Source organism: Oncorhynchus clarkii, chromosome 1, assembly GCF_045791955.1.
Source record: "Oncorhynchus clarkii lewisi isolate Uvic-CL-2024 chromosome 1, UVic_Ocla_1.0, whole genome shotgun sequence".
NCBI lineage: Eukaryota > Metazoa > Chordata > Actinopteri > Salmoniformes > Salmonidae > Oncorhynchus > Oncorhynchus clarkii.
In genome coordinates, this window is record NC_092147.1 from 47,118,859 (window position 1) to 47,263,037 (window position 144,179).

General features: G+C 44.8%; 2 protein-coding genes across 3 annotated transcripts; one reads left to right on the plus strand and one right to left on the minus strand.

The window, feature by feature from the left end:
• Positions 1-862: 862 nt before the first annotated feature.
• LOC139408189 (cortactin-binding protein 2-like) lies at positions 863-74,588 on the plus strand. Of its 2 annotated transcripts, none has more exons than XM_071151907.1 (22): positions 863-1,138; positions 5,152-5,259; positions 45,601-45,828; positions 49,202-50,645; positions 52,751-52,957; positions 53,751-53,850; positions 55,967-56,117; positions 57,168-57,398; positions 62,713-62,830; positions 64,502-64,801; positions 68,668-68,763; positions 69,567-69,646; positions 69,962-70,148; positions 70,699-70,866; positions 71,067-71,248; positions 71,497-71,681; positions 71,855-72,060; positions 72,546-72,728; positions 72,815-72,866; positions 73,281-73,392; positions 73,499-73,600; positions 73,765-74,588. In XM_071151907.1, the coding sequence occupies exons 1-22, from the start codon at positions 1,058-1,060 to the stop codon at positions 74,089-74,091; spliced, it is 4,848 nt and encodes a 1,615-aa protein (XP_071008008.1). In that variant the 5' UTR covers positions 863-1,057; the 3' UTR covers positions 74,092-74,588. The 2 variants fall into 2 exon arrangements, with proteins under 2 accessions (XP_071008008.1, XP_071008007.1); XM_071151906.1 differs by having other exon boundaries at positions 73,278-73,392; positions 73,765-74,327.
• Positions 74,589-76,036: 1,448 nt separating this feature from the next.
• On the minus strand, positions 76,037-117,268 carry LOC139408267 (cystic fibrosis transmembrane conductance regulator-like). The gene is made up of 29 exons (XM_071151959.1): positions 117,182-117,268; positions 116,337-116,447; positions 114,755-114,866; positions 113,515-113,730; positions 113,054-113,143; positions 110,896-111,059; positions 107,976-108,101; positions 104,929-105,046; positions 102,592-102,720; positions 101,825-101,917; positions 100,491-100,667; positions 98,274-98,465; positions 95,279-95,373; positions 93,160-93,246; positions 92,225-92,777; positions 91,598-91,858; positions 88,558-88,686; positions 85,634-85,671; positions 85,044-85,330; positions 84,733-84,812; positions 84,495-84,645; positions 82,097-82,324; positions 81,434-81,534; positions 81,029-81,256; positions 79,899-80,054; positions 79,723-79,812; positions 78,608-78,780; positions 77,328-77,433; positions 76,037-76,496 (listed from the first exon to the last, which is right to left on the minus strand). Exons 1-29 carry the CDS (start codon positions 117,232-117,234, stop codon positions 76,281-76,283), a joined length of 4,560 nt encoding a protein of 1,519 aa, XP_071008060.1. The 5' UTR covers positions 117,235-117,268; the 3' UTR covers positions 76,037-76,280.
• Positions 117,269-144,179: the final 26,911 nt, after the last annotated feature.

Consider the following 144,179-nt stretch of genomic DNA (forward strand, 5'->3'; position numbering starts at 1 on the left):
AGTGTTGAACAAAGAAATGGGACACTGTGCCGGTGTGATGTCACCAAGGTATTCTACTGTGCAGGTCATTTCAAAGCAGCAATGGCACCGGCTATTTAAAACAAGGGTGAACACAAGCGAATGTCAGTCGTTATCATAGGCCATGAAAACGTGCTGGCAATATCCTGTATTTGACCCAAATAGCGTATCAGTGACCTGGTTCTGTAGGACAACAAGCAGGCTAGGGATCACCCTCGAATCCTTAATGGCACATCTGGACGCTCCAGTAATATTTATATTCATATCCGTGATGATAATCTGTGGACTAGAGAGCCATTGTTGACATGGTGACAGATATCTCTTTGATACATGACCTATCCATGCATGTAGCAATCCATCGGCTAGACATCTCGTTTACAATGACACGTCGATAGGCCTACCTTTAATAATTAAACACATTATAGGCTATAATGTCTGACAGGCAGGAAAATGTAATCTGTAAAATAATAGTGGGTATCCATTTGCTGGATATTTTATAATGCACTAGGGGGCCTATGCTATTGTGTGTAATCCGAATAGGCCTCTCGGTTTTGGCTGTTGGCATGCAACAACAATAAATCCTCAGGTTTATGACTATGTGATTCACAAATCCACAGTCATGGAAAGGGTAAATAGGCGATTTAGGCAGTAGACGCGGTGGGGTTCCTATTCAGAAATAGGACACAGCCTTGGCTATACTCCTACTTCGCTCCCCTTTCAATCACTCTTTAACGACCGCGCTGCGCACCTCATTTCAAGTTGCGAACGCACGATTCGCATCTGGAATACGCCTCGGGTCCACGCCTACGGACCAATTCCCCCCTCCACCAACCTGCGTGCCCGAAAAACGCCACGGTCCGGTCTAGGCCAGACTGTCTCGTACGCGGAGGCACATTTCTCTCTCTCGTGTTATAGACATTTGAGGCTAGAGTCGTGTGTGAGATTTGCATTCAGCAGCGTAATAGTTAAAGCGGTACCGAATGCGTTGTTTTATGTTCTGTGTGGTGCCCTCACTCCAGCAGACCGCTACAGTAGGAAGATGGCGTCGGAGGGAGCGAGCGGGGAGCAGCCTCCTCCGGTACAAACACTGGCAACCACAGTGCTTGGAAGTGTCGAAGCGGTAAGACCTTTTGTTTTATATTATATCCAGGTCTATATGTTTACATCGTTGGTTTTTTTCCCCCCGTTTTGGAATAAAGGAAAGGGAGTAAGGAAATACGGCGCATTTCTCTACGAACCTGAGTGTTCATCTTGAAGCAACAGCAATATGTTTGGCAATGTAGAGAACAGCAAAACAAGGGTTCTCTGATTTGTGTAGACGCCGACTATACATATGATCAAAGGCTTTTATGGGAATTAAAATCCTATAGAAAGGCAAAGGAATTGGGTTTATCTATCACAAATAGGTTAATATCTCAAATGTTGGTACGGCCCATATGGGGAAACGTAGTTGGGCTATATAGGACTGATTTGCGATGGTTACAAAGGGGGTTTCAATCTGTACTTACAGTTGAAACACAATTTGGGCTATAGGTTTTCGCTCTCACAGACCGGGATGTATGTAGGCTAGTCGTCTGAATAGATAACGAGCTTGCTTTTGACATGGCTGTTCGATGCATAATCGTGCCCCCTTTTCACTCCGTCAACGCTCCAAGTTGAAACAAAATATGTTGATTGCTGTGTGTCAGTGAGGCTTTTGACGTGAATATGTTGTTATCAGATGTAGCCTAGTTGTGTTTGAACAAGCCTGCCTCTACGGTTAAAGAGAGAAAGACCCTAAATATCCTATGAGGACCCCAAACCTCTTACAATCTTACATTTTAAGCAGCTCTTGTCTGACCACAAAGCGTGGCCTATTTGCAGTCAATAATAATGTTTCCTATTCTGTATAGACCTACTAATGCTTTTAGATTTGACCTGTGACCCTTAGAACAATATTAGAAATGTTGACTCAGTGAAAGTGGTTTTGTTTGTCTGCAAACTCCCCACTAATCGGACTGAGCTGCAATTGTTTTTTTTTTCTTTTTTAAGCTCATCTATCCGGGACTTCTCACATTGGTCCCTCATCTCGCAGACAGGTTGCAACATGTGTGCCAGGGCACCGGCTTGCTACCCCTCTGTGCAAATTAATCAATCTCTTTCCCTGCGGAGGGGGCCATGCAACCTTTCCCTGGTTGTGGTATGCTTGGATGGTTCCATGTGCTCTGTTCAGTCAGACCATTGCCCACTACCTATTCTGCATGAATTTACTGACTGGTCAAAAGAAAGCAATCTCCCATTTGCCACTTGACTTTATCCTCAACTACATCATATACTACACTCGTTTTTTATATGTAATTGACCAGTCCTATAGGACACGGGAAATATAAAGAACTGTTCTGGGTTTGAGGTTCAAAGGCTATTGAGACTATGGACTGTTCTTGACTGGAAGATCCCAAGGGACGGCTGTTGAAATGGGAGGAAAATAAGACGTGTGGGTGGGAGGGAAATAAGACGTGTGGGTGGGAGGAAAATAAGACGTGTGGGTGGGAGGAAAATAAGACGTGTGGGTGGGAGGAAAATAAGACATGTGGGTGGGAGGAAAATAAGACGTGTGTGTGTGTGTGTGTGGGAGGAAAAGGCAAGAATATCAAGGCAAAGTAAAATAGCGATGGAAAGGGGGCAGAGTGAGAGCAGAAAGAAAGCATGAGAGATGGACGGAAGGAGAGCAGTGAGAGAAGCCGGGTGGGGGGTTTATGTACACCAGAGACATGTCTAAATTGGTCTTCATTTCAGTGACTCAGCTGGTATAGCTCAGAGTACTCTGTTAGCCAAGCCAGCCCTGATCTACTGAGTGCGTTCAGTGCACATTGCGCTCCTTCCTTGCTTTTAACGGCCCGTTCTGCTGAACTGGTACCTCGACGACGGCACCGCAGCACAGCAACCAACCGTCCTCTCTGACTCGGCCATACTCGGCCTGTCTCTCTCGCGAACCGTCTTTCCAAACATGCCAGGACAAGCCAGGCCAGCTAGCCTAGGGGGGCTTCTGCTTCTATGCCCCCAGTTAAATAAAGCTCTTTGCATACCCCTGCAAGACCCTCCTTTTGTTTGCTCTCGGGGGAGGAGTTTCTCTTGTGAAGGGTCCTTGAGGACCGGCTCACTTGGTTTAGAGAGGGGTCAGAGGGTGAAAAATGGTGGTGGTGTGGGCACACTCGTCACCCTATAGCATTAGTTAGTACGCACACATTTTTTACCACTTGTTCCGCTGTAGAGGGATGTCTAATTTATTTGAATGTCGCCACTAATCCAACCTATTAGGCTATAGGACAGAGCCCATAGCAGTTGGCTCTCCCTTCCCTCCACATAGTGCAAATACACACTCACCCACACAGAACAGCTATTTTGAAACGCACGCCTCATGGAACAAATTAGCATTAGCTTCCCTCACCTGCTCACTGTGCAGAAATGCAGGAGGGTGAAATGCCACCCGAGCACATTGACGAAGACTGGGGGGCCCACCTGATAGGCTTTGGTTTGGATAGTGTCGTGTAAGCCTTCCCGAGACTCCCAAATCAGATTCTCCAAATGGCTCACTGGCAGCACCGTGAGGGAGAATGCTGTGTGGGGTTGGTTGGAAATTGATTAGCTTTTTTTTTTTTTTTCAAGCTTTCAAATCGATCGCTGGATTCTTTCCTTTTAACCCCCTGCTGTTCAGAATGAAATAGAATGCCGTACTTTCTAAGGGCTTAAATCACACTGTATCCTGGTTCGCTTACTTGCACTACTAGTTATTTGACAAATATGTATTAGGCTAAAACCTGTCTCATTGTTGGCCTATGATTTACGCAAAAGTTGACGTACTGATATCTCAAGCCCTATGAGTGTCTTGTCATCAAGACATAGTATTTGAATGCCCAGTATTTAGGGACACTTTGAACTACAACAGTCTGCTAAAAGATCAGACCTGCTGGTTCCAAATTTTGTCTGTGATTTAAGAGAGGGCTTTGAAGGAGGCTGCTGGGTCAAAGATGAAAAAATTGAGAAACCTTGGCAGGGATTGAAACGCATGATAGTAAATCACGCACCTATGGCAGGGTGATCGAATGTCGTGAACAGGTACCAATGAATGTGCCTATGCGCAGATCGACTAGAACACTTGTGACTTGAGGCAAGGAGGTCATCTCTTCCTCCCTCCCAGATTCTTTGGTTTATGATGTTTTATTGAACAAATAGCCGTGCAAAAAGGAAAGCTCCTCTGGGATATAAATTAAATTGAAAAATGGAATTGGATGTGTTTCTAGAAGAGAGAGGTTTCTCTGCAGACGTTCTTGCCAAGTAACTTTCTCCCATCCAATCTTACCTCAGTGTATCTCTGCCTGTGAGGTTCTCTCATTTTCATTGTACACTTGTGAATTTAGTTCAGTTAAATTCCCAATATCTTCAAAAGCTGAGGATGACTAGACAAGTTCTTCTTATTCAATCAGGACAACGGGTCTTCAGTCTGTCCGTCAGTTTTGCACTGCCATCTCTGTAGTGGAATGTAGACGAACCTGCCGCCGCTCCGATGTCCTCGCTCCTCACCCTACTAGCTACCATTCGGATAAACCCAGGAACGACGTACAGTCTGACATTTTTCTTGTTTTAAGGATGTTTTAATTCCCTTTTCTAAGGGCAACAGTCAGAGAGGATGGAAAAGCCTTTTAATCGATTGAAGCAGCAGTAGAAAGGTCCCGTCACTCACAATTACCCTCATCCTCATTCTTTCTCCCTGTCCGTTCGCCCTGCGGGGTCCGTCTGGCAAAATCAGCGTTTAATGATGTGGCTAAATGCAATTGGACCTTTTTTAATAGCCTCAAGGTTCGGCCAGACATTTTAGGTTTCGTTAAGGTTCCGAAACTATCTTGAGGAATGAGTTCTGTTTGTCATCGTGCGACTTGCAAACCCAACTGTTTTGCAGTAAGTTGGTGCTCTGAAGTTCTATGCATGTCCTTCTTTGCCCCAGAATGTGGGATTTCCCAAGGATTAATAGAAACATGTCCTATAGAACACGGTGTCAAATTATTTCAGGAGACAAAAACGTGTTTTAGTTATATTAAAATGTTTCCTATGTTGCGAATAATACTTATCTTTCTGTGTGTGTGTGCGTTTTTGCAGAAATGTGAGTTTAACATGGATAATCTGAGCAAGCCGGAGCTCCTGACCCTGCTCAGCATCATGGAGGGAGAGCTGGAGGCCCGGGACTTGGTCATAGAAGCCCTGAGGGTGAGTCTGGACACACACACACACACACACACACACACACACCTAAGTTTTCAGTACCCTCGTGAGAAAATGCAATTGGGAATTGAACCGTTGTTACAGATGATGCAAGCTGTAGAAATCTATATGGACTTGCTCAATACATATGCGGACTGTGATACGTCAGTGTTTACTTGTCAGCGATATGGACGAAGGATGTTATTTGTGTAGGCTTGTTGTTGTTGTAAGGGCCATTTTGACCGAAATCTGGAAGTTCTACAGTAGGGATGAGGTTACTGGATTGAGAAGGTTCTACAATACAGATGCGATGGATGGTGTGGTTAAATTGGATGTAGACAAGGTGACACGGTGTCCGTTCCTCTCGGTTGTGTTTCCTGGCATTGAGGTGACTATCCGTCCTCCTCGGGGGGCTAAGTGGCAAGTTATTTCTGTGAGAAGAACCTTTCGGGACACTCTCTCCTTCTCTATCCCCCCCCTCTCTCTGCTGTATTTAGGTCAGAATCACACCACTGTATTTCGCTCGCTGCTCCACTTCGAGCTGTCCTGTCCTCTTAAACTTTTTAATAGGTTTCTTAATGTTGAGTAGTTCTGGGAGCAGGGCTGGAGATGGGATTGAGGCCAATCTCTTTTCTTAGCCTCTGGAAAGTGATATTTGAAATCAGCACGTTGTTCTCTACTGGCGAGAAATGCGGTTTGTACTGTATATTGCGGTTTGTACTGTATATTGCGGTTTGTACTGTATATTGCGGTTTGTACTGTATATTGCGGTTTGTACTGTATATTGCGGTTTGTACTGTATATTGCGGTTTGTACTGTATATTGCGGTTTGTACTGTATATTGCGGTTTTTCTTTGATGTAGTGCGTTTTGTTGTTGTCCTTATCGACCTGACTGGCCTTGAACAGTGTTTTCTGGCATCATTTTTTTCTTCCTTGCGCCTAGGCACTGGCTGTGCTTGGTTTGGATCTATACAGTGCATTCGGAAAGTATCCAGACCCCTTGACCTTTTGCACATTTTGACATGCTACAGCCTCATTCTCAAATGGATAACAAAAAAAAAAATCCTCATCAATCTACACACAATACCCCATAATGACAGAGATTTTTTTTCAAACTTTTTGCTAATTTATAAAAATGAAAAACAAATACCTTTTTATTTACATAAGTATTCAGACCCTTTGCTGTGAGACTTGAAATTCAGCTCAGGTGCATCCTGTTTCCATTGATCATCCTTGAGATGTTTCTACAACTTGATTGGAGTCCACCTGTGTTAATTCAATTGATTGGACATGATTTGGAAAGGCACACACCTGTCTGTATAAGGTCCCATAGTTGACAGCGCATGTCGGAGGAATTGCCCGTGGAGCTCTGAGACAGGATTGTGTCGAGGCACAGATCTGGGGAAGGGTACCAAAACATTTCTGAAGCATTGAAGGTTCCCATGAACACAGTAACCTCCATCATTCTTAAATGGAAGAAGTTTGGAAGCACCAAGACTCTTCCTAGAGCTGACCGCCCAGCCAAACTGAGCATTTGGGGGAGAAGGGCCTCGGTCGGGGAGGCTCCAGAGTTCCTCTGGGGAGATGGTTGTCCTTCTGGAAGGTTCTCTGAGCTCTACAGCACTCTACCAATCAGGGCTTTATGGTAGAGTGTGTCTTTTACCACTCCACAGTAAAGGACACATGACAACCCGCTTGGAGTTTGCCAAAAGGCACCTAAATGACTCCGACTATGAGAAATAAGATTCTCTGGTCTGATGAAACCAAGATGGACCTATTTGGCCTGAATGCCAACCATCATGTCTGGGGGGAAACCTGGCACCATCCCAACAGTGAAGCATGGTGGTGGCAGCATGCTTGTGGGGATGTTTTTCAGTGGCAGGCACTGGGATGCTAGTCAGGATCGAGGGAAAGATGAACAAAGCAAAGTACAGAGAGATCCTTGATGAAAACCTGCTCCAGAGCGCTTAGTACCTCGGACTGGGGCAAAGGTTCACCTTCCAACAGGACAATGACCCTATGCACCTAGCCAAGACAACTCAGGAGTAGCTTCAGGACAAGTCTCTGAATGTCCTTTAGTGGCCCGGACTCGAACATCTATGGAGAGACCTGAAAACATCTCTGCAGCGACTAGAGGTCAACCGATTAATCGGAATGGCCGATTTCAAGTTTTCATAACAACCGATTAAAAAATAAAAAAAAATATATATATATATATATATATATTTTGAAATACCTTTTATTTAACTTGGCAAGTCAGTTAAGAACACATTCTTATTTTCAATGACGGCATAGGAACGGTGGGTTAACTGCCTTGTTCAGGGGCAGAACAACACATTTTCACCTTGTCAGCTCGGGGGATCCAACCTGCCTCTCATTGCACTCCATGAGGAGCCTGCCTGTTACGCGAATGCAGTAGAAGCCAAGGTAAGTTGTTAGCTAGCATTAAACTTATCTTATAAAAAACAATCAACCAATCATAATCACTAGTTATAACTACACATGGTTGATGATATTACTCGTTTATCTAGCGTGTTGCATATAATTGATGCAACGCTGGGGGATGATTTAACAAAAGCGCATTTGCGAAAAAAGCACAATCGTTGGACGACTGTACCTAACCATAAACACCAATGCCTTTCTTAAAATCAATACACAGAAGTATATATTTTTAAACCTGCATATTTAGCTAAAATAAATCCAGGTTAGCAGGCAATATTAACCAGGTGAAATTGTGTCACTTCTTTTGCGTTCATTGCACGCAGAATCAGGGTATATGCAACAGTTTGGGCAGCCTGGCTCGTTGCAAACTAATTTGCCAGAATTGTACGTAATTATGACAACATTGAAGGTTGTGCAATGTAACAAGAATATTTAGACTTAGGGATGCCACCCGTTAGATAAAATACCGAACGGTTCCGTATTTCACTGAAATAATAAACGTTTTGTATTCGAAATGATAGTTTCCGGATTCTACCATATTAATGACCTAAGGCTCGTATTTCTGTGTGTTGTTATGTTATAACTAAGTCTATGATTTGATAGAGCAGTCTGACTGAGCGATGGTAGGCAGCAGCAGGCTCGTAAGCATTCATTCAAACAGCACTTTAGTGCGTTTTGCCAGCAGCTCTTCGCAAGCACAGCGCTGTTTATGACTTCAAGCCTATCGGCCTAATGGCTGGTTTAACCGATGTGAAATGGCTAGCTAGTTAGCTGGGTGTGCGCTAATAATGTTTCAACTGAGACTTGGAGTAGTTATTCCACTTGCTCTGCAAGGGCCGCGGCTTTTGTGGAGCGATGGATAACCCTGCTTCGAGTGTGGCTGTTGTCGATGTGTTCCTGGTTCGAGCCCAGTTGGGGCGAGGAGAGGGACGGAAGCTATATTGTTACACTGGCAATACTATAGTGCCTATAAGAACATCCAATAGTCAAAGGTATATGAAATACAAATGGTATAGAGAGAAATAGTCCTATAAATACTATATTAACTACAACCTAAAACCTCTTACCTTGGAATATTGAAGTCTCATGTTAAAAGGAACCACCAACTTTCATATGTTCTCATGTTCTGAGCAAGGAACTGAAACGTTAGCCTTTTTACATGGCACATATTGCACTTTTACTTCTCCAACACCTTTGTTTTTGCATTATTTAAACCAAATTGAACATGTTTCATTATTTATTTGAGGCAAAATTTATTTTTATTCATGTATTATATTAAGTTAAAATAAGTGTTCATTCAGTATTGTTGTAATTGTCATTATTACAAATAAAATGTAAAAAAAATCGTCAGATTAATCAGTATCGGCTTTTTTGGTCCTCCAATAATCAGTATCGGTATCGGCGTTGAAACATCATCATCGGTCGACCTCTAGCAGCGATGCTCACCATCCAACATGACAGAACTTGAGAGGATCTGCAGAGAAGAATGGGAGTAAATCCCCAAATACAGGTGGACACCAAGCTTGTAGCGTCATACCCAAGAAGACTCAAGGCTGTAGTCACTGCCAAAGGTGCTTCAACAAAGTACTGAGTAAAGGTGCTGAATACTATTTTTTTTAAATGTCATATTTCAGTGTTTTATTTTTTTATGCATTTATAAAAAGTTTGCTTTGTTTTTTTATGATGCATTGTGTAGAATTTGGCTGTAAAGTAACAAAATTTGGAAAAAGTCAAGGGGTCTGAATACTTTCCAAATGTACACTAATCTCTCGTTCCCTCTTTCTCTCTGTTTTTCTCTTTCTCATTCTTTTTGTCTGGCATTCATGCTGGCTTTTAGTGTTCTTCCCGGCTCCCTCCCTGTGGATATCGTATCTCTGCAAAAAATAAATAATGCCCTCTTGACTGTCGTGATGACTGTCCCAAACACAAAGACCCTACTTGTTCTCCCTGAGATAAGCCTGCTCAAAAAGGGAGGAGAGCGATGGCTAGATGGATAGAGAGGGGGGGCCTATACCCTGAGAGAAAGAAAGTGTTTCCCGTTTTGTTTGTCTGTTTCACTTGCTTTGGCGCTGTAAGCATATGTTTCCTATGCCAATAAAGCCCATTGAAGTGAGAGGAAAATAAATGGGAAGGGAACTAAAAAGAGTTGAGGACAGAGGAAAGGGGCCCACATCTTGACGTCTTGAGAGGGGTGGAGAGGCTGACATCCTCTGTGAAAGTGGGATGGACGGTGTGCTAGAGAAGATTTGGCTGACAAAATCCTCTCAAATCGCCAGAACGAATGGAGCCGTAAATAAAAAAGTGTCATCTGGAGACCAGCTGGCTAGAGCCATTGATATCACACAGTTAGACAAGTCCTCTTCTTTTAAACCAACCACTAGTGCTGTGCCATTTAACCAAGATTTTGTTTTGTTGTAAACAACTAATTGACCGACGTCTGTTTTAATTATTTGAATTACGTGGTATCGGTGTTTTTGTGTTTGCGGTGTTTGGGTGTTAAGAGGCTTTTGTGGCGACGACTAATTAGCATGTGGCTAAAACTGGCTGAGCCCCGCGAATCAGTTTCATTTTAGAGAATAGAAGGGCCGTAAACAGATTAGCCAAACGAGCGCAGTCACATGATTAGTGCAGCAGTACAGCAGAGCACTCTCATTCTTATGGTGGCTGAGCGTGTCTGTCAATGATCAACTGTCAACAACCAGGGTTTAGTAGCAGTTGGTCCGGGCAACCACTTAACCTAAGACTGGGTAATAAAACACAGTTTGTTAAAGGTGCAGAAATCTCTCCATCATTTCCTGGTGACTAAAATTCAAATACTTTTGTCTAATTTCACTTTGCGACAAAACAAGAGGTCATTGTGTGGAGAATCATTGTAACATCTAAGCCGCTGTGAAATCTATTTTTATTTTCAGCTGTTATACAAAACCGAAAGTATAAGGCACTGGAAGCATAAAAACTGTGCATATAGAGCAGCTCTACCTACCACTTATTAGACGCTTTCAATGAGAATGGCAGATCTATAACTCACATTTCTATGTTTTGGTCAGGCATCCAAAATGTGACATTGCAGCTTTACAGTGGAAGCTCTTTTTTTGGAGTGCCAAAATCTCCCATAAGGATGTTTGTTCATAATTCATGTAAAAAAAAAATATATATATATAATAATAAAGCTAAATGGTGGATCCCCTGATTTGACCTATGCAGTTGTTAGATCGGGGATTATTTTATGTAAGTAAGGAAGGAAGCATTTTATAGGCTAAGTATTCCAAAAGGGCACAGGTCCAGCAGACCAGGCATATATTAATTCCACCCACTACTGACTTGGGTTCATTCTCTCGCATGCTCCCAACAACAGAGCTGCGTGTGATCTCTTGTATGAGTAAAATGCTATGATACCCTTATCCTTGAGGCATTATGTAGCCAATGTTTATGCATAGCAGGATGCCCCAAGCAAGTTTTATTTATAAAAAAATATATATATTTATTTATTTATTTATTTAAGCTTTGAGACGTGGATTGTGTGGGGGTGGTGATGATGGTGGTCGCTATTCAAGCAGGGTTGAAACATGACCCCAAAAATCTCCATGACTCTATCGCCATGCAGGTGGGGGTCTGGTTGCTATGCGGACATCAGAGCCATGTGGTTGGTTGGATGCTAATTTGCTAGTGTGGCGGAGAGAAGAGGGTTAAACTGAGACTTAACACCAGCCAAGGTAGACCAGCCTCTGTAGCCATCCAGTTATCTATATATACATACACCCGTCACTCTGCCTCTCCGGTGGATTTATGTCTTACATTTTTATCTCATACAGGTTTCTGTTTCCAAAACTAGAATCTGTAGACTTTACCCTTCGCCAAAGTAATTGTTTCATTTTTTTAAATTTTAAATGTGGTGTTTAAAATGTATTTTGACACTGATAGGGGTGGGGGGGATTTGAAGCCCTGTCAGACTGAGACAGGTTAGTCTCTGTAGAGAATGGAGTCTGACTGTGTGGTTGACCAAGTGTCTGTCTTGAAGAGGGTCAGTGCACACTGGAGTTGTGTGTTTTACAGGGTCAGCCATAGTAGTACCTTTCGGTTACTGGCCCAACACTATGCTACCACTAGTCTACCTGCCGCCTTATAACACATGGGGATTGGAGAAGAGAGAGGTTTAGGAGGTAGATCTTAGGAAGTTGCTCTCACTCTCTCTCTCTGGTGATTGGTGGGCTACAGGGTGAACTGTCTCCTGGATGATTGGATGACGCAGCACAGGCCTGTTTGATGTGCGTCAGGCTTCACTCTAATGTTGCGCGAATGTGTTCACACAGGGTCGTTCCACCTTGATTGCCAAATGAAATAGGAGAAGGACACATAGCCCCCCTCTCTTTCTCAATCTCATTTTGCTGTGTGTCTATGTGTGTGTCCTTCTTTTGGCTGTGTGTGTGTGTGTGTGTGTGTCAAGGTTACCGTTGGCCGATAATTGCTGTTTTTTGTATAAAAAAAGAAAAGCATTTCCCTCATGTCCCACCCATGTGTGTTTTCATTAGTCATCATGTATCTTATCACATACACACAGCATACAGAGCCTATTTTGAGCGGAATATCACCTCCGCTCTAGATCCTCATCTCGTTGCTGCTTGAGTGAAACCTGCTTTTAGAAGCCCAGTCATTGCACAGCAATTCTAAATGCAATCGCATGTTAACTGTTTTTGCTGGCCGCTAGGGTTGCAAAGGGTCGGAAACTTTCCGGTAAATTTCTATGGGAAGTTAAGCCCCGGGAATTTTGCTTAAATTCGTCAAAAAAGTTAGCTTATAACAGTGCACCATTTTTGGGGGGATACACAAGGCAATTCTAGGTCTTGTGGCATATTTTGGTTAAACTATCCCCAACCCTCTGCATGCACAGTGCATTCTTCCATCACATGTAAGGCTGATTCTCAAGATCTTGCACACTAATGAGATGCTATTGAGCCCACACTGCTACACTGTCTTAGCCAAGGACTACATGCTTTCTGGAAAGAATGCAACAAAGATGCAGAATCATCTGGCCAAGTGCATAAAGTTCCCTCAGCGCTCACAACGAGCAACCTCTGACAAAAGTCCCTCTACTTCTGTTCGAGATGAAAATGGTGAATCAAGACAACCTAGCAATAGCTCATGGTTCTCCTGGAATCAGATTTTTTTTTTGACAACGGAGGAATGTAGTCAGAGAAATGCTGATGAATGTCTTATGCAACTGGTTCACCTCTGATTCTCACAGGCAATGTGTATCGGGAGAGATTTCTGAGTGTTCTTTGCCCAGCATACACCCCTCCAACCAGACATGCTTTATCTACTCATTTGCTGGATGTAGAGTTCAACAGAGTTCAAGTGAAGGTCAAGTAAATCATAGAGAAAGCTAACTGTATTGCAATCATCTCTGATTGGTGGTCGAATGTCATGGGCAAGGAATAATTAGCTACATCACCTCCACCCCTCAACCAGTATTCTATAAGAACAAAGACACAAGGGACAACAGACACACCGGGCTCTACATTGCAGATGAGCTGAAGGCAGTCATCAATGACCTTGGACCACAGAAGGTATTTGCACTGGTGACAGACAATGCTGCGAACATGAAGGATGCTTGGTCTAAAGTCAAGGAGTCCTACCCTCACATCACACCCATTGGCTGTGCTGCTCATGCATTGAATCTGCTCCTCAAGGACATCATGGCACTGAAAACAATGGATACACTCTACACGAGATTCAAGGAAATGGTTAGGTGGGTCATATAGCAGCAATCTACCTCACCAAGCAAAGTGAGAAGAATAAGGGCACCATATTGAAGCTGCCCAGCAACACCAGTTGGGGTGGTATTGTCATGATTGACAGTCTGCTGGAAGTGAAGGAGTCTCTGCAAGAAATGGCCATATCACAGTCTGCCGATATGGACAGCCCCATCAAGAGGATCCTCCTGGATGATGTATTTTGGGAAAGAGTGGTAAGCAGCCTGAAACCCCTGAAACATATAGCAGTAGCCATTGCACGGATTGAGAGAGACAATGCCATCCTGTCTGATGTTCAGTCTCTGCTTGCAGATGTAAGAGAAATCCGTACTGCCCTGCCCACTTCACTGTTGCTCCAAGCAGAGGAAACGGCAGTTCTGAAATGCATCAAAGAGCGTGAAGACTTCTGCCTGAAGCCCATACACGCCGCAGCGTACATGTTGGACCCCAAGTATGCTGGCAAGAGCATCCTGTCTGGTGCAGAGATCAACGAGGCCTATGGTGTCATCACTACCGTGTCTTGCCACCTTGGCCTGGATGAGGGCAAGGTTCTTGGCAGTCTGGCGAAGTACACTTCCAAGCAAGGGCTTTGGGATGGAGATGCAATATGGCAGTCGTGCCAACATATCTCATCAGCCACCTGGTGGAAGGGACTTTGTGGATCTGAGGCTCTTTCCCCTGTTGCCTCCATCATTCTACAAATCCTATCAACATCAGCCACCTGAGAGTGCAACTGGTCCTTGTTTGGGAACACACACACCAAAGCTGACCAATACAAGGGTTGAAAAATTGGCGGCCACCCGGGCAAATTTGATGCTTTTTGAGCCTGACAAAGAGCCATCCTCAACAAGGTTAGAAAGTGACAGTGAAGATGAGGCCTCAGTCGGATGTTCAAGAGGTGGACATTGAGGAGGTCCAGGGAGAAGACATGGAAGCCTGAGAGGAAGACAACCAAAGCTTTAGTTTCTAGATTATCATTTTATGTATGTTGAAAACATTTTTGGGAGATGCGATGCGTCATTGGAGATCATTCAGTATTCCCTTTTGTTGTTCTGTGAAATCATCCCACGTGAAGAGTCAAATAATTTAATTAAAATTTGATTCGTAAACTAAATTGTTTTTTAAAAATGTATATTGGAAGCATTTAATCATTTGCAATTATATCTACTTATGATAAGCGTGCCTCCTATTCGCCATTCAAGTGCGTAGGCAGTGGTAGGCAGGCTATCAGCATGGCACACAGCACGTTGCAATGTGAGCTGGAGGCAGTAGGCCACGCATTATGAAAACATACACATATTTGTTTGAAACCTTGAAGTTTTACTTCATATTATAAGGCATGTCTTGCCTTCCTTCAAATTATATGAAAAATCCGTCCGTAGAAACGTGGAGGCAAATATTTTATAAAGACTTCATAATTTGCATTTCTCTCCTGTGTTATTGGTTTTCATATAGGCATATTGTCATACCTTCATACCGACCTTGTGCCATACCGGGATATTCGGTAATACCAGCACTGAACACAATGCTACCAAGTACATGTAATCCCATAGAGGGTGCTAATTAAATGCTAACGTGCATTGCAAATGGTTTGAGGGAGCGTGCAATTGGAATGTTGACTGCAGGAATGTCCACCAGAGCTGTTGCCAGAGAATTTTCTGTAAATCTTTCTACCGTAAGCCACCTCCAACATCGTTTTAGAGAATTTGGCAGTACGTCCAACCGTCCTCACAACCGCAGACCACGTATATAGCGTTGTGTGGGCGAGCAGTTTGCTGATGTCAACGTTGTGAACAGAGTGCCGCATGGTGGGGGTATGGGCAAGCATAAGCTACAGAAAACAAACACAATTGCGTTTTATCCATGTCAATTTGAACGCACAGAGATACTGTGACCAGATCCCGAGGTCTATTGTCGTGCCATAAATCCGCAGCCATTTCATGTTTCAGCATGATGATGCACGGCCCCATGCCGCAAGGATCTGTACACAATTTCTGGAAGCTGAAAATGTCCCAGCTCTACCATGGCCTGCATACTCTCCAGACATGTCCCCCATTTGAGCATGTTTGGGATGCTCTGGATCGATATGTACGACAGCGTTTCTGTTCCCTCCAATATACAGTAAATTCTCACCGCCATTGACGAGGACTGGGACCACATTCCACAGGCCACAATCAACAGCCTGATCAACTATATGTCAACGAGAGGTAAATGTTGGTCACACCAGATACTGTCTGGTTTTCTGATCCACGCCCCTACCTTTTTTTGTAAGGCATCTGTGACCAACAGATGCATATCTGTATTCCCAGCCATGTGAAATCCGTAGATAAGGCCTAATACATTTATTTAAATTGACTGATCGCCTTCTATGAACTGCAACTCAGTAAAATCATTGAAATTTGTTGCATTTATATTTTTGTTCCGTATAGTTACTAATTTAGAAAACTGTTGTACATTTGGGTAACTAAATAGTTAGAATGTATCTAGCTGGCAAACATTTAGTTGTGAATTCAATACTGCAATTGGATCACCTGGCGTGTGCTGCACAATAGGGAGTGACTCACAAGGGTCTGGTCTCTCTCACTGTTGTGTGCTTGTAAACAAGCACCATGTGACTGGGGACTACGGTAAGCTTCGTAATAATGTGATGGGTGAAATGAATTGCACAAGTTGACTGCAGGTATTTACTTAAGTACCTACAAATATTTTAATTCATAAAAAAAACATCAGGAATAGTTTCAACGGTGTTGGAAAACCATCACATGGCTTTTTCCAAATACCCTGGTATGTATACTGCCCCCAAGCCTATTTTCATATCAACTTTCTTTCATTGTCCAGAAGCCAAAGGCACAATCCTAGTCATATTAGTAACCCATCCGAGTTGTTGCATCTTTAGATTCTCCCTCTTCCTTTGTTTTTAACAGAGATTTTTTTCTCTCTGTCACATATGGGACCGCACACATCAGGTGCGCTGTTTAGAATGGCGTTTTCCTGCAAATGGCATTTTGGCAATTGTTTGAAAATGTAATTTGTATTGGGAGCTTCATCACAGAAGTGATCTAGGTATTATTCCTGTCATTCTGAGCACCGTTGGTGGACCACCTAATGGGTTTACGCGCCCAATGCATATGGGTCCGGTAAATTTCTCAACTGGCCGGTAATTTAAAATCTTGTCCAGCGCCACGTTTTCCTAATGGAAACCCTGGTGTGTTTGTGTGTATGCTCTTTTTCTTGACTGTGTGTGTTGCCTTTTTGTAGGAGTGGTTTTTAGCATGTTAGACCTCATTTTCCACATACTTTTAGTGTTTAAGCATCATCCAGACAATTGTTTTGGTCAGTTCCATACCTGAGATTTCTTTGGCTTGCATAGTTGCTTGCATGAGGTCATATAGTGGTAGTGGCCAGACTCTCACAAAAATAATTAAATAATCTGCAACCATCCACAATTGTGCTTTTGAAGAAAATGGAAAAGCTGCTTCAGCCGAAGTATGTTGGCAGTAGAGGTCGACCGATTTGAATCGGAATGGCCAATTTTTTTTTATTTTTTAAAATTAGGCCCAATTTCAAGTTTTCATAACAATCGGTAAAAACTTTTTAAATTTTTTATTTTTACACCTTTATTTAACTAGGCAAGTCCTTTAAGAACATTAAGAACAAATTCTTATTTACAATGACGGCCTAGGAACGGTGGGTTAACTGCCTTGTTCAGGGGCAGAATGACAGATTTTTACCTTGTCAGCTTGGGGATTCAATCTTGCAACCTTACAGTTAACTAGTCCAACGCTCTAACCACCTGATTACATTGCACTCCACGAGGAGCCTGCCTGTTACGCGAATGCAGTAAGTTTCTAGCTAGCATTAAACTTATATTATAAAAAAACAATCACAATCACTAGTTAACTACACATGGGTGATGATATTACTAGTTTATCTAGCGTGTCCTGCTTTGCACATAATCGATGCGGTGCGTATTCGCGAAAATGTGTACCTAACCATAAACATCAATGTCTTTCTTAAAATCAATACACAGAAGTATATATTTTTAAACCTGCATATTTAGCTAAAAGAAATCCAGGTTAGCAGGCAATATTAGCCAGGTGAAATTGTCACTTCTCTTGCGTTCATTGCACGCAGAGTCAGTGTATATACAACAGTTTGGGCCGCCTAATTTGCCAGAATTTTACATAATTATGACATAAAATTGAAGGTTGTGCAATGTAACAGGAATATTTAGACTTATGGATGCCACCCGTTCACTGAAAGAATAAACGTCTTGTTTTCGAGATGATAGTTTCCGGATTCGACCATATTAATGAACTAATGCTCGTATATCTGTGTGTTATGTTATAATTAAGTCTATTATTTGATAGAGCAGCCTGACTGAGCGGTGGTAGGCACCAGCAGGCTTGTAAGCATTCATTCAATCAGCACTTTTGTGCGTTTTGCCAGCAGCTCTTTGCTGTGCTTCAAGCATTGCGCTGTTTATGACTTCAAGCCTATCAACTCCCGAGATTAGGCTGGTGTAACTGATGTGAAATGGCTAGCTAGTTAGCATGGTGCACGCTAATAGCGTTTGAAACATCACTCGCTCTGAGGCTTGGAGTGGTTGTTCCTCTTGCTCTACATGGGTAACGCTGCTTCGATGGTGGCTGTTGTCGTTGTGTTCCTGGTTCGAGCCCAGGTAGGAGCGAGGAGAGGGACGGAAGCTATACTGTTACACTGGCAATACTAAAGTGCCTATAAGAACATCCAATAGTCAAAGGTTAATGAAATACAAATGGTATAGAGAGAAATAGTCCTGTAATTCCTATAATAACTACAACCTAAAACTTATTACCTGGCAATATTGAAGACTCATGTTAAAAGGAACCACCAGCTTTCATATGTTCTCATGTTCTGAGCGAGGAACTTAAATGTTAACTTTCTTACATGGCACATATTGCACTTTTACTTTCTTCTCCAACACTTTGTTTTTGCATTATTTAAACCAAATTGAACATGTTTCATTATTTATTTGAGGCTAAATTGATTTTATTGATGTATTATATTAAGTTAAAATAAGTGTTCATTCAGTATTGTTGTAATTGTCATTACTACAAATAAAAAATGTAAAAGTCCGATTTAATTGGTATCGGCTTTTTTGGTCCTCCAATAATTGACCTCTAGTTGGCAGTGTTGTTCTGCTCTCCAGAGCAACAAGTCTTGTGCTCAGGAGTAGGCGTGTCCATCTCTCGCTTGTCAACAGCACATGGATACACGTACAGGAATACGGATAAGGAATACAAGCAGCATTTCACTAGCTAGGACTAGCATACGGATAGCCTAGATGTCACTAGCTAGGACAGGGATTAGCATACAGATAGCCTAGATGACTAGAAGAAGCTATATAGGTTGTTGGATTGCTGAAGCATGTTCTGGGACGGTGTGTCACAGCCTCATCGGACTAAGCTTGTTGTTATTGCAGGCAATCTCAACACTGCGTTACAGGGAAGACATCCTCCTCCCTCATGCTTGGGCCATTCCCCCCCAGGAATGTCCGGGAACTTGCAGGTGCCTTGGTGGAAGAGTGGGGTAACATCTCACAGCAATAACTGGCAAATCTGGTGCAGTCCATGAGGAGGAGATGAACTGCAGTACTTAATGCAGCTGATGGCCACACCAGATACTGACTGTTGCTTTTGATTTTGACACCCCCTTTGTTCAGGGACACATTATTAAATTTATGTTAGTCACGTGTCTGTGGAACTTGTCAGTTGTTGAATCTTATGTTCATACAAATATTTACACATGTTAAGTTTGCTGAAAATAAACGCAGTTGACAGTGAGGATGTTTCTTTTTTCTTTTTCTTGCTGAGTTTATTTACATGGTTCTAGCCATAGACGTGTTGTGTAATACGTTTTGGTGTCATTACGTGTTCAGTCTTTACACGTTCTTGAGAATCAAGTGGTTCAGAGAAGCAGGTGTGACCTTTTCCAAGCTTTCTCCCTTGAGTTCCATCGCAATGCGAAACGCGACAAGACTGTATTGACTATGGAACATGGGAAAATATCAATAAGGGATCATTATAGGAAACCGATAACACGTTCAAATTGGTATGCATTCGTTATTGATCATTTCAACAGTTTACTTACTCTATGGGCAGCTGCCCGTTTTGTCCCTCTGGCCATGGAAAAACGGTTTCAATTACTCCTGGGTTGATGAGGGCTGGGAAAACCTGCATGATCTGTCACACAGACTATTGCGCTGTTAACGGCATCACCAGTGTCTTCGGTAGTTAAGTGTTGGCATTATGAAGTCCCATCGGAACAGCAAACACACTACATTTCGGTTGGTATTGCCTTGCACCCCCCCCCCCCCCTTCCCTGTCTCTGGGAACTGGTCTGCCGGTCTGCCCGTCTCATCTGTTGCCATTTCCCCCCTGTCTTCTATCTGTCGAAGCTCTTCATCAGTATATTCTGGCTCATATATAAATATGGTTCTCAATATGCTCATAATAGTGGAAATATCCAAGTGCCCACAAAGACATGAGATGGCTGTAGAGTTTCTTGTGAGGATGTTTTGAAGCTTTTTTTTTTTGTCTGCCCACTACCACTATAAGGCTTATGCAAGCAACTAAGCCAGCCAAAGAAATCTCAGGAATGGAACTCTGACTAAAACCACTGTCGAGATGATGCTTCAACACTTAAAAAAAAAAAAGGTGGAAAATGAAGTCTAACATGCAAAAACGAACCGAAATATCCCTTTAAGAATGTTTTTTTCCATTTGTCACATCCCCAGTATTGTCACATCCCCAGTATTGTCACATCCCCAGTATTGTCACATCCCCAGTATTGTATGTTCCGCAGAGTTCTATGTTATGTGTGCACGTTGCCTGAGTGTTGAGTGGAATGGACCCTCGTTAGCAGTAGAAGGAAATTAACCACCCCACACACACACACACACACACACCGTTAATTCACCGTGGGTGTTTTGCGGCGGGGTTTGTTGCTCGTGACAGAAGGAGAGGAGCAGCTGCGAGCAGTTGTTACATCACCAAGCAAGGACTGCTGTCGCCGTCACCATGGATAAGAGGCCTGATGACCAGGGGGAGAGCGAGTCCGACAGAGACAGAGAGAGAGAGAGAGGAGAGTGACTAAGTGAGACCGAGAGTCAGAAAGCCCAAGAGAGATGTTAGAGAGAAAGACTGTAGCTCTACTCCAAATCTCTCTCTCTATCTGTACTATCTGTATTTCTCTACCTCAACCCTTACCTATCTCACTAGCAAAACGCCCCCCCCCCCCCCCCCCCCCCCCTGTCATCTTGGCTGGGACCTCACGATATTATCATGACACTTAGGTGCCAATACGCAATGCATTGCTGTTCTTTACCGCGACGTTGTTGTAATTTGATGGTCCAAACCCAGGTAACATGCACATCTTTGGCCGACCTATCAAGTTGCATGGGGAATGTGTAGTTTGGAGAGAGATTGCACATTGGGAACATGCCAGTCGAGACATCCAGAATAGAATAGACTTCAGCATGTTGATGTCTGGTCGTCGTATAAACGCTGTAAAACTGCAGAGTTTAGAATGTGGGCATTCTACATACATCTGCACGACGTCTCGCCAACGAGTAAACGCTGTCTAAACGTCTTTCTTCCCAATGTATCCTGTATACATCTCATGCCTACGTTGGGCATGTGTGTGTGTTATCTGGGAACATATTGCTCACTATATGTCTGTTGTAGAGAGCGCATGAGAAACTGATCAGTCATAGAAATGAAAGTGCTGAAAACACGTTGGCTCACTATTTAAAAAGGGGAACGAGCTACAGGATGGAGAATACCAGAGTTTTGGAGCAGGTACTGTCGACTAGCGCAGAAATAACGCTACCTAGCAACAACAACAAAAAAAGATTCACACCCCAATACTTTTTTTTTTCTCTCTCACATGTTGTTGTGTTACTGTCTGAATTTAAAATGGATTCAATTGAGATGTTTTTCTCTCACTGGCCTACACACACTACCCCATAATGTCACAGTTTTTCATAATTTGTCAAAATGAACTTAAAATGAAAAGCTGAAATGTCTTGAGTCTAACTAAGCCTAAATACCCCCAGGAGTAAAAATGTGCTTAACATAGCATAAGCTGCACGGACTTTTGTTTGCAATAATAGTGTTTAACATGATTTCTGAATGGCTACCTCATCTCTGTACCCCACACATACAATTTATCTGTAAGGTTGAGCAGTGAATTTCAAACACAGATTCAACCTCAAAGACCAGGGAGGTTTTCCAATGCCTTGCAAAGAAGGGCACCTATTGGTAGATGGTGTATCAATACACCCAGTCACTGCAAAGATACAGGTGTCCTTGCTAACTCAGTTGCCGGAGAGGAAGGAAAGCGCTCAGGAATTTCACCATGAGGCTAAGGGTAACGTTAAACCATTTTATTGGATGATGTCGGAGAACTGTTGTTACTCCAAAATAGTAACCTAAATGAGAGTGAAAAGGAAGCATGTATAGAAGACTATTTCAAAACATGCATCCTGTTTGGAACAAGGCACTAAAGTAATGCTGCAAAAAAACGTGTCAAGCAATGAAATTTTGTCCTGAATACAAATAGTTTTGTTTGGGGCAAAATGAAGATGGGAGATGAATTCACCTTTTCAGCAGGATAATAACCTAAAACACAAGGCCAAATCTACATTGGAGTTGCTTACCAAGAAGACTGTGAATGTTCCTGAGTGGCCGAGTTACAGTTTTAACCTAAATCTGCTTAAAAAACTATGGCAAGACTTGGTTGTCTAGCAATGATCAACAACCAATTTGACAGAGCTTGAAGAATTTAGAAAATAATAATGGGCAAATATTGTACAATCCAGGTGTGCAAAGCTCTTAGAGACTTACCCAGAAAGGCTTGCATCTAATGGCTGCCAAAGGTGATTCTAACATGTATTGACTCAGGGGTGTGAATACTTATGAAAATGATTGATTTCTGTGTTTAATTTGCAATAAATGTGCAGACATTGATAAGAACATGTTTTCACTTTGTCATTTTGGGATATTGAGTGTAGATGGGGGGGGGGAGAAAATATTCCATTTAGATTTCAGGTTGTAACATAACAAAATGTGGTCAAGGGGTATGAATACTTTCTGAAGGCTGTGTGTGTGTGAATATACAGTTGAAGTCGGAAGTTTACATTACACTAAATTGACTGTGCCTTTTTTAAAAAGCTTTGAAAATTATGTAATGGCTTTAGAAGCATCTGATAGACCTCCAATTGACTCAAATTATGTCAATTAGCCTATCTGTGGATGTATTCCAAGGCCTACCTTCAAACTCTGTGCCTCTTTGCGTGACATTATGGGAAAATCAAAAGAAATCAGCCAAGACCTCAGAAAATAAATTGTAGACCTCCACAAGTCTGGTTCATTCTTGAACGTGCATTTGGAAATTGCTCCCATCTGTACAAACAATAGTACGCAAGTAAAAACACCATGGGACCACGCAGCCGTCATACCGCTCAGGAAGAAGACGCGTTCTGTCTCCTAGAGATTATCAAATCAAATCAAATTTTATTTGTCACATACACATGGTTAGCAGATGTTAATGCGAGTGTAGCGAAATGCTTGTGCATTATACTTTGGTACGAAAAGTGCAAATCAATCCCAGAACAACTGAAAATGACCTTGTGAAGATGCTGGAGGACACAGGTACAAAAGTATCTATATCCACAGTAAAACGAGTCCTATATCGACAACCTGAAAGGCCGCTCAGCAAGGAAGAAGCCACTGCTCCAAAACCGCTGTAAAAAAAGCCAGACTACGGTTTGCAACTGCACATGGGGACAAAGATCATACTTTTTGGTGAAATGTCCTCTGGTCTGATGAAACAAAAATAGAACTGTTTGGCCATAATGACCATTATTATGTTTGGAGGAAAAAGGGGGAGGCTTGCAAGCCGAAGAACATCATCCCAACCGTGAATCACGGGGGTTGCAGCAGCATGTTGTGGGGGTGCTTTGCTGCAGGATGGACTGGTGCGCTTCAGAAAATAGATGGCATCATGAAGGAGGAAAATGATGTGGATATATTGAAGCAACATCTCAAGACATCAGTCAGCAAGTTAAAGCTTGGTCGCAAATGGGTCTTCCAAATGGACAATGACCCCAAGGATACTTCAAAGTTGTGGCAAAATGGCTTAAGAACAACAAAGTCAAGGTATTGGAGTGGCCATCGCAAAGCCCTGACCTCAAATCTATAGAACATTTGTGGGCAGAACTGAAAGTGTGTGCGAGCAAGGAGGCCTGCAAACCTGACTCAGTTACACCAGCTCTGTCAGGAGGAATGGGCCAAAATTCACCCAACTTATTGTGGGAAGCTTGTGGAAGGCTACCCGGAACGTTTACCCAGGTTAAACAATTTAAAGGCAATGCTACCAAATACTAATTGAGTGTATGTAAACTTCTGACCCACTGGGAATGTGATGAAAGAAATCAAAGTTGAAATAAATCATTCTTTCTTATTATTCTGACATTTCACATTCTTAAAATAAAGTGGTGATCCTAACTGACCTAAGACAGGGACATTTTATTAGGATTAAATGTCAGAAATTGTGAAACTGAGTTTAAATGCATTTGGCTAAGGCGTGTGTGTGTGTGTGTGTGTGTGTGTGTGTGTGTGTATATACATACGTATATGTGTGTGTCGATATATTGTCCAAAATAATGTTGCCAAATATAACTATCAATTTATTCCCTCATCACTACTTTCATCCCTGTTGTACTCTCATTCTTTCTCTGTTATCATCTCTTATTGAAGAGTGTGGAATAGCTCTGAGCACAGGGCCGTGGTTCCCGATCGATGACTAGGCATCTGCGTGAGGAGAAGGGCCTGCCAGTGTGTGTGTGTGTGTGTGTGTTTGTCTGTTCCTCTTGGATATAATTAATTGAGATGTCTCCCACAGACTTTAGTAAGAGTAATTACGATGAATAATAGGGTATTAGACTAGAGGAAGGTTAATGACAATGAATAATGACAAAGAATATGATGACTTGTCATTCACCACATTTCAATTTCATCATTCCATTACAATTGAAAGAATGATTAACTAACTAAAAGGTGGTTAAATAATTAATCCTACAACAAAGCAATGCACAAACCGCAATGACAGCAGAGACACTGGCCAGCACTGCCACAGACCCCAGACCCCAATGACTACTTAGATAGAAGTTCTATCGTCACCGTGTCAGCAGAAATCCGACTGAGGCCAGCCACAATGGAAATAAACCTTCAGGCTCGGTGTTAATCCTCCATAATTGTTACGTTCATGTTAATGTCGCCTCCAGCTGGAGCGTCTTTATATGCATTTGAATGATCATATGAATTAAATCAATCAGTCCATGGGAGCCGTGGGGACGTGACTGGAGCTGTTGGAATGGGAAACGCCAAGTGTGTGTGTGTTTGTGTGAGAGAGCGAGAGAGGCTGAGGATTGAGGAAGGGCCGGGATGTGATGGGAAGAGAGCGGTGTTTTAAGTGCTGCTGTGTCTGTGCTGTATAAGGCCTGGCTGGCTTTCATTTGGACTGGTGCCCTGTGCCTCCCCCAACAGCAGACAGTAACCCCACTACAGCCCACTCAATGAGACACTCCGTACTGGACGGTGACATCTGGCCGCTGTCTGCTTTTATTAAATATATGTAGACATACAGTGCCTTGCGAAAGTATTCGGCCCCCTTGAACTTTGCGACCTTTTGCCACATTTCAGGCTTCAAACATAAAGATATAAAACTGTATTTTTTTGTAAAGAATCAACAAGTGGGACACAATCATGAAGTGGAACGACATTTATTGGATATTTCAAACTTTTTTAACAAATCAAAAACTGAAAAATTGGGCGTGCAAAATTATTCAGCCCCTTTACTTTCAATGCAGCAAACTCTCTCCAGAAGTTCAGTGAGGATCTCTGAATGATCCAATGTTGACCTAAATTACTAATGATGATAAATACAATCCACCTGTGTGTAATCAAGTCTCTGTATAAATGCACCTGCACTGTGATAGTCTCAGAGGTCCGTTAAAAGCGCAGAGAGCATCATGAAGAACAAGGAACACACCAGGCAGGTCCGAGATACTGTTGTGAAGAAGTTTAAAGCCGAATTTGGATACAAAAAGATTTCCCAAGCTTTAAACATCCCAAGGAGCACTGTGCAAGCGATAATATTGAAATGGAAGGAGTATCAGACCACTGCAAATCTACCAAGACCTGGCCGTCCCTCTAAACTTTCAGCTCATACAAGGAGAAGACTGATCAGAGATGCAGCCAAGAGGCCCATGATCACTCTGGATGAACTGCAGAGATCTACAGCTGAGGTGGGAGACTCTGTCCATAGGACAACAATCAGTCGTATATTGCACAAATCTGGCCTTTATGGAAGAGTGGCAAGAAGAAAGCCATTTCTTAAAGATATCCATAAAAAGTGTTGTTTAAAGTTTGCCACAAGCCACCTGGGAGACACACCAAACATGTTGAATAAGGTGCTCTGGTCAGATGAAACCAAAATTGAACTTTTTGGCAACAATGCAAGACGTTATGTTTGGCGTAAAAGCAACACAGCTGAACACACCATCCCCACTGTCAAACATGGTGGTGGCAGCATCATGGTTTGGGCCTGCTTTTCTTCAGCAGGGACAGGGAAGATGGTTAAAATTGATGGGAAGATGGATGGAGCCAAATACAGGACCATTCTGGAAGAGAACCTGATGGAGTCTGCAAAAGACCTGAGACTGGGACAGAGATTTTTCTTCCAACAAGACAATGATCCAAAACATAAAGCAAAATCTACAATGGAATGGTTCAAAAATAAACATATCCAGGTGTTAGAATGGCTAAGTCAAAGTCCAGACCTGAATCCAATCGAGAATCTGTGGAAAGAACTGAAATCTGCTGCTCACAAATGCTCTCCATCCAACCTCACTGAGCTCGAGCTGTTTTGCAAGGAGGAATGGGAAAAAAGTGTCAGTCTCTCGATGTGCAAAACTGATAGAGACATACCCCAAGCGACTTACAGCTGTAATCGCAGCAAAAGGTGGCGCTACAAAGTATTAACTTAAGGGGGCTGAATAATTTTGCACGGACAATTTTTCAGTTTTTGATTTGTTAAAAAAGTTTGAAATATCCAATAAATGTCGTTCCACTTCATGATTGTGTCCCACTTGTTGTTGATTCTTCACAAAAAAATACAGTTGTATATCTTTATGTTTGAAGCCTGAAATGTGGCAAAAGGTCGCAAAGTTCAAGGGGGCCGAATACTTTCGCAAGGCACTGTAGATCACCGCCACTACTGGCTTCCCAGGCAGTGGTCAGTAAAGCTATAGAGTTCGCTGCAAGGGCTTAGCAATGTTAACGTAAGCCTTTAAAAAATATATTTAATCGGGAGGACTTGCCCTATCCATCCCGGTAAACTGTTTCCTAGTTTAACTATGCGTGTGTGTGTTCAGTTTCATATCCACGGAAATTCAGAAACTGTCTGTAATAAAACAACCAAATGAGGTTGTTCTCTTCTTTATCTCTGTCTCAGTACAGTCCTGCCTTGAGGCTGCGGCTAGGGGTCGTCTGGCTTGTGAGGAGAGGAGGTCTCGGCGACTGTCTTGTCGTTATACAGAAACAGCTTTGTCCTATAGGAGAGGATAGCAGAGGAGAGCTGCTCTTCTCAACACTGGCTCTTCTGTTGTCCCGCTCGTGGTTACACTACTGTTAGCACTGCCCTCCTACCTGCTGTCAGGGGACACGGGGCTACCTACCTTTTTTAGGTCCCCACATTTTGAACCTAGTTAGGTCCCCTTAGTGTGACGGGGGGGATAGTCGGATAGCTCCGGTCTTCGAGGGGCCATTGGTGTCGCACGTTTGCCCTCTATTCCTCTACAGTAAAATGCCAACGCAAGTCAGCGTCATTCACAAGTTACTTCAATTCCATAAGGACTTTCCTGGCCCGTCACAGGCCTCTTCTGTTCCATTCTACTCCCAACATTACTTAACCACCCACCTCATCTCATTTATGGCCACATAGTGTCTTTACAGCCTCCCCTCAATCCCTCCTCTATTTGATAGGTTTGGGTTGGTGGCAATATTCCCAGGCAGGGGACTTTAATTCAATCTGAAAGGAGGTGGTTGTTTTTAAAGGATGCAGAGCGCTTTGGGGTCGTTACAGTGTGGGCTTATTTTATTGGAACCCGCGGTATGTACACTGAGCTTCTGGGGACGAGGAAGGCGAAAGCTGCATGGTTTAGGGAGAGGGGGGGGGGGGGGGGGGGGTGGTGTGTATTGAAGGTTTTTGGAAGGGGGTCTCTGAAGCGGGCGGGTGGGTTATGTACCTAGGGCGGTCCGCTGTGTGTGTGTGTGTGTGTGTGTGTGTGCGCGTATATTGAAGGGGGTCTCTGAAGCGGGCGGGTGGGTTATGTACCCAGGGCGGTCCACTGTGTGTGTATTGAAGCGGGTGGGTTATGTACCCACGGCGGTCCGCTGTGTGTGTATTGAAGCGGGTGGGTTATGTACCCAGGGCAGTCCGCTGTGTGTGTATTGAAGCGGGTGGGTTATGTACCTAGGGCGGTCCGCTGTGTGTGTATTGAAGCGGGTGGGTTATGTATCCAGGGCGGTCCGCTGTGTCTGTATTTTAGCGGGTGGGTTATGTACCCAGGGCGGTCCGCTGTGTGTGTATTGAAGCGGGTGGGTTATGTACCCAGGGCGGTCTGCTGTGTGTATTGAAGCGGGTGGGTTATGTATGTGTTGAAGCGGGTGGGTTATGTATGTGTTGAAGCGGGTGGGTTATGTATCCAGGGCGGTCCGCTGTGTGTGTATTGAAGCGGGTGGGTTATGTATCCAGGGCGGTCCGCTGTGTCTGTATTTTAGCGGGTGGGTTATGTACCCAGGGCGGTCCGCTGTGTGTGTATTGAAGCGGGTGGGTTATGTACCCAGGGCGGTCTGCTGTGTGTATTGAAGCGGGTGGGTTATGTATGTGTTGAAGCGGGTGGTTTATGTATGTGTTGAAGCGGGTGGGTTATGTACCCAGGGCGGTCCGCTGTGTGTGTTTAAAGGAAACCAGGGCTGTCAGTCTGTATTTGGCGTAAATTCATGGTGATGGGCGGAAACATAGCTTCCTTGCGTTTTTTGGGGTTAAGAGACCAGAGGCAAATCAGCCCACTCAGACACACGCACAAACACCCACACATGAACACACACACACACTTTTTGAGGAGGTCCACTTGACCTTCAGCCCTGTGCGACCTCCAGTGAATGAGTTAGTGGTTGTTAGTTAGTTAGCCAACATGAGTTTGATTGCGTGATGAACAGTGTGTGGTTGACGTGATCTAGGAGGCCCCTGTCCAGACTGACCATTAAAGAGGAACAGAACATGTTTTAATAGGCATGTGACTGGGCAATTCCACAGTAATGGAATAATGCTTTGACTCTGTTTTTTTAATCACTTTAAAATATATGCTAAACAAACAAAAAAAAGATTTCAAAGTTGATGCACAAGGACTAACACTTTCCACAAAATGTACAAAAACAAATTCAGCAGATTAACTTTGCAGGTGTGAACTTTGGTAACGCCAATGCGAGCAGATATTGCACTAACTTCCAGTCATTGCTCTAACGCTAGTTAGCATTGGCCGGCGAAACTACCCTGAACTTCCTTCATACTGGACACAGAGACCTGAACATGGTTTCCACTAGTTCATCTGGCTCTGGGGAAGGGAGTATCCCTTTTAAAAGATGTCTGCAGAAAGACTGGGGTGTCAGCTATGACATGGCACTGTGAGTTTTATAAAACAAAATATATTTTTGGTTATTCAAGTACAGTATGTGAAGTGGCTTTACACCCGGTAACGGAATTGCGTCGTGGGTCCCTGGTCTGTACTACACAGAAATGCATAATTATGGATATGAATGTCATTCTCCTTGTGTTTCACAAGTTTGGACAGTGCAGCAGATCACAGAAGAGTATAGAGTGTAGAGTTCTGTGCAGAAGACTGTTACAGTAGAATATACTGTATTCGACTCTACTGTGCTATACTCTTTCTTTACTGTAATGTATTTCACTGTACTGTGCTATCCAAAATTGTGAAACACACGAACTGTGATGGGTTCCGATTTGGCTGGGTCTGTCTGTCTGGGCGTTTACATCAAGGTCAAGGTGGGCTGAATAAATGTCAACTGCCCATGGGCGTCCGGTGCTCAGTGGGTGAGGGTGTCGGTTACATTCAACGGAGAGACAAAGGGGCTCATGAGTAGGTGTGCGTGAGCGAGTTTGATTGATCCCTTTTGGTTTTGACCAACAGACAAGGAAAACCATCATGAGCTGAACATAACAGTATACCACTGTAAGGGAGGACAGTAGCGGGTGACCGAAATATATTTTGTGACTTATGATTTCCCGTGGTAGCGAATTCAGTTTGGTAACAGAATTAAGAGTTTTAATCACTTAATAATTAACAAACAAAATTCATATCAGTAAAATGACGATAACTAATTGATAGGTCTACCTTTTACTTGTTACTTCGGTGAACTTTCGTTATCCTCTCTCCTCATGAGGGAGAGAAATTAGAAAATATCTTAAAGATATGTGGGTTTTTGGTCAGTATTTCTTAAACTTACAGAAGGTAAACAATTTCTCCAAAATAAAATATACAGTAAGTGTTGATATTAGTTGGCAGGTGTCTTTACGTCAACTTTTATTGTGTTTTGATGTATTTCTGATACCATTTTAAGACTTTTTCTGGTAGATGTTTTCTAAGACCCATTTTCCATCTATTTATCGTGAAATCAAAGCCTCTTTATTTATGATTATGTCACTTTTTTTTAAACATGGAAAATGGTTGAAAAATGTATCTATGCCCAAAATATAGACTGAGCTTTCATTTCACACCCAAATTGATGTGCTCATGGGTCCTTTTTTAGATGGAAATGCCCCGGTGTGGTAATGGACTTGTTGAAGGGTCAACAGCATCCGTCTCACACGGACACACACACACACACACACACACACACAGACACAGCGAGAGAGAGAGAGTTCATTTGATTGAGTGGCCGGCCTCGCACTCAAGCGCTACACACACCAAATGAGGTGTAGATGTGTTTGTGCACAAGTGAATTGCATTGTCACCTTGTGCTGTACATTGCCAGTGCCCCGCCACTCTAAAACAAGTGCTAAAACCACAGCGGCCATTTTATCTCCTGTGTCTGGGACTGAAAGCAGCAGAGTAGTGCTGGTAGAGTGGGGTTCATTAAATATCTGCTGTGCAAGACTCTAGGCCATGGTATTTGTCAATGGATGGTAGGCCCTGCTAAAGTTCTCACTCTAGTCATATGGTTTATTACTCTGCCAACCTACAAACAACCCCTTCTCTTTCTCTCTTTCTTTCTTGCTTTCCCCCCCTTCTCTCTCTCTCTGCATGTCCTTTCTTCCCCAACCACCCCTGTTTCTGTCACTCTCTCCCACCCACATATTGTGCTTGAACATAATGTTCCATCTTATTTGTGTTAAGGATGCGCATCTCTCCCTTTCAAGACGATTTGATACGTATCTAGATACACGGGCTCCGATACAATACAGGAACGATACATTTCAGTTTGAAACAATTCGGTGCGTTTCCATTTGATTTAGAGGAACGAATCGACGCGCTTCATTCTGATGCGATACGGTTCGACACGCAAACATTTGCTGAGTGTATATATTCATTTTCTTTTCTAAAATTTCAAATCTTGTGAGCTCAGCGTCTCTGAGCTGGATCTATCTAAGCTGACTTGTCTTTGTGTGCGTACAAATGATGTGTGTATGTGGGTACCTGAGCTGAGCCATAAGGGAGACTGGGCATCTACCACCCCGCTATCAGATTGGGGGGGTGCAGGCAATGCATGCTTTGTGATCTGAAATCACCATCACCCACTTATTAACTTGTCATTTTTGCAGATTAGAAGTGTTTGAGCTAGTAGTGTATCGACATTTATCTTTAAAAAAATAAATAAAAGCATGACAAAGCAAATTAATATATAGCACAACTTTGGATTTCACCCAGTCTCAAAATTGAATTGTTTTGACCGCTTGCATAAACTCCTGTAACCCAATTTTGCAAGCTCTGATATTGCTCATATTTTTTATATAAGTAGGCAGTTGTCTGCCCTACATACACAAACATAGATAATTAGGATATCTTAATGCATATTGGAAATATAGACCTGGGAAACATATATTTAGAAAAGGAATACTTTCACCAAATTACCAAAAAGGATTCTTTCAACTTTACATCACCAAGTTATCCCATTAGGTAAACTATTTACAGTATTAAATTGCCTATTGTAGAATAAAGGTAACCTTTCACGTTGAACAGCTTCAGTGCTATTCTTTGTTTACACCCATTTAGCATCGTTCACACCCGCTAATGCCTTACATGCTGACCAGACCGGACACGCCGCGTGCGCGAGCGTTGCAAAATAAATGTAGAAATCCATTTTATTCAATTATTGCACCCACACTGCTCACGTGCGCCAACGAGCGTCTGCTTTGCCAAGGGCAAAAATAAAAGTTATTCCTATTTCTGACGCAGATCGCGCTGCAAGTCCTGCCTCTCCCATCTCCTCATTGGTTTATAGAAGCAGGCACCCACGTGCCATCTCCTCATTGGTTATACCCACACGGGTGATTGAAAGACAAACTGTTTTGCCGGTCGCCGTGGTAAAAATTTAGATGCCAATCACCATATAAGTTCAAAGATGAAAAACCCTGGAAGGAAGAGAGATGACTAGAAACAATTCGGTTGACCGTTTTATGTGTAGATTAATTGTCATCCCTCTCAACCATACAATTGTTCAATTCCTGTCTGCTGCAGATTGTCATTCTCCCAAGTCGTCCTATAATAATGTGGAGTTATATTATTGTTATATCTCTGTGTACATTTAAGGGCCAGACGTGCTGCCCTGTTCTGAGCCAATTATAATTTTCTTAAGTCCCTCTGTGGCACCTGACCACACGACTGGACAGTAGTCCAGGTGTGACAAAACTAGGGCCTGTAGGACCTGCCTTGTTGATAATGTTGTTAAGTTCCTTGCTCAGAACATGAGAACATATGAAAGCTGGTGGTTCCTTTTAACATGAGTCTTCAATATTTCCAGGTAAGAAGTTTTAGGTTGTAGTTATTATAGGAATTATAGGACTATTTCCCTCTATACTATTTGTATTTCATTAACCTTTGACTATTGGATGTTCTTGTAGGCACTTTAGTATTGCCAGTGTAACAGTATAGCTTTCGTCCCTCTCCTCGCCCCTACCTGGGCTCGAACCAGGAACACATCGACAACAGCCACCCTTGAAGCATCGTTACCCATGCAGAGCAAGGGAAACAACTACTCCAAGTCTCAGGGCGAGTGATGTTTGAAACGCTATTAGCGCTCACCCCGCTAACTAGCTAGCCATTTCACATTGGTTATTTTATTTATTTTACCTTTATTTAACTAGGCAAGTCAGTTAAGAACAAATTCTTATTTTCAATGACGGCCTAAGAACAGTGGGTTAACTGCCTGATAAGGGGCAGAACGACAGACTTGTACCTTGTCAGCTCGGGGGTTTGAACTTGCAACCTTCCGGTTACTAGTCCAACGCTCTAACCACTAGGCTATCCTGCCTAATCTCGGGAGTTGATAGGATTGAAGTCATAAACAGCGCAATGCTTTAAGCATTGCGAAGAGCTGCTGGCAAAACGCACTAAAGTGCTGTTTGAATGAATGCTTACGAGCCTGCTGGTGCCTACCATCGCTCAGTTAGACTGCTCAAATCATAGACTTAATTATAACATAACATTATAACATAATAACACACAGAAATACGAGCCTTAGGTCATTTAATATGGTCGAATCTGGAAACTATCATATCAAACAAAACGTTTATCATTCAGTGAAATACGGAACCGTTCCAATGTTCCATATTTGATTTAACGGGTGGCGTCCATAAGTCTAAATATACCTGTTACATTACACAACCTTCAATGTTATGTCATAATATGTCATTACGCAAAATTCTGGCAAATTAGTTCGCAACGAGCCAGGTGGCCCAAACTGTTGCATATACCCTGACTCTGCGTGCAATGAACGCAAGAGAAGTGACACATTTTCACCTAGTTAATATTGCCTGCTAACCTGGATTTATTTTAGATAAATATGCAGGTTTAAAAATACATACTTCTGTGTATTGGTTTTAAGAAACGCATTGATATTTATGGTTAGGTACAGTCGTGCAACGATTGTGCTTTTTTCGCAAATGCGCTTTTGTTAAATCATCCACTGTTTGGCGAAGTTCGCTGTCTTTGTTAGGAAGAAATAGTCTTCACACAGTTTTCAGTGAGCTAGACGGCCCAAACTGCTGCATATACCCTGACTCTTTTGCAAGAGAAGTGACACCATTCTTCCTAGTTAAAGAAATTCATGTTAGCAGGCAATATTAACTAAATATGCAGGATTAAAATATATACTTGTGTATTGATTTTAAGAAAGGCATTGATGTTTATGGTTAGGTACATGTTGGAGCAACGACAGTCCTTTTTCGCGAATGCCACCGCATCGATTATATGCAACGCAGGACACGCTAGATAAACTAGTAATATCATCAACCATGTGTAGTTAACTAGTGATTATGATTGTTTTTTATAAGCTAAGTTTAATGCTAGCTAGCAACTTACCTTGGCTTTTTACTGCCTTCGCGTAACAGGCAGGCTCCTCGTGGAGTGCAATGTAATCAGGTGGTTAGAGCGTTGAACTAGTTAACTGTAAGGTTGCAAGATTGAATCCCCGAGCTGAGAAGGTAAAAATCTTGTCGTTCTGCCCCTGAACAAGGCAGTTAACCCACCGTTCCTAGGCAGTCATTGAAAATAAGAATGTGTTCTTAACTGACTTGCCTAGTTAAATAAAGGTGTAAAAAAAAATATATATATATATATATACAGTGGGGCAAAAAAGTATTTAGTCAGCCAACAATTGTGCAAGTCCTCCCACTTAAAAAGATGAGAGGCCTGTAATTTTCATCATAGGTACACTATGACAGACAAAATGAGAGAAAAAAAAATCCAGAAAATCACATTGTAGGATTTTTAATGAATTTGTTTGCAAATTGCTTGTTTGTAGGTATATAATAAATCGGCCAAATCAGTGTCCAAATATACTGATTTCCGATTGTTGTGAAAACTTGAAATCGGCCCTAATTAATCGGCCATTCCGATTAATCGGTCGACCTCTAGACCAGACCCCAACTTTGATATGTAAAGAATAGATACAATTTGAGTGTGTAGCACATCAATCACAGGAGGTTGGTGGCAACTTAATTGGGGAAGACGGGCTCGTGGTAATGAGTGGAACAAATATATCAAACGCGTGGTTTCCATGTGTTGGATGCCATTCCAGCCATTATTATGAGTCACGTTGGTAGAGTTTAAATACCTGCTCGGTTTAAATATCACAGTGTAATTGTCTTTAGGTCAGCTTTTTTTTTTTTGTTATGACATTTGTGTTTCTTTACGTAATATGTCATTGTACTGTATGTGTGTCTATAGTTTTGTTCAATGGTGTGTTAGTGTACGTAAGTTGTTTTGTCTGGAACATTGTCCCCCCCTGCTGCTGTCAGACAAGTTCTCTTGAAAATAAATGTTATCTCAATGAGAAAAACCTGTATAAATAAAGGTTAAATAAAATAAAAAATGTAATAAATAGAGCCCTCCTCTTCTCAGCCACCTCCAATGACGTCGGTGCCATACCATAGCCTTATTTATGCATTGACATTTTGGGATTTCCCTTTTGGCACAAGCCTTCATATAGCCTAAATGAGCACAATTCTATTCAATTCACCCATTAGCCACATGAGTATTCGGTTTGCGATTGGTTTTGACGGAGAGAGCACTCATACCTGCTGGGTTGTTCTTGTTAGCCTAGCGCTGTTGGCATCTGGGGCCTGTAAATGCCATTGTAGTGGGACCGAATTAGCCACTCGCACGTTCCCTGCCTGCCTGGCCTGCTGCTCGGCTGGTTATATAAGAGTGGCTTGGTTTGTCCCTAGCGGTGGAGGCTCAACACCAGCTAACGGCTAATGTAAATGTAATGTCACTGACTGTTCCTCTGCTGTCACGTCACCCTGAGGCAAGGCACACACATTTCAGTAGGATAGACTCTAAGCAAACATGCTGTGACAGAGAGAGAGAGAGAGCGAGCGGGGGGGAGGGAGGAACTTAGAGGCATAGAGAGAGAGACTGAGAAATGAAGAATGTTGTGAAGAATGGATGGGGTGACATGGATGGAAATGGAGAGCTGGAGACGGAGCGAGTGAGGAGGGATGGAGAGTGTAGCTAAAAAACGTCTATTCCAAAATGGCAATACCATTTAGAATGGCTCCACTGTGGTGCAGCTGTATACTGTAGTAGAATATGACACACAGATAGAAAGGGGGTAGACTGGCCAGCCACTTTGAAGCTTCAAACAGCGTTCGAAACGTCAATCTTTTCTCAAAGGCTATCTGCAGGTGCAGTTGGTATGCTCTGCTATAGGTTTAAGTGCTGTTGTAGATCCAAGAAGGATGTGCTCAGACATGATGTATTAGTTGTTAGTTGAAAGACTTGATCCAATCCGACGCTACTGTTGCTGACACATTCCTATTGAGCAACACTTAAAAACATGAACAGATTCTACTTGTCTACCCATGTGTGAAAATCTCTGTTAAATCAGCCTTATATTCTCCACTGTTTCCATTTACAGACCCCTGAGTCACTCCTCAAACAAATCTCCCTTTCCTGTTCTCTCGCTCTCTCTCTCTCGCGCTCTTTCTCTCTCCTGGTCTCTTTTCTCTCTCTCTGTCAGGCATGTGCTGGTAAATGTTCATGTGTTTATTGATCCCTCCAGCAAAGTGAAATCCCTCACGACTGCCATGTTTGGCCAGTGTTCTCTCGCTCACTCGCTCTCTCTCTCTCCTCTTGCTCACTCTCGCGCTCTCTCGACTCAAAAGGCAGATCTGTTTCTATGTTACAGTAAGCTACCCAACATACTGGAAATGAGAAGAGATCATCATTTGATTCATGCTGTGTGTGTCCGTGTCTCTCTCTTATCTAGATCATTACATTATTCCCATACTGTTTTTCTAGTTGGCAAATTAGTGGATGACCTGTCTCTCTTGTTAGTAGAGCACAGACTGTGATGTGCACATGCACCCCCCTCCATTCACCTTCCCTCTCATTGCCCAACTAATCATCGGTCTTGCTGTACATTTGAATCCATCTCCTATGATCCTTCGGGAAGCCCAGGTCTTTTCATATGGATATTTGTCTCCCACAAGGCATTGCAGCACAGTGAAGGGTACGCTCCACCCCACCCCACCCGAGAAGAAAAGGAATAGAGAGACGATCAGGATGAGTCACTCTTCTCTTTCGTTCTCTTTATCTCTCCACCCTCTCCCTTCCATGAGGGAGGGATGGCCTCACCATATAGAACATATGGTAAATGGATCTCTAGTATTGTTCGTGTTACATGGGTTAAAATGGAAAAGACTGGTATGAGAAGTGCATGTATGGTTGAAAGACCTTTTCATTGAAGCAGGTACACTTCTTTGGTGGTACTTTTTGACAGTTCAGAGGAGTAGGTTTAGGTGATTTTTTTTTGTTTTTGTTGACGCGTCATGTCTTATGGTTGTTCATGTGGGGTTCAGGGGCGGCAGGGTAGCCTAGTGGTTAGAGCGTTGGACTAGTAACCGGAAGGTTGCAAGTTCAAACCCTTGAGCTGACGAGGTACAAATCTGTTGTTCTGCCCCTGAACAGGCAGTTAACCCACTGTTCCTAGGCCGTCATTGAAAATAAGAATTTGTTCTTAACTGACTTGCCTAGTTAAATAAAGGTTATATATAAATCGTAGTGCCTGGGTGGGTGTGACAGAAGGGAGAGAGAGCTGGGGGACCCCCAGGACCCATACTGCCCCACACACACACACTCTGGCCAGTATTCCAGTAAAGCCTCCAATATCCCAGAGCCCTCCGTATCTCTAGAGAACATAAATGTAGATAGCCTATCACGGCAAAGCTTTATCCTCAGTCATAATATATTCAGTTTTTCGTCACTAAGCTCACTTAAGGTGAGGTGTTTTAGTGAATGAGAACAGGGGGAAGCAGTATTGCCAGTCGTGTGTGTGTGTGTGTGTGTGTGCATGTGAATATCAAAGGCAGGATCTTTAGATGGGCAGCTTTGAGGCAGAACTCTTGCATTCAGACATTATTTTTTGTTAATGACCCAAAAGCGTTCTTTTCCCCTGGTTCTTGCAAAGAACAAGCTAGTGTGTGAGAAGAGAGGCAAGGGTGAAGGCCCCGTGGAAGTCTTTAAATACCACAAAGAGCTCGCTGTGTCTGATTTTAAACGGTCCTACACACACCCATACACAGTCGACAAAAGCCTCTCTCATGGCTGACCTTTCGACCTTGGCCCCTGCCGCATATGATTCCAAACGGCCATTATTCCGGAGTCCTTGATGGCAGAATTTCCCAATCCCAGGGTTGTCCTTCTGTCTGCCTGCTAAAAAAAAAATATATATATATATTCCCCTGGCCCCACCATCACACAAACCCACCCTAGTAGCCATGTAACTAGTCTACTAATTCCCCTCAGCTTAACTCATCCTATCTCGCAACAGGCGAGCATTAGCAGCAATAGCGTCAGTTTGTTTAGCCAGGGGTTGGAGGTGTATGGGGCCGTGGTCGGACTATGGTGGGCGATGTTGATCTGGAGCCCCTGTGGCTGAAATGAGGAACTTGTGGAGCTGTCGACGTATTGACCAAGCTGTCATTGCACGGGTGAGGTAGCACATAGAAATGTAACATGTAGAAGTGATGACGCGATTCTTTATTGCTACGTAACAGAGACGTCTCTGTTCTACATAATGCATTTCTATCGGCCTCTTGGAGTTTTATCTGGGAGAGCACCAGACAATAGCTGTGTCAATATTAGTAAGGGCCTTTACTTGCCTTTCAAAGTTGAATAATTTTTCTTTGAGTTGTAGAGGAAAAGATAACATGTACATTTATTAAATCCTTCTAGATTTAGGTAGCCTTTCCCCTCTGCACATATATATATATATATATACATGCTTTTTTACCCTGTAGCTGTTAGAGATATTGATTTATGCATTATGGCCAGATTGACACTGCCTCTAATGTAAAATTCAGATTGTCATGAATACACAATTAATGGGGCTTTGAATAAAATATGATCCTTTTTCTCCAGACGAGCTTTGAGTGCTCTCTTTTTCTCTCTTTCACTCTCACTTTATTTTATCACACCCGCTTCCTTCCGCTGCCACTCGCTTGCTCTCGCTGCCACTCTCTGTCTTACTCTCTCCCCTATCCCTCTCTCTCCCTTCCCCCTCTCTCGCCCTCTCTTCCTCCCTCTCGCTCTCTCTCCCTCCCTTCCTCTCTCCCCTCTTCTCCTCTCTCTCTCTCCCTCCTCTCCTCCTCCTGACTGTGCTGTTTCTCTGGCTGCGTTCCCTGAACCCTCTCACCCAGCTATGCATGCCTGTAAAGGTCGATGCTAATAATACTGACTGGGGCCTTAGTATACACACAGCACTGGCAGTAAATATACTCTGATGTTACTGCAGTCTTACTGGTGAATAAAACACTATGAATATTGAAATACTCTGTTAGTAGTAGGGCTACATGGATACACTCTGAAATAGACTGCCTATACTGTTATAACTTTCAGTACAGTACTGTGCCACACATACATACATACTTACTAGAGGTCGACCGATTTAATTAGGGCCGATTTCAAGTTTTCATAACAATCGGTAATCTGCATTTTTGGACACCGATCATGGCCGATTACATTGCACTCCATGAGGAGACTGCATGGCAGGCTGACAACCTGTTATGCGAGTGCAGCAAGGAGCCAAGGTAAGGTGCTAGCTAGCATGAAACATATCTTATAAAAAATTATCAATCTGAACATAATCACTAGTTAACTACTCATGGTTGATGATATTACTAGTTTAACTAGCTTGTCCTGCGTTGCATATAAACAATGCGGTGCCTGTTACTTTATCATCGAATCACAGCCTACTTCCCAAACGGGTGATTTAACAAGCGCATTCATGAAAAAAGCACTGTTGTTGCACCAATGTGTACCTAACCATAAACATCCACGCCTTTAAAATCAATACACTAGTATATATTTTTAAACCTGCATATTTAGTTAATATTGCCTGCTAACATGACTTTCTTTTAACTAGGGAAATTTTGTCACTTCTCTTGCGTTCTGTGCAAAAGAGTCAGGGTATATGCAGCAGTTTGGGCCGCCTGGCTCGTTGAGAACTGTGTGAAGACTATTTCTTCCTAACATAGACAGCCAACTTTGCCAAACGTGGGATGTTTTAACAAAAGCGCATTTGCGAAAAAAGCACATTCGTCTAAGGTGTATGTAAACTTCCAACTTCTACATACATACATACATCATGGGGAGTGTTAAACACGGGCTCTGCTAGGAAATACCACAGGCATGCAGGAATATCCTCCCGCAGTCAAAACAGCTGATCTTGGACATAATAAAAAACACCTTATCCTTAAGCACACCAGGGAGCAAAACCATTGTCCCCATGTACAACTTTCCATCAATAAATCTCCCCCGGCTGTCAATTCCACACTAATAATATTTTTTCCTAAGCATATTGTTTCCAGTGTACTATGTATTTACAGTATCGGGGAGGCATTTAAGTATCCATTCTAAATGACACTACAGCCATAACAGCACATTTGTTTTCAGCATTTGTCAAAGGACCTCCAGTAGAGGAGCCTCTTCCTGCTCACCCCCGACCTCTTCCTGCTCACCAGGAAATAGATAGCTTTTCCATTTCCTGCTGGACTTATTAGAGCTCTTATTCCTGATTCACACTATAGGGCCGACCCTATGGTGTAGTGTGACGCGGTCTTGTTTTGTGCACTGTCCTCTTCCAAGTGTTCCAACCTGCGCGTATACAAAGATGTCGACCTTGCCCTGTTCCTTAAAAAGTATACTTATTAACCACAGAAAGCATTTATTAAGCACGTATAAATCATTAATTAACCGTAGAAAGGGTCTGCCTCTGGTTATCTGCAGGTCATCTGCAGGTCATGTGACACTTACTAGCCTGTGCTGGTCTGGCCACCCTGAGGTAGCCATGTCCTCTCCAGTGTAAATATTATTGGATGGATACACCCCCCCCCCCCCCCCTGTAACGCTGGTTACAGATGCCATCTCTCTCACAGGGAGCCACGGGCTGTTTTTATTTGTTGAGGTAAACAGAATTTTCCGCTTGTTAGTTACTTAACGTGCCCTAGAGTTGTCCTCTAAGAGCTCTGTATTCAGTAGAGTGTACTGGCATCAAAACACGGAGTATCGTAGAGTATAATGCCCATGTATTTACCTGCCAACAACTGGCCACATCTATCCTCTTTTATACAAACCAGATGAGTAGTCAGAGTAGGGCTGGACGGGATACCATATTTTACGAAATACCTGTATTGATGCACGGACCACTTTGTTTTTTTACTTAACCTTTTTTTATACGGGTTTTTGAATGTTTTGGTGTGTTATTGAATGTGATACGCCGCGTGTAAAGTCCATCTCTCTCCGCTCTCTCTCTCTCCATGCCGCTTTCCACACAGACCTAGCCCCGCCCCCTGTCACTCAAGGAGCGCATTTGTAGTTCCTCCACCACGAGACGCTTGCGTTCAGTCTCTGCGTTGTTAATGCAGCACATGCGGTAATGTTGACGACAACGATGGCGTTTTCACTTAGCTTCTTAATAGAAGTCCACTAGCGTTTTTATAATTACACCATTAGTTTGTTTCTTACATCTGGAAACCACTAGTTTGTCTTAGTAGGTTGGGTCTAAATATTGTTAGACGCTAATTCTAGTCGCTAATGCTAATCGCCAGCTAGCTAATAATTGTACTGAGTCAGAGCGAACGTAACTAATCAAATTGAATTATAAAGCCCTTCTTACATCAGCTGATATCTCAAAGTGCTGTACAGAAACTCAGCCTAAAACCCCAAACAGCAAGCAATGCAGGTGTAGAAGCACGGTGGCTAGGAAAAACTCCTAGAGGAACCAGGCTATAAGGGGTTGCCAGTCCTCTTCTGGCTGTGCCGGGTGGAGATTATAACAGAACATGGCCAAGATGTTCAAATGTTCATAAATGACCAGCATGGTCAAATAATAATAATCACAGTGCCATATAGCCTGATAATACCAGTGATGGTGTAGACCTACATCTGCATATTCTTTTGTTTAACAGTATCTTCTAAATCAAAGGAATACGCGAAGCAAGAATATGTTAGCTACATGAAGTAGCGAAGAGAAAACATTCAATGTATATAAAGATTATAGGGTGCCCTAGCAACAATTGTCAACACTTTGGTTTCTACTCTGTCACAATAACTCCTCCCTGGCATTTTCATTTGTAATGTCTGCATTTAAAGTACCCAATATTATATTCTAACTATAGAATTAGAATAATCATTCGATTTCCATGATTCCAACAGTTCACCCAAGCGTTATGCTCTAAATCACAAGTCAAAGTCAAATTGCAAGGTTTGGTTCAAAATAAGGCCTAGATTGTTTCGTGCAGCCCTGCGTGGGAATTCTCAATGAGCGCAGGGAAATGCAGACGTTTATGAAAATGCTGAAAAGTATTTTTGAGATATTTTGTCCATATCGCCCAGCCCTAAGTCAGTCTCCTAATAACCCTATGTTGAGACAGTATAAACGTCTGTCTGTCTGTGCCTGTGTGTGTGTGTGTGTGAGGCGGGGGTCTGTGTATGGTAGATCCCCTGTAATTAGGGATGATATTTGTGAAAGCCCAGTGGAGAAGACCAGATGTCTGTGACCTCACTGCACCCTCCACATCCATACTGATTTACACATTAGGGAAAAGATCAGATGGGTATCAGATATGCAAAAGATCTGAATCGGGATGCCTTTGTAAATGCAGCCTCACACACACACACACACACACACACTTCAATGTCCCACACCCAACTCTCTCTCGCTTGCTCTCCCCTCTTTCCTTCTTATTCCTTTCTCATCCATACTCTCTCGCTCTCTCCCTTTCTGTGGTATGTTCACAGTTAACGGTCAGAGTAATGGGAGCTACCTTTGAATGTTTGGGGATCGCCATCAATCTCTACCCTGCTCCTACCCTCTGTGTGTGTGCTCGTGCGCGCATGTGTAGCAAGGCTATGCAGTAGTTTATTTATGTGTGTTCAAAGTATTCCTATTTAATGCACGTGTGCGTTCTGTGAATTTCATCTCCTTCTTTGGCGAAGCATCGGCCACAAGAGCACAGTAGCTAGCCACCCCCCAGGAACACATTCTGTGTCTGTTCTCTCACTTCTCTTTGTGTGTGTCTCTCTCTCTCTCTCTGTTTCTCACTCCCCTTCTGCTTGATTTCAAGACCAACTGTCATAAATTATTCCTTTTTCCCTGTGCACACAGAACTCAATGTCCTGAACATTGAACACTGTGAATGTAGCATTGTAACACTGTAGAGGCAGCTTCATGTTCAGCCCTAGCTTAGGGGAGATCCCCCTTTCCTCTGAACAATGAAGGAATGTAGGGTTTCAGCTTCTCAGTACAGTAGTGATTCGTCCTTAAAACTGTCCGTGTTTTACTATTTAGTTCCTTAACCAAGGGGTTTGGTTTGAAGTGGTTAATGACCTATGAATCCTATGGTCACTGGCTCGTGAGCTCAACGATCGTGTGGTCAATTATTACATGGTCAATGGTGTCCACAGTTGCCCGAAGGCCTAGATGATAATAATGGCTACAGTAGCTTAGCGTAGCTGCATTGGCTAACTGACACTTACTCATAGCAGTGCCTCAAATTGACCCACCGGTGCTCTTATGCCCAATAAAGACTCTTGCCTGATACCAAATCATGCCGGTGCATTAAAAAGTACTTAGGTGCCTGGGAATCTATCCCCAGTTATTGTCTTCCCATTGTCTTATCTACAGTGGGGCAAAAAAGTATTTAGTCAGCCACCAATTGTGCAAGTTCTCCCACTTAAAAAGATGAGAGGCCTGTAATTTTCATCATAGGTACACTTCAACTATGACAGACAAAATGAGAAAAAAAATCCAGAAAATCACATTGTAGGATTTTTTTAATGAATTTATTTGCAAATGATGGTGGAAAATAAGTATTTGGTCAATAACAAAAGCTTATCTCAATACTTTGTTCTATACCCTTTGTTGGCAATGACAGAGGTCAAATGTTTTCTGTAAGTCATCACAAGGTTTTCACACATTGTTGCTGGTATTTTGGCCCATTCCTCCATGCAGATCTCCTCCTAGAGCAGTGATGTTTTGGGGCTGTTGCTGGGCAACACAGACTTTCAACTCCCTCCAAAGATTTTCTATGGGGTTGAGATCTGGAGACTGGCTAGGCCACTCCAGGACCTTGAAATGCTTCTTATGAAGCCACTCCTTCGTTTCCCGGGCGGTGTGTTTGGGATCATTGTCATGCGGAAAGACCCAGCCACGTTTCATCTTCAATGCCCTTGCTGATGGAAGGAGGTTTTCACTCAAAATCTCACGATACATGGCCCCATTCATTCTTTCCTTTACACGGATCAGTCGTCCTGGTCCCTTTGCAGAAAAACAGCCCCAAAGCATGATGTTTCCACCCCCATGCTTCACAGTAGGTATGGTGTTCTTTGGATGCATCTCGGCATTCTTTGTCCTCCAAACACGACCGTATGACATTCTCCCAATCTTCTTATGGATCATCCAAATGCTCTCTAGCAAACTTCAGACGGGCCTGGACATGTACTGGCTTAAGCAGGGGGACACGTCTGGCACTGCAGGATTTGAGTCCCTGGCGGCGTAGTGTGTTACTGATGGTAGGCTTTGTTACTTTGGTCCCAGCTCTCTGCAGGTCATTCACTATGTCCCCCCGTGTGGTTCTGGGATTTTTGCTCACCGTTCTTGTGATCATTTTGACGCCACGGGGTGAGATCTTGCGTGGAGCCCCAGATCGAGGGAGATTATCAGTGGTCTTGTATGTCTTCCATATCCTAATAATTACTCCCACAGTTGATTTCTTCAACCCAAGCTGCTTACCTATTGCAGATTCAGTCTTCCCAGCCTGGTGCAGGTCTACAATTTTGTTTCTGGTGTCCTTTGACAGCTCTTTGGTCTTGGCCATAGTGGAGTTTGGAGTGTGACTGTTTGAGGTTGTGGACAGGTGTCTTTTATACTGATAACAAGTTCAAACAGGTGCCATTAATACAGGTAACGAGTGGAGGACAGAGGAGCCTCTTAAAGAAGAAGTTACAGGTCTGTGAGAGCTAGAAATCTTGCTTGTTTGTAGGTGACCAAATACTTATTTTCCACCATAATTTGCAAATAATTTCATTAAAAATCCTACAATGTGATTGTCTGGATTTTTTTACATCATTTTGTCTGTCATAGTTGAAGTGTACCTATGATGAAAATTACAGGCCTCTCTCATCTTTTTAAGTGGGAGAACTTGCACAATTGGTGGCTGACTAAATACTTTTTTGCCCCACTGTATCTGCCCGTCTGTGTTACAACATCCCAGAATATTACTAACAGATTAAACACACCATTTCCCCTGCCTCTCGACTCCCAATGTAATCTAACAGACATCATGGCTCCTGTAGCAGTGAGTGGTTGGACAGGAGAGTAGAGCTTAGGAATTGGCCCACGCCAGAGAGGGCACAGTGGGCACAGCATGACCGTCTGGACTTGCCTTTCCCACGACCCGCGGGGCTGGGCTGAGCTAAGGCTGGCCAGAGTGCAAGTGAAGGGGCTGAGCTGTGACTGGGTCCCATCAATAACATGTATATGGGTCTAGGACAGGTGTGGACAGTTCTTAACTTGAAGAGACCCTGCGTGTGCAGGCAATTAGTAACACTTAGGACCACAGGCATGCTAATCAATCCACTCGTATAGTAATCGTCAAACGTGTACCTAGCTAATGCCCTTCGGCTTTTTAAGAATCGATTGGTTGTACAAATCAAATGGTCATAGACAGAGGAATCACAGAATTCCATCAATCTGGCTCTCTCTCTCTCTCTCTATTTATTTATTTATTTCTATCTCTCCGTAGGCGCGGCGGAAGGAGGTGTTCCTGCAGGAGCGTTACGGCCACTTCAGTCTGACCGACCCCTTCCTGGCCCTGCAGAGGGACTTTGACGGTGTCCCCGGGGGGGACAAGGAGCGCCGGCCTGTGGGCTCCAGCCCCATCGCAGTCCTGGAGGCTGTCATGGCCCACTGCAGGAAGATGCAGGAGAGGATGTCAGCTGAGCTGGAAGCTGCCGAGAGCAGGCAAAAGAGGGTAGGTTATGGGAGGCTATGTGTAGACAATACTATAATATGATAACTGTGTGTGTGTGTGTGTGTGTGTGTGTGAGATGCATTTGAAGTTGCTTTGCCATATTTGGTTAATGTCAAGTGTGTGAATGTGCGTTCGTGTGTCGGAGAGCAAGTGTATGTATCTGCTGTACCTCTTACTGTCCCTGGACTATGTAGGACTACCTGTCTGATTTAAGTCCACCGTGGCCAGATGGTGAGGGGAATGGTGTGCATCTGTCTAAGGTTAGATAGAATGTTGGTGTGTGGAATGGGGCTTGCCTGGGAGGAAGGAGGGGGGTGTATGTGAGAGAACTGCTCTCCTTGTCCTGCTCCTGAACCCTTCCACCAGTCACAGAGCCAGCGGAGACCCGAGATTCTCTCCAACCGGGCTTGTGTGGCTGGGGAGACACCTCTGTTAGCCAGCACTGTGCTGTGTGCTCCAGATAAGCAGTGAGACACAGCCAGCCAGCCAGGGGATGATGCGGAGAGAATGGAAGAAGGGGGGGAAGGTAGAGTAAGAGAGAGGTGATTGAGGAGTATTTAGAGGATCCAGTTCCGTACTAGCTAATTCCATTGCAAAACGTTTTGCTACGGTGTGCCCTACTCGACATGACCCTGCTGTTTGCGTTTAGCCACTGAGACGCAATGAAACCTGCAGCCGCTCCATTTTGACTCAATGTCACTACAGCAGCACAGCATGGAGTCCAAAACACTAGAAGCTCTTGGCTCATTTTCCCAATACCCCCTCCCTCCCACTCCTGGAATAAACCACCTCCCCCAACCTTCTGCCTTTGTCACGGTGACAGGCCACACGATTGTCTGGATGAAGCTAGCCGTTTCATCTGCCACAAACCAGAACATGACAACGACGAGAACGCCAAACAAATCGTTAGCGCTGGTCTGTGAATAATAACATACTGGAACATAAACAAATACATGAGAAACAACTTTTTTTATTTTTTATCCCGTGTTCACGCCGACCCCCATACAAAGTCACGTTTTTCTGAGTCAGCTTCTTGAAATATGAATGGGTTTTAAAAGCCAGCTGAAAGGCCTGGTGCCATTCATCCGTGTGTAACACTCCGCTCACCTGCCTGGCAGTGTGTGTGTGTGTGTGTGTGTGTGTGTGTGTGTGTGTGTGTGTGTGTGTGTGTGTGTGTGTGTGTGTGTGTGTGTGTGTGTGTGTGTGTGTGTGTGTGTGTGTGTGTGTGTGTGTGTGTGTGTGTGTGTGTGTACTGGCATAATGCATTATGAATGAGTCATTCGGAACAGGGCAGGGTCCTTACTGACTTTGTGATGCCAGTGAGGTGTACACGCCGAGTGGACAATACAAGTAAATCAAATGGTCCTTTAGGGAGAATATAGACTCCACTCGAACAAGACCCGCATCCTAAATGGGAGAAATGAGTGTTTCCTCATGGCAACAGATCTCACCGTAGTACAAACGGCACAGTTGGAAGTGCTTCATTTCAGTCGGATGTCATTCTGTTGCTATTCCAGCTTCATGCCGTATAGGAGCTACTCGGCCTCATAGGAGTGACGTAACAGGGACTCAGTCGATCAGTCCGAGATGTGTGCTCGTTCCTGTGAGGATTTACAAGGGGTCGTGTTTGGGGGTGGGTAGCAGGCAGGCGTAGTGGATATCAGCCTCATTGTTTGGGCTCGTTAGAGCAGCGGGGCAGGCAATCGCCCGGAAAGCCCAGTTAAGCCTGTACCCTCGCTGCCAACGCACAGCTAACAATAGCAGCCACGCTCCAGATATAGTCGCCCGGGGTTGACAAGTCATCGAAATTCAATCAGATGTTTGAAACGTTAGATTCCATCGTCCATTTTTCCCCCGTGTGAGCGTCGTTCTTCCAATAACTGCTCCGCCGTGTGTGTGTGTGTGTGTGTGTGTGTGTGTGTGTGTGTAAATTAGGTCTTTTGCTTTCTGTATTATGATTTAATCAATATTCTAAAATGGAGGACTGTTATTGCTGAATTCAAACGGGTCTGTTTTGTATTCTGTGGTCTTTTAGGGAGAGACCGACAATACTGAGGTCATTTAAACATGACTATTTTCCACTGTTGTGTGAACATGGAGAGGAGGAAATGTTCCTCATTCTTGTTCAGTTAGTTGAGCACTACTATTCACCTTGTCCTTTTGAACATACAATGTCAGCTTGCAATTATTGCCAAGTGGTGTTTCCTGAAAGGTTTGTAGCTTTTCAAGATCATAGTATATCCATTGTAGGCGTTGTCGTGTTTTCAAGTCTTTGGTTATCAGACCAGGTAGGTTCAGGAAATAGTTTCAACAAACGAAAGGAGCCTAGAGAGCACCTCCACAGTTCATAAAGTGAGCATATTGATTTCAGTGTGTTGGCGAGCTGAGCTCTCCACTCTGGGCGTGATTTGAGGGAGGCGCGTGTGTGTGTGTGTGAGTAATTAGGGAGCAAAGTGAATGTACGTGCACCCTTGTGTATTGGATTAACGTTAAGGCGATGTGTGTGTGTGACGCAGGGCCTACGTGGTATATGTGACGTGCCGCAGATCTACTGTATGTCATGTGGCGGCGTGGGTGTGACATGCTGTACACCGAGCATACAAATCAACACCTACTCGTTCCGTGACACAGACTGACCAGGTTAAAGCTATGATCCCTTTATTGATGCCACTTGTTAAGAAGGACTTGTTAAGCCTTGAGACGATTGATACATGCGTGTGTGTGCCATTGAGAGGGTGAATGGGCAAGACAAAAGTTGTAAGTGCCTTTGAAGGGTGTGTGGTAGTAGATGCCAGGCGCACAGGTTTGTGTCAACAACTGCAACGCTGCTGGGTTTTTCACACTCAACAGTTTCCTGTTGTGTATCAAGAATGGTCCACCACCCCAAAGGACATCCAGCCAACTTAACACAACTGTAGGAAGCATTGGAGTCGACATGGGCCAGAATCCCTGTGGAACGCTTTCGACACCTTGTAGAGTCCACGCCTCAACAAATTAAGACTGTTTTGAGGACAAAAGGGGGAGGGTGCAACTCAATATTAGGAAGGTGTCCCTAATGTTTGCTATACTCCGTGTATGTTTTGCAAAATATATACCAGATGTGGGTAGTAGATATGTGTGCTTGATATCTGTGTAGTTTGGTGTAGGTGTGATCTGACCGTGTGTGTATGTTGTTACGCAATTGTGTGAGTGTGTGCAGATAACGTGTGTGATTTGAGTTTCCATGTTTGAGATCGTTTGTACAGTTTGTGTTTGGGATAGCGGTTCGATCTGTGTGTCTGACAATACAGTGCGCGTGTGTGTGTGTGTGTGTGTGTGTGTGTTTTTTCTAAACGACATCTCCCCTGACTGGCTTGTGGTCTCTGTCTCTCAGCTGCAGCTGGAGAAACTGCAACTGCAGAGTCTGGAGCAGGAGCACCGTAAACTAACCGCCCAGCTGAAGGACGAGCGGGAGAAGAACAAGCACATCGTGATGATGCTGGTGCGGGAGTGCAAGCAGCTGGCCACGCGCGTGGTGGAGGAGTCGCAGCGCTTCGACGAGATCTCCGCCCGGCTGGACGACGAGGGCCGCTCGGCCGGGCGGCTGCAGGAGGAGCTGACGGCAGAGAGGCAGCGCGGACAACAGCTGGAGGCCAAGATGGAGAAGCAACTGTCAGAGTTGGACACGGAGCGTGAGCAGCTGCGTGCCAGGCTGGGCCGAGAGGAGACTGAGAGCCTGAGCCTGCGCCGGCTGGTAGAGCAGCTCAGGACTGAACGGGACGGTCAAGGTGTTGAAGACGGTAAGGATGATAGAAGGGTCTCGGCCCAACTGGGTGCTGCTGCCGTGGATCCCACCGCTGCCACCAACACGCCACCGCCCAAACCTACGGTCTCTGTTGCCGTGGCCACGGACCCCGTCATATCCCGGACGGCCTCCTGCCAAACAGATCTGTCCCCTCCAGAGGCCGAGGGGCAGAAGAAGCCAAGCCCCCTCACCATCCCTGTCAAACCCACTCCCACCAACTACGCGGGCCTCAGCCTGCCCAAAACGCCCAGCGCAGGCCGGGGGCTGGTCCATAGTAGCGCAGGGGGACTTCCTCAAACGGGGGAGAACGGAGCAGAGGGCCAGACGCCCCACGGGGGACTTCACTCCCCAGCCCCCACTCCAGCGCTGCCCACGGGGGTGAGCCCTCGCGTCCAGGCTGCCCGCTACAAGTTCCAGGAGCAGGACCAAAACGGCACGGCCTCCCACAGCAGCCCGCCGTCCCGCGACCTCTCCCCCACCAACCGCGACAATTTTGCCGCCAAGCAGCAGGCGCGCCACACCGTCACGCAGGTCCTCTCACGTTTCACCAGCCCCCCAGCAGGGGGCCCCAGCGCCCTCCGTCCCGGCTTGCCCCACTCCACCTCGGAGGGGGGCCCCTTCCCCGGCCGACTGGGCCACCCCATCGGCCTCAAGTCCCCCACCGTGGCCAGGATCGACCGGGGCAACCCACCCCCCATCCCGCCCAAAAAGCCGGGCCTCTCCCAGACCCCATCCCCTCCTCACCCACCCATCAAAGTGGTGGGGGACGGCAGCCGCTCCCCCGGGGTGGGGTTAAAACCCGCCACGCCCCAGCTGCCGCCCAAACCTGCCCTGGACCTGGTCCCAGCCCTGACAGCGTCTCAGGTGGGTGCCTGCCCCCCCGCGAGGGGGCCGCACCAGGCCGCATGTGCAGAGTGCCCCCCCACCAGCGCTGCCATCACTGTCAGTAGCCCCTCCATAAACCCCTCCTCCTCCGCTAGCGCTCCATCCCGTAGCCCCCGTGCCCCAGGCAGCCCCCTGGCAACAGCATCAGGTAAAGGGGCACCACGCTCCCCCTACCGCTCTCCCCCTACTGCCTCTACCTCTCCGCTCCAACTATCTTTCCAATGCTAGGTTAGCCTAGCTTAGCGTAGTGTTCAGGATATAGGGAACCTGCTTTAACCACAGGAGTCCAGAGGAGAACACAACAGAGCAGGGTCAGTCAAGTTCAGCTCTCGTCCCTCCCTGGCCCTAAACCATTGCTTGAGACCTGATCTCTCTGTACGCATACTTAATTATCTTCCCCCTCCTTCAGGAGCCTGTCGTCTCCCTGCTTCTCCATAGACCTATTCTGACACGTTATCCCCTAGCTAGCAGCTGTAAACAGACCAGTGGCAGGCTAATATCATGTGCCTGGATAAAGGGTCAGATGCTAGGCTAGCTTGCTCCGGCTGTAGGAACTAGGAGCGTTACTCCACTGTTTCTTGAGGTTTTGAGGTTACTTTTCCCTGCTCAAATAGGGTGTGTAGGGTTCCTATGAGTAACCCTCCTCTCTGAAGCTGATGCCAGTGGCTGCTCTCTCCCCTCATCCCCTTCATCGTCCACTAGCATGATACCTGTGACCCTTGACCCTTCTTCCTCTTCATCACTACCCCCTCCCTGCACACTTCCTGTTTGCACATTTCCTGTTTTCCCTTCACTAACCCCTCCCACTGACCATTCCATTTCCCTTCCTGTGTCAACTCCTGCACTCTGTTTTGATGTACCTATTATATGTTGACAGTCCTATGAATGTTGATGCTGTTGTGCTTAAACTACTACTTCTTGTTTATACTGCAAAGTGTGTTTATTGTCGCAATTGGTTGAAAAAAGGTTTTCCACAACCATTTTCCAAGCAATCAAGTGGAGAAGTTGCGTGATGCAAGTCCTGTTTTTTTTTTGTCTTTTTAGTTTTTAATGTCAATGTGAGAGAAGTGTTTCGCACTACACTGACCGAAACGAACTAGTAATGGTGCTCGTTAGTTCTTAGTACAGATTTCGCCGTTTTCTTTTGACATTTGCAGTATTCTATGCCCCACATTACTTCATGAAGTGATACATTTGCTTTTTAGGTTAATGGTCCTGTTGTCAGATTCCAGTCCCAAAGTTGTTTTGTTTTGTTTATCCAAGTCAAGTTTGTCTCAATGTTTCAATATGCCGAGGAAATTGTATCATTTCCAAAACGCACTTCTATTAAGACTAGATCACTATACAACGTCTGACTCCACAGCGGTGAGACAGACTTTATTTTCGACCAAACTAACCAGCCGATGTAATATCACCAGTAGTGGTGTGGTCTCTGTTACCCGTCGACATGGAAACGGCGACTGCTGATTTACTTACCCCCCTCCTCTCCTCCCTCTCCTTTTCAGTCTATCAGACAGGGGTGTTCCCGGAAAGGTCTTCAGCTCGCTTTGCTCCACCCACTTTTTTTGAACCTGTTTGTCCTGAGGAGTGTCAAATTTTTTGTAGCGTTGTAGCAAACAACGGCCTTTACCTTCCCTCCCACCCCGTCTGTAGAGCAGAGTTTTTAGCATTTTTACAGCACAGTAGATTAGAGCTGAATAATATTAGGCCTATGCTGTTGAGTTGCAAATTAAAAGTAGGCTATTGGCTTTCCTTTCTTTCTTGTCCTTTACTGAATCGTGTTATGGTTTCTTCTTTACATGTTTCTTTGCTCTCACACACATCCTGCTAAGTAACAGTGTCGTCGACATACTAAACGGTGCACGCATGGATGGGGTCGGTGTGTTGATTGACCATTAAATACACGCGTGAATGGGGATTGTTGTGGTTGGTTGTGCGGCTGGATGGATGGATGATGGTTGAGATGACAAAAAATGCCCTCCACCCTACACCTGGGTTCCATGACGTGTCCACCTGTTCTGAAAGGCAACTTATTCTATGTCGTTGCTTACGAGGGCATATGTAGCAAAGGGAACAAACTCTTTAAATTCACTCGGTTATCAATAGACGCATGCTTTCTCGTTTGAGCTGTTAACTACACTAGTCATTGTGTCGTGGAACTCCCAGGTGTCGTCCCTCCCCCTCTTCTCCCAGCCCCTCTCTATCCGCTTCCCTGCCATGTTAAACCTTGTGTCCCCTTTAACTCCCATTTAGGCTGGTGTCCCTCCATAGTCCCCTCGCTAACCTGCGGTGGGCCCGTTGCCCTGGACGACGGGCGCCCCCTGCTCCTCCAAGCTGCTTCCCAGGGAAATGTCACTTTATTGTCAATGCTGCTTAACCAAGATCCAACGGATAATATTAGTCACCTTGAAGACCACCCAACCTCTGCCTTGTTTTCTGCTGCTCAGACCGGACACACAGGTACAGTCATCACATTTTGTTGGTCACACGCGCCGAGTACAACAGGTGTAGACTTTACCGTGAAATGCTTACTTACGAGCCCGTTCCCAACAATGGAGAGTTAAAAAAAAGTAAGACAAGTATTTGCTAAATAAATAAAATAAATAGTTACACTATTAAAATGACAATAACGAGGCTATATACAAGGAGTACCAGTGCAGGGTTACGAGGTAGAGGTAATTACGGTATGTACATGTAAGTGGAGGCAACTAGGCAATCAGGATAGGTAATAAAACACAAAGCTGCAGCATATGTGAAAGTGGGTCTGTCTGTGTGTGTGATGTCAATATGCATGTTTGTGTGTGTCATTGTAGTATGTGTGAGTGTATGGGTAGTCTAGTGAGTGCATAGAGTCAGTGCAAAACATATATGATACACACCTGAAGATGTCCAACTCCATTGATTCATTTTAGTCAATACAGTTATTATAATTGATATGAAGCACAGAATTACTGCAGATAGACAACATGGGAATTGTGGCCTCGAGGGACAGCGATCCCTGCTCACTCATGTGTGTCAGAAAAAGCTCCTGCTGTTCCACTCTTAGGCGGTAGACACACACACACACACACACACACTACCTATTGCAGCCAAGATTTGAAGCCTTTCTTTCACGTTTGATAGTGTTCTGTCATTCAATGGTTGTTGATCCGTAAACAGTGGCAATGTGCAGAGGCACAATTAAAACCCTGTTTCATTTAAAGGAAAGAACTGAGGAAATGAATGGCTATTTCTCTCTCCCACTCTCTCTCAGACTGTGTTAAGCTGCTGCTGACTTCAGGGGCGTCTGCTGATGTTTCTGATGAAAACGGATTTACGCCTTTACACTTTGCCGCCGCGTTCGGACACCACAGGTTGGTGCACAACGCACACAACCCCTATTCTTTACATCAACCTGTCTCTAAAAACAGTCACTGCTACATACTGCAACCCCTCAATATCTGGTTCCATAATAGAGCCACTGCCAGTAACTGTCGGCTCAGTATCTGGCATGCGTACAAACGGACAGATATTGTCTCCCCATATGTATCACACACAGCAAACTGTCAAATCCTGCGCTAAGCATGTGACATGTCATTGTGTTACTGTACATGTTAAATATAGTATCCTCTCAAATATAGTGTCGTCCGCGTTTGGATGGACTTGGCGGCTCAAAGTAAAAGTTGCCTTTACCGCACAGATCTAGGATCAGCTTACCTGCCCCGAATCCATAAAGGGAAATGTACGTTTTAACTTCATATTCATCATCTCCAGTACCACCCCAACGTCAACATATGTGACAAATGGTGCGTTTCTATGTTTTGTTGTAAAAAAAAAAGATGGAGGAAGATGACATCATCAACCAATTAGTAGACAAAACCCTACACATATTTGGTTACAATTACACGATGCACACCGATGTCATTCAAAACACTTATCTTCCTTACTGCGAAACATAACGGGCAATTTTCACGTATGTTGGGATGCTGCTGGAGGTGAATATGAAGTTGAACAATTTTTAAATGTGCCTTTAACCTCGACGGGATCGGTGTCCTCCCCTGCGGGATGGTTGCGCTAATGTGAATCCCAGGACATAGACATACCTATGGGCAGAAAGCTTACATTATTGTTAATCTAACTGCACTGTCCAATTTACAGTAGCCATTACAGTGAAAGAATACAACGCTATTGTTTGAGGAGAGCGCACAATTAGGAACTTGATAATGTATTAATAAACCAATTAGGCACATTTGGGCAGTCTTGATAGAACATTTTGAACAGATATGCAAAGGTTCATTGCTGCCATCTAGTGGCCAAAATCAAGATTTTGCCTGGGCTGTAATAATACATTATGGCCTTTCGCTTGCATTTCAAAGATGGTGGTAAAAAATATATAAAATAAAGTTTTTTTCTTTGTATTATTTTTTACTAGATCTAATGTTATATTCTCCTACATTCATTTCACATTTCCACAAACCTCTAAGTGTTTCCTTTCAGATGGTATCCAGAATATGCATTTATTTTGCTTCAGATCCTGAGCTACAGGCAGTTAGTTGGGTATGTCATTTTAGGTGAAAATTGGGGGAAAAAAGGGTCCGATCCTTAACAGGTTTAAATTAGGGTTTTCCCACCCCTGGTCCAGGGGCAGTTGTAATCCTCTACTTCTCTGGCGCCCCCCTGTGGACACCTGCAGAGTGACGTGAGACAGGAGCAGCTGGGGATGTTCTGTCCGTTATGTGAGCCATGCTGTGCTGGGCACACATCCAGCCCTGCCCTATACCATCCTCTGTTGAGTGTAGAGGCACATCCTGAGTAAAGTAGCCCTTAGCCCTGACCTAGGAATGAACAGTGGTGGCTGGTTGGAGGCGTATAGGAGGACGGGATAATTGTGAATGGCTGGAATGGAATAATTGGAACGGTATCAAACATATGGAAGCCACGTTTGACTCCGTTCCATATATTCCATTTCATCCATTACAATGAGCCCGTCCTCCTATAACTCCTCCTACCAGTCCCCACTGGAATGCATGTTACCAGTGCTGCAGTAAACGTTTTGAGACAGTGAAACACCACTCTGTGTGAGTGACTGTCAGCGTGCCGATCGGCTACCCCCACTATTAATACTACTGTTGTTGCCAATTACAACACTGCACATTCACCAGCTGGCCAGGGCTAATACGAACACGCACACACGAACGTGAACACACACTGACCTATGTCTGCAATACAGGAAAAGGGTGACCGTTTGACAGCGTAGAAATGTTACCATAACTTTTAAGTTTGACAAGAGTTTCACTACCTCTACGGGGCTGTTTCCCGGACAGAGTTGAATATAAATCAGGATGAAGATAATTCTACTTAAATGAATCCGTATTAAAAAAAAATCTGTTCTAGATTAGGGAGTCCCAGACTAAAATAAGGAGGATGTTTCAAAAACCACGAAACCACCCGTGTGTGTGTAACCTGACCTCTTCTTGTGTGTACGTCCAGGTGTGTGGAGGCCCTGGTGTCTGGTGGGGCTGATGTGGATCATGGGGCTGTGGGTGGACAGACCCCTCTGTTCGTGGCCAGTGGAGCTGGCAGGCTGGACTGTACTAGAGCCCTGCTCAACGCCGGCGCAGACCGTTCACGATCCACCACCGTAAGTCCCCAACTGGCGCCAGATGTCCTCAACCGTGCCTCGTTGTCCTCCCCTGTCCTACATTTCTCCTATTTTCAGATGGTCCTTCACTGACCCTTATTGTCACACTCAGGACTGAGATCGTTTGACTTTTTATTCCCCCCCCCAGTCAATCAAGATCACAGAAAGCTAATTGGGTTTTAATGTCTGATAGGCGAGTCGTGGCATGCAGTCAGTCCTTAGAACACATACGCTTCAAAACAGCAAGGGAATTAATTCACTTTTCACATTTGCATCACAACACAGGGCCTTTTAGTCAAATTTGTTATTTTATTTAACCTTTATTTAGCTAGGCAAGTCGGTTAAGAACAAATTCTTATTTACAATGACGTCCTAGGAACATGGCTTGTTTTTTTGCAGTTCAGGGGCGGAACGACCGATTTGAACCTTGTCAGCTCGGGGATTCGATCCAGCAACCTTTCGTTGGCCCGACGCTCTACCTGCCGATCAGTGTTTCACTTATAGATTTCCTGTATCTCTAAAGCAGGGCTATTTTTATTTATTTGACCTTTATTTAACCAAACAAATCAGTTAAGAACAAATTCTTATTTCCAATGATGGCCTAGGAACAGTGGGTTAACTGCCTGTTCAGGAGCAGAACAACAGATTTGTACCTTGTCAGCTCGGGGTTTTGAACTTGCAACCTTCCGGTTACTAGTCCAACACTCTAACCACTAGGCTACCCTGCCGCCCCAAATATCTCATATGACCAATTTACTCACGGTATTGTTGTTGACAATTATTCATGAATGTGTTTTGCTTAGTTGTGTATTTAGACAGCTATGTCTAAATGTCTTGGTGACGCCCCTCTGCGAATAGCCACCATGTTGTCCCTGGGGCAACTGCGTACAAATGCAGCTCCACTGGGCTATTTTGGTCAACATCACATTTGCAGAAGTCATATCAACCAATATATCACAGAAAGTATTTCCAATGTTGTGTGCATTTTTAAATTGGAACAGCTTGGAGTGTATGCAAGGTGGCTTATGTCTTTGTGTGTGTGATCCACAGGACAGCTGCACGGCTCTCCACGCAGCGGTTAGCTCGGGACATGTGGACACTCTGCGGCTTCTCCTCTGCCACCCTCCCCCTGACCACACACACCATGACCCTGACCACAACCATAGCTCTGACTGTAGCCCTAGTCCTGCCACGGTCCCGATCCTATCCAGCACCTTGCTGAACCAGGCAAACTGTGAGGGCTGGACCGCTGCACACATCGCTGCTGCCAGGGGCTTCAAGGTACTGGGACATGACTCGTGTACTGTAAAAGCACACAGCAATGTAGTATGCACTGTATGTATGCACATAGACACATTGACCATATTTTTCAATTTTGTTAATTGGAGACAAACAAAAATGCACATGCTTAACACACATAGTAGCTGTGCAGAATACCCCCCCCCCCACACACACACACACACACACACACACACACACACACACACACACACACACACAGTTCTACTACAGTGCCTTGCGAAAGTATTCGGCCCCCTTGAACTTTGCGACCTTTTGCCACATTTCAGGCTTCAAACATAAAGATATAAAACTGTATTTTTTTGTGAAGAATCAACAACAAGTGGGACACAATCATGAAGTGGAACAACATTTATTGGATATTTCAAACTTTTTTAACAAATCAAAAACTGAAAAATTGGGCGTGCAAAATTATTCAGCCCCTTTACTTTCAGTGCAGCAAACTCTCTCCAGAAGTTCAGTGAGGATCTCTGAATGATCCAATGTTGACCTAAATGACTAATGATGATAAATACAATCCACCTGTGTGTAATCAAGTCTCCGTATAAATGCACCTGCACTGTGATAGTCTCAGAGGTCCGTTAAAAGCGCAGAGAGCATCATGAAGAACAAGGAACACACCAGGCAGGTCCGAGATACTGTTGTGAAGAAGTTTAAAGCCGGATTTGGATACAAAAAGATTTCCCAAGCTTTAAACATCCCAAGGAGCACTGTGCAAGCGATAATATTGAAATGGAAGGAGTATCAGACCACTGCAAATCTACCAAGACCTGGCCCTCCCTCTAAACTTTCAGCTCATACAAGGAGAAGACTGATCAGAGATGCAGCCAAGGGGCCCATGATCACTCTGGATGAACTGCAGAGAGCTACAGCTGAGGTGGGAGACTCTGTCCATAGGACAACAATCAGTCGTATATTGCACAAATCTGGCCTTTATGGAAGAGTGGCAAGAAGAAAGCCATTTCTTAAAGATATCCATAAAAAGTGTTGTTTAAAGTTTGCCACAAGCCACCTGGGAGACACACCAAACATGTGGAAGAAGGTGCTCTGGTCAGATGAAACCAAAATTGAACTTTTTGGCAACAATGCAAAAAAGTGGGACGGAGATTTGTCTTCCAACAAGACAATGATCCAAAACATAAAGCAAAATCTACAATGGAATGGTTCAAAAATAAACATATCCAGGTGTTAGAATGGCCAAGTCAAAGTCCAGACCTGAATCCAATCGAGAATCTGTGGAAAGAACTGAAAACTGCTGTTCACAAATGCTCTCCATCCAACCTCACTGAGCTCAAGCTGTTTTGCAAGGAGGAATGGGAAAGAATTTCAGTCTCTCGATGTGCAAAACTGATAGAGACATACCCCAAGCGACTTACAGCTGTAATCGCAGCAAAAGGTGGCGCTACAAAGTATTAACTTAAGGGGGCTGAATAATTTTTCAGTTTTTGATTTGTTAAAAAAGTTTGAAATATCCAATAAATGTCGTTCCACTTCATGATTGTGTCCCACTTGTTGTTGATTCTTCACAAAAAAAATACAGTTTTATATCTTTATGTTTGACGCCTGAAATGTGGCAAAAGGTCGCAAAGTTCAAGGGGGCCGAATACTTTCGCAAGGCAATGTAAATGTAACTGCTGCATTATGGAGTGAGATACCTAACACTTTCTGAAGAAAAAAAAATCCCCATCAAATATTGACTAAATTATAGCACGTAAACAATTGTGTAGTGATGGACAAGAAGTCAATGTAATCCGCCAGTTTGGGTAGGAAATACCGTTTTCAACTTTGTCAAATATAAAAAATAAAAAAGAATAATATTTTAAACGACCCATGCTAATATTTTCAACCATAAACGGCCTATTTGTGTTTTTTTTATTATATTGTTAGAATAATAATGTTTGAAAATATCTCATTTACAAATACACTTGCATGAAATGACCCTCTATCAAACCAGCATCTTTCAAAGGTACCGCCCCCTCACAATCCGCCTCCTAAGCTCCTGTATTTTTCACCATGGATTTCATGATTGTTTTTGTAAAGTCCTCTTGCATATTCAACATTAGTTGGGAGACTATGTTTATAATCTAAACACGGTTCTCTAGAATTGACCAATGCACAAATCGTTTACATTGTGTCCAAGATCAAAAGCCCTATTTATGAGATTGGGACGTTGCTTTTCGGGAGCGATTTCCATGGTAGTGAGTTACTTTGTGAATGTTTCAAATGAATAAAATCTGAACTTTTTAAAACTGTACAAAAAAAAGGAACACCCACCTGTGCAAAGAACGCTTCCTCCTCAGTCTTGTGGTATAAATATTGTCTTTATGCGTTTTAACCCCCGTCTAAGGGTCGGTGTTGTAAACTATGTCGATCAAAATCCACATTTGACATTTTGAAGGGGACCGACATGTTTGAGCAGTCATAGCAGACGTTTGCGTGATTGTGAAATCAATTAGGGAAAATTATCTTTGTACGAGCAAGAATTGGAATATGCATTGGTTCTCTTTTGAAATGTGAATCAATCCAGCAACAATTGTGCCAAGTTAATTTACACCTCACAAAAACCAGGGATTTAAATAGTGGAAAGAAAGGAATCCTGCGGTGGGCGGGGTATGCATGTAGCTTCACACAGACACGTACTGTGCCTTCTGAAAGTATTCAGACGACTTTTTCCACATTTTGTTACCTTACAGCCATATTCTAAAATTGATTAAATTGTCCCCCCCCCCCCCCCTCAATCTACATAATGACAAAGCAAAAACAGTTTTTTATAAATGTTTGCTAATTTATATTTTAAAAAAGAAGGAAGAAATTAAATTACATTTACATAAGTATTCAGACTCAGTACTTTGTTGAAGCAGTTTTGGCAGCGATTATAGCATAATCTTCTTGGGTATGACGCTACAAGCTTGGCACACCTGTTTTGTGCCTTTTTGCTGAGGGGTGGCTTCTGTCTAGCCACTCTCACCTAAAGGCCTGATTGATGGAGTGCTGCAGAGATGGTTGTCCTTCTGGAAGGTTCTCCCATCTCCACAGAGGAACTCTGGAGCTCTGTCGGGTTCTTGGTCACCTCCCTGACCATCATTGCTCAGTTTGGCCATGCGGCCAGCTCTAGGAAGTCTTGGTGTTTCCAATTCAAGACCTCATGGCTTGTTTTTTGCTCTGACATGCACTGTCAACTGTGGGACCTTATATAGACAGGTGTGTGTCTTTCCAAATAATGTCCAATCAATTGACTTGACCACAGGTGGACTCCAATCAAGTTGTAGAAACATCAATGATGATCAATGGAAACAGGATGCACCTGAGCTCAATTTAGAGTCTCATAGCAAAGGGTCTGAATACTTATGTAAATAGGATATTTCTGTTTTATTTGACTTTGTCATCATGGGGCATTGTGTGTAGATTGCTGATTTTTATTTAATCCGTTTTAGAATAAGGCTGTAACATAACAAAATGTGGAAACATTGAAAAGACTCTAAATTGAGCTCAGCAGTCTGAATACTTTCCCAAATGGTGTGTGTGTGTGTGTGTGTGTGTGTGTGTGTGTGTGTGTGTGTGTGTGTGTGTGTGTGTGTGTGTGTGTGTGTGTGTGTGTGTGTGTGTGTGTGTGTGTGTGTGTGTGTGTGTGTGTGTGTGTGTGTGTGTGTGTGTGTGCGCAGTTGAAGTCGGAAGTTTACATACGCTTAGGTCATTAAAGTCATTCAAATTAATTTTTCAACCACTCCACAAATTTCTTGTTAAGAAACTATAGTTTTGGCAAGTTGGTTAGGACATCTACTTTGTGCATGACACAAGTAATTGTTCCTACAATTGTTTACAGACAGATTATTTTACTTATAATTCACTGTATCACAATTCCCGTGGGTCAGAAGTTTACATACACTAAGTTGACTGTGCCTTTAAACAGAATGGACAATTCCAGAAAATGATGTCATGGCTTTAGAAGCTTCTGATAGGCTAATTGACATCATCATTTGAGTCAATTGTACCTGTGGATGTATTCCAAGGCCTACCTTCAAACTCAGTGTCTCTTTGCTTTACATCATGGGAATAGCAAAAGATATCAGCCAAGACCTCAGGAAAGAAATTGTAGACCTCCACAAGTCTGGTTCATCCTTGGGAGCACTTTCCAAACGCCTGAAGGTACCACATTCATCTGTACAAACAATAGTACGCAAGTATAAACACCATGGGACCATGCATCCGTCATACCGCTCAGGAAGGAGACGCGTTCTGTCTCCTAGAGATTAACGTACTTTGGTGCGAAAAGTGCAAATCAATCCCAGAACAACAGCAAAGGACCTTGTGAAGATGCTGGAGGAAACAGGTACAAAAGTATCTATATCCAGAGTAAAATGAGTCCTATATCGACATAACCTGAAAGGCCACTCAGCAAGGAAGAAGCCACCTCTCCAAAACCACCGTAAAAAAGCCAGACTACGGTTTGCAACTGCACATGGGGACAAAGATCGTACTATTTGGAGAAATGTCCTCTGGTCTGATGAAACAAAAATAGAACTGTTTGACCATAATGACCATCGTTATGTTTGGAGGAAAAAGGGGGAGGCTTGCAAGCCGAAGAATACCATCCCAACCTTGAAGCACGGGGGTAGCAGCTTTATGTTGTGGGGGTGCTTTGCTACAGGAGGAACTGGTGCAATTCACAAAATAGATGACATCATGAGGGAGAAAAATGATGTGGATATATTGAAGTAACTCAAGACATCAGTCAGGAAGTTAAAGATTGGTTGCAAATGGGTCTTCCAAATGGACAATGACCCCAAGCATACTTCCAAAGTCAAGTTATTGGAGTGGCCATCACAAAGCCCTGACCTTAATCCCATAGAAAATGTTTGGGCAGAACTGAAAAGGCGTGTGTGAGCAAGGAGGCCTACAAACCTGACTGTTACACCAGCTCTGTCAGGAGGAATGGGCCAAAATTAACCCAACTTATTGTGGGAAGCTTGTGGAAGGCTACCTGAAACATTTGACCCAAGTTAAACAATTTAAAGGCAATGCTACCAAATACTAATTGAGTGTATGTAAACTTCTGACCCACTGGGAATGTGATGAAATAAATCAAAGCTTAAATAAACCATTCTCTCTACTATTATTCTGACATTTCACATTCTTAAAATAAAGTGGTGATCCTAACTGCCCTAAGACAGGGACTTTTTACTCTGATTAAATGTCAGGAATTGTGAAAAACTGAGTTCAAATGTATTTGGCTAAGGTGTATGTAAACTTCCGACTGTGTGTGTAATATATATTATACTGTTTTGTGTGCTGTCAGGACTGCCTGGAGGTGCTGTGTAGCCACAGTGACCAGGACATAGAGAGGAGGGACAAGTGGAACCGCACCATCCATGACGTTGCCACCGACGACTGCAAAGACTTACTAGAGAACCTATGTGAGTACCAGCACCAGGGTGTGTGCACGCTTCTTTTTTTGTTCCAGCCTAGCACCTGATTCAACTGTGGCTCTTCTGTGTTTGAGTGCTCCATCCCCCTTTTCAGACATGTGGAAATATGTAATTGGCTTCCATTACACGGGATCAAACGTTGCAATAATACTGCACCGAATAAAAATATAAACGCAACATTCGCCCCCTAATCTATGGATTTTACTTGACTGAGAATACAGATATGCATCTGTTGGTCACAGATACCTTAAATAAAAGGTAGGGGCTTTGATCAGAAAACCACCGTATCTGTTGTGACCACCATTTGCCTCATGCAATGTGGCACATCTCCTTCTCTTAGAGTTGATCAGGTTGTTGTTTGTGGCCTGTGGAATTTTGTCCCACTCCTTTTCAATGGCTGTGCGAAGTTGCTGGATGTTGGCGGAAACTGTAACACACTGTCCAGAGCATCCCAAACATGCTCAATGGGTGACATGTCTGGTGAGTATGCAGGCCATGGAAGAGCTGGGACATTTTCGGGAATTGTGTACCGATCCTTGCGAAATGGAGCCGTGCAATATCATGCTGAAACATAAGGTGATGGCGGAGGACGAGTGGCACGACAATGGGCCTCAGGATCTCGTCCGGGTATCTCTGCATTCAAATTGACATTGATGAAATGCAATGCAATTGTCCATAAATTATGCCTTCCCGTACCATAACCCCACTGTCACAATGGGGCACTGTCCACAACGCTGACATCTGCAAACCACTCGCCCACACCATCTGCCCAGTACAAGCATTTCGCTACACTCGCATTAACATCTGCTGACCATGTGTATGTGACAAATAAAATTTGATTTGATTTGACATTTGAAATCAGGATTCATCCGTGAAGAGCACACTTCTTCAGCGTGCCAGTGGCCATCGAAGGTGAGCATTTGCTCACTGAAGTCGATTATGACTGCCGAACTGCAGGTGAAGACCCTGGTGAGGATGACAAGCACTCAGATGAGATTCCCTGAGACGGTTTCTGGCAGTTTTTTTTTTTCTCCCCAATTTCGTAGTATCCAATTGTCTCATCGCTGCAACTCTTGTACGGACTCGGGAGAGGCAAAGGTAGAAGAGCTGTGCGTCCTCCGAAACACAACCCATCCAAGCCGCACTGCTTGACACAATGCCCACTACTGCCAAATTCTCTAAAACTACGTTGGAGGCGGCTTATGGAGAGAAATTAACATTCGATTCACTGGCAACAGCTCTAGTGGACGTTCCTGCAGTCAGCATGCCAATTGCACGCTCCCTCAACTTAGATATCTGTTGCATTATGTTGTGACACAACTGCACTTTTACAGTGGCCTTTTATTGTCCCCAGTACAAGGTGCACCTGTGTTAATGATCATGCCATTTAATCAGCTTCTTGATATGCCACACCTGTCAGGTGGATGGATTATCATGGCAAAGGAGAAATGCTCACTAACAGGGATGTGAACAAATTTGTGCGTGTGGAACATTTCTGCGATCCTTGGTTTCAGCTCACAAAACATGGGACCAACACTTTACATGTTGCATTTTTCTGTTTCTGTTCAGTGTAAAACAAATTATCTCTCTCTGCCTCCCCTCTCCCTCTCTCTTTTTTGTTATTTTATGCACCACTCCCTCCCTCCCTCCCTCCCTCAGACTCCTACAGGGTGTTAGTGTGTGTCCAGTCCAGTGGCTCAGGAGAGCCCATGTGTCCAGTGGAGGTGTTGAAGGATGGGGTGTGTGTGAGCGTGCTGGGGGATGTGTGTATTCACCGGGCTACGCGCTGGGCCGAGCTGAACTACGCCCTGGGCCAAGCCTTGACCTCTCACCTCCAGCTGCTCTGTGGCGACACCAACACACACACACACCAACACACAAACCAGCCCACCAGAGATGACACACACCAACACACACACCTGGGACTGACCCCCGCTAGCATGGCCTCCATCCTCATAGGTAAGGAGCTGTATTGGTTGTTGTTCAATTGATTTACTAGTTAGCTTATAAATACCGATATGATTTTAACATCTTGACATTGCCTTAGCTAGTGGTACGTTTACCGAAGTGTAGCCTAGCCTGCTGTCTCTAAAGGATATCCTAAACAGAGAGCATACACTTGGTGAGCAGGGCCTTGTCTGTTTTTTTTAAAGCCAAATCTCCCAACCTGAGCCAAGTTTACAGAGGTGTTGTGGCCTATTTTGTGCGACAATGCAACATGTTCCAAACAGCTGCTGCCTCTGAACGCCTCCCGACCGCCCCTGGGTTCAAGTTTGAATTTCCCTTAGTCAGCATGAGGGAATGGATGGCACCCAACAGGAGACCAACGACTCTCTGCTGAACTGAATCGCTTATCTGAATATGAATCTCTCTTATTCTCAACAATGAATCGCTATTACAGTAGGAGTTCATTCCAGGGGAATCTCTATGGAAAGTATGGTTCTTAGACAAATGGGTTTTCAAATGAAATTGTATTTGTCACATGCGCCGAATACAACTGGTGTAGGCCTTCCTGTGAAATGCTTACTTAAACAACAACGCAGTTTAAAGAAAAAAAACAAGTGTTAAAAGTATTTATTAAATTAACTGAAGTGAACGCTAAAAAGGAAAATAAAAATAAATTGAAAAATTACACATAATTAAAGAGCAAGAATAAAATGACAGTAACAAGGCTACTGGGTACCGGGTGTACCGGTACAGAGTCGGTGTGTGGGGCCACTGGATAGTTGCGGTAATTGAGGTAATATGTACATGAAAGTAGAGTTAAAGTGACTATGCATAGATGATAACAGAGAGTAGCAGCAGTGTAAACATGGGGGGGGGGGGGGTCTGTTCAGGTTAGCTGTTCAGGGGTCATGGCTTGGCGGTAGAAGCTGTTAACCAGTCTGTTCAGGAATCTCATAAATCAAATTTCTTTAGGCACCATTTTAAAGACACAAATTCTCGTTAATCCAGCCACCGTGTCTGATTTCAAAAATGCTTTTACAGTGAAAGCTCCACAAACGATTGTTAGGTCACCATCAACTCACAGAAAAACCCAGCCATTTTTTCAGCCAAAGAGAGGAGTCACAAAAAGCACAAATAGAGATAAAATTAATCACTAACCTTTGATGATCTTCATCAGATGACACTCATAGGACTTCATGTTACACAATACATTTTGTTCGATAAAGTGCATATTTATATCCAAAAATCTCATTTTACATTGGTGTGTTGTGTTCAGTAGTTCAAAAACATGCTGTGATTTTGAAGAGAGCCACATCAATTCACAGAAATACTCATAAATGTTGATGAAAATTCAAGTGTTATGCATGGAACTTTAGATACACTTCTCCTTAATGCAACTGCTGTGTCAGATTTCAAAAAAACTTCACTGAAAAAGCATAATCTGAGTACGGCGCTCAGAGGCCAAACCAGCCAAAATAAATATCTGCCATGTTGCGCAGTCAACATTAGTCAGAAATAGCATTATAAATATTCACTTACCTTTGATCATCAGAATTCACTCCCAGGAATCCCAGTTCCACAATAAATGTTTGATTTGTTCGATAAAGTTAATCATTTATGTCCAAATAGCTTCATTTGTTAGGGCGTTTGGTAAACAAATCCAAACGCGCGTTCAGGTCCTGCAGAACGTCGGATGAAAAGTTCAAAAAGTTATATTACAGGTCGTAGAAACTTGTCAAACTAAGTATAGAATCAATCTTTAGGATGTTTTTATCATAAATGTTCAATAATGTTCCAACCGGAGAATTCCATTGTCTGTAGAAAAGCAATGGAACGAGAGCTACCTCTCATGTGAATGCGAGTGACTGAGATCGAGGCTGCTGCCAGACCGCTGACTCAATCAGCTCTCATTTGGCCCCCCTTCACAGTGGAAGCCTGAAACAACGTACTAAAGACGGTTGACATCTAGTGGAAGCCTTAGGAAGCGCAAAATTACCCATATCCCACTGTGTATTCGATAGGGGCTGAGTTCAAAAACTACAAATCTCAGATTTCCCACTTCCTGTTTGGATTTTTTGCCTGCCATATGAGTTCTGTTATACTCAGACCTCATTCAAACAGTTTTAGAAACTTCAGAGTGTTTTCTTTCCAATACTAATAATAATATGCATATATTAGCATCTGGGACGGAGTAGGAGGCAGTTCACTCTGGGCACACTATTCATACAAAAGTGAAAATGCTGTCCCCTATCCCAAAAAGGTTAAGCAGGAATTAGGAGTTTAGATTTATGGTCAGATTTGCCAAATGGCGGGCGAGGGAGAGCTTTGTACACGTCTCTGTGTGTTGAGGAAAGGTGGTCTATAATTTCTTTCCCCCTCTGGTTGCTCATGTAACATGCTGATAGAAATGAGGTCAAATGGATGTTAGTTTCCCTGCATTAAAGTCCCCGGCCACTAGGAGCGCCGCCTCCTGGATGAGCATTTCATTAGCTGCAGGTGAATCCCCGGCCCTTTTATATCTCTCAATTTCCACATAATTATATCTTAACTATTTTACTTGGACATTTAGGAGTAAATGGCAAATGAATAGCAGGCTGTAAAATAAAACGTAACAAACGTTTTTGTGAGGATGAGCCCCTTTATGAGTAACTGTCAGTAGGGTTTAGTTGTGTTTTATTCACATTCACAGCTTAAAAGCTGGATTTCAGTGAGTGTTGGATGAATCGTTTTGGAATGAATTGACTCCTTCATAGATTATTGAAATCGGGGCTCGTTCCAGGCACCTGGCGTTGCAGCTGGTTTAGCAAAGGTTACACTCACACAGACACACACAAGCAGGCACGCCCACTCTCTCGCTCTCTCTTTTGTTTCTGTATCGCACATCCACCACACATTGCAGCTCTGTTGGATGGCACGCATCCCTGGGTCCTGTCCAAAGTTGTGATCGGGCCAAGCCGGAGAGGGCTGGAACATGAGCCTAATTGAGTTTGGCCCGATCACACCACACCACATTCACACAGAGCCTGCCCAGAATGAACACACACACACACAAACACACTCCAAGGAGGTAATTTCCCGGTCACATTGTTAGGATAAACTCCCTAACGTGTGTCCTGTCTACTATGAATGACTAATCTCGGCACCGAGAACCAAATCAACTGTTACATTTTTAACATGCTAATGTTAAGTCTGTCACAAGAGACTAACGAATGACTGGCTTGGTACATAGTCTGAACCGACTTAGTGAAGTCTGGCCTAGCCAGGGGAAAGATAATCCAGTCTGTCTGGCTGAGCTCATACAAAGGAAAGGCGAATGGGTCTGTCCTCTGTTTAACACGTCAAGGTGAAACCAGTCAGTGGGAATTATGCCGACGCGACCGCTTTTCCCCCAAAAAAACTCAAGGACGAGAGCGCAAGGGAATCCGCGGTCAAGGGAGGGATGAAAGCGAGAAAGAGAACAGTGGCGACTGGGGATGCATTATGGATGAGATATGGAAAGATAGAGGAGGAAGGAGAGCTGGGGGAGGGGGGGGTTGACATATTCAGGGAAATGTCTGATTTCCGTGTGACGATCAGCGCCCTCGATGGGTTTTTGGGTTCGTCTTTCTTTTCACCTCTGAGGGAGTGTGTGCGTGGGTGGGTGCAGCACCATGTGTGTGCTTACAGAACCTTTAATGTATTATCAACTGTGTAAATGTGACGTTGACGTAAAGTTGTGGCTACATGGCTACAGTGTGTCGTATTTAGGTTACGTTTGAATGCTGTATTTGTTGTTGGTATGCAAATGTCTGTGCGTTTTAGTGTAGCATGTATTGCGTGTGTCTTCAGTGCAGTGTGTGGTGCTGCTGTTAACATGTCACGTTGTCTTGTTGTTGTAGGTGACACTGTGTGGTTGCCAGGTCAGGAACTGCCTCTGTCTCCATGGGACCTGGTCAGGAAGCCACTGAGCCAGCACATCACCATCAGACTCAAAGGTACCAATCTGGCAACCCTGGTCATCTTGGAATACAGCTCTCCTCTTTTTATTTTTTTATTCTCTTTTCTCCTCTGCCGTGTGTGTGTGTGTGTGTGTGTGTGTGTGTGTGTGTGTCTATCGAGCCACTGTCCACCCACTGCCAGTGTATTGACCCATTGCCAGGGAATCTTTAGCTAGCTTTTTCTCTTTCTGCTGTGTTTATATAGATGGGTTGGTTGTTTAGCAACAAAACCGGATGCGTGCGCAACTATGGGGCGAAACAGACAGGGTTGGCTTAGACTGTTGACTATATTCCGTCTCCATCAATACATTTGCACAATGAGCACTTGTTGTCTCAAATACATCATTACGGTTGTTGGTTAGCTAGCTAGCAAATGTTTTGTCGTATTAACATTGACATGACATCAGTCAAAACAAGACTATGTGTCAAGAACAAGATACAACTAGCTGACACGAGCCACCTGCGATTCCCCACATGGCAGATTCTAGTCATTATTCCTAGCCATCTGGCAATCCAGCCTTCTGCCCCTTTGAAGTGCGCAAATAGTTTTTTCGTGACGTTGTCAGCTCTATTGGCAGGCTCATTTTCAGTCTGCTTAGAACCGTGTGTTTTGACAGCGCAGGAAAGATTCCTCCAGTTTTGACACTGAAACAGCGTATCTGAAGCTCAGAGCACAGTTAAAACTCTCAGGAGGATATTCAAGTGTGTGTATATGTGTGTCTGTCTTCCTGCATATATCTATGCGTCTGGGTGTGTGTTATGATTGCTCATTTCCATGTGGGTTTTGCGTTTCTCGACAGGTCTGTCAGAGTCTTGTCTGGATGAGCTGGCCCTGGAATCTCTTATCCCCCTTCAGCTGCTGCAGAACTACGTCCGCCTGGTACACACACACACACACACACACACACACACACACACACACACACACACACACACACACACACACACACACACACTGAAAAAGGACAAGAAGAACATTCATATCATTATATGGATTCCCAAAATAGGTCACTTGGATTTTGGGTATAGTATTGTTATGCATGTTAGTATGCCCTCTACTGGCCACATCTCCTTTAGCATGAGAATGTAGTGACTGTGAGTTCCCGTGTCCCCCATTTCTGCCTAAGTGTGTCTGAAACTGCCTGGAGCTTAGTGTGTCACTTTGTTATATTCTTTTCCACTCATCCCTCTTCAGGTGGAACAGTACCGTAACATTATCTTCCACGGGCTGGAGGGGAGCTGTCAGGAGTACCTAGCCAATCAGATCTCCCGCTGCATCAAGACCAAGCAGGAAGTGTTGGGTGTGGCCTGTGACATCATCAGGGTGGAGGTAGACAGGAGTCTGACTAAACAACAGCTGTTGGACACCTTCATAACTTGTGGTAAATGCCTATAAATCACACTCCACCCTTATTGGATTGTTCTATGTGTTGTTTAACTTCTTGATGCACCCATCCCGTTCATCAAAATACTGCCCCCTACACTCAAGAGGTTAAGCAGTAAGGCCCGAGGGGGTGTGGTATATGGCCAATATACCGCAGCTAAGAGCTGTTCTTAGGCCGGACGCAACCAGCTTAATTAGAGCAGTAAAAATAAATGTTTTGTCATACCTGTGGTATACGGTGTGATATACCACGGCTGTCAGCCAATCAGCATTCAAGGCTCAAACCGCCCAGTTTATAATATAGCAATATAGATATACCTGGCTTTTTTTCTGTTCAGGGAACTTGGATTGTGTGTTTATAGAATCTACAGCTTGTGATTTTTGCCTCTTTTTTTTGTTTTCTCTCTCTCTCCCCCTCACTGTATTTGATGTGTGTATTTTTTTGATTTACAGGGCTCATTTGAAAAATAGACCTTGGTTTTCAACGTGACTCAAAAATAAAGGTTCAATGAAATAGAAAACTCTAATTGTCCGTGGTCTCCCTGCAGGTTTCCTGGTCCCAGTAGGTGGTGTGTCTCTGTGTAGCAGTACTAGTAGGGTGGGGCGGTGTGTGGTGGTGGTGTTGGAGGGACTAGAGAAGGCCCACTCTCTGACTGAGCTGCTGGGAGACCTGTGTGAAGGCCTGGAGAACCGTGGCACGGCCTACCTACTCCATGGTGAGGCCTACTGGATATAGACTGGCTGACTGAATAAATTAATGAGAGTATATATGTGTGAGTGAGCGGATGAACTATGAGGGAGTGAAAGAATGAATGGATTAATTAAGGACTGAATAGATGACAGAATGAACAGATGTCCAACTACACCCCCCCCCCCCTCCCCCCTCCCCTCCAAATCATCATCATCCTCCCAACAGGCCAGATGGGCCCGCACCACTTTCAGGAGGGAGGCTTTCTGATTGGCACGCTGTCCAAGTCCCGCCTCAAGGGCTCAGAGCTCCGCCTCCAACAGCACTTCCGCTGGGTAACGCTGCGCTGGGACTCGGAGCCGCTGCACGGCCTTCTGGGAAGGCACCTCCGCAGGAAGCTGCTCCACAAGGTCAGTCACAGAAACACACTGCTCCCTTAGGAATAGACCTAGATTCATTGTATCCGTACCTCGATCCGCTAGGGCACAAAACACAAAACGGACCTTATATCATTCGTCTTACTCGCGCAAGTGGGGGCCAGCCATCTTGGCTTTCTCTGATAAGATTGGAAATATAGTGACGTTCTGCAAAGCTGTGCTTTCCCTTGACACTCTCTCTCTCTCTCTCTCTCTCTCTCTCTCTCTCTCTCTCTCTCCAGACGCAGGGTGGTGGCAGTGGTCAGGCTCCCGAGGGCCTGCTGGAGAGGACGGTGTGCTGGGTGAGCTGTGTGTGGCAGCAGCTGAATGCCTGTCTGTCCCGCCTGGGGACCCACGAGGCCCTGCTAGGACCCCAGCTATTCCTCTCCTGCCCCGTGGTGCCAAACAACACACAGGCCATCGTCAAGTATGCACCTGTGTGTGTGTGGGGGGGGGGGGGGGGGGTGCAAACTTGTGTTTCAAGCTTAATTTAAGTTAGACTATGTATGACTGAGTGTTTCTGAAGCAAACTAAGGTGATAGGGGAGCAGCAATATTCTGTGTGTTGTTTCTGTATTTCTTTCCCCGTGTGTTCCTCCAGGTGGCTGGCCCGGCTGTGGAACATGGTGGTGGTCCCTCGCGTGGAGGAATCCATCGTCTCCCGGGTGACGGTAAAGCGCTCCTCCGGCCAGCGGGTGTCGCCTAGCAACCTGCGCCTGAGCTCGGGCCAGCAGGCAGTGGTCAAGGCTGCCCTCAGCATCCTGTTAAACAAGGCCGTCCTGCAGGGATGCCCACTGCCACGTCAAGGTGGGTACACACTTCACTATTGCCTGACAACTCACCCTGAATTTCATTCCGCCGCACTATGGATCGCTACATGCGTTCAGTCGGAAACTGCCATCCCTGAAGTTGTTTGTGTGACTTCAAAATGAGGGCCTTTGTACAAAACAAATTCATCAGCGATTGGATTGTTTCCAACAAATCTAACCAATCAGTGCCTCAAAGTTGATCATGTCATCATGTAGGCCGGCTCTGGCCCAAGCCATCGGTTTCTGGGACCAATCAGAACTGTCCGAATGTGTTTGCATTCGCGAATTCGCCAGGGAGGGAGGAAGAAGAGGAAACGTCAGTTGGCCCGAGCGACGCAAAAATGTGTCTTATCTTGTGTCTTATCTTATCTTAAAATGTGTCTTATCTTTGTTTTGGATGGATGATAGGTAGACTGGTTGGACGGGACGTAGACAAAGAGAATAGTGAAATGCTACCTAATGTTAATGTCTTTCCTTCATCAGAGATTGACAGGCACCTGTTGGAGTTCCAAGGCGGGACCTTCCCCCTCGCAGCCATTGGCTCCTGTAAAGGAAGTGGTGGCAGGAAGGGGCGGGACAGCGGCATGTGGAGACGAGCTAATACCAGCCCACGGAAGAAGGGGAGCCCCACCTCCAACTGGACCTGTGGAGGTTCCCTCAGAGAAGGTCAGGATGAAGAGGTGTTCCCCCCCCTACGATTCCTGTTAGAATAGCCATAATGGGTGTTCATGTTGTCCTTCTGTTGCCCGCAGGGTCATTGTCCAACACGGATGTCCGCTTTATCACCAACGGCAACGCTCCAAGGTGAGTGACGTTAACCCGAGCCGTTTATTTGACACTATTAGGAAGTGTCCATTTATTCATGGTTTGCAGTAAAATGTGTTAATGTGACACCGGCTCTAGTATGTTGTTTAGATCATGTGATATGCTGTGTTCTAGCCTCTAGGAAACGTGATAGAATAGAGTATTGCTGAGAGCATCCAGCAGGGGTCAGTGTGTAGTTTTATCTGAGTGTGTACTGTTGTACTGTACTGTGTGATTGTTTGTACTGATGTTGTACTGTGTGGGGTTGTACTGTACTGTGTGTGGGGATTGCACTGTGTGTGGGGATTGTACTGATGTTGTACTGTGCTCTGTGTGTGTGTGTGTGGGATTGTTCTGATGTTGTACTGTGTGGTGGGATTGTACTGATGTTGTACTGTGTGTGTGTGATAGCAGTGTTGTAGATGGGGACCCTGTGAGTCTGTCTCTCTGCTCTGACGATGAGACTGATCTGATCAGGGAGCTGCAGACCATGTGCTCCAGCAAGTCAGAGCCAGACATCAGCAAGGTAACGCACTCACTCACTCATTCACTCACTCTCACACACACACACACACACACACACACACCATGAGGTTGACGTTTTCTGCCGGCTGTATTTTTCTGCGTTGCAGATAGCTCGGTCCAAGGGGGACTTCATTGTCTTCTCTGGCTCTCCAAGTAGACAATCGCCCCGCCGGAAGACCGACCATGAAGCAACCGCTCGACCACAGACGGTGAGTCAAACCGCGCTTAAAGGCTCTAATTAAAGGCCTTCACCAACACACCTATTCAGTTCAGCTCACGTGCAGGGCTAGAACAAAACTGAACTGTCTGGTGGTCCTCCAGTAGCGAGATGAGCAAGTGTTTCCCAACCATCTGCCTGTCTCCCCCTTTACAGACTGGCAGCCGTCACTCTACTCCCAGCGCCGCCCCAGGCAGCCCCGCCCCTAGCAACGAGAGGCGAGCAGCGTCGCGGCCCAAATCTCAGCTCCCCGTTCCCAGCAGCAGGGGGCCGCAGCCACGAGCCAACAGCAGCAGTGCCGCACCACGAACACCCACTATGACCGCTAACCGCAACGCGGCCAGAACTGAACCAAGCAGCAGCAAAACAAGGCAGGCCCCAACCAGACATAACAACAACGTCAACGAGAACAGCCAACAACATGAGGACATTTGGATCCTACACCGAGACCTGCATGAAAACAACAACAACAATACAAAGTAGTAGATGAACTTCCTCCTCTTCCACCTCCCTTCCTTTCCTCCCACCCCTCCGCTGTTGTATCCCTCCATGTTGTAGTTAGGCTTATGACGGCCTTTTAGTATTTGTACTTGTTATCCGTACTTGTTAAACTGTATAGCAATTGTGTACTTGGGGACCATAGTTTTATGATATTATACAGTATTGAAAGAAGTTTAAAAAAAAAAAACATTTCTTAGGGAATTATGTCAAAAGGAAAAAGACAGGATTTACCTTCTGCGGTGAGTGTTTTGGATCAAAGAAAAGCAGGCAGGTTGTTTTTGCAATTAGGTATTTTCTAATATTCAAGTGTTTTATGTTTAAATAGTTGCAAGGTTGGTTTAAATACTGTTGAAATTAATCAGGGTTTTACCAAATATTTGTAAATAAGAATTAGTAACTTTAATGGTATATAGATTGGTGTATGTGGTATTATGCTTGTACAGTAAGAACTCAAAAACAAAAGCTGAAGAAAAAAAAAACATGTACATATGTTTGTAATGATAATAACATGTGAATTTGGTTCATAACTTTTCACTTGTTTCAAAGTGATGGAATGTGGCAATAAGTAAATGTAATTGCAAATACAGGACATTTTTTTTGCTTTTGACGTTAAGCCATAAATAAATACTTTAAACTACCCACAATTCTGCCCACGAGTCATGGTTCGATTAATCCATACACTGATACAAATTTCAAAGCAGCATGGTTTGTTCGCTTTATTTTGTTCAACATGTTTTTTTTGAATGGCCATTGTTGATAAATGTACAGGAGATATTTTTGTCAACCTTTGGTGTTGATCTGTATGATGTCCTGCCTCCTTTAAGAACAAAACATTAAAACCGCACTGTTAACCCCAACAGTCCTCCACCTCGTGTCTTCTTACACCAGACTACTGGCCTGGGTACAGTATGTAGGACCTTCGACTGAGAATCTAAAACAAACGACTTATGAATGCTCTACGAAGCACTACATAGAGGCTTCACAAATCATTTCTAAGGGAAGGCGGTAGGTAACACGTCAAGACTGCAGGTGTAATTCTCTACAACGTGGGTCAAGTTAACGAGATACATTTTTTGAATTGAAAACCACCTGCATTACAGGGGGGGTTGGGGGGTCTTCAGGACCGGAGTTGAGAAACGCTGTCTTAACAATGACCTCGTCTTTTCTCAAAATCGTTTTACAGGAAATATAATTGATTGAAATCAAACTATTCTAATGGAAAAACAAAACAATGTTATACATTTGTCTCTTTCCGATGAATAAGGAAGAGCTTTTTACGCAATAAAAAAATTGTAGTCAGTTACATTTCAAGGTGTCGGTACCATATCGTATCGCTATAAAAACTGTTCTCCAATATCACTAAGGAGCAATGTGCCAAATAAAAATACAAATATTTCAAGGTCCAGAAGTACAAGAGGGAGCTTAACAAATCACATTTGAAAAAGCGTTAAAAAAAATGGAATTAAATGTATGCAGAATTTGATCATTTATTTTCCTTGCTATTACCCTGCCAGGCCACCATGAAAAAGTACCTCCGGTTTCTTTAAAGTGCATTCAAATAGAAACACTTGTCCATAGCATCACCCACCATTCATTCCTGTTTTGTGTCTTTATAGCTTTGAATATAAGTTGCCCTGCAGCACAGTTTTCCTTCCAAGTCCTAACAACCATTGGGAGGGAAACAAAACTGACCTCAGATCAGTGTCTGGGCAATTTCATCCTACTCTGTATTTACAGGCAGCTTTTGAGTTTAGGGACTGTATGCTTTTTACAATCTTGCTTAAAAAAAGTATGGCCTTATATATATTCAAACAAAACTGGCATTCCAATGTTCTCAAAGTGAAAAATCTCACTCTGGAAACACCAGGATGGTGCCTTTTGATTGAACAGAGCCCTGTGTGTACCAATAAGGAACGACCACCTCTCACATTCACCTAGACTAGAGGCACTTGGATGAGTCGGCAGCGCATCTTTCCACGATTCCTTGCAACCTATCTCCTTGCCGCCTCAACCATATCGGAGGAGAAGGTTCAAGGTCCCTCCTCAGGCCTACTTTTTCCCATGTGTTTTGACAAGGAGCCGAGGAGAGAGGATGCAAGGCAATGAGGAGAGTTTTCATCGAGAAAGAGCATTCCAGAAGACAAAATGGCGTCCAGTTAATCCGGGGCTCCTTAAAGATGCGTGTTCTGGACCTCGTCCTCAGCCACCTCCTGCAGGGCGGTGATCTTGGGCGGCTGGGATTGAGGGGGTCGCTTGCTGGAGTTGAGGCGGTGCAGGGGGAAGAGTTTGAGGCGCTCAGCAGCACTCATGGCCTGCTTCAGGTGGCTGGTCTCATTCAACAGCTTCTGAATGGAGTCGTACCTCTTCATAGAACTGCCCTCGATCATCTGGAGGGAGAGAGGAGTTGGTTGGTTCCAATAGCTCAGTGGGTTTAAACTCAACTCTTGTTTCCCTCCAACCTAGACAGACCCCAGTAAAACTGACGATTTGGTACAACGAAGGGTTAAAATGACACCAGGTTGTGTAATGCGGATAGAATGACATGTTTGAAGATGCTCCAGTGTCAAGCACCCAGCATCATGCCACTGTGCCTGCATTGTCACGCTGTCTGCTTGTGTGAATACAAACGCAGGTCACTTATACAGGGAGCGTGTACCAACACACACAGCCGACACCATGCCCTGAGTCATGGGACACCGTAAATCAAATATGTTGTTTATGGCGAGGCTAACAAATGGTGATGCACTGATAGAAGAATTGAATCTAAAATGGAGGATATAATGTTTGTTTAAGCTGGTGGTCGGTGCTCTATTCTCACTTCTTACAGGGAAATAGCAAGGGCTCTATCCAGTGTTTCCCAACCCTGGTCCTCCAGTACCCCCAACAGAACACATTTTCATTGTAGCCCTGGACAAACGCACCTCATTCAACCTATTTGAGGGCTTGATGATTAGTTGACAAGTTGAATCAGGTGTGCTTGTCCAGGGATCCAATAAAAATGTGTACCGTTGGCGGTACTCGAGGACCAGGGTTGGGAAACACTGCTCTATTCAATCTGTATCGCTGAAGAATGTAGGTAAAGGTCATTTCCTATTGAGCAGACGAAACCGTGAAGGCAGTATTTGCTAATAGAGCCGTAAATCATTTTAATAGAAGAGATAGGCAGTTAACAAAGGGTAACCTAATGCTTAAAGGGAGATAGGTGCGTGCGCGCTAACCAGGAAGGACTGGCACTCCAGCAGTGGTTCCACTCTGTGTTCTGACAGTATGACTGTACAGTTGGAGAACGACTGTTTCAGGGTCTTCCTCAGGACCTGCAACGTTCTGTGAACCAGAAACAAACCAAAACGCAACCATCAGACAATGTTCTTCAGTCAACCATCAACAAACCAGAGTGCACTCAATTAACCAGAGAGTTTAACAGTAGGCCTGCATACACACATATATAAACACACACACACGCGCCGTCTCTCATTCTCCCTTCACGTACAAACTCCTACCACTCTAGCTTCCCCAATGTGCACTTACTGCTGAGATTACTCTGAAGTAGACCAGTGTCATCAACCACCACTAATTCACTCATGACAGGCACCATTTAGCTTAAAGACCTGTGTCTTTACGTGTGGTTACACCCATTCTGTGCAAACACACACACAGTCAAAGACTTACAGTAAGTCCTGGAATTGTCACCATATGCAGCGAGACACTTAGGCTGCGTTTACACAGCCACCATAAGAACCCAATCTGATTTTCTTTCTATATCCAATCTTTTTTTCTGGACGTCCACACTGTTTTACATGTGATCCATATCGGATTTGCACATTCACACGGATGTAGCCTCAGAGGGGAGGTTGTCCTTGTAATGACTGGTCATGGGCAACAACAAAAAAACACTTCAGAGCAAACAAATCTGTTTGAGCGTCCAGACAGAGGTCGCATACGGAAGATCAGGTTTGTATCAGAATTCAGATCCACATACTGTATGGAGGCGGTATGAATCGGAAGTCAAAGGCTGTGTTTACACAGGCAGCCCAATTATTGGCAAAAGAGCTGACCTGATCGGTCAAAAGCAATTCATGAAAAAGATCACAATTGGGCTGCCTGTGTAAACACAGCCCAAAAATATCTGATTCCATGTGTTTTTTGTTGTTGCTGATTACACATTAGTGAAAAGATCAGATAGGTATCAGATATGCAAATAGTTGGCAAAAGATCTGAATTGGGCTGCCTGTGTAAATGCAGCCTCATACAAACACCAGAGGAGGCTGGTGAGGGGGAGACGGCTCGTAATAATTAATGGAATGGAGTCAATGGAATGGTATCAAACACATGCAAACCAGGTGTTTGACGTGTTGGAGACCATTCTATTCATTCCGTTCCAGCCATTACTCACTTAAAGTGCCACTAGCCACCACTGGCACATACACTTATCTTCCATGTCCAACCCCAAATCCAACACTCACTCTCTCGCTTTCTCTCGCTCACTCTCTCCTCTTACATGGGGTCGAGGAAGGCGCTGGGTTCGTCTAGCAGCAGTATGCGGGCCTTGCTGAGGATGGAGCGGGCCAGACACATGAGCTGCTTGTGTCCGTTGCTCAGGACGTAACCCCCGTCCTCCAGCTGGAAGTCCAGCTTGTCTGGGAACTGCTCGATCACGGACTTCAGACCCACCTGGACGACACATAGGACCGGAAACACCGGAGGATCTCAATCAATCAATCAACCAATCAATCAAATAAACAATCAACCAATCAAATGAAATGCACTGACTCAGTGGACTCCAACGGACCTCCGTAGGCAGGGCAAAACAGGTGACATGGAGTCTGATGTGGATTTCAGGTTAGTTCTACACACCGTCATTGTAAGCATGCGTTAGGTGATCAATTTATAGGAGAGCAACTTCACATGCGCTATGGTCACAGGGTCAAGCCGAAGCAGACTTGCATGTGACTCCTGTTTCCCGACCTGGCTGTGCTTACTATGCAACTACCAGTATGGTGTGGCTATGGTGGCACCGTCACTGCCCTACTGACACACACGAACACAGCAGCGCCTTACCATCAGCATAGCATGTCAGAACGAGGTTACTACGGCATGGTAGGAAAGGGGTCAGCGGGACTCTCTGCAGTGTACAGGCAGAAGGGCGCTCAGACAGACAGGAGAAAGGTGAAGAGAGAGGGAGGACAGTGATAGAGGGGACCTGTTGTGATTGAGGCTAGAGTTAGGGTTGAACCGGGATGTGGATATAAAGCTAGGGTTAGGGCTGTGGGTTAGGATTGAGGGTAGGGTTAGGGTTGAACTGGAATGTAGACGTGAAGCTAGGGTTAGGGCTGTGGTTGAGGTTTAGGGTTGAGGGAAGGGTTAGGGTTGAACAGGGATGTGGACGTGAAGCTAGGGTTAGGGCTGTGGTTGAGGGTTAGGGCTGTGGTTGAGGTTTAGGGTTGAGGAAAGGGTTAGGGTTGAACTGGAATGTGGACGTGCAGCTAGGGTTAGGGCTGTGGTTGAGGGTTAGGGCTGTGGTTGAGGGTTAGGGTTGAACAGAGATGTGGACATGAAGCTAGGGTTAGGGTTAGACCGGAGACCAGTGTGACTGATGTGAATGTCGTGTCTCACCTCCTCAGCCACACGCCACAGTTCCTCGTCACTGTAGCGAGCGTGTGGATCCAGGTTCATACGGAATGTACCAGTCAGGATGAAGATTTTCTGTCCAGAAAATCAGATTAGGGCATTACATTCACCATAGCAAAAATACCATTGAGCACTAAGTCTAGTTGCGGGGTGGTATTTACCTGTGGCACCACGCCGAAGGCTTTCCTCCAGGTCTGTAGGGTGACCGAGTTCCAGGAGACCCCATCGATGGAGATCTCTCCGTCTGTAGAGGCCAGCCGCAGGAGAGCCGATAGCAAGGTGCTCTTTCCTGAGCCCGTCCTCCCCAACACACCCACCTACACACAAAGCAATGAACATCCACCCGGTTCAAATATCCTCCTACAGTGCAGACACAAAGCAACACAGCATTCCGATTATGTCCCTAAAATGTAGATGAAAATGTAGAGTACAGATCTTGAGCCAGCATTTCTACCATGATTAACCAACACTATGTGGAACGGGAGACTACTGTAGAATTAGTATTGGGGAGTAGTGAACTACATGTAGTTCAACCAGTAATTGAACTTGCAGTAGCTTGGTGTTAGTTCAACTAAACTTAAATCTCGGTAGTGTTTTCAGTAGTTAATTGCTTTTTTTTTGAGGAGCTAACTACTGGAAATACAAAAATAAGAGAAGATATGAGTGAAATAGGCCATAATTTCCTTTATTTTTCAGCATCAGACCTGCCTAATTCTCACCTGAAAGTTGTTTTTAAAAGGATAGACGACACATTCTGTTTACATCTGACTCCAGATCTGTTCTTCTGATTGTTAGCCGATGACGTTTCAGATTTAGATATGCACGTTTTCCAGTAAGTAGTTTTGATGTAGTGAGCTACTTTTTCGAAGTAACTTTTGTTAAGTCAACTATACTTTTCTTAAGGGTAGATTTAGCGTAGCTTAACTTCTTTCAGTGAGAAGTAATTGGTAACTTGGTAAACTATATTTCCAGAGTAGCTTCCAAAACACTGTGTAGAACCACTCTCCCACAGGCCAGAGCGTCAGTGAGTTAGGCCATTAACGGGAAGCTTTAGCTAATGGCTAGGGGGGTAGGCTAAAGTGCTGACACTAAGATAGTCTCCCTCAGGCCTCGTTACTAGGAACTGTATCTATCCTAATTACCTCTCAAGACATACCACAGGGAGTCTGAGTCTCTCTAGCCTCCTAACAGCCCGAGAGAGATTCATATATTGAATTCCCCGCCTGAGAGCAGGACCATCAGCCCCTCATCAGCTGCACGCAGGCACGCACGCACACAGAGAGTGACCTACACTCTGTCCTCCTTCCACAGTGAAGGAGAGGTCCTGCAGGACGGAGCGTCCAGCCTCTGTGTATTTGACGGTCAGTCCTTGGACGTCCATGTGGCCCTGGTTGGGCCAGCAGTCCTGGGCGTGAGGGTTGTCGATCACCAGGTCTCTTCCTTTACCACCTCCACCGCTGGGTCTGGGCTCCTCTTGAGGCAGGTCGATGAACTTGAAGACCCGGTCTACCGATCGCATCTGGGGGAATAGGGGATGGAGAGATAAGAGCGATTGGAGGGAGTTGTGTGTACTGCTGAGATTACTCTGAAGTAGACTGACTGACCACGGGTAATGTGGTTTGTGAATGCAAATACACATCTATCTGCCGTGATGCTAGTGATGATTGATCAAAACTGTGTGTGTGTGTGTACATACCAGTCCGTCCACAGTGATGCTGGTAATGACAGCCCATTGGAACGTCCCAAGGATGAGCATGGCTAAGGCCACGATGATGCCAATCTCCCCAGGCTTGTCCTCTGTGGAATACACACACACTATCAATGGGTAGTCAGCAGTCACACACATTATCCTTTGGCAGTCAGCAGTCACACACATTATCCTTTGGCAGTCAGCAGTCACACACATTATCCTTTGGCAGTCAGCAGTCACACACACACACACACACACACACACACACACACACACACACACACACACACACACACACACACACACACACACACACACACACACACACACACAAAGTGTCACACATGCAGTCACACACTGGTAATAGCACACTTCATTTGCATCCTGACGTTATACACACACAAACGCACAGATATTAATGAAAGCGAACGCTGTCAAATTACCTCTAAATTCACTCCCAGCATAAACACTGTGGTCCATTGAGACATTCTACAGGTGCATGCAAACGTACTGGCATTTATGCAGGTCGAAAGTAAATATGTGTACATGCAATGCAATCAGCATCTCCTGACTATGTCCCAAACGTATTTCTAAGCTGTCAAAATGGTGTGTGTGTGCGTGCGCCTGTCTGTCTGTCTGTCTGTCTGTCTGTCTGTCTGTGTCACTCACGGTTGGTTCCCACGGCGATGAAGACTGCGGCAGAGAAGAAGAAGACGAAGATGATGTCACAGCGGAAGAGGAACCATCGCAGCGTTGCGAGGTAGTGGAACCAGGTGGCCGTGTGGGTGTTCAGGGCCTTGTGGAACAACGTCTCAAAGTAGGACTGACGACCAAATGCACGTATAGTCCACAGACCCTTCAGAGAGATGATGAGGTGGGAGAATATTGGGCTACGGGCTGAGAGGAGGAGGAATGAGAGAGACAGAGTGAGGAAGAGAGAGATGAAAAAGAGTTTGTAGAAGAAGAAGAAACATTTATCAAAGGTTGGAGAGAGAGAGAGAAAGAAAGAGAGGAGGCAAGTAGAGAGATAACGAATGGAGAGATGCAAGAAGGGGGAGAGAAGAGAAACACAGAAGCATTTAGTCAATCACTCACAGGAGGTCCGACACAATATCTATGTACTTCTTCACCAAAACGCATGGTTGATGTGGACTTGTTGACGGAATTTCAATTCACTTCCTGGCCCCAACCCTGACTTACACCCACAAAACATCAGAGTTTGCTGTTCCAGAGGGGGCATGTTTATGTAAAGGAGTCACCAAGAGTCAAAAGTGTACCACGCTTCACAGTCTATGTGCCGGGGGTCCTGTGTGAACTTAAGTATGCTCCCTCTAATTCTCTCTCCCTCTCTCCCTTCCCTCCAGGAGGACCTGAGCCCTTGGACCATGGACCCTCAGGATTACCTGGCCCGATGACTCCTGGCTGTCCCCAGTCCACCTTGACTTGCTGCTGCTCAGTTTCAACTGTTCTACCTGAGGCTATGGAAACTTGACCTGTTCACCAGACATCGTCCCGGGCATGCGGTTTTCAACTCGCCCCCTCTACCTGCTGTCTCGACCACGGAATGACCGGCTATGAAAAGCCAACTGACATTTACTCCCGTGGTACTGACCTGTTGCACCCTCTACAACCACTTTTGATCATTAGTCGACCCTGCTGGTCATCTGTGAACGTTTGAGCATCTTGAGGAACAATATGGTCTTAATGGCCACGTTCTCTTATAATCTCCATCCGGCACAGCCAGAAGAGGACTGGCCACCCCTCAGAGCCTGGTTCCTCTCTAGGTTCCCTGCCTTTCTAGGGAGTTTTTCCTAGCCACTGTGCTTCTACATCTGCATTGCTTGCTGTTTTGGAGTTTTAGGCTGAGTTTCTGTATAAGCACTAGGTGACATCTGCTGAAGTAAAAAGGGCTTTATAAATAAATGTGATTGATTTGATTGATACGAGACAGTGTTCCAACAATAAAGAGCGTGCAGTATTTTCTCATGCCACATTGCATAAAACCAAGGCTCTTGTTACGAGATTAAACCCTGACGTTTCTCCTGTACAGGCGTAGGAAATACCGATGAGCTTGGTGATTGACATAAATTCACTGAAAACCCCACATTAACACGGTTACATTAACAGGATTCCACTTTTCACGTTGCCTCATTTTGACCAGCTAACAGCCTAAACGCCAATCAGGCAACATTTTGGACTAAACTTTCAAATTCTGTTGCAGCGACAATACAAATTAAGATCCTACACCTGTATCTCTTACAACAGTCCGGCATGGACAGACAGGCAGGAAATGGACTAAAATGGAAGGAAGAAATTAAAGCGACAGCCTCTCTGCTCTCCAGTAGCTTTGATCACAGGAAGGAACAGGAAGGAACAGTTACAGAGAATGTGGGTGTCTTGTTCAGTCGTGCGTGTTTTGGGAAGAGGGGATATCTAGTCAGTTGCACAACAGAACACACTCAACTGACATGTGTCTTCCGCATTCAATCCAACCCCTCTGAATCAGAAAGGTGCGGGGGGGGGGGCTTAATCGACGTCTATGTCATCGAAAAGTTGCCGTTGTGGGGGTTAACTGTGTGTTTCGTCTAGTTGTGCATTGGGAGACAGGGAGAGAGTTTTGTCCTTTTGGGGACAGTGAGTCTGTGTGTGTTCAGTGAGGGACCGTGAGAGAGTGATGCCAGGATGGAGCCAGAGGAAATCCCTGATCACGTTTTCACTCTCCATGGCTGCGGGAAGGCCTTGTTGTTGCCATCGGCAACATCAGGAGTAATGTCGGAATGTCCCAAGACCCGGCACGCACGCACGAACACACACACACACACACACTAAGTAAGTTAGGGGGGAATGTATGGAATGTTTTCAGAGTGTTGGGAATTGTTGTGGTGAGGGAGAATGTATAACCGTTACTTTGTTCGCCTCCTTGCACAGTACAATGTAACTTCTGGATCTGCCCATCTTTCTCACCAATCAAGATGAATCACGCACACCTCCAGTATTTGAGAGTTCTCCATCCCCAGCCCCAGGTTAATCTGTCAAGAGCCCCATCCAATCCCCCTCCCAGTCTCACCCTCAGCCTCCAGTTGTTTGAGCTGCTGTCCCGTACGCAGAAAGTACTTCCTCAGAACCACGAATATGACGGCCAATGGGATCGCGGCAATGAAGATGTACGGCCTCATGATGGACACAGTGAATATGGCACCCAGCACGATCAGAGTTAACTGGAGGGAGAGAATAGGAAAGAGTCAGAGAGAGAGAGAGAGAGAGATAGATAGAGACTGAGACGGGCAGAGCAGACAGCCACTTACCTGGATGAGGTCAAACAGTGCAAGGGGAAGCATGTCGTCGATGGTGGCCATGTCTTTGGTGAACCTGTTCATGATCCGACCTAAAGTACAGGGCAGAAAAACACATGCATGGAATTGACTGCCGCTGGTGGTCGTACTGACTAACTGAAAGGCTGACAGACTGACTGATTGATGTATATAGGCTGTGAGGTTGTATGGACAACTGACTGATAAGTTAGCCATTAAAGTGTTCAGACACCGGTAGATGCATGTACACTATGTGTCTACAGCTGATGCATAACCCTTGGTTAAGCCAGGGGTTTCAGTCTCACCAGTCTTCATAGTGTTGAGTACAGCCATGGGGGCCCTGAGCACAGCGGTCAGCATCTGTTCATGCAGCCTCTTGGACACGGTCAGTAAAGTGTGGACCAATGGCAGGCCTCTGAAGAACCCCAGCGCCAGAACGCTCTCCGACGTCGCCACGTAGATGTAGATGATGTAATAGGCGCTGGTCGGCGTGACGATGACTGGCTTTTGGACGGCGGGCGACGAGGCGTTGGCGTGCTGCTGGTCTACGAAGTTAGGCGCCGACGGGTTGGCCTCCTCTGTCCAGATCTTACTGGGAGGGAGAGAAGAAAGCACAATGGTTGCAATGGTATCTGAATGGTGGTCTTTTGTCTGAGTACTGTACTCTGTATTGGGCTGTTTATATGTTATCGGGCTGATCTTGGGGTCTTGTGGTGAATACTACTTGTTCACAATTGATCGTAGGCTGATGTTAAACATGTATTGCAAATGTTTATCAGCACAGCATTACGACATCATTTTCTAAACTGCAGAGGGGGTTCTTGCTGTTATTTTGTAGGTTTCCTGTACCATTATCTTCTGTAGAATGAATATTACACATTAAAAAAAAACTTACTCTGTGATAAGAAATATCCCCAGGACAGAGCCAGCAACCTACAACACACGACAAACACAGTTAGACTGACGGTGGCACCTTGCATTGTAAATAAATTGTCAACAGGCAATATAATTAGGCAATTATGTTCCAACAGAGACCCTGTAGTAGAAAGAGGAGGAAGGGAAGTGCTACTAAAGGTACACAAAAGTACATTTTGGGACACAGAAGGTGCTCTTTGGTAAAAGGGGTGAATTGGTCATCAAAAAGAAAGGAGGACCAAGGCACTCTTCATTTAATTGATTGAAATGCCTTTATTTGTATGGCATGTTCAATAGAAACAAAATTTTAAAAATCCGACTCGTTTCAGGCCATTCGGCCGAAACGCGTCTTTTTGAGAGACCCTGTAGTCTCGCACTACGTCACTCCGTATTCTCGTTCAAGAATTCCAGAAAGGCTGGAGTTGAGGTTAGGGTTCTCTAATACAGTATTGTTATGGGTTAATATAGAATCTTCCCCTCATACAGTATTGTTATGGGTTAATATAGAATCTTCCCCTCATACAGTATTGTTATGGGTTAATATAGAATATTTCCTCTAATACAGTATTGTTATGGGTTAATATAGAATATTTCCTCTAATACAGTATTGTTATGGGTTAATATAGAATATTTCCTCTAATACAGTATTGTTATGGGTTAATATAGAATCTTCCCTCTAATACAGTATTGTTATGGGTTAATATAGAATATTTCCTCTAATACAGTATTGTTATGGGTTAATATAGAATCTTCCCTTTTATACAGTATTGTTATGGGTTAATATAGAATATTCCCTCTAATACAGTATTGTTATGGGTTAATATAGAATCTTCCCTTTTATACAGTATTGTTATGGGTTAATATAGAATCTTCCCTCTAATACAGTATTGTTATGGGTTAATATAGAATCTTCCCTCTAATACAGTATTGTTATGGGTTAATATAGAATCTTCCCTTTTATACAGTATTGTTATGGGTTAATATAGAATCTTCCCTCTAATACAGTATTGTTATGGGTTAATATAGAATCTTCCCTTCATACAGTATTGTTATTGTTTAAGGCCAGGCACAACACTCTAATCGGGCAATTTTCTTCCCCTTAATCATATTACAACTTCTACCAGTTGAATGTGGACACAGATAGAATACTTTTTTGCATTACAATTTTTCAGAAATATTTTATTAAAATAAGCAAATTATGTGATTTCTCATTAAATATGACCTATCTGCATTTCATGCATATCCACTTTTTCCAGACACTAGATTAAGTCAGTCTAAATATTTTGGTTTAATTTTGTTAAGACATTCCATGACCGAACTTATACATAGCAGATTGTGGACAAATACTTTTTTCATCTTTCTATCTGTAAAATACTAAAGAAAGGTACGTAAAATATTGGCCATATATCACAACCCCCGAGGTGCGTTATTTCTATTATAAACTGGTTACCAACATAATTAGAGCAGTAAAAATAAATGTTTTGTCATACCATTGGTGTACGGTCTGATATACCACGGCTGTCAGCCAATCAATCATAAAGGGAAATAATGCCCGATCTAGATTGCCCTTCAAGCAAATCAGAAACGAGTATTCAACAATGGCGTAGCATATATATATACAGTGGGGCAAAAAGGTATTTAGTCAGCCACCAATTGTGCAAGTTCTCCCACTTAAAAAGATGAGAGAGGCCTTTAATGTTTATCATAGGTACACTTCAACTATGACAGACAAAATGAGAAAAGAATATCCAGAAAATCACATTGTAGGATTTTTAATGAATTTATTTGCAAATTATGGTGGAAAAAAAGTATTTGGTCACCTACAAACAAGCAAGATTTCTGGCTCTCACAGACGTGTAACTTCTTCTTTAAGAGGCTCCTCTGTCCTCCACTCGTTACCTGTATTAATGGCACCTGTTTGAACTTGTTATCAGTATAAAAGACACCTGTCCACAACCTCAAACAGTCACACTCCAAACTCCACTATGGCCAAGACCAAAGAGCTGTCAAAGGACACCAGAAATAAAATTGTAGACCTGCACCAGGCTGGGAAGACTGAATCTACAATAGGTAAGCAGCTTGGTTTGAAGAAATCAACTGTGGGAGCAATTATTAAGAAATAGAAGACATACAAGACCACTGATAATCTCCCTCGATCTAGGGCTCCACGCAAGATCTCACCCCGTGGGGTCAAAATGATCACAAGAACGGTGAGCAAAAATCCCAGAACCACACGGGGGGACCTAGTGAATGACCTGCAGAGAGCTGTGACCAAAGTAACCATCAGCAAGGGCATTGAAGATGAAATGTGGCTGGGTCTTTCAGCATGACAATGATCCCAAACACAACGCCGTGTTGCCCGGCAACAGCCCCAAAACATCACTGCCCTAGAGGAGATCTGCATGGAGGAATGGGCCAAAATACCAGAAACATTGTGTGAAAACCTTGTGAAGACTTACAGAAAACATTTGACCTCTGTCATTGCCAACAAAGGGTATATAACAAAGTATTGAGATAAACTTTTGTTATAGACCAAATACTTATTTTCCACCATCATTTGCAAATAAATTCATTAAAAATCCTACAATGTGATTTTCTGGATTTTTTTCTCATTTTGTCTGTCATAGTTGAAATGTACCTATGATGAAAATTACAGGCCTCTCTCATCTTTTTAAGTGGGAGAACTTGCACAATTGGTGGCTGACTAAATACTTTTTTGCCCCACTGTATATATAAAGTATATAGTTCCGTTCCATTGCACATCATCCACTGTAAATTGTTTATACATCCGTATAATGCATAAAAGGTGATTCTGATTCCCTCTAATACAGTACTTTTATTGTTTAGTATAGTATCTCCATGACAGGGATTATCTAATGCTATCATTTAATACCGTTTCTTTACCTCTACAGCGAAGACGAGGAAGATGAAGATGAGGACGTAGACGAGGTTCCTGTTGGTGAAGATGTAACGCAGGTAGGTGTTCCACGACGTCGTGTCGAACACGTTCTCGCGCTCGTCTGCAAAGCATTGCTGCAAACAGACAAAAGATACGTGTTCGAATGAAACTGTCACGTTCTGACCTCTATTTCCTTTGTTTTTGTATTTATTTAGTATGGTCAGGGCGTGAGTTGGGTGGGCAGTCTATGTTTGTTTTTCTATGTTTTGGGTCAGTTCTATGTTTTCGGCCTAGTATGGTTCTCAATCAGAGGCAGGTGTCATTAGTTGTCTCTGATTGAGAATCATACTTAGGTAGCCTGGGTTTCACTGTTTGTTTGTGGGTGATTGTTCCTGTTTTTGTGTTTGCACCAGACAGGGCTGTTTTGAGTTCTCACGTTTCTTGTTTTGTTTTCGTTAGTTTGTTCATGTATAGTGTCGTCAATAAATATAATGAACAACCACCACGCTGCGCTTTGGTCCGCCTTTACTTCACAAGAGGAGAACCGCTACAGAATCACCCACCACAACAGGACCAAGCGGTGTGGTAATGGGCAAAGGAAAAAGCAGCAGCAGGAGCAGCGCGAGGAGGTATGGACATGGGAGGACGAACTAGACGGTAAAGGACCTTGGGCTCAGCCAGGAGAGTATCGCCGCCCCAAGGAAGAACGGGAGGCGGCGAAAGCGGAGAGGCGCTGGTATGAGGAGGCAGCGCGGCGTCGTGGATGGAAGCCCGGGAGTCAGCCCCAAAAATGTCTTGGGGGGGGGCTAACAGGGAGTATGGCTACGCCAGGTAGGAGACCTGAGCCAACTTCCTGTGGTTACCGGGGGGCTAGAGAGACCGGGCAGGCACCGTGTTATGCTGTGGAGCGCACGGTGTCCCCAGTGCGGGTGCACAGCCCGGTGCGGTACATTCCAGCTCCGCGTATCGGCCGGGCTAGAGTGGGCATCGAGCCAAGTGCCATTAAGCCGGCTCTACGCATCTGGTCTCCAGTGCGTCTCCTTGGGCCGGCTTACATGGCACCAGCCTTGCGCACGGTGTCCCCGGTTCGCCTGCATAGCCCAGTGCGGGCTATTCCACCTCGCCGCACTGGCAGGGCGACCGGGACCATTCAACCGGGTAAGGTTGGGCAGGCTCGGTGCTCAAGAGCTCCAGTGCGCCTGCACGGCCCGGTCTATCCGTCACCACCTCCACACCCCAGCCCTCCGGTGGCAGCTCCCCGTACCAGGCTGTCTCTCCGGCCCATCCGTCCAGAGCCTTCCTCCTCTCCAGCGCTGCCGGAGTCTCCCGCCTCTCCGGCGCTACCAGAGCCTTCCTCTCCAGCGCTGCCGGAGTCTCCCGCCTCTCCGGCGCTACCAGAGCCTTCCTCTCCAGCGCTGCCGGAGTCTCCCGCCTCTCCGGCGCTACCAGAGCCTTCCTCCTCTCCAGCGCTGCCGGAGTCTCCCGTCTGTCCGGCGCCTCTGCCGGAGTCTCCCGTCTGTCCGGCGCCTCTGCCGGAGTCTCCCGTCTGTCCGGCGCCTCTGCCGGAGTCTCCCGTCTGTCCGGCGCCGCTGCCGGAGCCTCCCGCCTGTCCGGCGCCGCTGCCGGAGCCTCCCGCCTGTCCGGCGCCGCCAGCGCCGCCCGTCTGCCCAGCGCCGCCAGCGCCGCCCGTCTGCCCAACGCCGCCAGCGCCGCCCGTCTGCCCAGCGCCGCCAGCGCCGCCCGTCTGCCCAGCGCCGCCAGCGCCGCCCGTCTGCCCAGCGCCGCCAGCGCCGCCCGTCTGCCCAGCGCCGCCAGCGCCGCCCGTCTGCCCAGCGCCGCCAGTGTCGCCCGTCTGCCAGGAGCCGCCAATGCCGCCCGTCAGCCAGGGGCCGCCAGTGCCGCCCGTCAGCCAGGGGCCGCCAGTGCCGCCAGTCAGCCAGGGGCCGCCAGTGCCGCCAGTCAACCAGGGGCCGCCAGTGCCGCCAGTCAGCCCAGCGCCAGCGCCGCCAGTCAACCAGGGGCCGCCAGTGCCGCAAGTCAGCCAGGGGCCGCCAGTCAGCCAGGGGCCGCCAGTGCCGCCAGTCAGCCAGGGGCCGCTAGAGCCCATCTGTCCCGAGCAGCTGCCCCTCTGTCCCGAGCAGCTGCCCCTCTGTCCCGAGCAGCTGCCCCTCTGTCCCGAGCAGCTGCCCCTCTGTCCCGAGCAGCTGCCCCTCTGTCCCGAGCTGCTGCTTCACCTCTGTCCCGAGCAGCCCCTCTGTCCAGTGGGGTCATTGAGAGGGGTGGGCATGGGGAGTAAGCCACGGAGGCGGACAATACGGCGGACTAAGACAATGGCGAAGTGGGGTCCGCGTCCCGCGCCAGAGCCGCCACCGCGGACAGACGCCCACCCAGACCCTCCCCTATAGGTCAAGGTTTTGCGGCCGGAGTCCGCACCTTTGGGGGGGGGTACTGTCACGTTCTGACCTCTATTTCCTTTGTTTTTGTATTTATTTAGTATGGTCAGGGCGTGAGTTGGGTGGGCAGTCTATGTTTGTTTTTCTATGTTTTGGGTCAGTTCTATGTTTTCGGCCTAGTATGGTTCTCAATCAGAGGCAGGTGTCATTAGTTGTCTCTGATTGAGAATCATACTTAGGTAGCCTGGGTTTCACTGTTTGTTTGTGGGTGATTGTTCCTGTTTTTGTGTTTGCACCAGACAGGGCTGTTTTGAGTTCTCACGTTTCTTGTTTTGTTTTCGTTAGTTTGTTCATGTATAGTGTCGTCAATAAATATAATGAACAACCACCACGCTGCGCTTTGGTCCGCCTTTACTTCACAAGAGGAGAACCGCTACAGAAACACTCGAACCTAGCTGTTCTTGGTGTTTTGTCTTCAAATGTCTCGGTTCAAATACTGGTGCACTTTCGGTAACGTCCCCTGGGCAATTCCTTGACCCTAACCCTAAACTTAACCTTTACCCTAACCTCCATGTGCTCATGAAGACCAGCAGTTACAGAGGAAAACATCCAACCTGCCTTGAACCCAACCAGCTCCCTTCACTGAACCTACCTCCATATCCTGCTCGTCCACATCCTCGCTGATGTCATAGACACTGTCTTTGGACAGGCGTCGTGCGTAGATGTCCAGCTCAGAGGCCAGCTCGCACTGCGGCGTGACGGACAGCTTCTTCCTGAAGGACGTCTGGAGCTGCTCCCTCCTGCCCTCCCCCCGGGCGTTGGTGATGAACTGCAGCACAGACTGGCGGCGCTGCCCGCTCAGGTGCTGCAGGCCATGATGGTACTGGTTCCCCCGCGGCAGCGACTCTTCAATCTACAATAAATAATAATATAACATATGCCATTTAGCGGATGCTTATTGGCAGACGCACCTCATTTAGCAGATGTACCTGCAATCAAATCAATGAATCAGTCAGATGCACGGGACAGCATCGTAGTGTACACAGTGCAATGAAATGCTTAGTTGAAATGCGAGCTCTCCTCTCAAACAGTAGAAAAACAGCGCAATAAGAATACTTTGAGCCAGTTCCCTAGACTCAAACTAAGCGTAGTCCTGGACTAAAAAGTATTTTCAACAGAGATTCTCCATTGAAAGCATTGCTTTGTCCAGGACTAAGCTTAGTCCGTGTGCAAGAAACCTCCCCTCAGTCAAAGAAGATAAGTAGAGAAGTAGCCTCACCTGATCGTCCTCGGGCACCACTGAGAACTTCCTCTCTGACAGCTCTCGCACGGCATCCTCGATAGTGGTGGACCCGGGTGGAGGAGCCTGGGCTTTCTGGGACCCCGCACCGATGAAGGAGAATTTACGGGCCGGCGCTAACGGATTAAGGATAATTGACTGTTTACGTTTTTCCGCTGCTGTGAGACCGTCGCCCCCGGCAATGGTGATGGCTTGAGGACCATTGTTTGTACAGATGATCAGTGGCGTGGGCTGGCGGAAGGACTGGTGGATGGGTTCGGGGCCACGGAAGACGGCGGATTCATCGATAGAGACGCGTCGGAGGGTCTCGGTGAGGATGGAGCTGCGGCGTTCGGCGTTGATGTTGTCGTAGGCCTCCAGGCCCAGGAGCAGGGAGCTGAAGTCTGGTCTCTTGGCCTGCAGCTCGGAGAAGGAGCCGTAGAAGTAACACACTCCGTTGTGAAGCAGAAGGATCTTGTCCGCTCTCTTCAGGTGCTCCAGCTTACTAGTGACCACGATGCGAGTCTTGGAAGACATCAGTTTACACAGACACCTGGCAGGAGAAAATACATGTATCCTTTGTTTAGTTTATCAAACTTTACTTTAGGCATTTCTGTTCAATCATGTGCTTGCCCTCATTTTTGGGTGGGAAGATGCTGATAACACAAACTTCAGAAATTAGACCAAAGTTCATGAATGTCAGACAGGAAGTTACATTTCCATGAAAAGCCCTTTGATCGACCAAAATAACATCTCACCAACTAACCCAAGTTGTCACTAGGTCAAACACAACAAGAAAGACACAACCTTGACCTTAACCTTCTCTCCTCTCCTTAACCATTCACCCTGCTCATTCCACCCAGCCCAGACCAACCCTCCCCTATCCTCCAGGCCCCGGCCAATATGAAAGCCTCAGTGTTGAGCCACAGACAGACCTCTCAAAGATCTCTTTCTCAGTCACAATGTCCAGGTGGGTAAAAGGTGAATCCAGTAGGTAGAGGTCGGCGTCTTTATACACAGCTCTGTAATAGCACACACAAACACACAGAGAAACAAACACACGGAAACGTGAATGGAAAAAAGTCATAAATTAAATAGGCCTTTAAATGAGGAAGTTAAGTCCCTGTGGGATTCAACTCAGTTTAAGTGATACATTTACTATGACAATATAGCCAAACTGACAAATGTGTATTTTGTTAAGTGGGAGCAAATGGGCACCCAATACAATAAAACCAATAAATAATGAATATGTCGGAACATTGGAATATACAGTACCAGTGAAAAGTTTGGACACACCTACTCATTCAAAGGTTTTTCTTTATTTTCACTATTTTCTAAATTATAGAATAATAGTGAAGATTTCAAAACTATGAAATAACACATATAGTAACTAAAAAAAGTGTTAAACAAATCAAAATATATTTGATATTTGAGATTCCTCAAAGTAGCCAGCCTTTGCCTTGATGACAGCTTTGCACACTCTTGGCATTCTCTCAACCAGTTTTGATGGGGTAGTCACCTGGAATGCATTTCAATTAAAAGGTGTGCTTTCTTAAAAGTTAACTTGTGGAAGTGGCATCAAGGAAATGGGTGGCTACTTTTTAGAATCTCAAATATAAAATATATTTTGATTTATTTCACACTTTTTTGGTTACTACATGATTCCATAGGTGTTATTTCATAGTTTTGATGTATCCATTATTATTCTACAACATAGAACATTGCAAAAATAAAGAAAACAGAAATAAAACAAATTAGATCATAGAACACCACAGTTACAGGAGCTGAACTAACAGTCAAATGAAGAAAATAATAATAATATTGATTCGGTAGTAATCATCTTTTTCATTGGGCATTATGACCATTAGGATGCACTATCCATGCATACATTGTCCCATAACAGCAGTCTCGTGGGCAAAACAACACAAGATGCATTCTGTCTTCAAGAGTATCAAAATCAAATCCATTTTTTTTTGTCACATGCGCCGAATACAACAGTGAAATGCTTACTTACAAGCCCTTAATCAGCAATGTAGTTTTAAGAAAAATAAGTGTTAAGTAAAAAATATTGAACAAATAATTAAAGAGCAGCAGTAAAATAACAGTTAACAGGCTATATACAGGGGGTACCGGTACAGAGTCAATCAATATGCGGGGGCATCGGTTAAGGTAATTGAGGTAATATGTACATGTACTGTAGGGGGGGGGTCAATGCAAATAGTCTTGTTAGCCATTTGTTTAGCTGTTCAGGAGTCTTATGGCTTGGGGGTAGAAGCCTGTTTAGAAGCCTCTTGGACCTAGACTTGGTGCTCCGGTACCGCATGCCGTGCGGTAGCAGAGAGAACAGTCTATGACTAGGGTGGCTGGATTCTTTGACTATTTTTAGGGCCTTCCTCTGACACCGCCTGGTATAGAGGTCCTTGATAGCAGTAAGTTTGGCCCCAGTTATGAACTACCCTCTGTAGTGCCTTGCGGTCAGAGGCCGAGCAGTTGCCATACCAGGCAGTGATGCAACCGAGGATAGGCCTGGCCAGTATCCTCGCCCTCTGACCTCCACTTAGGATCACCCTTCCCTGCATAAGGGTCGTCTACAGCATGCTCTCGATGGTGTAGAACTTTTTGAGGATCTGAGGACCCATGCCGAATCTTTTCAGTCTCCTGAGGGGGAATAGGCTTTGTTGTGCCCTCTTCACGACTGTCTTGGTGTGTTTGGACTATGATAGTTTGTTGGTGATATGGACACCAAGGATCTAGAAGCTCTCAACCTGCTCCACTACAGCCCTGTCAATGAGAATTGGGGTGTGCTCAGTTCTCCTTTTCCTGTAGTCATGTCACATTCCATTGACATTTCCATTTTAGAAAGTACTGTAAGTATCGGAATATACATCCATGTATACACAACAGCAGTCTCATGGGCAAAACAACACAAGACGCATTCTTCCTTCAAGAGTATTATGTCACATTCCAGAATGAGTGTTTCCACAGGACGTACATGCTGAGAGACAGGTGTGTGTGTGTGTGTGTGTGTGTGTGTGTGTGTGCACCAGTACGTACCTGGCCAGGCCTATCCTCGCCCTCTGACCTCCACTTAGGGTCACCCCTCCCTCCATAAGGGGCGTCTTGTCTTTCTCCGGCAGCAGGGCCAGATCCTGAGGGGAGAGCAGGGGAGGGTTAGATAAATGTTTGAGACATAGACATGCACACCCACACACAAAAACATGAAAGGTAGGGGAATTGGAATGTCAAAGCAGTAGTAAATGTATCGGGGAAAACAAAGAGAAAAGTTCAGTGTTAGTAGACATAACAGACTGAAATGTCAGCTACAAAAATATAAACAAACAGTTTGTTTATGTCATTTACTCCTGAAAAAAAGGTGGTTAAACTGGGCACTGACTCAGTTCAACATCCCCTAGTTTTTCAGTCAAGTGTTTAAATGTGAAATAAAATAACCTGGGGCCTGGTTAAAAGATGATCTAAAGTACTGTGTGACAGTTATACAAATGAGTTTTGCAAATCCAATTACTTTTTCATATTGGTATACAGCTTCAAAGCAATCAAATCACATGTACTTAAAGCTGCAGTTAAGGCTTTAAGTACAGTAGCTGAAAGACAGAAAGGTGGAATTTCAAAAGTCTAATTCCACCACATCAAACAAGATACACTGAAACATCGAAAGAGTATGAAAAACTTCACAAATGCCCACTAAAAAACAACTTGTCATTTAGAAAACATCGATATGAGTCAGAAACATGTACTCTATTGCCAAAATTGACTACAAAGGTTAAATGGGATTTTTTGATAAAATATCGTTTTGTGAGACTTGTGGCCGTGACTGCATTGCAAACGTAAATGAAGGTTGGGTTTGTTTCAAATCTGCCCACATGCCCACAGCAGGCAACACACAAGTAATCATCAACTTGGAGTGCAGCTGCAAGCAACCCGATCATAATGCCTGTGGTAAATTTGGATTGACTATGGGACTAGTTAGGGATGATCGGTTAATAACACAATGTACATGGGACAATATGTTAAAATTTGTTAAAACATGTTATAATTTGTTAAAACATGTTAGAAATTGTTAAAACAAAATATAAAATTGTAGAAATGCATATACAAATATTGAAAACATTTAAGGAGAAAACTCAAAGGTGTGAACAAAATATTGTCTCATTTATATTGTGTAATAATTTATTGATGGCTCCTAATTAGCCCCGGAGTGAGTCAAACCAACTTTGCCACTGTTGCACACCCGCCAGCTGAAGCTAATGGGCAAAATAATTTGCCTAACTATTCCCACCTGCGAACACACACCCAAGACACCCACATCAAATCACAACCCGAAACCAACTCACGTTTGAATTCAGTCATGGCCGCTAGCATTCATTTTCGTAATGAACCAAATCTAAAAACGAGGCCAAATCAGGAAGTGCAGTCGCCCTTTAATAGCTAGATGATTTCAAACACAAATGTCTGAAACATGTAAACCAACATGTGAAAGAATGAATTTAGTCATACATAAAACCTCCTACCTTTATAAACGCTACTTCTGCTATCCAAACGGAAGGCATTGGGAATTAAGTTCAGAGGTTGTTTAACATGTCGTAAAACACAGCAAATGGAGAAAAGGCACCGTGTCTCAAACTGACAAAAAAAGCGTGGCTGGCGCTACAAGCTAACTATTCTCTCACCATAAACCTTGGTTCTGGGTGCACAGACTACAAGCTAGCTAACTGTTAACGTGCAAAATGATTGGGGTTTACAAGAAACAGCCCACCCATGATCATTTTCTGGTCCTAGGAGAGGTCGAAAAATAGACTGGAGCATGATCACACAGTCTGGGAACACAGATGTCTTTCACAGGTGTCTCTTTATCCTCTCGGTCTCAGACCACGTATACCAGATTGCTTTTGTCATATTCTCTTTTGAGAGATGGAATATTCATGACTCCTCTGAAGTCACTCAGTCGTTGAGAGTTTGGATGCAAGTGAACATTACACAGTTACATAAGAGTTGAAAGGTCAGGTCAAAAGGTGCTCATTGGGAGCTGTCAAAGGGTTAAAAATAGGTGCATACAGTAGTGTTTGCTTCGAAACAGGCAACGACACACTTGGGCCTAGCACGTGGCACATAATCAGAGCTGTTCCATAACGTCTTTTGTAACAGCCTTTTTCAACGCAGCGGTTTACTTTGCACTTATTGGGGGGGCGGGCTGGCGCACATTTCAAACAGTGCCTCAAGACGCCTCAGGTAACACACCATCCAAATGATCTGCACCAAATCATCAATACCCCCAGGGCATGAGCGGTGCCAGTGTGCCACTAATCATTTTCACGCCTTCTCAGTAGTCTAAATGTAAAAAACAATAAATGCTACTGTACAGTAGCTCAGTTGCACAGAGTTTTCTGGTCAGGTCACGTACACAGAGATAGACAGAAACACAGATTGACAATGAATGCTCTAGTCTAGTCTAGTCTACATCCATGCTTGTGACTGAGCAAGCTGATATTCCGTCCCAATGACATAATGTGGGGTGTCCATGGCAACGGGAGTGTCAGGGACAGTAATCCAGTGACACGCCCCCCCCCCCCCCTCCCCCCAGTCTAAATGTACTGCACGACACTCAACACTGGGGCTCCACACAGGGACGGAAGGGTGTGTGTGTGTGTGTGTGTGTGTGCGTGCGTGCGTGCGTGAACTGGAGAAATATGACATCTCAACTCCTCACAAATGCTCCTGGGTAGACAGCCAGGTGGAACATATGAGTCAAGGTAGGAAAAGAGAACAGGGCTAGGAATAAGAGATGAGCAAGAGAACATGGGGAGGTAGAGAGAGTAGAATAAAAAAAAAACATCTGGTAAAAAGAGGGGATAAAAATCTTTTTTTTAATGAACGTGGATGGAAATAAAGCAAAGACAGAGGAAAGCAGAAGTAGAGAAACATCCAACACGACAACGTCAAAGACCATACCTGAGACCAAAACAATTCTAACCAAGCTAACAGCCCGACAGACAATATGACAGAGCGACAGCATATTTCCCTCCATCCGTACCTCCTCCAGCTGACAGGCCTTGATGACAGAGGTGTAGCGGAACTCGTCGTAGGTCAGGCCAAACAGGATGTTGTCACGGATGGTTCCGGGCATGATCCAGGAGGTCTGGGGGGAGAAGGAGATCCGCCCACTGTGTCTGATCTTCCCCTCCGACGGGACCAGCTCCCCCAGGATCATCATCAGCAGGGAACTCTGGGGTGGGGGGGGGCACAATATCCGAAGCGTCGAGCACAATACATGTGATGGGGTAAAATTGTGTGTTGATTTTTTTGGGGAAGTAATTCCCAGCACCATAAAGGAGATAAGCTTGGTGGTGTGTGTTAATCCTGTTGTGAAGGGAAGAAATGGAGTAAAAATATGCAGAGAGGGGAGAGATACTGTATATGTGCATCCCTAATCTATGTACAACATTACGCCCTGGAGAGAGAGGAATAATAATGTATTCTATGATATGCTATCCATTTCAGCTCACCGGGGGAAGGGATGGCGTGTAACTGTAGGTAGGGGGGCAGACACTCATCTCCAAACCTCGGATTGACTGCACTTTATAGCACCAGTAGAGGTGGAATTGAGGCATAGACACGAAGTGAGATATTTATAATATTAAGTCTTTCACTTTGTCTCAACATGTAATATATCTCAATCACATGAGGCTGGTGGCACCTTAATCGGGGAGGAGAGGCTCCTGGTAATGGCTGGAGCGGAATAGGTAGAATTGTATCCGATACATCAAACACATGGTTTCCATGTGTTGGATGCCTCTATTTGCTCGGTTCCAGACATTGGCACAGTCATAGGGTGCCACATTTCCAACAACTCAGTTCATCATATTTCTGCCCTGCTTGAGCTGCCCCGGTCAACTATAAGTGCTGTTATTGTGAAGTGGAAATGTCTAGGAGCAACAACAGCTCAGCTGCGAAGTGGTAGGCCACACAAGCTCACCGAATGGGACCGCTGAGTGCTGAAGCGCACAGCGCGTAAATATCGTCTGTCCTCGGTTGCAACACCCACTACAGAGTCCAAAACTGCCTCTGGAAGCAACTTCAGCACAAGAACTGTTCGTTGGGAGCTTCATGAAATGGGTTTCCATGGTCGAGCAGCCGCACACAAGCCGACGATCACCATGCATACTGCTACTTGCCCGAATGCATAGCGCCAACTGTAAGTTTGGTGGAGGAGGAATAATGGTCTGTGGCTGATTATCATGGTTCGGACTATGCCCCATAGTTCCAGTGAAGAGAAATCTTAACGCTACAGTGTGCTTCAACTTTGTGACAAGAGTTTGGGGAAGGCCCTTTCCTTTTTCAGCATGACAATGCCCCCATGCACAAACCAAGGACCATACATAAATGGTTTGTCGAGATCGGTGTGGAAGAACTTGACTGGCCTGCACAGAGCCCTGACCTCAACCCCATGTAACTCTTTTGGGATGAATTGGAACCCCGACTGCGAGCCAGGCCTAATCGCCCAACATCAGTGCCCGACCTTACTAATGCTCTTGTGGCTGAATGGAAAGAAGTTTACGCAGCAATGTTCCAGCGTTTACTAGAAAGCCTTCCCAGAAGAGTGGAAGCTGTTATTGCAGCAAAGAGGGGACCAACTCTATATTAATGCCCATGTCCTCCTGTGTCTCAATAATATTATTAAGATACAGTATGACCCATTGAGAAATGAGGAGCCCACACCCCACACTCCATCCACCCCTGTCATTGTTCCCAGACAGCGAGTGGTCCAATACCTTTCCTGAGCCTGTGGATCCTTAGTAAAGGGAAACATATTGAAACACACTATGAATTAGCGAGATATGAGAATCACACTTCAGCTACATTACATCTAAAGTGCACACTCTGTTGTGATGTTCCACCTGCTACACGGAAACCAAAGCATTTTAATTCACAAGATAGAATGGACGTGCGTGCATCAGCCATCAAGAATTGAACCTCTGCAAATCTTGAGCTTGGACGCTGTCATTGGAGGCGACCAACTCAAGCAGTAGCTTTCGCCGACTTAAAAGTAAGCATTCCCTCAATGGCTGATGGCCGATGGCAAAGCCGGACGCCCGATGGCTGTAGCGTAGCAGGGACGTTACAGGGACTGCAGTTGGCACATTTACAGAAATGTTGATTCGTGTACATTGTTCCTGCCAATTCAAATAAACAAAAGCCCAGACCTTGTCCGTCCAGCCCAGTGTTCCCAGACAGTGAGTGGTAGTGGTACCTTCCCAGAGCCGGTGGATCCAGCCACGGCCAGCATCTGTCCCTTCTCCAGGTACAGGCTGATGTTCTTGAGGACGGGTGTGACATACAGGTTTGTGAAGAACAACCCTGCGTCACCGTTAGGGTGGCCGTTGGCCTTGTTCTCCTGCTTAATTTTCTCAAAGAGCTCCCCGATACCCTGGAGAGGGGGAAGAGAGTCGGGTGTGAAAGAGAGACGGGGGTAGAGTGAGAGACAGAGAGAGTGAGTGAGTGAGAGAGAGAGATATTACATTGAATTTTCTCTCATACAATATGACTAGACCAGCTTGTTTGAAAAAGTGAGCTCACGTGCATACATTTCTGGCTGTAATAGGAATACTAATTGGGCATAAAATGGAAAACAGACTGGTGAGAAAATGCTATGATGAAGGCTTTACGCTGAAATGCGTCAGCCATCCGGCCGAGAACATTTTCAATATTCTGGGAATCACTGAGAAATAGGAGACTCTTGCCAGTATATTACTCAAATGTCATTATTGCCCCCTAATCCATCAACAATTCCATTGAAATCAAATCACTGGTGAGAGTGAGACTTCTGTAGGACAGTGGTTCGCAAACTGTGGGGCATGCCCCCCCCCGAGTGCGAAAGTTGCAATAGTAGAACGCATAAGGTGCAATTTCGAAATTGGGTAGTGCATCATCAGTGTTCCTCTTGTCATGTCAGTCATTGCATACCATAGAGAACTTGTCAGGAATGTCCAGATCAACTAGCCCATGTCAGCTAACAACGTTAGCTAGGTTTTTTAGAGCATAGATTTCAGTCACTCAGATATCACATGCATCCACTTTAGACATGGCAAAATTGCAATACAATTAGCTTTAAACCTGCAAAATGTTCTCTCCGCCGAAAAGAGGGGTGTGAATAGTTTGTATCATGAACAGTGCTTGTGCCCATAGAAATAGACTTGCCGCGCGAGGGGGGAGGGGGGGGGGGGGGGGGGGGTGGCTGAGTGGTTGGTTTGTTTAACCATTAACCTGGGTGACATTTTATGGGGTAGTGATTTTCCCAGCATATAAATGGGTTGGGTTTAGAATAGTTTACCACCGTCTAGCATAGCATTGCTGTTGCTTATCTAAATTAGTGCACAGTGTCTGAACACAAATGATTTTCTGCCTACTTGGGATGGTCATAAAACGTATCCATAAAATTAAATACACTGCCTGTGACATTTCAAACTGATAATGTTACTCTGTGGTAATGAATTGCCTTTTTCCTAGATAGTAGTAGGATCATTCTCAAGAAGAATAGAATGCATACATACACCTGCACGCACGCACGCACGCACACACACGTACTTCATCCCAGGAGGCGGTCACATTCACCAACTCTATCTCAGTGGTGGTCAGGTTGTACTCCAATACTTTGTACTCCTCTTTGCAGAGGTACTCCTACAGGATAGACAATGGATAACAAAACAAGAACGTTATCTTGGCAACAACAAGTCAGGTCAATACACACGCGCACACACACGTGCACACACACACACACGCTGGGCGTGTTTTGGATTCCAGATGTTGGACTGAGAGTCCAAATAATCATGTACTCAAATACTCATGTATGTGAACCCAGGTCTGGTGTGGTTATGCGGGTGTGTTTGTGTAAGCTAATTCCCGTGTCTTCTTTAGACATGATGTCAACAACATTAAAAATATAACGTAACTTACATAACCACCAAATGTAAATAAAAATAGCTCATTAACAAAACCAGAGTTATCATCAACCTATGTTAACAAGCACTCCTCTCCCCTCCACTTCCTCTTGTCAAGTCTGTACATTCCACAGGCAAATGTACACTATATACAGTATCAATAACTATAACAGGTGCTCATCCAACCCAACTCCATCTAACGTCTTAATTTAGTTTCCCCCCAACCATTACAGCCCTCGACCAGACTTCACCCAAGCAAAATGCCCAATTTGACAATGACTCAAAGTTCCAGTGTACTGTACCACATCTAGATGAACCTTCAAATCCCATCCATCCTTCTCACCTCCCCCTGTCCTTCCCACATTTCCCACTCCCTCGTTTACTCCCATACCCATGTACACAAATCCGCCTCACCTCTATCTTTGTGACCAGCGCCAGCGTGTCGTACCACATCTGTATGGAGCCGGGCAGCTGTCTGGTGAGGGTCATACGGAGCACCATGCAGTAGGAGGCAGTGGTGAAGATCCGCCTCAGGATAATGCCCTGTAGAGATCAGATTGAGATTGTACTTTATTAATCCCCATTGGGAGAATTCCATAGATTTCTAACCTCAATGTCAGAGTTGAACCTCAATGTCCACCACCATGTCAGCGATTAACCTCAATGTTAAACTCTATTTCTATGTGTTTGGCCGAGTGTGGTTCCCAATCAGAGGCAGCTGTCTTTCATTGTCTCTGATTGGGGATCATACTTAGGCAGCCCTTTTTCCCTCCTTCAGTGTGGGATCTTTGTTTGAGTGCATGTAGTTTGCACGACGAAGCTTTTGGTTCTTGGTATTGTTTATTGTTTTTTTTTCTTGGTGGAACATTTAAATAAAAGAATGTACGCCTACCACGCTGCACCTTGGTCTCCTTCCGACGGCAAACGTTACACCTGTGGTACATTCAATTGATTGGATATGATTTGGAAAGGCACACCTGTCTATATAAGGTCCCAAAGTTGACAGTTAATGTCAGAGCAAAACCCAAGCCACGAGGTAGAAGGAATTGTCCGTAGAGCTCAGAGACAAGACTGTGTCGAGGCACAGATCTGGGGAAGGGTACAAAAAAAATACCTGCGGCATTGAATGTCCCCAAGAACACAGTGGCCTCCATCATTCTTAAATGGAAGAAGTTTGGAACCACCAAGACTCTTCCTAGAGCTGGTCGCCTGACCAAACTGAGCAATCAGGGGTGAAGGGCCTTGGTCAGGGAGGTGACCAAGAACCCGATGGTCACTCTGATAGAGCTCCAGAGTACCTCTGTGGAGATGAGAGAACCTTCCAGAATGAAAACCATCTCTGCAGCAGTCCATCAATCAGGCCTTTATGACAGAGTGGTCAGATGGATGCCACTCCACAGTAGAAGGCACATGACAGCCCGCTTAGAGTTTGCCAAAAGGCACCATAAGGATTCAGACCATGAGAAACAAGATTCTCTAGTCTGATGAAAACAAAATTGAACTCTTTGACCTGAATGCCAAGTGTCACGTCTGGAGAAAACCTGGCACCATCCCTTCGGTGAAGCATGGTGGTGGCCGCATTATGCTGTGGGGATGTTTTTCAGTGGCAGGGTCTGGGATCGAGGCAAAGAGGAACGGAGCAAAGTACAGAGAGATACTTTTTTTAAATGATTGTTTACCCTTTTTCTCCCCAATTGGTAGTTACAGCCTTGCCCCATCGCTGCATCTCCCGTACGGGAGATTCGAGAGCCATGCGTCCTGCAAAACACAACCCTGCCAAGCCGCTCTGTTTCTTGACATACTGCTCACTTAACCAGAAGCCAGCCGCACCAATGTGTTGGAGGAAACACCATACAACTGGCGAATGTGTCAGCTTGCATGCGCCCAGCCCGCCACAGGAGTTGCTAGAGTGTGATGGGACAAGGACATCCCGGGCCGGCCAAACCCTCCCCTAACGGCGCTGGGCCAATTGTGCATCGCCTCTTGGGTCTCCCGGTCGTGGCCAGCTATGTGACAGCTCGGGATCGAACCCGGATCTGTAGTGATGCCTCAAGCACTGTGATGCAGTGCTTTAGACCGCTGCGCCACCTGGGAAGCCCTACAGAGAGATCCTTGACGAATACCTGCTACAGTGCACTCAGGAACTCAGACTGGGGTGAAGGTTAATCTTCCAACAGGACAACGACCCTAAGCACACAGCCAAGACAACGCAGGAGTGGCTTCGGGACAAGTCTCTGAATGTCCTTGAGTGGACGCTCCCCATCCATCCTGACTGAGCTTGAGAGGATCTGCAGAGATGAATGGGAGAAAATCCCCAAATGCAGGTGTGCCAAGCTTGTAGAGTCATACCCAAGAAGACTCAAGGCTGTAATCGATTACAGCTGTAATCGCTGCCAAAGGCGCTTCAACAAATTACTGAGTTAAAGGGTCTTTTTATTTTTATTTTTTTTTGCAAAATAAATGTAAAACCAGTTTTTGCTTTGTCGTTATGGGCTATTGTGTGTAGGTTGATAAAACATTTTAATCAATTTTAGAACAAGGCTTTAATCTAACAAAATGTGGGAATACTTTCCGAATGCAGTGTATGTGAAAATGGTGCACTTCCTTTATTAATCACCAAGTGGAAATTCATTGGTCGTACTTTGTCATAGTAAAAAACAAACAATACAAATACAAATACTCACCACATAAAAAACATCCCAAGTAAATAAAAAATGGATATAAATATACAAAGGCCAGTGGAAAAAGTACCTTGCTGAGGGCGTGTGGCACAATGGCTGACACGATGACCAGGATGGCAGAGAAGAAGTAGGAGGCGCTGTAGAAGTAACGCAGAGAACCAATCTTCCGCGTCAATGACATCTCATCCCTGTAAGAGGAAGGTGGGGGATTCATTTTATATAATACTTCCTATTACGTAACCTCTCTTACGTTTGTATTTTAAATCATTTTCTTATTCATTGGAATTATTCGGTCTTCTCATTGAAAAAACATAGTTAACGCCAAATTTGGACTAGACAAGGAAGCCAAGGTCACAAGACGCCTTGTCAAAGGTCTTGACGCAGAGGCGCCAATAGGTGGACAGACATCAACAGGGGAATCCAATTATGTATTTAGGCCCAATTCACCCAAATCAGACAGGGATTAAACATTGGCAATTGACTCAAGGATTGACTAGACTACACAATGCAGGAGTGTTTCTCTGATTGGCTTTGTTTGTGAATGTCGTGTGTCATGATCATAGATGGCAATTAATCCTCCCTTTGAGCTTCGGCTCATATTTAATGGAATTGAAGTGAAAATATCTTGATGGGAATCTTATTTATTAATGAGAGTCACAGGTCATCTATCCCAGCTAACAGTTTTTGATTCCCAGAAGATCTCTGGTGGATGGGATAGTGTTCCTACCATGACCTTTCACCTCAGAGTATTAGAGTTAGAGAAGGGATGGGCAACTCCAGTCCTCAGGTGCCTGACTGGTGTCACACTTTTGCCCCAGCCCCAGTTAACACACATGACTCCAATAATCAATTAAACACGATCTTCAGTTTAGAATGAAATGAGTTTAATCAGCTGTGTTTGCTAGGGATGGTGAAAAGATGTGACACCACTCTGGCACCCGAGGACTGGAGTTGCCCATCCCTGTGTTAGAGTCAAAGCATGATCACTTTCCCCATAGTTCTCGGAATGTTACCAGCAAACAAAATGTGGGCTCAATGCATGCTAAAATATGGGTCCCGAGTAGGGTGCCAATATTGGGCCAATGCGCTTTTGCTCATCTGCTCATGGGCTTATTTTAGGCTAAGTGAAATCTGCCTTACCAGTAATGTGCTGCCCACACTGGGCCACACTGGGAAAATGCCTTGGGGGCCAACGTGGATTTTCCCAGTGTTGTCCCAGTGTTATTTTGGCATTAACATGTGTCACATATCAGTTCGCAAACAATGTAGCAAAAAATGAATTGAGTTAATAAAGCCGCATATAAACATGGTCTCTTTTTTGTTTTCTTGAATAAGGCAGCTACAAAATGTGTTTAAGCAGAAAATACAGAGTGTAGGGGTTGGTAAGCTTCTCTAGTTGCGTTGTGATTGGCTCAGTGTTCTGTCACTCTTGGGAATACTACGTCACTGCAAAATCTAAAGGGAGTGATTGAATGTCAAGTCAAATCAAATTAAACACACTGTTTGTATTTTACCATTATTCCCAGTCACCTTGCCGTGGTTAAATGCGGTGGTTCACACTTTCAGTTTTGCGCGAATGCTGCCATCTATGCACGGTTTCTGGTCTGGGTAGTTTTTAATAGTCACAGTGGGAACAACATCCCCTATACACTTCCTGATGAACTCAGTCACTATGTCCGTGTATACATCAATGTTATTCTCAGAGGCAACCCAGAACATATCCCAGTCTCGTGATCGAAACAATCTTGAAGCATTAATTCCGATTGGCCAGACCAGCGTTGAATAGACCTTAGCACGGGTACTTACAGTTTGAGTTTCTGCCTATAGGAAAGGAGGAGCAGAATAGAGTCGTGATCTGACTTGCTGAAGGGAGGGCGGGCAGGGGAGGGCCTTGCAGCCCCCTTGGGTGCTGCCATAGATTTACATTAGAAGTGTCCATCTGGCCTCCCGAGTGGCGCAGCGGTCTAAGGCACTGCATCACAGTGCCCGGATTCGATCCCAGGGTGTGTCACAACCGGCTGTTGTGACAATTGGGCGGCGCACAATTGACAAATCGTCGTCCGGGTTAGGGGAGGGTTTGGCCGGGGGGGCTTTACTTGGCTCATCTCACTCTAGCGACTCCTTGAGGCGGGCCGGGTGCCTGAAGGCTGACTTCGGTCATCAGTTGAACGGTGGTACAGTGACACATTGGTATAGCTGGCTTCAGGGTTAAGTGGACGTGGGTTAAGAAGCGCGGTTTGTTGGGTCATGTTTCGGAGGATGTGGGACTTCCCCTTTGCCTATCCCGAGCCCATTGGGGAGTTGCAGTAATGAGACAAGATAGTAATTGGATTGCAATTGGATATCCCGAAATAGGGGTAAAATGCAAAACAATTGAATAAATAAAAATAAGTGCCCATCCAAGAAGGCTCAAGGTCATTGGCCACAGATAAAATTACATCAAATCACATTATATCTACCGTAGCTTTGATTGGACTGCAAGCTAGACAAGCAGTCATCATCATGAATCACGTTGACAATCCACTGTCAGGGATTCCCCCGGTACTGCTGCTCATTCCATTCAGCAGCTCCGGAGGTCTACGTCACCAGCACTCTAGGCGTCACTGAACTGGATTCATTTCACGGTAAGGTCTACTACACCTGTTGTATTCGGCGCATGTGACTGGGCTTGGTGTGGGCTGGCCCGTGTTGGGCTGGTGTGGGATTGGTGTGGGCTAGCCTGTGTTGGGCTTGTTGTTGGGTTGCCTGTGTCAGGCTGGTGTGGGCTAGCCAGTGCCCACCTTGCCCACTGAATACCAACATGGGGCCAATGAAGTCATGTTTGCTGAATTGCCTTAAAAATTGCTCGTTAGGTCACTTGGCTCTGTTGATGTACAGCACGTGTCAAACTCATTCCACAGGGGGCCACGTGTCTGCAAGTTTTCATCAACCCTTGTATTCGATTGATGAATTAACGTCACCAACTAGTAAGGAACTCTCCTCACCTGGTTGTCTAGGTCTTAATTGAAAGGAAAAAACAAAAACCTGCAGACACTCGGCCGCCGTGGAGTATGACACCCCCGATGTACAGTATTAGGTTGTAGTTAGGTTATGGAGGGTTTTGTATGTGTGTCTTACTGTCTGATGTTCTTGATGATGGTCTCCATCACCTCCTCCCAGCCGTAGGCCTTCACTGAGTGGATGTTCTCTACTATCTCGGAGGTCAGAGCCAGGCGACGACTGATCATCCCTGCTCTTTTCTGCCTGATTATAGGACCCCCCCACACACACACAAACACACACACACACACACACACACACACACACACACAAACACACACACACACACACAAACACACACACACACACAAACACACACACACACAAACACAGAATAAGACACGTACAGTGCCTTGCGAAAGTATTCAGCCCCCTTGAACTTTGCAACATTTTGCCACATTTCAGGCTTCAAACATAAAGATATAAAACTGTATTTTTTTGTGAAGAATCAACAACAAGTGGGACACAATCATGAAGTGGAACGACATTTATTGGATATTTCAAACTTTTTTAACAAATCAAAAACGGAAAAATTGGGCTTGCAAAATTATTCAGCCCCTTTACTTTCAGTGCAGCAAACTCTCTCCAGAAGTTCAGTGAGGATCTCTGAATGATCCAATGTTGACCTAAATGACTAATGATGATAAATACAATCCACCTGTGTGTAATCAAGTCTCCGTATAAATGCACCTGCACTGTGATAGTCTCAGAGGTCCGTTAAAAGCGCAGAGAGCATCATGAAGAACAAGGAACACACCAGGCAGGTCCGAGATACTGTTGTGAAGAAGTTTAAAGCCGGATTTGGATACAAAATGATTTCCCAAGCTTTAAACATCCCAAGGAGCACTGTGCAAGCGATAATATTGAAATGGAAGGAGTATCAGACCACTGCAAATCTACCAAGACCTGGCCGTCCCTCTAATCTTTCAGCTCATACAAGGAGAAGACTGATCAGAGATGCAGCCAAGAGGCCCATGATCACTCTGGATGAACTGCAGAGATCTACAGCTGAGGTGGGAGACTCTGTCCATAGGACAACAATCAGTCGTATATTGCACAAATCTGGCCTTCATGGAAGAGTGGCAAGAAGAAAGCCATTTCTTAAAGATATCCATAAAAAGTGTCGTTTAAAGTTTGCCACAAGCCACCTGGGAGACACACCAAACATGTGGAAGAAGGTGCTCTGGTCAGATGAAACCAAAATTTAACTTTTTGGCAACAATGCAAAACGTTATGTTTGGCGTAAAAGCAACACAGCTGAACACACCATCCCCACTGTCAAACATGGTGGTGGCAGCATCATGGTTTGGGCCTGCTTTTCTTCAGCAGGGACAGGGAAGATGGTTAAAATTGATGGGAAGATGGATGGAGCCAAATACAGGACCATTCTGGAAGAAAACCTGATGGAGTCTGCAAAAGACCTGAGACTGGGACGGAGATTTGTCTTCCAACAAGACAATGATCCAAAACATAAAGCAAAATCTACAATGGAATGGTTCAAAAATAAACATATCCAGGTGTTAGAATGGCCAAGTCAAAGTCCAGACCTGAATCCAATCGAGAATCTGTGGAAAGAACTGAAAACTGCTGTTCACAAATGCTCTCCATCCAACCTCACTGAGCTCGAGCTGTTTTGCAAGGAGGAATGGGAAAAAATGTCAGTCTCTCGATGTGCAAAACTGATAGAGACATACCCCAAGCGACTTACAGCTGTAATCGCAGCAAAAGGTGGCACTACAAAGTATTAACTTAAGGGGGCTGAATAATTTTGCACGCCCAATTTTTCAGTTTTTGATTTGTTAAAAAAGTTTGAAATATCCAATAAATGTCGTTCCACTTCATGATTGTGTCCCACTTGTTGTTGATTCTTCACAAAAAAATACATGTTTTAAATCATTATGTTTGAAGCCTGAAATGTGGCAAAAGGTCGCAAAGTTCAAGGGGGCCGAATACTTTCGCAAGGCACTGTACGTACACACACATACACACACCAGATGATACAATTCAATTCCAAGTTCAGAGAGATGGCTGAGGATAAACATCCAAACTTGGTGAGTCTGCATGTTAATTAACCAGATTTATTCCTGGGTAAAAAGGTTTTTGTCCGAATACACTGTGGTATTATAGGTGTCACGTTTATGGGAGGGTCACAGCAGTGTGTAGGAGGGAGATTCCAAGATGTGGGAAGTGTGCAGGAGGACATGGGACAGAGGAAGGTGTAGTTTTGGTGGGAACAGTTGTCAACTGTAGGGGTGCCCATGTTGCTGGGGATCAGAGGTGTCCGGTTCGAGAGAGGCAAGTTGAGGTGGCCAGGGTCAGAGTAGTGCAGAAGATATTGTATGCTGAGGCAGTGAAGAAAGCAGAGGAAGCTGGATCAAGGGTGAGGGATTCTGAGAGGATCCCTGTGAATAGTAGATCTGTGCCAGAACAGAGGGACAGGCCAATGAGTGATATATGTTTCAGTAAGGTTGGCTTCTTAGCATTCAATAGCCATGGATATCAATTGTACCGCAGAGGTGGAACGTAAGTCACAGAAAATAGATGTTGTGGCGGCAGCTGCAGGGAAGTACTTGGGGGGTACGAGATTTGACTTCAGAAGAGTTACAGGGCGTGTTGAGTGGTAGTGTCCGGTCCACACTGGTCTTGGCCTGGGGTAGGGTCAGATCGGGTTAAAGTAGTGGAATAAGGTCGTTTGCCCTTTTCCCCATTTTATATCACAAAGTTGAATGGATGTGTATTGTAGTTCAGTTGGGTGGCGCTAATGCAATATATTGGATGCCAACCGCCATTAAACTCCACCGCAGAAGAAGACTTTCCAGGCAGTGGGGAAAAAACCTTGTTAGCATTTATCAGTTTCTTTCTGTTATCTGCGTGTCCAATATCAAACGTGAGTAACCCGCCATATTGACTACACGTTTCTTACTATTTTGTGTCAATTGATGCGCATTTAACGATGCAATGTTGCTTACTAGTGGTAGAATGTTAGTCCAGTACCAACCTGTGAGGCCCCATCTTCTGTGAGAGGCAGGCCTGTACGATGCCCAGCAGGGTGAGGGCAGCCAGGGCACAGAAACCATTCACCTCAATCAGTTCCCAGATCAAACCCACACACAGGATACACTGCAGAGGGGTGATCCACACAAAGTGGGCCAGGCCAAGGCTCTGCAACACACATGAATGTGTGAAGAGAGATGCAGCAACACAATACTGTTTGTAAAAGCTTTTAAGTGATATCAAACTCAACGGTGACGAAGACATGGATGTCTCACGGTATGGTGGGTTATGCACCATGGGTAAACTTTGGTTAACACCTTAGTCTCCTGAATGTGTTTGGCATTCAGGTCCAAAGAGTCTCTTTCTGACCACTTCTTCCATGGGTGAACATGTATGGAGAGTTTTGTTTCAATCAAAAGGAATGCTGTCAAAATGGGATTGAATTCAAATGTATTACCCTGCCATGCCTGTCAGGTGGATGGATTGTCTTGGCAAAGGAGAGATGCTCACTGACAGGGATGTAAACAAATTTGTGAGCAACATTTTTTGAGAAATAAGCTTTTTGTGTGTATAGAACATTTCTGGGACCTTTTATTTCAGCTCATGAAACCTGGGACCAACACTTTAAATGTTATGTTTATATTTTTGTTCAGTGTATAAACGCAACATGCAAAGTGTTGGTCCCATGTTTCATGAGCTGAAATAAAAGATCCCAGAAATGTTCCATACGCACAAAAGGTTTACATCCCTGTTAGTGAGCATTTCTCCTTTTCCAAGATAATACGTCCAACTGACAGTTGTGGCATATCAAGAAGCTGATTAAACAGCATAATCATTAAACAGGTGCACCTTGTGCTGGGGACAATAATGGCCACTCTAAAATGTGCAGTTTTGGCACATTGCCACAGATGTCTCAAGTTTTGAGGAAGCGTTCAATTGGCATGCTGACTGCAGGAATGTCCACCAGAGCTGTTGGCAGTGAATTTAATGTTACATTCTCTACCATAAGCCACTTCCAACGTCATTTTAGAGAATTTGGCAATACGTCCAACCAGCCTCACAACCGCAGACCCCTTGTAACCACGCCAGCCCAGGACCTCCACATCTGGCTTCTTCACCTGTGGGATCATCTGAGACCAGCTACACGGACAGCTGGTGTAACTTGGCTTTGCACAACCAAAGAATTTCTGCACAAACTGCCAGAAACCGTCTCAGGGAAGCTTATCTACGTGCTCGTCGTATTTACCAGGGTCTTGACCTGACTGAAGTTCAGCGTTGTAATCGACTTCAGTGGGCAAATGCTCATCTTCGATGGCCACTGGCACACTGGAGAAGTGTGCTCTTCACAGATGAATCACGGATTCAACTGTACAGGACAGATGTACAGGGGCGAGCCGTTTGCTGATGTCAACATTGTGAACAGAGTGCCCAATGGTGGCAGTGGGGTTATGGTATGGGCAGGCATAAGCTTTGGACAACAAACTCAATTGCATTTTATCAATGGCAATTTGAATGCACAGAGATACCGTGACGAGATCCTGAGGGCCATTGTCGTGTCATTCTTCCGCCGCCATCACCTCATGTTTCAGAATGATAATGCACGGCCCCATTTCGCAAGGATCTGTACACAATTCCTGGAAGGTGAATATTTCCCAGTTCTACCATGGCCTACCACCAGACATGTCACTCATTGAGCATGTTTGGGATGCTCTGAATCGATGTGTACAACAGCGTGTTCCGGTTCCACCCAATATCCAGTAACTTCGCACATCCATTGAAGAGGAGTGGGACACCACAGGATAAAATGAACAGCCTGATCAAATCTACAGAATGAGAAGGAGATGTGTCGTGCTGCATGAGGCAAATGTTGGTCACACCAGATACTGATCAGTTTTCTGATCCCCACCCCTACCTTTATTTTTAAAAGGTATCTGTGACCATCTGTATTCCCAGACATGTGAAATCCATAGATTAGGAATTTATGAATTGATTTAAATGGACTGATTTCCTTTCATGAACTGTAACTCAGTAAAGCCTTTGAAATTGTCACATGTTGCGTTTTTATTATTTTGTTCAGTGTAAGTAAATTATTTGGGTCCTTAATTCTCATCCATATTGTTGAGGTTAGGGTTAGTACAGCAGATGAGTTGGGTGGTTCTTACCTCATCCAGCTTGTTGAGGTGGGCTGACATCAGGCTGACTAGCTGACCTGTGCTGATCTTGTCCAGGACCCGGCTGGACAGCTTCAGAGTCTTGGGGGTTGAATGTCAGGGGTTAGGACGGACACAAAGGGTTAAAAACGTGACACATGAGAGGCTGCTGTGTGACCTTAGGAGGCTGTAGCAGCTACATAGCTGACCCTCACACCAGAGAGTGGCTACACTGAAGAGGGTGATGTGGATCTGCATGCATGCCTAGGTGGTGGCATGTCAGATGCACACAAACACTCACCACTTCCTCCCCACACACACCACTTCCCCCTCCCACACACACCACGTCCCCCTCCCACACACACCACTTACTCCCCACACACACACTACTTCCCCCTCCCACACACATCACTTCCTCCCCACACACACCACTTCCCCCTCCCACACACACCACTTCCCCCTCCCACACACACCTTCTTATAGATGAGGCTGAAGAGAGCGATGCGTATCTGCATGCCCAGGTGGTGCAGCCCAAAGATGGCTGGCTGCAGGAGCAGGAAGCGAGTGATGAAGAGAAGACTGAGACCCAGGGCCAGGTAGTAGCCCTGCTCCCGCTCCGGGGCATGAAAGGGGTCAAACGAGGCAATGATACGACCCAGGAGCTGGGGCTGCACTGCCTTCGACGCCTCCTGGAAGAAAAGAGAGAAAAAAAAATATATCTGTCATGCTATAATGATCCGTGTGTTCCTGAAAATCTGAAGTAGCCTGTATAATGAAAAACGTATGAAGTATAGGGGAGGGGTGCGGGGAAAAAGGTTGCCCTACAAAACTGAATTTGGTGGCACTTTGATATGATCTTAATGATATACCTTGATACCTCTGCTCTTAATCTCCCATAAACCCTGAACTGATGGGCATTCCTAAAAGGTTCCATGGGGATCACCTCACACCACCAGGTTACGCAAGACCTGCTGCTGAAGTCAAACTTCCTCACCGAGCGGAGGAAACTGGGATACTCACACGGCAGTGAAACATGCTTCTTCTCCATACTATGGTCATGCCGCTAATTCACTAGTAAGTACCACACAGGTACAGGACAGAACAGGCTAACAGCTAGCCTGGGTTGGGTTGAGGTCAGTTCCATTCCAGTTCCAAATCCCGCCAATTCACGAAGTGAATTTGAACTCAGTTCATGTGTTGAATGAGAAACTGAAACTCCCCATTGACAAATGATCCCGTTTTTTTTTTAATTCTAGAATTGGAACGTCCATTCCCTTCCTGAATTGAAATGGAATTGACTGCACACACAACCCTATCAATGGTATAACACCTCTGCTGTCACAATATATGATCTGTTCTCATATGAGAGATCCTGTATGAGAGACAGATGCACTTCAAAGGGGCAAAATAACACTATAATAAGACCCAAATGGCAACCCACATTTTAAATACAAGGTTGTTCATCACCTGGTATCGTAGTAATAAAGTATGCAGGCCTTTATAACAATCGGGGCTGACTCCGGTTGTGGCGAGCCCACAATGTGTGCAGGCTTTCGCTCTAGCCAAGCTCTACGACACCCGATCAAATAGATCGTTATTCGGTTTTATATAGAGTTTGACTAATGTGGGTTAGTTAAACTAGAGCAACACATTTTCTTTTTAACTAACTGCAACCGTTGGACACCTGTGCTTCATGTGGAGAGATGGACTCACCCCAAAGTACAGCAGGATTCCGTAGAACACAAAAGGCCAGAGGAAACAACGGGAGAGCGCCCGCAGAAGCCGAGGCTTCTTCTTGGCCGATGCCACTTCTCGGTCCCATTCTCTACACCAGGAAAACAGAGCGGAGAAGTTAGAATCTATCTGGGAAAACACACACACACACACACACACACACATTGGCTGACAGTAAAAGTAAAGTAGGGGCACATTGTTCAGGGCCCTGGTGTATAACCTGGGCACTTTGGCTGACTTGTTAAACGGAGTGCAGAGACCTTGACGAACGAAGGAGAAAAAGAGGTAAGAGAGAAATGTGAGAATTTGTGAGAAAAAGAGAGCGGAGGGAGGGAAAAATGCAGAGAGGGGAGAAAAAAAAGGTGATGAGCGAGAGAGAGAGAGAGAGAGACAGGGACAGAGAGAGGGTAAGAGAATGTGTGATTGCACATGATAGATGGAGGGACCTTACCAACATGTTAATTCAAGGTAAAGTTCAAATTCCCATGCAGCTACCAGCAGAATTTGGCAGATAAAAAAAATGCACATAATTCAGCACTCTCTGGACAACTGGCCCTTTCAAAGGTTGACTTTCACACCTATTTAAAGGGCTGCTGGCACACTTTACTGTGACACTGTCCCTACCCTCACCCCATAGTGGCCCAGCATGGGACATGGTTGTGTTTATTTTGTTTTCGGGGACAAAAAAACATGCGTGGCATATAACAGGTGGCCTAAGATCCTCCCCTTTTTTCTTTCTACAATCCTTTCAAAGGTGTGACATTTACACACATCACAGAACGGGGACAGAGCAGAAAGGACGTACAGTGAAGGGAAAGGGGAGAGAGACAGAGAAAGGGCCAGAGAGATTGAGAGGAGAAATTGACCGAATTAATTAGAGAGAGAAAGAGAGTGGTGAGAGGAATGAGAGAAAGAGAATGAGATTGAAAAATAGGAAAAGTGCATAGAGATTGAGAGAAGAGAGAGCGAAAGCAGAGAGAGCGTGTGAGAGAGAGAGAGAGAGAGAGAGAGAGAGAGGACAGTATAGAGAGGGCCCAGCCTGCCCCACCCCGCCTCCGGTGTGTTTATTTGGGACATGCCAAAGTTTATGTTTGTCTGCCCCTTTCCAACCAAAGGCCATCCCATATTTTAGGTTAGCGTGGGTCATCTAGAATTTCCAGTTCTTTAGCTAATCATTGCGATCATTGAATGGGGGGGGGGTTAAATACACTTTAGCCCCGAAGGGCAGTAAGAAACATCCATTCTCAACTCTCTCAACTCAACAAGACAACAACAAAGAAGGGACCAACAACCCCAACAGGAGCACGTTGATCTATTGTTATGGCCTGGGGCTGATCCTTTGGGACATGTGTTTGTGTTCCGTATCATTGAAATGGCTGGAATCAAATATGGACAGGAGTTAAAATAGGTAATCAAAGCACAGCACGGTGTGTGCAAACGTGTGTGCGTAATGAAGACAAAAAGAAAGTCATTTAGAATTGAGTAACTTCCAAGGATGCACAGGTGTGTTCAACATGCCTTGAATGTTCATAAAGGGAGACACTTTGGCTGATTTGCAAACCTTTCCAGTCGTTCAGAAAGATTGTCCGCCAGATCAAACGACGGTGCTTTGTAAACATCGGTCAAATCCAACTTCTTTCTGAAGCCCTTCCTCAACAGTGGAGATGTCCACCTGCAATACAACACAATGGATGGGTATGGGAGGTTTGCTTGGTGAAAAAGTATAGAATATGATAGCCTACTTCTGAGGTACCTACAGTAGACCAATCTCCTCTGAAGTTGAGCACAGATAAGCCTGCTCAAGACCTTAATACATTGTATTAAGCAAACGCCCATGCAGTCATATAGGATGGCAAAATCATACATTCATTATATCAGCAGCATGCATGTAGCATGATAATTAGGCCAAGGTCTACAATTTAGATAGCTGCATAATTTTTTTTTTTTTTTTAAAAGCAATCCTAAATCTGTTACATAATGAGTTTTGGGATGGCATGGGCTTTTCCCATGACAGGACGCGTGTGGTGAGTGTTGTAGCCTACATGACACTATACATATACACTATACATGCAGGACAAACGACGAGAGATGTTCAATATCATTGACTCATGTCATACAAAGATATCACAATTGAAAGATGGAGCGCAAAGAGCTGCTGGAATTTCATCTCGGAGCTAAACACACAAGAAACGGTCCTTGGAGCATATTTGCACGTTCGTTTTTAGCATTTACAAGAATCTACTAAAAGTGAACATTGAAAAATAATACGATTCCTGTGACCTGAATTGCCGAAAAACTGACTCTGTCCCCTTTCACCAATGCGCTCTCCATATCTGGCAACAGCCTCTGGCAAATCATTCAAGTGTTTATTTACGACATATATGAAGAAAACATATCATTCCTTACCAGAATACATATTTGGAGAGGAAGTTTGCATCTTCCACGGGTGACTTCTGCATCCTAAGAGCACCGCCAGTTTTATTTCACTGCACCTGTGTCCTATCGCTTCCCCTTTTCTCGTGGATGACCGCTAGTTCTCTTCTGACTGTCCCAGCTTGTGCCGACTGTATAAATGCGCCGAGCAGAGGTGATGTCACTGGTGTGAAATTGTCTCCAAGCCGGAGCTGCGACCACTATCCAAACAACTAACACACAATGCAGAGCACACAACACACAGACCGCAGCAAATGGGCTGTCTTGTCCTTGCCTCGATCCCGACAATGAGAACACGTTGGTTAGCGAGAGAGAATCCTTTATGGACTCTCCAAACATCCCGGAGTGCGTCATTTCCATACTGACAAGCCTCTTCAAAAACGTACACGGGTTGCATATTGTAGCAACCCAATTTGCGGAGACATAAACTACTACATCTATAATGGCGCACCAATTTTTAGCAGGCAGGTTTCAAAGAAATCACCTCTTCTGCAATTATGTCAATTTATTTGAATCAAAAGGGTATGTGATCTCATTAATTTGTTAGACTGAATATGTCCTTCAGAAAACCCAGTTACATCACCTGGGCTCCAAGCAATGTCTCAGAATAAGACTAGATGATGGAGTTAGTTAGTCTGGAGAATATTAAAGAAAAAGTAAGCTACTGTCCTGGCATCTTCTGGTCTGTTCCATGAAATGAGTCCTTTTGCGCTACATTAAATGATGTGCACTTTAATATAGACCACTTTGAAAATTAAATGAATCAGATTTTTTTTATATGAATAAAGACATTTGTGAAATTCAGCGTTTTGACAAGTCCCTCTGGGCACTCCTCTCCAAGCGTTCTCCTCCAAGTTATCACTATCATTGCACAGCTCTAATTATTTCGTTGCTTTGACAAAGTCATTTCTGACAATTATTATTTATTTCATGCGATTAGTGATTAATAAAAAAGTTTTTAAAAACTTTCCCTCATTTTAATGTCAACCCTGTTATGTGACCTGAACTCTCGTTTTAATATGGTGAAACTATTCATTAAATTTAAAAAAATTCAAAAGAAAAATTTTACCTCTAATAGTCAACTCATTATGTAAAATAATAACCCTGTTACTTTATTTGGCACTTAATAGGCACTTACTATAGTTTAAAATATACATTTTAATTAACCTCTTGAGATGGGAAAACATGTTTTTTATTAAGTTGAACATGTGCTCTTCATGGCATAATATATACTGAACAAAAATATAAACGCAACATGTAACTATTTCAAATATTTTACTGAGTTACAGTTCATTTGAGTAAATCAGTCAATTGAAATAAATTCAATAGGCCCTAATCTATGGATTTTACATGACTTGGAATACAGATATGCATCTGTTGGTCACAGATACCTTACAAAAAGGGTAGGGGCTTTGATCAGAAAACCAGACAGTATCTCGTGTGACCAACATTTGCCTCATGCAGGGAAACGCATCTCCTTCGCATAGAGTTGATCAGGCTGTTGATTGTGGCCTGTGGAATGTTGTCCCAGTCCTCTTCAATGGGTGTGCGAAGTTTCTGGATATTGGTGGGAGGTGGAACACGCTGTCGTACACATCGATTCAGAGCACCAAAAAATGCTCAATGGGTGACATGTCTGGTCAGTATGTAGGCAATCTAAGAACTGGGACATTTTCAGTTTCCAGGAATTATGTACAGATCCTTGTGACATGGGGTCGTGCATTATCATGCTGAAACATGAGGTGATGGCGGCGGATGAATGACAGGATCAGGATCTCATCACGGTATCTCTGTGCATTCAAATTGCCACCGATAAAATGTAATTGTGTTCATTGTCCGTAGTTTATGCCTGCCCATACCATAACCCCACTGCCACCACGGGGCACTCTGTTCACAACGTTGACATCAGCAAACCGCTCGCCCTCACAACTCCATTCTTACATATACTCCCTCTCCGGCGCTCTAGGTCACCAGGCTGCGCATTATTATGCACACCTGTCACCATCGTTACGCGTACAAGCGCCTCACCAGACTCACCTTCCCTATATCTGTCATTCGCTTTGTTTCCTTCCCCAGGCGTTATTGTTTCATGTCTGTACGCTGCTCGTGGTTCTTGTTTTGTCCATGTTCTTTTATTTATTAATTAAATTATTCACTCCCTGTACTTGCTTCCCGACTCTACAGAATAACTTCTCACCAAATGGATGCATTAGGGAGTGTTTTTTGTTTTGGTAGGTGCCATCGGAGTGCCGCTCAAGGGCAAGTGAGGATGCCTCAGCCTGCTCTTAAGATTCACAAGACTCAGTTGTGTTGTGTGACAAAACTGCACATTTTAGAGTGGCCTTTTATTGTCCCCCGCACAAGGTGTACCTGTGTAATGATCATGCTGTTTAATCAGCTTCTTGATATGCCACTCCTGTCAGGTGGATGAATTATCTTAGCATAGGAGAAATGCTCACTAACAGGTATGTAAACATATGTGTGCACAAAATTTGAGAGAAATAAGCTTTTTGTGTGTATGGAAAGTGTCTGGGATCTTTTATTTCAGCTCATGAAACCTGGGACCAACACTTTACTTGTTGCGTTTGCATTTTTGTTCAGTTTAAAAATGAGATGATTTTTTTTTTAAATTCAACAAGTTACACTACACAAAAAGGGACTCGTTTTGTGGAATGACCCTTTTACACTTCGAAATAGCAAGAGAAACGTCACAGTGTGAGATACATTCAATAGCTTTACAATCAAATAGAGTAAATAATACACAACCGGTCCTGGCATTCATCATTGCGTGCAACTGGCATTCATCATCATGCACACCTGGACTCCATCACTTCACTGATTACCTCCCCTATATCTGTCACCTCCTGAGGTCCATTCCACAGGCAGAATTGATGATGTGCTTCATGTCTATACGCTACTTGTGTTTGTTATATTGTTCTGTGGACCATGTTCCGTTTACTATTAAACTCAGCACCTGCACTTGCTTTCCGACTCCCAGCATATACGTTGCAGCACCACCAAGGCGAGGCAGAAGCGCGTATAGACTGGAGCAACCCACTGAATGATTTCCATATGTTCAAAGAAAATGTAGCTGACATTTTACTTGATTGAGCCAAGGCTTTCATCTCACTCTTAGGGGGAAGGCCCATCTCTCCTTCCCAACAAGTATTGATCCCCTTGAGGGTTTTGGCATCTGGACCCTTCAGTCGAGAAGCAGCAGATATGTGTGCTGTAAGTGACTGTATGCGGAATAGTCCACAAGTCTGAAATGCTATATGTGAAGTGAAAGACAAATACATCAAGTTCCCCTGATGCTGCTGCCCAAGTCAACAACAAAGTAGAGTTTTATGAATGTGGGAACTTCTCCCACTTAAAAAGATGAGAGAGGCCTGTAATTTTCATCATAGGTACACTTCAACTATGACAGACAAAATGAGAAAAAATAATCCAGAAAATCACATTGTAGGATTTTTAATGAATTTAATTGCAAATTATGGTGGAAAATAAGTCACCTACAAACAAGCAAGATTTCTGGCTCTCACACACCTTCTTCTTTAAGAGGCCCCTCTGTCCTCCACTCGTTACCTGTATTAATGGCACCTGTTTGAACTTGTGGACAGGTGTCTTTTATACTGATAACAACCTCAAACAGTCACACTCCAAACAAACTCCACTATGGCCAAGACCAAAGAGCTGTCAAAGGACACCAGAAACAAAATTGTAGACCTGCACCAGGCTGGGAAGACTGAATCTGCAATAGGTAAGCAGCTTGGTTTGAAGAAACTAACTGTGGGAGCAATTATTAGGAAATGGAAGACATACAAGACCACTGATAATCTCCCTCGATCTGGGGCTCCACGCAAGATCTCACCCCGTGGGGTCAAAATGATTACAGGAAAGGTGAGCAAAAATCCCAGAACCACACGGGGGGACCTAGTGAATGACCTGCAGAGAGCTGGGACCAAAGAAACAAAGCCTACCATCAGTAACACACTACGCCGCCAGGGACTCAAATCCTGCAGTGCCAGACGTGTCCCCCTGCTTAAGCCAGTACATGTCCAGGCCCGTCTGAAGTTTGCTAGAGAGTATTTGGATGATCCAGAAGAAGATTGGGAGAATGTCATATGGTCAGATGAAACCAAAATATAACTTTTTGGTAAAAACTAAACTCGTCGTGTTTGGAGGACAAAGAATGCTGAGTTGCATCCAAAGAACACCATACCTACTGTGAAGCATGGGGGTGGAAACATCATGCTTTGGGCTGTTTTTCTGCAAAGGGACTAGAACGACTGATCCGTGTAAAGGAAAGAATGAATGGGGCCATGTATCGTGAGATTTTGAGTGAAAACCTCCTTCCATCAGCAAGGGCATTGAAGATGAAACGTGGCTGGGTCTTTCAGCATGACAATGATCCCAAACACACCGCCCGGGCAACGAAGGAGTGGCTTCGTAAGAAGCATTTAAAGGCCCTGGAGAGGCCTAGCCAGTCTCCAGATCTCAACCCCATAGAAAATCTTTGGAAGGAGTTGAAAGTCTGTGTTGCCCAGAAACAGCCCCAAAACATCACTGCTCTAGAGGAGATCTGCATGGAGGAATGGGCCAAAATACCAGCAACAGTGTTTGAAAACCTTGTGAAGACTTACAGAAAACGTTTGACCTCTGTCATTGCCAACAAAGGGTATATAACAAAGTATTGAGATAAACTTTTGTTATTGACCAAATACTTATTTTCCACCATAATTTGCAAATAAATTCATCAAAAATCCTACAATGTGATTTTCTGGATTTTTTTTCTAATTTTGTCTGTCATAGTTGAAGTGTACCTATGATGAAAATTACAGGCCTCTCATCTTTTTAAGTGGGAGAACTTGCACAATTGGTGGCTGACTAAATACTTTTTTGCCCCACTGTATTCCCATCAAGTGTCCCTCTACAGGAATCTCTACAGGAGTACAGGAATCTTACAAACTGGTTCTCCAAAAACGTACAAAGTGTAACGTATACTCCCAATTTGCAGTTCTCCAACATTGTTGCACGTTGGAAAGGTGCAACTCATGACTCAAGGATTTTCCAAAACTCCTCTTTGTATGCTCAGCTTAAAGGAGGACAAGATAGTGGAGCCATGCTTGGCGACAGTGGGTATATGCACAGACCAACTTCTCGTTCACCCCCCATCTTCATGCAATAGGACCTGAGCAACAACAGTATAACCGAGCTCATATCCGAGCCAGAGGTGTATTGGAGCGCATGTTTGGTGTATGGAAGTCTTTTCCAGTGCGCTTTCAACCAAGAAGATGCATTGTCATAATTGCAACCCCAGTTCTTTACAATTACCTCAGATAGCATGGCTGCCCAGGTCCTTGCATTGGAGGTGAGGATGATCCAGATGTTCCCATGGTTGAGGCAGACAATGACAGAAATGGACAAGCCTGCAGAGGTGCTTTTGCTGTGCAGCACTCCTCACAAAAGATAGCTCAAGTGATTGAAGCAAAAAAGAATAGCCATGGATATTCACAGATGGTAATATCTGGATCCTGAACTGGTGCTGGTTGGAGAAGAACATTGCTACTTCACATTTCCCTCCTATTTCATAGCCAACTCAACGTGAAGGATGTGCATCTTCATATCATGCTCTTCTTTTAAATACATTAGTTTGGGCTCATTAAATTCCATGGCCAGTTTCTCATGCACGCTCAGCCTCTGTCTTTATCCTCTGGCCCGGGTCAGTGACACAATCTTCCTTCCTGGCTGCTGCAGATGAAGCGGGCTGACCTTCATCCTGTTAAGACAAGTTCCCTCCAAGCTATGGTGATCATCTGCCTCTAGAAAATGGTTACGTTGCTGCATTAGAGGACATTATTTCTTCAAGAGGTGAGTTCATTACATGATTTTTATTATGGGAGTGCAAGAGATGACTGACAACATTACATATTCCCTGCAGTCCGGGGATGGCACAGGTTTTTATGAATGTGTCCTACCAAATGAGGATTGGAACGGTCCCCCATCTGAACTGTCTAAATGGGCATCATAGGGGATACCTTCCAGGGGTTACTGTCTATCAATAATTCTGGTCAACAAGTCCCCTAGCTCATCTGTCTTTAGTATTACCAGTCTTGAAATGCTCTCTACAAGCAACAGCATTTGTCTTCTTTAGGTAGATTTTTGTTTTTCCACAAGACCTTAGAAAGACAAGACAATATAGAAATTCTATTAGTAATTATGCATGATATTGTTTGTTACATTTATTTCACACAAATACATTTCGGCCCCACTGTTGTGTTACACAACAAAACTAACATTTCAAAGTGACTAGAGAAATGTACACAGTAGCTAAGAAAGTCATACTACACATATGTTGTGTAGTAAGCTGTTAGTAGCCCATGTGCCTCACCCTAATAATTTGCTATTTTCCCCCTCATAACTTAGCCTACAGTTCTGACTTGGTGGTGCACATGTAGCCTATAGCCTATTTTAGAGAAAGGTAATCATAGAATATTGTAAGAGCTTTCATTAACAGCTTACATGCCCTATTTGTTTATCCTATGGTTCTGACTTGGTGTACAGGGAGAATACTGTAATAATAGTTATATTGACTACATCCGTCCTAGCTCACTCATTAATGTCTTCATCGAAATTACAGATGACCTCTTATACTCTCGTCGTTCGCTTATGCCATAGATTGTACATCTCAATTGTCAGTAGAAACCACATTTGTTGAAGCAAGTCAGCCAGCCATAGCAGCTATGTTTTTTACCAGGCAGTGAATTAGGCAAAATTAACTGTTTTGCTGCCAAACAAGGCTCCGCTGATAGCCAGGTGTAGCAGTGGTAAGGATTTCACCCCATGGTGAAAGAAGAAAGCTCTGCTTTTGGGACAGTTTTATGTAGGCCCTAACAGTTAGGGCCTGTTTGTCACCGTTATAGTTCAATTAATGTATTGTTTAGTGTTGTGTAGTGGCTTTGCTGGAATGCATCCCCCAAAAATATTTGAGTTTGCACCACCAAGATTTACATGCTAAAATCACCACGGGCTAGGATGGAGGGATTATTAGTGCTGAATCTGTCTAAATCCAATTGAATTATCTAGATTCCCTTTACCAAGGGAACCTGTTAAAAAAATATCTGATATTTAAATTGAATTACTCACAGTTTAACTAACACTTTACTCTCAAATAGGACTATCTATTTGAGATACAATCACATCCATTCTGTAACGATGTACGCTGAGAGTCGGGAAGCAAGTTCAGTGAATACATTTAATTAATAAATGAACAAAACAAGAAACACAAACAGTGCACCGACATGAAACACCAACAATGACGACTGGGGAAGAAACCAAAGGGAGTGACATTTAAAGGGCAGGTAATCAAGGAGGTGATGGAGTCCAGGTGAGTGTCATAATGCGGGTAACGCTGGTGAAAGGTGTGCGCCCTGACGAGCAGCCTGGTGATCTTTTATTGTTTTTTAAATTTGACCTTTATTTAGCTAGGTAGGCTAGTTGAGAACAAATTCTCATTTGCAACTGTGACCTGGCCAAGATAAAGCATAGCAATTCGACACATACAACAACACAGAGTTACACATGGAATAAACAAAACATACAGTCAATAATACAGTAGAAAAAAAGAAAGCAAAAAAAAGTTAATATACAGTGAGTGCAAATGAGGTAAGATAAGGGAGATAAGGCAATAAATAGGCCATGGTGGCAAAGTAATTACAATATAGCAATTAAACACTGGAATGGTAGATGTGCAGAAGATGAATGTGCAAGTAGATATACTGGGGTGCAAAGGAGCAAGATAAATAAATAAATACAGTATGGGGATGAGGTAGATAGATGGGCTGTTTAAAGATGGGCTATGTACAGGTGCAGTGATCTGTGAGCTGCTCTGACAGCTGGTGCTTAAAGCTAGTGAGGGAGATGTGGGTCTCCAACTTCAGTTATTTTTGCAGTTCGTTCCAGTCATTGGCAGCAGAGAACTGGAAGGAAAGGCAACCAAAGGAGGAATTGGTTTTGGTGGGTGAGATATAGCTGCTGGAGCACGGGCTACGAGTGTGTGCTGCTATGGTGACCAGTGAGCTGAGATAAGGCGGGGCTTTACCTAGCAGAGACTTGTAGATAACCTGTAGCCAGTGGGTTTGGCAACGAGTATGAAGCGAGGGCCAACCCAGGTTGCAGGTCGCAGTGGTACAGGTCGCAGTGGTGGGTAGTGTATGGGGCTTTGGTGACAAAACGGATGGCACTGTGATAGACTGCATCCAATTTGTTGAGTAGAATGTTGGAGGCTAATTTTATAGATGACATGGTCAGTTTAGGATGGTCAGTTTTACGAGGGTATGTTTGGCAGCATGAGTGAAGGATACTTTGTTGCGATATAGGAAGCCGATTCTAGATTTAATTTTGGATTGGAGATGCTTAATGTGAGTCTGGAAGGAGAGTTTACAGTCTAACCAGACACCTAGGTATTTGTAGTTGTCCATGTATTCTAAGTCGGAGCCGTCCAGAGTAGTGATGCTGGACGGGCGGGCAGGTGCCCGGGCAGTGATTGATTGAATAGCAGGCATTTAGTTTTGCTTGTATTTAAGAGCAGTTGGAGGCCACGGAAGGAGAGTTGGATGGCATTGAAGCTCGTCTGGAGGTTAGTTAACACAGTGCTCAAAGAGGGGTCAGAAGTATACAGAATGGTGTCGTCTACATAGAGGTGGATCAGAGAATCACCAGCAGCAAGAGCGACATCATTGATGTATACAGAGAAGTGAGTCGGCCTCGAGAATTGAACCCTGTGGCACCCTCTGTCATGACTTCCGCTGAAGTCGGTCCCTCTTCTTGTTCGGGCGGTGTTCGGAGGTCGAAGTCACCGGCCTTCTAGCCATCGCCGATCCACTTTTCATTTTCCATTTGTTTTGTCTTAGTCTTACACACCTGGTTTCAATTCCCCAATTACTTGTTCATTATTTAACCCTCTGTTCCCCCATGTGTGTTTGTGTGTATACGGTCCATTATTGTGGGCTAGTGTTATTGTATTTAGTCTATTTTGAGTAAATTACGTTTATTTCTCATATCTGCTGTCCTGTGCCTGACTCCTCTACACCATCTACACACAGGCCTGAATACAGAATTACTGACCTAGAATGGAGTCAGCAGGAGCAGACATCCTCCCTGTGGCGGTAGAAGAGTGCACAGGATTTCGCTTTGGACTTCCGGACCCTGGCTGCCAGCACGGGATGGAACAACAGGGCCCTGATCGATCATTACCGGTGCAGCCACCATCTGTGGCCGCAGAGGGCACACTGCTGGTCGGTGCTGGGGTGGTTCCTCAGGGAGTTGAGGCAGCAGGCAGGGCACGATCGTGTCACCCCAGGTGAGTCGGCACCAGGCTCACCCAGAGATCCCCTGTTGCTCACATGTATGTGTTTATCAAATTTCCTGAGTGTTCCCCGCATTCCCGGCATAAGGCTCTCGTAGATTCATGCGCAGCTGGGAATTTTATTGACCGTTCATTTGCCCATAGTTTAGGTCCCCCTTGTTCCTGTGGATATGCACTTCCCTGTGCACGCCCTAGATAGTCGACCATTAGGGTCAGGGCTGAGTAGAGAGGCCACCGCTCCACTAAGCATGGTTACGCAGGAGGGTCACAAGGAGAGAATCTTCCTTATTGATTCTCCTGCTTTTCCGTGGTGCTGGGCCTACCCTGGTTGGCCAGTCATGACCCCACTATTTCGTGGAAACAGAGGGCTCTCAAGGGGTGGTCATGAGGGTGCTCGGGGAGGTGTGTAGGGGTTTCCATCGGTGCGACTACGGTGGAAAGTCCAGACCAGGTCTGCACCGTGCGCATCCCCTGAGAATATGCCGATTTGGCTCTCGCCTTTTGTAAGAAGAAGACGACTCTATTACCACCCCATCGACGGGGGGATTGTGTGGTAAATCTCCTGGTAGACGCAGCACTTCCCAGGAGTCACGTGTATCCTCTGTCACAGGAGGAGACTGCGGCTATGGATGTCTCCGAATCCCTGGGGTAGGGATACATTCGGCCCTCCACTTCACCTGCCTCCTCAAGTTTCTTTTTTGTGAAGAAGAAGGATGGACATCTGCGCCCGTGTATTGACTATCGGGGTATCAATCAGATCACAGTGAGGTACAGTTACCCGCTGCCTCTCATCGCATTCTCATGAATGCTCCATCAGTCTTCCAGGTCTTTGTTGACGAGATTTTCCAGGACCTGCACGGGCAGGGTGTAGTGATGTATATTGACGACATTCTGATATACTCCACTACACGCGCCGAGCATGTATCCCTTGTGCGCAGGGTGCTGGGTCGACTGTTGGAGCATGACCTGTACGTCAAGGCTGAGAAATGTCTGTTCTTCCAACAGTCCATCTCCTTCCTAGGGTACCGCATTTCCACTTCAGGGGTAAAGATGGAGAGTGACCGCATTTCAGCCGTGCATAATTGGCCGACTCCCACCACGGTAAAGGAAGTGCAGCGGTTCCTAGGCTTTGCCAACTACTACCGGAGGTTTATCCAGAGTTTTGGTCAGGTAGCGGCTCCCATTACCTCACTGCTGAAGGGGTGACCGGTGCGACTGCTGTGGTCGGCTGAGGCGGGCAGAGCTTTTGATCACCTGAAGGCTCTGTATACCTCGGCTCCCGTGCTGGCTCATCCGGATCACTCTTTGGCGTTCATAGTGGATGTGGACGTGTCTGAGGCTGGGATAGGAGCTGTGCTCTCTCAGCGCTCGGGCACGCCACCAAAGCTCAGTCCCTGTGCTTTCTTTTCCGAAGAAGCTCAGCCCGGCGGAGTGAAACTATGATGTGGGTCACAGGGAGCTGTTGGCTGTTGTCAAGGCTCTGAAGGCTTGGAGACATTGGCTTGAGGGAGCTAAACACCCTTTTCTCATCTGGACTGACCACCGCAATCTGGAGTACATCCGGGCGGCAAGGAGACTGAACCCTTGCCAGGCAAGGTGGGTCATGTTCTTTACCCGTTGTGTTTTCACTCTGTCCTACAGACCAGGTTCCCAGAACGCTAAGGCAGACACACTGTCCCGGATGTATGACACAGAGGAGCGGTCCATGGATCACACTCCCATACTTCCGGCCTCTTGCCTGGTGGCAACGGTGGTGTGGGAGCTGGACACGGACATCGAGCGGGCGTTACGCACGCTCGATGTCCGTGTCCAGCTCCCACACCACCGTACGCACAGAGCCCACTCCCCCCCAGTGTCCAGCTGGGCGTCTGTACGTTCCGCCTGCTGTTCGTTACCATTTGATCTATTGGGCCCACACGTCACCCTCATCTGGTCATCCTGGCATCGGTCGAACGGTGCGTTGCCTTAGTGGGAAGTACTGGTGGTCCACCTTGGCCAAGGACGTGAGGGTTTATGTGTCCTCCTGCTCGGTGTGCGCCTAGTGCAAGGCTCCCAGGCACCTGCCCAGAGGGAAGTTACAACCCCTACCCGTTTCACAACGGCCGTGGTCGCATCTGTCGGTGGACTTCCTGCCGGATCTTCCTCCCTCTCAGGGCAACACCACGATCCTGGTCATTGTGGATCGTTTTCTAAGTCCTGCCGTCTCCTCCCTTTGCCCGGTCTCCTTACGGCCCTACCGACTGCGGAGGCCCTGTTCACTCAGGTCTTCCGGCACTACGGGTTTCTGATCGGGGTCCCCAGTTCACGTCCAGGGTTTGGAGGGTGTTCATGGAACATCTGGGGGTCTCATTCAGCCTCACCTCAGGTTTTCACCCCGAGAGTAACAGGCATGTGGCGAGAGTAAACCAGGATGTGGGTAGGTTTCTGCTGTCATATTGCCAGGACTGGCCGGTGGAGTGGGTGGCGTTCATCCCCTGGGCAGAGATGGCCCAAAAATCACTCCGCCACTCCTCCACTAACCTCTTCCCCCTTCCAGTGCGTACTGGGGTATCAGCCGGTTCTGGCACCTTGGCATCAGAGCCAGGTCAAGGCCCCTGCGGTGGACGAATTGTTTAAGCGCTCGGAGGAGACCTGGGACGTTGCCTATGTGCACCTGCACGTGAGGCGACAGAAGGCGAGCACCGACCGCCACAGCAGTGAGGCCAGGTCTGGCTCTCGATCCGAAACTTGTCCCTCCGCCTCCCACCGGAAGCTGGGTCTGCGGTTTGTGGGGCCATTCAAAATCCTGAGGAGACTGAACAAGGTATGCTACAGGTTACAGCTTCCCTCAGATTACCGTATTAATCCTTAGTTCCATGTGTCTCTCCTCAGGCCGGTGGTGGTTGGTCCACTCCAGGAGTCTGAGGTGAGGGAGGTTTCTCCGCCCCCTCTGGACATCGAGGGGGCCCTGGCGTATGCTGTTCGCGCCATCCTGGACTCGAGGTGTCGAGGGGGGGGGGACCTTCAGTACCTCGTGGAGTCTGAGGGGTGCGGTCCGGAGGAGAGATGCTGGGTGCCGGTGGAGGACATTTTGGACCCTTCGTTGCTCCGGGAGTTTCACCGTCTCCATCCGGATCGCCCTGCGCCTCGTCCTCTGGGTCATCCCCGAGGTCGGGCGCTGCTGGAGCCGCACGTCAAGGGGGGTTACTGTCATGACTTCCGCCAAAGTCGGTCCCTCTCCTTGTTCGGGCGGCATTCGGCAATCGATGACACCGGCCTTCTAGCCATCGCCAATCCACTTTTCATTTTCCATTTTTTTTGTCTTAGTCTTACACACCTGGTTTCAATTCCCCAATTACTTGTTCATTATTTAACCCTCTGTTCTCCCATGTGTGTTTGTGAGTAATTGTTTGTATGTATACGGTCCGTTATTGTGGGCTTGTGTTATTGTATTTTGTCTATTTTGAGTAAATTTAGTAAATTACATTTATTATCTGCTGTCCTGCGCCTGACTCCTCTACACACTACTGATTACACCCCATAGAGACTGCCAGAGGTCCGGACAACAGGCCCTCCGATTTGACACACTGAACTGTATCAGAGAAGTAGTTGGTAAACCAGGCGAGGCAATCATTTGAGAAACCAAGGCTGTCAAGTCTGCCAATAAGAATGTGGTGATTGACAGTGTTGAAAGCCTCGGCCAGGTCAATGAATACGCCTACACAGTAATGTCTCTTATCGATGGCGGTTATGATGTCGTTTAGGACCTTGAGCGTGGCTGAGGTGCACCCATGACCAGCTCTGAAACCAGATTGCATAGCGGAGAAAGCAAGCTAGCAGTTAGCAGACCGGGGCAAGCAAGCTAGCAGTTAGCAGATTGGGGCTAGCAGTTAGTAGACCGGGGCTAGCAAGTTAGCAGAAGGTCGATAGACCAGTCGTGGATTAGTAGGGGTCCAAGTAGCTCTAGGTAGCTAGCAGGCCGCGGTTAGCAGAATGGGCCTTCAGCGGAGGGGCCTGTTGGAATCCTCGGGCAGATTATGTTGGTATTCCAGTTGTAGAGGATCGGCGGGGTTCTGTGCTCCGTACCGGCAGTAGAAGGGGTCCAGATATTGTAGCTCAGGTGTGGGCTTCGGTGGTAGCCCAGGAGCCCTAGCCAGGCTAGCTTCAGGCTAATTGGTGCTTCCCCCGGGATTGAAACGATAGCCAGGAGTAGTCACCAGGGATTGAGGTTAGCTAGTTGCGAAGATCCAGATGAAAATTCAGAGTTTGCGGTAGGAATCTGGGGATATGGAGAGAAAAAAGTAGGTCTGTTATGCTCTGGTTTGAATCACGTTGTACGGACTGGCGAGAGCTTTCCGAGCTAAAGGCTAGCTGATGACCGCTAGCAATGGTTTCCTGACTGATAGCTGGTAGGTAGTTAACTGTCTACCTTCAGTTGAGGAATTTCTGATCCGAAGTAAATAGAAATACTTTAGAAAAAAACTGATCCACGCCACATTGGATGAGGTGGGTTGCAGGAGAGTGTTTAGAAGTTGAGGTTTAGGAAAATATTTTGAAAAGATATGCAAAGAAAAATATATAAAAAATATATACAAGGGATACGACAGGACAAAGACGTCTGACTGCTACGCTAGGCCGGAGAGGGAGCACACGTGACTCATTCATTGTTGTGGTCATTCAAACAGAAGATTCACTGTAGTTTCAAAAATGTTAAGGAATTCATTTTGTCAACTGGAGGCAGGGGGATTAGAGAACCATAATAATATGGAATTTAGCTAGGACATCTTGTGATAAGTGTGGTGGGATGTCTATTGACCACGGAGTGTCAGGTCCTTGTTTAACATCTTATTGGAAGGATGGAACCAGGGCTCCTCTGGTGACACTTTTTTAGTATTGTTACCCGACCCTAGGCAACAGTGACTCATTTGGGCTGAAGTGAGATTACCCAAGTACAAACCGGGCCCAATGCTTAACTCTGAAAAGCCAGCAGGGATGCAGGCTGGCATGGCTGGACTCAAGCAAACATGCTCATTCTTAAAACTAAAACTGGAATGGAAGCTTCAATATCAAATAGGTTGCCCCTTTGGCCAGTCAGTTTTCCAACACCCCCAATTCCTGTTCTCAAAATTCATTTAGATCCTAGTCTAGACCACTGAGGGATATATGAATGGTCTAGACCAGGGATGGACAATTTTTGTTGTTGGCCCTAGGATTTTGGGGGCCTAAGTGAAATTTTGTTACAAGCAAAATATTTTAGCGGACCCCCTCTTGACAGTGAATATATTTTTGGGGTTTTAGAGTTAATTTCCTGCAATATTCCTACATATTTTTCCATGGGACGTAGAGTTTTTTTTCCGATGCCCGCATGCACAGTGTGTGCTCAGAACAAGACTCCACTGCAAGCTCCTTCTGGCCTCCTTCAGCCACTACCGGTCCCTCATTGTCCCTGGTCTCATGTATCTCTGGACTTTGTCATCGGGCTCCCTCCGCCCCATGGCGGAGTAGATCGGTTCTTCAAGGCCACCCATTTCATCCCTCTTCCCAAACTACCTTCTGCCAAGGAGGTGGCCCGGCTTATGGTGCAGCATGTCTTCCGGATCCATGGACTCCCGGTAGACATGGTCTCTGATCGGGGTCCTCAGTTCTCATCTCAGTTCTGGAAGGCATTCTGCAGCCTTATTGGGTCGTCCATCCCCAAACCAACGGTCAGTCGGAGTGAGCCAACCAAGACCTGGAAACCACCCTGAGATGCCTGGTCTCAACCAATCCCACTACCTGGAGCCAACAACTGGTCTGGGTGGAGTATGCCCGGAACACCCTTCCCTGTTCGGCCACAGGACTCTCCATTTGAGTGTTCTTTGGGGTATAAACCTCCACTCTTCCCGGAACAAGAGGAAGAAGTCAGAGTACCCTCGGCCCAGATGTTTGTCCGCCGTCAATGTACCTGGAGAAGAGCTCGGGCAGTACTTCTCAAAACCAACTCTAGGTACCGTCGACAAGAGGACTGTCGCCGGACTCCAGCTCCCCGCTACCGCATTGGGCAGAGGGTATGGCTTTCCACTCGGTCCTTTTCCCATCTCTAGAGTCCTTAGTTCCACTGCTGTCTGTCTTGTGTTACCTCGTACCCACCCTACTTTCAATGTGTCCAGAATTAAGCCTGTGTCCTTTGTCTTCTGTTCCAGGCCCATCCCTCCCCCCAGGTAATCGACGGCCAGCCAGCAGATACGGTGAGACGCCTCCTGAGGGTTTGACCACAGGGCAGGGGTTTCCAGTACCTGGATGACTGGGAGGGTTTTTGCCTGAAGGAGAGGTGATGGGTTCCTGCTAAAGACATCTTGGACCCGGCTCTCATCGCCGATTTCCACCGCCGACACCCCGGTCAACCAGGTATGCGCCCAGGTAGGACGGTGTCCCTGGAGGGGGGGGGGGGGGGGGGGGGGGGTAGTGTCACGCCCTGATCTGTTTCACCTGTCCCTTTGATTGTCTCCATCCCCTCCAGGTGTCACTCATTTTCCCCAGTGTATTTATCCCTGTGTTCCCTGTCTCTCTGTGCCAGTTCGTCTTGTATGTTTTGTTTAGTCAAGTCAACCAACGTGTTTTTCCCCGTACTACTTTTCTATTCTCTTTTGCTAGTCTTCTCGGTTTTGACCACTGCCTGCTGACTTTGGACTAGTTTCCCGCCTGCCTGATCATCCCGCCTGCCCTGACCTTGAATCTGCCTGCCCTTCGATGCCTATTGGACTGAACTGGTTTTGACCTTTTGCCTGTGCACGACCACTCTCTTGCCTACCCCTTTTTGGATTAATAAACATTGTAAGACTCCAACCATCGGCCTCCTGTGTCTGCATCTGGGTCTCACCTTGTGCCTTGATAGAGCCATCAACACCGGAGATGTCCAGCTGGTTCACCAGCTGTTGGAAAATGGCAGGTTTTGATAATGAACTACTGTAAATTCTACATCAGGGTTCCCCAATAGGCATGTGATTTTATTTGGCCCCCAAAGTTTTCGGAGCAAAAAATGTTTATAATAATAATTAATTGTTGGTCTTAAAATACTGTCAAATCCCCAGAAAATCAGCTCAAAGTGATTTAATTGAGGAAATCTGTTCCCAAGTATCCTTACAAATAAATAGAGGCATATGTGATCAGTGGTGTAGTGGAGGGTATACGCTGCACCACCGATGATATCATGATTAGTTGCATCAATCCAGTGGCCATTTGTGCGCTACAGAAACACTGCTGACCATACAACAGTGCTAGGTGCCTGCCAAGTTGATTTAAATCAAATTTTTATTTGTCACATACACATGGTTAGCAGATGTTAATGCGAGTGTAGCGAAATGCTTGTGCTTCTAGTTCCGACAATGCAGTAATAACAAGTAATCTAACTAACAATTCCAAAACTACTGTCTTGTACACAGTGTAAGGGGATAAAGAATATGTACATAAGGATATATGAATGAGTGATGGTACAGAGCAGCATAGGCAAGATACAGTAGATGGTATCGAGTACAGTATGTACAAATGAGATGAGTATGTAAACAAAGTGGCATAGTATAAAGTGGCTAGTGATACATGTATTACATAAGGATACCGTCGATGATATAGAGTACAGTATATACGTATGCATATGAGATGAATAATGTAGGGTAAGTAACATTTATATAAGGTAGCATTGTTTAAAGTGGCTAGTGATATATTTACATCATTTCCCATCAATTCCCATTATTAAAGTGGCTGGAGTTGAGTCAGTGTCAGTGTGTTGGCAGCAGCCACTCGGTGTTAGTGGTGGCTGTTTAACAGTCTGATGGCCTTGAGATAGAAGCTGTTTTTCAGTCTCTCGGTCCCAGCTTTGATGCACCTGTACTGACCTCGCCTTCTGGATGATAGCGGGGTGAACAGGCAGTGGCTCGGGTGGTTGATGTCCTTGATGATCTTTATGGCCTTCCTGTGACATCGGGTGGTGTAGGTGTCCTGGAGGGCAGGTAGTTTGCCCCCCGGTGATGCGTTGTGCAGACCTCACTACCCTCTGGAGAGCCTTACGGTTGAGGGCGGTGCAGTTGCCATACCAGGCGGTGATACAGCCCGCCAGGATGCTCTCGATTGTGCATCTGTAGAAGTTTGTGAGTGCTTTTGGTGACAAGCCGAATTTCTTCAGCCTCCTGAGGTTGAAGAGGCGCTGCTGCGCCTTCTTCACGATGCTGTCTGTGTGAGTGGACCAATTCAGTTTGTCTGTGATGTGTATGCCGAGGAACTTAAAACTTGCTACCCTCTCCACTACTGTTCCATCGATGTGGATAGGGGGGTGTTCCCTCTGCTGTTTCCTGAAGTCCACAATCATCTCCTTAGTTTTGTTGACGTTGAGTGTGAGGTTATTTTCCTGACACCACACTCCGAGGGCCCTCACCTCCTCCCTGTAGGCCGTCTCGTCGTTGTTGGTAATCAAGCCTACCACTGTTGTGTCGTCCGCAAACTTGATGATTGAGTTGGAGGCGTGCGTGGCCACGCAGTCGTGGGTGAACAGGGAGTACAGGAGAGGGCTCAGAACGCACCCTTGTGGGGCCCCAGTGTTGAGGATCAGCGGGGAGGAGATGTTGTTGCCTACCCTCACCACCTGGGGGCGGCCCGTCAGGAAGTCCAGTACCCAGTTGCACAGGGCGGGGTCGAGACCCAGGGTCTCGAGCTTGATGACGAGCTTGGAGGGTACTATGGTGTTGAATGCCGAGCTGTAGTCGATGAACAGCATTCTCACATAGGTATTCCTCTTGTCCAGATGGGTTAGGGCAGTGTGCAGTGTGGTTGAGATTGCATCGTCTGTGGACCTATTTGGGCGGTAAGCAAATTGGAGTGGGTCTAGGGTGATTTAAAGGCTAAGTACACACAAAAAACATCTAAATGTATTCGATTTTTCCCAGACCTCAAAAGTGGTTATCTGATGTGGTTTAAGCATTGTTGTAGACTTTGAGAGCGAAATTTCTGAGTCAGTTGACGATTTCATTTATCTATTTCAATAGTAGGCCTACTATTAGCCTACTTGCACAGTACAGCTTGCAGTTCAACTTGGGCTGGCCTGACTGAAAGACCAATATGGGATTTATAATTTTAGGTCATTCAGAATGTGTTACTGTTTAGACCATTTGGGAAAGTTTTGGCAAAATGTGAGTATACCCACTTCTCCAGGCACCACTGCAACACTTTACTACCGTATGTGATCGTAGCCCAATATAATCAAGGTTTGAAATTATTCAGTTTTTGTCAAATCTGTTTGGGAATCTTGCGGTCAATTTGCAGTGTACAAATGATTTATAACTATGTTCCGACCCCCCGACCATCGTTCAAGGGGAAAAAAAAAAAAAACGCTCCACGGCTGAACTTAATTGGGGAACCCTGAAATTTCCATATGACTTTGTAAGATCTGTTGGAAATTTTGAATTTAAAGCACCAGTTAAACTGAATCTTAGGGATTGAGGAACAAATCGATACAGTTACATATTGCAATATTATTTTGGACTAGATTATACTGAACAAAAATATAAATTGCAACATTCAACAATTTCAAAGATTTGACTGAGTTACAGTTCATATAAGGAAATCGGTCAATTGAAATAAATGCATTAGGCTCTAATCTATGGATTTCACATGACTGGGAATACCAATATGCATCTGTTAGTCACAGATACCATAAAAAAAAGGTAGGAGCGTGGATCAGAAAAGCAGTTAGCATCTGGTGTGACCACCATTTTCCTCATGCAGCGTGACACATCTCCTTCGCATGCAGTTAATCAGGCTGTTGATTGTGACCTGTGGAATGTTGTCCCACTCCTCTTTAATGGCTGTACAAATTTGTTGGATATTGGTGGGAACTGTAACACGCTGTCGTACACGTCGATCCAGAGCATCCCAAACATGCACAATGGGTGACATGTCTGGTGAGTATACCGCCCATGGTAGAACTGGGACATTTTCAGTTTACAGGAATTGTGTACAGATCCTTGTGACATTGGGGCGTGCATTATCATGCTGTAACATCGGGTGATGGCGGCAGATGGTAAGACAATGGGCCTCAGAATCTCATCACGGTATCTCTTTGCATTCAAATTGCTATCGATAAAATGCAATTGTGTTCATTGTCCGGAGGTTACGCCTGCCCATACCATAACCAAACCGCCACCATGGGCCACTCTGTTCACAATGTTGACATCAGCAAACTGCTCAATGTCATACACGTGGCCTGTGGTTATGAGGCCAGCTAGACGTCCTGCCAGATTGTTTAATATGACATTGGAGATGGCTTATGTAGAAAAATGAACATAGAATTATTTGGCAACAGCTCTGGTGGACATTCCAGCAGTCAGCATGCCAATTGCACGTTCCCTCAAAGGTTGAGACATCTGTGGCATTGTGTTGTGTGACAAAACTGTACATTTTAGAGTGGCCTTTTATTGTCCCCAGCACAAGGTGCACATGTATAATGATCATGCTGTTTCATCAACTTCATGATATGCCAAACCTGTCAGGTGGATTGATTATCTTGACAAATGAGAAATGCTCAATAACAGGGACGTAAACAAAGTTGTGCACAAATTGAGAGAAATAAGATCTTTCTGCATATGGAATACTTCTTAGCTCTTTTATTTCAGCTCATGAAACATGGGACCAACCACTTTACATGTTGCATTTATATTTTTGTTCAGTGTATATCGATACTTTGAGTCCAAGTATCGAATTGTAAATTTTTTTTTGCTAGGTAGAGCTAGTTGGCGCTTGTCGGCTGTATCTGAGCCAAAACTACAGTATTTTTCATCCTATAGCTTGCTCTTCATTTTTTTAAATAATAATGAGCCAACATGTTTTCAGCACTTTTTTTCCCATGACTGATCAAAACAAATGTTCTAATGCTCTCTCTTGTCTCTCTGCAGCATACATATTGAGCAATATGTTCGGAGCATGAAATTGCAATTATATTGCAGTATTGAATCTTAAAACACATCAAATTGTGACAATCGCAATACATATTGTATCAGCACCTCAGTATCGTGATAATATCGTATTGTGAGGTCCCTGGTAAATCCCAGCCCTATTGAGTCTGCCTTAACTGAAAATTGTAACCTTTTGTTTCCGCCCTCTTGTTCGGGCACACTAGGGCAATGTTCGGTACATGACAGTGTTTTCAACCTTGCTGTTTGGGGTCTTCTTTGAACCCAGTTAAATAACTAAGTGCTGTAACTCTGTATGGCCTGGTTTCACCTTTCTAATTCCTGTGTCAGGCCTGGATGTCGAGGCCTGGATGTCGAGACCAAGCTGGGCTTTGAGTGGACACAGCTGATGTGTGCCATGCACGTGGCTCACTATGACATCGCCAAGTTGCTGCTGGACATAGGGCTGGCTCCTAACTTCAGCAGAGACAAGACCAACTCGTCATATTAGCCAGCGCTAACTTCAGCAGAGACAAGACCAACTCGTCATAAGAGCCAGCGCTAACTTCAGCAGAGACAAGATCAACTCGTCATATTAGCCAGCGCTAACTTCAGCAGAGACAAGACCAACGTGTCATATTATGTAGGCTACAGCTTGTATTCAATACCATGCTCCCATCAGCACTCTGTTGACTACATCCTGGTGCGTATTAGGTGTGAAATAATTTTGCATTGTAGTTGAACAAAAGTAGTGCAAGTTAATAGGCGTAAACGTTAAATCATTCCACCAGGCCAATATGTTTTTCAGATGTCATGGTTTTTCAGGGTTTCACAGACAGTGGTGTGACAGAATTTGACCAATTTCTGGTAGAAACTTTAATATCTTCCAGCTTCTGCAAGACTAGAAGAGACTATCTGCTCTATAGAGACACCAATTAAAAGAGAGAACACGGCTGCTGGCACGGGCTCAAATGACCTTCCTGTTAGAAGTAGGACAGATAGCGGGATATTGCAACAACACAGCAATGATGGACAAGGAAAGGAAGGAAGGAATCCTGTGATATAAAATGACCCAAGCTGTGCATGTCCAGACTTAATCCTCCCGTCTTCCGACAGGCCACTTCTGCTTTCCATGAAAAAACTGTATCGCACTTGAATCACACACATACACACACAATTAATTACCCCACCTCTCGCACCTTCTCTCAATTTCCACACGTGCCCCGGCCAAAGACTGGGGAGCCAATTAGAAGCCTTGGCACTAGCTTCATCTGCCTTTACTTAAAGTCTATGACGTTAAAGAGGAACCTTTGAAAAACATGCTGCTAATCCGCCGGTGTGTTTTCAGTTTACAGCTCCGACCATATCATTCCTGCCTCTCTCACTCTGGTGGAGAAATTGAATGCATCTTCCGGGGTATCGTTGTATCAGGGACCTAGGAAAGGGAGACAAGAGTGTCAAAGTCATGGATAGACAGAGGAGAGTGTTACCCCGGTTGGGTGTTGAGGGAGGGGTGTCACAGTCTGTGCTTGCGTTTGTGCATTACTCCAGTCAGCACATATGGGATGGATGGTTGTGTGTACATTAGTGATGGGCGTGTCAGCCGTTTGTTCACCCGCACCCAATTGCTAATAACTAGGGGTGTAAAGGTTCACCAAATCCATGGTTCGGTGCGTATTGGATTAATGGGTTCACGGTTCAGTGGAAAAATTAAATGTACTTCAATGTTCAGCATTCAATGTTCCTTGCATTGTCCGTTGTGACCGGATTGTTGTGTTGGGTTTCCACTCTGATGCTGGGTTTGTAACCATATGGAATGTGCGAGTTTTGAAGTCCTAAATACCAGTTGGTATGCATTCGTGTGATTTAAACTCATTGAGAAACGCTGATTGACTAATGGCCAACAAGCTGTGTCAACAATAAACTAAAAGTACAGCTATCATGCTTGTGAACTAATTATAGAGTTAAAAAAAAAACACTTTAATAGATTGCTTTTTATATTGTTTTGTTGTTGCATTTAACTGCTGAAAATGCTTTTATAGGGGCCATTTCCTTAGTAAGTGACGTCAGAGGTCACCACGTGGGAGTGGTGGGTGCTCAGGATGATAGACGAGTTTCCAACTAGTAAAAACAGTTTGAGGGCCGTTCAAGTGTATTTTTCCCAGTCGTTGGTTTGCTTATAAACAGTGGAGCGGGTAATAACTGTTTGCTGAATGTGTGCAAAAGGGAAGTTGGTAACGTGGCTCAAGCACTTTCACGAGGTGCTGAAACCTAAATCATTTTCCAATCGTTTTGTTAATGAACCATTAATAATGAACCATTATTTTTTAAAGTTGCGTTTCACTGACCTGCAAAATAAAGTACTGGTTTATATCCTTATTTTCTGTTCCCTTTGAAAGCTCTGAATTTTTTATTTATTTTTACATTACCTCGACATTAAACTACATCACCAGTACGGATAGAGCAGCTCGCTATGGCGCGGGTAAGCTTTATAGTTGTTTACATATGCGATGGACAGACAAGTACAGGCCGCAACTAACATTTTGCTGGTGGGGAGAGTGCGAGAGGGGGTGGAGGAAGGTTGTGCTTGAAGTGCTGGGCATCTTGTTATGACTAGCTTCGACACAACCAAGAGAGTTTTGCTATGCATTATCTGAATTGGGCCCACAGAGTTATACTTACTGAGGAGCAGCTTCTATGGATGAACTTTTAATGTCTTGAGCTTCTGAGACGTTGCTTAACGTTGGACCAGAGCTAGCTAACAAGTTTTGTGTGTGCAGAGCAGCACCAGGATTAAAAAAAACATGTTACCTTTTTGTAGTTAATAAATCCAATGTTAAATGTAATAACTATAATATCTGTAACTAGCATTGAAAAAATATAAACATAGCCTACCTATTGCTCTTGTAATTTCTTTGGCCTGGTCAGAATCAGCTACCAAGTGCTGCTTGACATTGTTGTTGTTTCTTTGCATTTCTGTCTCGCTCCTGTATACTGGGCTGATGTCCGTGTAAATGTGTCAATATGTTTGAGGTGTTGGCAGCTGTATAGGCTGTTCTCGTTGAGCGTGGTGACATTAGGGCTGTCCCCGATCCCCAAAAATCTTGGTTGACCGAAAGTCGTCTGTTCTTTCAACCAATCGATTGGTCTACATAGAAAACTTATATTTTTCTATATACACCACCGTTCAAAAGTTTGGGTTCACTTCGAAATGTTCTGTGAAGGGAGTAGTACACAGCGTTGTACGAGATCTTCCGTTTCTTGCCAATTTCTCGCATGGAATAGTCTTAATTTCTCAGAACAAGAATAGACTGACGAGTCTAAAAAGAAAGTTATTTGTTTCTAGCAATTTTGAGCCTGTAATCGAACCCACAAATGCTGACGCTCCAGATACTCAACTAGTCTTAAGAAGGCCAGTTGTATTGCTTCTTTTATCAGGACAACAGTTTTCAGCTGTGCTAAATAATTGCAAAAGGGTTTTCTAATGATCAATAAGCCTTTCAAAATGATAAACTTGGATTAGCTAAGACAACGTGCCATTGGAACACAAGAGTGATGGTTGCTGATAAGAGGCCTCTAGGTATGCCCATGTAGATATTCCAACATTAACATAACATTTATCAGAAATACAGTGTAGACATTGTTATTTTAATGGACAAAAAAAATGTGCTTTTCTTTCAAAAACAAGGACATTTCTAAGTGTCCTCAAACTTTTGAACTGTAGTATATTTGACCTGTTTCAGGAAGCTAGCCATATGGGGCACTTCATTACTTCACAGGAGAGGCATTTTATATATTTTTTTATCAACATTTGTTATTTTGGTAGAAATGCCTTCTAGAACGTGAACTTATGTGCCTTAATAACAAACTTGTATTCCATCTGTAAATACAAATATTTGTTTTTAATTACAAGTTTAGTTGGTTTAGTCACGGAAAAAGGCAGGAACTTTCTCGCTAGCAATGATTGGCTGAGAATGGTTGGGCTGGACATGCTGGGAGATGAGTTTGGATTGGTCTGCCATGTAGCATGCTCCTGTATAACGTGAGTTGCTCAGTATGAGTTGATAATCTTTTCTACTGTGGCGTTTTTGAAAGATATAACGTTTTCCATCGAGAACTAAAAAAGTTTTGCTACTTTTCTCAACAACATTGATGCCCTGAATTTAGCAGGCGCTATCGACAGATCAGTTGAAAAAAGTTGTGATGGGCTACGTTCTCCACACGCCATGGTCGGTGTGAATGGGAGTGACTTGACTCAAAGCTGGCCAAACAAGATGTAGCTACAAACAAAACAGAGTTAAATGGTTCAAGTCTGCTGTGAGGCGTTCATCCATGTATACTGGTCTAGCAATATTTTCAGATATATGTTTGATATATGATATTATATGTTCATTATGTCAGAAAGTAATTTTCATTGCAAGATGAAATGTGTACTGTTAGTTAGCTAGCAAACTTTAGCTTACTGGCTTGCTAGCTAATGTTACATGTATGACCTGTGTAGTAATATTATTCTAATCAGAACTCATTTGCATTGCTAGTTATAGCCTGATTTTGGCTAGCTAACATTGAACCTAGTTGGTTAGCTTTAGCTACCTGCAGATTCATACTACAGGTATGACAATGCTTGTATTGGTGGTAGTAGTATGAGTTGCGATTATGCCGGTTTATTGTTTAGCTAGTTAGCTAGATACCCAGCTACATGTCTAATCAAGACTCCACTTGGCCAGATGATAGCATAACCCATCAAGTTAGCCAGGTGTGTCTGGGGGGTGATTACGGCCATCTAATGTATTTCATGAACATGTATACATGTCTAGAGAATAGTGAGCCATCCACGTAGCTAGATGTGGCAAGGGGGGTGGTTACAGCATTTCTTTCACATGACCCATCAATTTAGACAAGTGTGTCTGGGTAAGCATCATCTAATAATAATAATAATATCTGCACATTTTCTGTTTTTGATATTGTTTATGCAAGTAACCATTTCACAGTGCCATTTACACCTTCTGTATCCTGTGCATGTGACAAATAAACTTAGATTTGATTTTATATAGTGCGTGTTTACCAGAGACGGTAATGAACAGCATGACCTGCACCAAAGTCAGATTAGGATATAAGCTAAGGACTAGATAAAGTGTATTTTTACTTAGATTTTTTCCCCTTATTGTAGGCTACTACTTGAAATATTTGGTTGTTTACTACACTACTCTGTTTAGCACATGGCCTCATGTGAATCCTTACAGAGATGTGTGGGGCTAAGGCTTAAGAGGGTGTGAATGTTGCCGAATGGCTGTAGACATAGAAGAGCTCTCCAGTGGGTGTACCAAAACATCTAAGGGCCTTTTCTCTCAAAAGTGGCATTAGAAGTTTATAATCTTTCAAAGCAGAAATACTTTCCCATCGTCTCTCAACTGCAGTGAATGATATGCCATCTTCTAGCTCTGAGTCTATACCATTATCTAATGTAAAAAAAATTTTTTTTAACGTAGGACCGAATCCAAGTGGTGGGTCACATATACACTGGGTAGAACAAGTATTTGATACACTTCAGATTTTGTAGGTTTTCCTACTTACAAAGCATGTAGAGTTCTGTCATTTTTTATCATATGTACACTTCAACTGTGAGAGACGGAATCTAAAACAAAAATCCAGAAAATCACATTGTATGATTTTTAAGTAATTAATTAGCATTTTATTGCATGACATAAGTATTTGATCACCTACCAACCAGTAAGAATTCCGGCTCTCACAGACCTGTTCGTTTTTCTTTAATTAAGAAGCCCTCCTGTTCTCCACTCATTACCTGTATTAACTGCACCTGTTTGAACTCGTTACCTGTATAAAAGACACCTGTCCACACACTCAATCAAACAGACTCCAACCTCTCCACAAAGGCCAAGACCAGAAGGCTGTGTAAGGACATCAGGGATAAAATTGTAGACCTGCACAAGGCTGGAATGGGCTACAGGACAATAGGCAAGCAGCTTGGTGAGAAGACAACAACTGTTGGCGCAATTATTCAAAAATGGAAGTAGTTCAAGATGACTGTCAATCACCCTCGGTCTGGGGCTCCATGCAAGATCTCACCTCGTGGGGCATCAATGATCATGAGGAAGGTGAGGGATCAGCCCAGAACTACACAGGAGGACCTGGTCAATGACCTGAAGAGAGCTGGGACCACAGTCTCAAAGAAAACCATTAGTAACACACTACACCGTCATGGATTAAAATCCTGCAGCGCACGCAAGGTCCCCCTGCTCAAGCCAGCGCATGTCCAGGCCCGTCTGAAGTTTGCCAATGACCATCTGGATGATCCAGAGGAGGAATGGGAGAATGTCATGTGGTCTGATGAGACAAAAAGAGCCTTTTTGTCTAAACTCCACTTGCCGTGTTTGGAGGAAGAAGAAGGATGAGTACAACCCCAAGAACACCATCCCAACCGTGAAGAATAGAGGTGGAAACATCATTCTTTGGGGATGCTTTTCTGCAAAGGGGACAGGACGACTGCACCGTATTGAGGGGAGGATGGATGGGGCCATGTATCGCGAGATCTTGGCCAACAACCTCCTTCCCTCAGTAAGAGCATTGGAGATGGGTCGGGGCTGGGTCTTCCAGCATGACAACAACCCGAAACACACAGCCAGGGCAACTAAGGAGTGGCTCCGTAAGAAGCATCTCAAGGTCCTGGAGTGGCCTAGCCAGTCTCCAG

What these genes read in the sequence shown, in the direction of transcription:
- LOC139408189 (XM_071151906.1), top strand. Translation starts at nt 1,058, where the DNA reads ATGGCGTCGGAGGGAGCGAGCGGGGAGCAGCCTCCTCCGGTACAAACA. An exon ending in TGCTCAGACCGGACACACAG is followed by an intron (nt 52,958 to 53,750) that starts GTACAGTCATCA and finishes ACTCTCTCTCAG; the next exon opens with ACTGTGTTAAGCTGCTGCTG. An exon ending in GCAGGAAGCTGCTCCACAAG is followed by an intron (nt 71,249 to 71,496) that starts GTCAGTCACAGA and finishes CTCTCTCTCCAG; the next exon opens with ACGCAGGGTGGTGGCAGTGG.
- LOC139408267 (XM_071151959.1), bottom strand. Translation starts at nt 117,234, where the DNA reads ATGCAGAAGTCACCCGTGGAAGATGCAAACTTCCTCTCCAAATATGTA. An exon ending in TCAGCCTCATCTATAAGAAG is followed by an intron (nt 113,144 to 113,514) that starts GTGTGTGTGGGA and finishes TCAACCCCCAAG; the next exon opens with ACTCTGAAGCTGTCCAGCCG. An exon ending in CACTGTTTGACCTCATCCAG is followed by an intron (nt 84,646 to 84,732) that starts GTAAGTGGCTGT and finishes CTCTCCCTCCAG; the next exon opens with TTAACTCTGATCGTGCTGGG.